The sequence below is a fragment of the Macaca fascicularis genome, chromosome X, assembly GCF_037993035.2.
Source record: "Macaca fascicularis isolate 582-1 chromosome X, T2T-MFA8v1.1".
In the NCBI taxonomy this organism is placed as follows: Eukaryota; Metazoa; Chordata; class Mammalia; order Primates; family Cercopithecidae; genus Macaca; species Macaca fascicularis.
In genome coordinates, this window is record NC_088395.1 from 144,162,189 (window position 1) to 144,306,367 (window position 144,179).

General features: G+C 38.7%; 1 long non-coding RNA gene across 2 annotated transcripts; it reads left to right on the plus strand.

The window, feature by feature from the left end:
* Positions 1 to 8,093: 8,093 nt before the first annotated feature.
* LOC123571302 (uncharacterized) lies at positions 8,094 to 83,471 on the plus strand. 2 transcript variants are annotated; one of them, XR_006695462.2, is made up of 4 exons: positions 8,094 to 8,915; positions 36,629 to 36,912; positions 37,940 to 38,027; positions 83,336 to 83,471. It is a non-coding gene; the product is annotated as an uncharacterized lncRNA (long non-coding RNA). The 2 variants fall into 2 exon arrangements; XR_012429948.1 differs by lacking the exon at positions 36,629 to 36,912.
* Positions 83,472 to 144,179: the final 60,708 nt, after the last annotated feature.

A 144,179-nucleotide genomic window follows, 5' to 3' on the forward strand; every position in this document is an offset into this window, starting at 1 on the left:
AATCCAGTGGGGGCTGTCCAGTCCTGATGGGACTCTGGGTGAGTCCACATGGTTTGCGACTTTGGGAATTTACTAAATGGATTTCTCTCTGTGTGATTTGAACTCCACCAAGTGACTGTTTTTGTGGTACCATTATACAGTTTCTGTCTCAGACAACTAAGTCTTCCTACGGGGTGAGTGAATAATTTCCTTCTCTAGTTATGCAATATTGTCTAATAATTGAGGCCATTAGGACACAGAAATTGTCAGGGTGATTCTTTTCAGCAGGGAATTCATCAGGAACTGGGTCTGTAGGTATTAATTCTCAGGTTTCCTATGGCCATTGATCTCTTATTATAGTTCCTCCACATACATAACATGAAGTGATATTGAGAGACTGGGCTACATGCTTGGCTAATTGCAAAAACAAATTTCTTGTTTTTCCTGGAACTTCTGGTACTACCACATTTAGTTCATCATAGAAAGTTTGAAACACTGGCTCAGGAGAGTGTTTGCAAACTTTTCCTTGAACCAAGATATTTACTCGAGGATCCAGTCCGGCCCTGTCAATTCCTAAGGTCATGTGCTCCTCTTTTTTCCAGCGAGGGTCAAGGGGATTTGTTATTACTAACTCTAAGGGGTTACATTGTCCTTTAGTACAAGAAGGGCCATTTTTTTCTTTTCTGAAGGTGGACTGGATCCTTTTCATTTTTTTTTTTTTTTATCCAAGTGGCCTAAATGATACAAGACCAGTATTTACATTTATTTCCACACAGTCCTAATTTATGACAGATGTATTTATTTTCTGCCATATAGCCTCTTTTCTAATTAAGAGAACCATACCTTATTCCTAACTTATTACTATTAATGACAGCACAGGCATCAAATTTTAAGGTGACTTGTTTGGGCACCTCTTTTTCTTCTGTTTTGGCTAACACTTTACTCGTATCGTTTATGAACCCCCACCAGTCCTCAGTCTTTAATCTTATTTTAAAAACTGTAGTCATGGAAGGCTCAGATGGGTCATAACACACACATCAGGTTGGTCATTTCCTGGGCTACATACCTTGTGTAGAATAACATTATACAAACAAGTTCTTTTTAGAGTTCCAGTACACTTACAATAACCATAAAATAATAGGACTGTAGCAGCTTTTTGTCCTACCTCAGTGACTTGATGTATACACTGGGAACAGTCCTCAGTCTGAGGAAGGTCTGTTGAAGTCCTTACTGTAAAAGTCTAAATTTTAAGGAAAATGAGTCCTGTGATGAGTTTTCTCATGCTTTGGCCGTGAGTGGACCAGTCAGCTTCCGGGTGTGACTGGAGCAGGGCTTGTCATCTTCTTCAGAGTCACTCTGCAGGGGTTGGCGAAGCTGCTCCCGTCCACATACCGCTCACAGTCTACTGATGTTTAAGGATGTCTCGGAGGTTGAGCCTGCTAGAATAAACTGAGTCCAACACCTCTACACAGTTACATTCAACTGGGCTCTGGTGGTGCAAGGTGGGAGCAAGGTGGTGGGGTTTAGGGTGTTGCAAACTTCAATGGTTACGTGGGGATTTTCACATAACAAGCTTTGGTACTTGGTTAATCTAGTATTTGTTAACCAATGACATCCTCTGGTATTTATTAAAGTTATCGCAGCATGGGGGGCCTTTATATTCAGGTTTTGCCTAAGGGTTAGTTTATCTGCTTCTTGTGCTAACAGGGCCATTGCTGCTAGTACCCTTAGACCTGCGGGCCAGCCTTTGGAAACCCTGTCTATTGTTTTGAGAGATAGGCCACTGGCCTTGGCCAGGCCCCACAGTCTGGGTTAAAACTCCGACGCCATTTTTTCTCTGTCTGACACATGGAGTATAAAGAGTTTTGTCAGGTCAGGTAGCCTCAGGGTTGAGGCCGACATGAGTTTTTCTTTTAACTCATGAAAACCTCGTTGCTGTTGGTTGTAATAGATGTAGTTTATCTATTCTACATTTTTATTAACTGTCACCCACCAAAATATTGACTTAAATCCTGCAGTTATTTGATTTCAAGCTTTAAATTGATCTGGTATTCCTCATGAGACTCCAATTGGGTCTAAATAGACATGAGAGTCAAAAGACCCATAAGGGCCTTCTCTCGCTTTACGATGTCTTTTTTTTTTCCTTCTGGTTGATGAAATGCCAGGGTGAAAGGGATAGCCAATTGCATTAAAGTACAAGTGCCACTCCAGTTATTCAGCAGAATACCCAGTAAAGGTCCATCACAATACCACCACACATCCGCTCAGGGATGAACAAGGGCTGACTGATTGATAAGCTCTTGAAAATTCTTAAGCTCATCGCATCCCTTCAGGTCTCCAAGGAATGCTAAGTTTCCTCCCTGTCGTGAGAGACACGAAGTGAACTTAGTGTTGGGAGACGGAAGCTGGATGGCCCTCGGGGGCTGACCCGCAGGGTGCCGGATTTTGGGATATAGCAGAGAGAGCTTGGCATGACTTATTACTCTAGGCTGTAGAATCCTGGAAAAGAGCTACCATGCAGCCTATGCCTGGTCGACTGGAGGACCACCTTAGTGGAAAGGGGACAGTCTGGGCCTCTGGCCTGCCATGTTCACAAGCATAACAATTGCTTTTGTTTAACGTGCAGATGGAATATTTGATCCATTTTAACCAGGCATTTGTATCTTGGTATCCTGTCTTAATTGCTAAAGTTTGTTTTAAGTCTTTAACTTCTATTATCCCCTAGTAAAATGAATGTATGGTTTTAGGAAATTACAAAAACCAGTTGGGGCAGTCTATCCTTGCTCTTTAGTGGTCCACAGAACGTTGGACCAACTATAGCATGAAAGCTCTACATCGGGGGGCAACACTCCTGGTTGGCATTGGGATCTTTATTGGAATCTCCCTGAATTAAAAGGTCCTAGTTTACTAATGCCCAGTCTCAGGAGAGTCAGGAGGGACGGAAGTACTTTTCTGAAGTAGAGAGCTGTCTTTGACTTGTCAAGTCCTCACAGGGTATAACAAGGCAAGCATTAAAAGCAATAGTTTGAGGCAAAATTGACTTGGTCGTGTTAATAACTAGATGGTCAGCAATAGAACGAGGAAAGAAGAAAGAGTAATAGAATAGATGAAAAGAGTTAAATTTTTCTTAGCTTTAGTTTCGTTGGGTTTCCCTCTGGGATATGGCCCACAACTCTGGAGGGGGTGGCACTTTCTTGACTCAGGTGTGATGAGTCCATCCTTTTTTGCTGTACAAACAGTAGTCTTAGTGGTTAGCAGCACAAGGTAGGGTCCTTCTCAGGCTGGCTTAAGTTTTTCTTTCTTCCACCTTTCGATGAGACTGTGATCTTCAGGCTGGTGCTGGTTTACCGGAAATTCTAGGGGTGGTACATGTGCTAAAAGACTTTTAGTTTTTGAGAGAAAGGAAATTGGAAGATAAACTAAGTATATAATTTCTAAGAAATTGACCTTTTGCTTTAAATGTGGGGACCTTGGCAGTGGACTTTATAGTCCTTAGTGCCTTTTTACTGAGAAATTTCCTTTAGCACCTATTTTTATTAGTTTTTAGACCAAAGAAAGCTAAACACTATTTTATATTTAATAATGCTTTTTGCATGATTTTTGTACCAGATAAGCTAAATTTTATCTTTATATTAGTGTGTTGTTAATGTTAAACCTAATTTTAATAAAACCTTGTAGACATATTTATCTAATTTTTAATGTTTGACTATAAGGCAAGATTTTATAGACTTTTTAACCTTTTATAATTTTTGCTAAAGAGCAGGTTGGTGCTTTAAGTAAAACTTGTTATGCTTTTACTTTAATGTTCAGTTCATAGAAAACTGGATGATACTTCTTTAACTTTAGCTAATATGTTTACACACATAATTTTCTTTACAATTAACAATTTAAAATTTGCTTAAACCTTCAAAGCAATAATTTTTTTAACTTTTTAATGTAGGTAAAAATGTACATTTTTATGCCTCCTTATAATCCTCTTACTAAAGGTATATTTTACTTTTAAATTATACATTTTTTGCATAAATTCTTTTTTTAACACACGCTTTTTATAACTTTTTTTTTTTCTTTTCATGACTTTTGCAGGCAATTTTTCGACATGCCTTAACTTTCTGACTTATTACAAACAGTTCTTTCTTTAAACAACCAGTTAATTTATTTCAGGACAAGAATTTACCATATAACACTTTTTTATATAAATTCTGCCCCCTCCTTTCTTTTCCCCCTTTTTTTTTTGAAGAGGATAATCGTTCTTTTCCAAAGCGAACCTTTTTTATGTCTGTGGACTAGACTGTCTAAGGCCACAAGAATAGAAGTTACTATAATACATGTTACACTGTTAACTTTCAGCAAACTTTACTTTTGTTGAAAACCTTGTAAGTTTGGCATTTTAATTATCCTTTGCTATTAATAACGCCTTGTTTTGTCCAAATTAGAATTGATATAGATGGCTTTCTTTTTTTTTTTTTTTTTTTTTTTTTTTTTTTTTTTTTTATTACCCAGGAGGAACTATCGATTGTCCTGTCCTGAAGGGAGTTCCTCTTAGGTCTGGTCAGACCTTCGTATGGTAATTAAGATTTAGATCTCCTGTTAGGAAACCTGCTGGGTTAAGGGAATTTTCAGTGGTTAATGTTAAATCATCTTTCTTTCTTTCTCTCTTTGACTTTGTCTCTCTCTTTGACTTTCCTTTTGCCTCGGTCTCTTTCCCTCTCTCTCTGCCTCTCTCTTTCTTTCTCTCTCTGTTTTCTCTCTCTCTCTCCTTGACTACCTCTTTGTCTGTCTCTTCCTCTCTCTCTCTTACTCTCTCTTTTTGCCTCTTTTCCTCTCTGTCTCCTTCTTTTCTCTCTGCTGGTCTTTCCTTGCCTCTGTCAGCCGCTTATGCTGCTGTTCTCTCAACCACTGTGTGTTCGGGGCAGGGGGTCTAAAACCAGCTGTAACCAAGTGTCTATGTACAGGATCTGGTCTGGGTGCCCTGACTTACAGGTTGCCTTGTGCCATACCTTTGAAACAGGGGACCTGTCCAGGCTTCTTTCTAATGGCCAACCTACCTCTAATGCTGCCAGTCTATCTTACACAAAGTTTTAAGTTTTTCTGGTGTCATAGTACTCCATAGTCTCCCTTAAATCCTTTTTTTTGAAAATTTTCAACATAGTTCCTAGTGGGGTGGGCTTACTTTGTGCCTCACCCATGTTTACTCGGGACAAAACACCACGCTCACACCACACGCACCACAAAACAAAGAACGGGTAAAAAGGGCACACACACGCTTTTGCAGTTTGCACCGAACTAAAATCAAAACTAAAATCAGAGTATCCAGAAATCCAAGCCAGGTCAAAACTAAAACCAAAGTATCAAGCAATCCAAATCAAGTCAAAAAACGAAAACCAAAGTGAGGGTACAGATACACCGTGGGTGATCAGGCCACGCTTCCACTCAAATGGAGTAGGCAAGTTCCCAAGACCAATCGTGTCATGCAATTCAAACCAAGACAAAACCAAAACCAAAGTGCTGATAAAGGCACGCCATGGGTGATCAGGCCACGCTTCCGCTCAAATGGAGTGGGCAAGTTCCCAAGACCGGTCCTGTCAAGCAATTCAAACCAAGTCAAATCCAAAACCAAAACCAAAGTGCCCATAAACGCACGCCATGGGTGATCAGGCCACGCTTTCACTCAAACGGAGTGGGCAAGTTTCAAAGACTAGTCTTACCAAGTTTTAGAGGTCCAGATTCCAAGTGCCCATTCCTTCCCGGTGTTCAGCCACTGTGCTGATCCTCCACGGGGGCCTGCCACACACTGCTCTGGCGAGGTGTCCCACTGGGGCAAATGCCTACCCGGAGCGCTGTCAGGATCCGCCCCACTCGGGCTGGTCGGAGTTCCCGGCAGGGATATTCCACAGGGCAGGCTCAAGCCACCTAAGGAGCTGCCTCAACCACAGCCAATCACCTCGCTTCAGGGTCAGGGAACCAAGAAATGTAGCAGGATGAGCGGCAGACTAAACTCCTCAGACAGCGAGTTAAAGAAGGAAGGGGTTTATTGGTGGTGGTGGAGGGGGCGGGGGCATTGGCAAGACTCCTGTCTCAAGAGCTCCCCGAGTGAGCAATTCCTGTCCCTTTTAAGGGCTCACAACTCTAAGGGGGTGCGCGTGAGAGGGTTGTGATTGATTGAGCAAGCAGGGGGTACGTGACTGAGGGCTGCATGCACCGGTAATTAGATCGGAACAAAACAGGATAGGGATTTTCACAGTGCTTTTCTATACAATGTCTGTAATCTATAGATAATGTAACTGATTAGGTCAGGGATCGATCTTTAACTACCAGGCCCAGGGTGTGGCGCTGAGCTGTCTGCTTGTGGATTTCATTTCTGCCTTTTAGTTTTTACTTCTTCTTTCTTTGGAGGCAGAAATTGGGCATAAGACAATATGAGGGGTGGTCTCCTCCCTCAGCATAATATATAGAATATATAGCATATACTTAATTGATTCTTGATGACAAATGAATGAATAAATAAGAGAGGAGACAGATACATACAGAAGTAATTATGCCAGACAAAGTAAAATAAGTGGTATAATCTACATATTGTGAGCACCAAGGGAAAGATGCAATTAACTCCCCCTTAGGTGACATTGGTCAAGAAAGGCTTCCGGTAGAAGATAACTTTTGAATTAGTACACACACAGTAGGGAGGGCACTCCAGGCTATAGTAGTAACATCACACAGGTTGTAGCAGTGTTAAGATGCATGCCATGTTTTGGGAATGGTGAGAGTGCGGGGTGATTAGAAGAGCGTGGTGATGGATGGGGCTCAAAAAGAGGAGCAATGGCAAATCACAGAATGCTCCAAATGTCCTAGTAAGATGATTGTGGACCATTGAAGGTTTTAGAATGATAAGATTCAATCTACTAACCAAGGCTTTATTAAGCATCCATTAAGTGCCTATATTGTATTGTAAGGAGGACATCCCTTTACATAATACGGTTTGGATTTGCAGATAACTGTCATTTCCTTTAGCAAGGGTTTCCTGCCCTAAGTCCATAGCACTCTATATTTTCCTTATCATAACATTTATTACAGCGTAATGTAATTGCTTGTTTAGTTTTTACTTTTCTCCACTGGGCTGAGAGCTTACTGAGGGCTGGAACAGTATCTAACCTGTTCATCATTTAATTCCAGTGCCCAGAACAGTCTCTGGCATGTATAATAGTAGGTATTCAGTGAACACATGTTGAATAAACAAATAAATGAACAAGTAAATGAGTCGTATGGTTAGTTTGATGTATCTACAAAATACAGAGGGTCTCTTTATTGAACATTTCTGCTGTTAGATGGAGAGAATTTATTTATGAGATTGGGGAGTCTGTGTCTGTTAAAGATAAAAGGTCCTGAGAAAGTACACGTTTCTGTGCATCTGTGCAGTACTGGGAATTTAGTTACAAGTCAAGAATTTCTATGTATTTAGTGTTAGGATTTCTCCAGGATCCTTTTTTTTTTTTTTTTTTTTTTTTTTTTGAGACAGGATCTTAGTCTGTCACCCAGGCTGGAGTGCAGTGGCACAATCATGGCTCACTGTAGCCTCAGACTCCGTCTGGGATTCTTTAAGTCACAGGGTGGGCAGAGGAGACTTTAGTGGATATGTGTTTATCTCTAAGATGGTGAGATGATGTCATGAGAACAAGATTTGCAGTCTTTCAGGAAGTTATTTTTTGAGGATAGATTTTTTTGGCAAGTTACAAAGGACAATTCAATTGGACTAATGTAACTTTGAAGTATGGTGCATCAATCCAATCGTGACCTATGCAAAGTATAGGAGCCCCATAAATATTTGTAGAACCAGTGAATATTTGTTGAATGCCTATGTTAATGTATTGTGGCAGATTGTATTTTGCAGGATGGTCCCATCCACCTATTTATTGCATCATTTTGGCCATTGGAGAGGTACAGTCTCTGTTCTTTCATCTTGAAACTGAGTGAATCTTTGTAACTGCCTTCACCAGTAAAATACAGTAGAAATGAAGCTATGTGAATTCTGGCTAGGTCAGAAAAGATGACAATAAGGCTTCTCTCTCTCTCTCTCTCTCTCTCTCTCTCTCTCTCTCTCTCTTCCTCTCTTTCAGAAGGATCATTTGTTGAACTCAGTCACTGTGCTGTGAAAAAAGCCACCATTTCCAATGAAGAGACCACATGGAGAAACATGTAGAGAGGAACCAAGGCCCCTAGCTGATAGCCAGCATTAGCCATCAAGCATGTGAATGAATGAACCTTCAGATGATTCCTGCTCTCTGTCATTGAGTCTTCCATTTGTGACCCCAGACGTGGTAGAGGAGATACAAGCCATCTTCACCGTGCCTGTTTGGATTCCTGAGTCACAGAAGTTGTGAAAGATAAGTGATTATTGTTGCTTTAAGTCACTATGTTTTGTGGTAATTTGTTACTCAGTGATAGATAATGAATACACTTGTACTTGGTAGACTGGAGCAGTGACTTGTAATGTATATATTTTTAAATCATAGATTCATTAGAAAATTTGATGAAAACTGAAGTGACCTCCATGACCCCCACATTCTGGTGTTCATACCCATGTATAATCTCCTTCTCTTAGGTGTGGGCAGGACATTTGGCTTGCTTATAACCAATAGAATATGGCAAAGGCTTTGAGCTGTCACTTCAGTGATTATGTTAGCTTATATAAGACTTTCTCTTGCTAGCAGACTCACTCTAGGGTCTTGCTTTCCTGGTTTGTTTTGATGAACCAAGCTGCCATGAATCTTACAACCACAAGGAAATGAATTCTGCCAACACCCAGAGTGAACTTGTAAGCAGACCCCAGTTGAGCCTGAAGATGAGAACAGAGGCCTAGCTCACACCTTGATGGCAACGTCACAGAGAACATTGCTAAGCCATGCATAGACTTACTGACCCACATCAACTGTGAGATAATAAATGTATGTGTTGTTTTAAGCCATCACATTCATGCTAATTTGTTATACAGCATAGAAAACTAACACAAAAGTGATGGATCCTCTCCAAGAAAAATGTAGAGACTTACATATACCTAGAAATCTTATGCAATATTTTTGGATGTTGATGGACCCCTGATTTCCATGAATGGTGCCTAGTTTAAGAACCACTGCTCTAGAATGTTTGTCCTGCAGTAACATGCAGAAGAGTGCAATGCCTAGAAAATTTCCTTTGTGATGTTTTGTATTAAATATTTTATTTACCTGCTTAATTGTTCAATATCTTATCACTGAATATTTTCCACTTGAAAATTGAATTTCTCTTCTGCATCTTTGGAGGTAGATCATTGGAAGAGCATCATATTATTTTTCCAGTCATAGAAGTAATCCACTCTCAGTCACTTTCCCCACCTCCCACTCCTCTCTTTCAGGAGAAAAAACTAGGTGGAAGATCAGCAGACATCAGTAAACAGCAGACAAACAGGAACAGTAGATAGAGTGATGCTAGTGAGTTAATTATTGCATGGATACTAATGAATACAATTCAGTAAATGGTTTACATTTTTTTCTATTTTTCTTTGGAAAGTTAAACTTAAGATACAACAGTTAATTCTTTTGATCATAATTGAAATGCAATGCAAATGAAAATCTTTCTTCCAACCTCACTGTTAAAGCAAGTGTTTTCTTTACTGTCGTTTTTCATTAATAATTGCTGTGCTCTAATAAAATTAGAGGATATAGAAAATAATACTTATTATGAATTCTTTAACACTGGCATGCAAACATCCTCATTAAAGCCAGTGATCTATGTTTTGTTGCTTGGATAAATGTCTGTATTCTTGTCTTTTATTCTTACAATGCATTTCTTTGCTGAAGAAGCACAATAAAGCTCTGACAGCGTCAACTCCCGTTTTTGATGATACTTAAAGGAAGGACACATTTCTCTCTAAGGGCCAAATGGGATTGTAATGGGAGCTCCAAAGTAGATAGAGGCATAATACATAATGACTTTCTGCCTTCACATACCCTTCATTTATTTTGTGAACATTAACTCAGGGAAGGTGACAAGCAAGTATCTATATGGCTCCCTGGAACCAGCTTCCGCACTAGGAATATCTAACTTGTGGAGATATCCATGTCTGCCCCACACATAGGGAAGGCAACTTGCATCTCAGCAAAGTGTGGATGGCATAGAAGAGTTCACTTGCTTGCTTGGTAAATGACAGTGACACAAGTTGCATGCAGGCATGCCAACTGACTTAATCTTTCTCTACCTTCCCAATCACAATTTGGCTTTGCCTATTTATTTTTGTAGATACCATTAAAAGGAATACCATAGCTGATGTTATATCAGACCCAATTACCCTAGTGAACTGCTTCTATTTTTTTTTTCTTTCATGCTGTGGCATTTCCTTTTCCCTGAAAACACTCTTTCACTCAGTCTAGCAATTAACTGCTTGAACAGTATAATAAGGAAGCAATTAAGAGGTGACAGAGAAAAATTAACACTCCATTTCACATTAAAGACTAAGTGAGTATCCTTGCCATTGTGAGTTAAATGTGTCTTTGAAAACCTGTAGTTTGGATGTATTTTCCTTTTGAATAAGGAGCCCAGCTCCATGTTTTTTGTCTAGCATCCCAATCTGAAAATGGATGATAACTAATTGGGTGCTGTCTGCTTAAACAGGCTATATTAATTGCAGTTTGTTCTCCTGTAAGTGTCAAGGAAAACAAAATCTTTGTAATGTGTAGGCATAATGTACGGCTGCCTTCATTTGAATATTCAGGCCATGTCCTAGTGCAAATAAAGCAAACTCCTAGATGCAATGTTGCCATGGCAGGCAACATTTGCATAATAAATAACAGCTATCATGAGACTTTCTTTATGAAGTTCTCTGTTGTGTTGTCAGCTGTAAGGACCTCTACTAAAGCAGCCAATATTGAGGAAGTAGAGTGTGTTTTGCTTGCAAATGCAACACCCCAACCCAAGTCACTGTCAAGAATACATTATTTTAGTGTTGCTGGCTAAATGGGATGGATTGTGTTAAGTACGTACATGGAATACATGGTGAACTATATCAACACACATCCACAGGATGACAAGAATATGACTTAACCCCAAGACATTTGGTTGGATTAAGTCAGGAATATATCAGTAGCTTACTCTCTGTGCCACGGTCTTTCAGCACAATAGTGGTATGTGCGATCTCATCCTCTGTCACTTAAGCCTGGGTCAAACGAGTTAGAAAATTCCTCTTATTTCTGGCTGTAGGGATTGGAATCTCATTTATAGTGGAGGTGGTTTTCAAAAGCTTTATCCTGTGAGGTTTATTCTCACAGTATCTTAAGGCTACTAGAACTTTTCTGATGATTATTTGGAGGCTTTCTTGAGGGCACTAGGTGAATTTACTTTTAGTTAGTATTAGCACAGGAGACTGGCAAAAAAGTCAGGTTATTTTCACATTGACTGTTATTTTTTTCTTTCCTTTCCCACTTTCAGAAACCCTTCTTCACTGCGTATTCTCTGGGTCTCAGAAGGATGGAAGTTTAATTGTGTGTAGGTGTGTGTGTGTATGATTCCCAATCTTTAACTGCCGTTCATGGAATGAGATTAATAAGAGCCTTGACTTGCATGAATTTACACATCCTACATATTTCTTTGGCCCAGATGAGATGCTATAGTTTTATTCCTGATGGGGTTAAGAACATTCTCCCCAAAATATGACATCTTGGCATTTTGAATATTTTAAGCTGAAGGAATTTGATAAATGGCAGGTGCAATTAGGACTCTGACCTTCCCCTGAAGTAGGTCAGAAGACCCTCACGTGATAAGTGCCCTTCTTATACCCGGAGGAAAGGAACATATTTTTCTCCCAAGACAGAGGGAAACAGAAGAATTTGCATGAACAGGCCTTGTTAAGTTTTCCTAAGTTTAGTACTCTTAGTTCATACGTCTTTCTGTTGGATCACATTTTTCCATGACTCTATACTCTTCATCAAACCCAGCATAAAAATGCTCAAGTTTAACTTTTTCCTTAGGTCTTCATTTCCTTATGAAAGTTCTTAATTAGGTAAAACTTATATTAAACATAATTGTGTGCCTTTCTCTTGTTACTCAGCCTTTTGTTACAGCGACCCAGCCAAGAACCAAAAAGAATGGGATTGGATTTTTCTTCCCCTACATTCCCATGGAAAGAAATCACAGCCACCACCATCACTTTTGCTACTACTTATTGTGCACCTACTAGGCACCTGACACTGTGTTTAAATGATTTTGTGTACCTTATCTCATTTACCTTTACAATTCTCATAGTTTTTATTTTAAGCCTGAGAAAACTGAGGTTCAAGGTCCTTCAGTAACTTAGTAAGGGTTGGAAAGCTTGGCGGAGCCAGGATTTGAATGTTGTGCTATTTCACTGCAAATCTTGTGCTCTTTTTCGCCACACTTAGTGCCCATGCCCCAAGGGTAGGATTTTAAGAACCGAGCATTAATGAAACTGTCTTGAAACAATGCTATTTTAATGACTGCAAGAAGCACCGTACTTTTTTTTCCGCTCAAGCCAGTGAAAACAGCAATATTCATGACTATAAAAGAAAGGTGCAACAAATCTGGAGCTGATTCTCACCTCTTTATAGCCTGACTTATGAGGGCAAATAAGTTAGAAAGAACCCTGCTCTAGATGGAGGCATAATTTATTTCCTCCAGAAAAGAGAAAAAAACAACAGCAAAACTTCAACAACTCATTTTCAACTTTTAAGAGCTCAGAAAGGTAGTCTAAGCTATTAACGATTATTTATTATCTTTTAAAAAACATTTTATCACCTTAAAATTTCCTTGCTCATATGAGAACTTGCTGTTCAGGTGTCTTTATAGAGCAATTTCTTTCGCCAAGTTAGACGTCTTAAAATAATGACTATAATGGAAACTGAGCGTGAGTTGGCTACAGCATTAGCTAAAGATCACCATTAGAATATGCTGTATTATAGAAAATAAGCACTTGGGCACTTCAGCTTTTAAAATTAAATCCTTAAAAGCAAGGTGTCTGTGGCAAATGCAGTAATAATAATAATTGTGGAGAGAGTGGTGAAAATGGCAAAAATGACCAAGCGTTTGAAGAACCTGAAAAGGTTATGTAGTTAAGATCTGTCCATCTTCCAGAAGGATTTAGGTATGAAAAATAATTTCCTGCAGCTTAGTTTTCTTTACCTTCTTTGTAGTTCTCATTATTTCTGATCTGCTGTCTTGTGAACCATGGGTTGGGAGGCAAGGTTTTACTTCTTTTTGATATTTCTCTTAAATGAACATGTCCTTCAAGTTACATCATTGCCTATTAATCAAGTCATTCTTGGATTATTCGAGTTTCTCTACTCTGCCCATTGATGGAGTTATATTACCAAAGAGCCTTAACTATTCTTTTACTCTTGAAAGTAAATCTTTGCAAAAATAAAATCACTATTCTTTTTTCATTGCTCTGACAACAGGTCAGTTTTTTTTTTTTTTTTTTTGGTGTGAAGCAGTAACAAATTCACTTAATTATTAGTATGTACCTGTGCTCTTTTAACGTTAGTGGACTGCGAAGCATTTTCTCAAGTCTACATAATGCCTACATTCTGGGCTCTCTCACAACCACGTCTCAATAAATTCTTCAAAAAAGTAATTACAGTAGTACTCATTTGGTACCACTGCTACCTTATAAGGAACTTGCACAGAGAAGTTCTTCATCTGTTCACCAAGAGGATAAGTGGAAGTAGGGAGGATGAAAGAGAAAGCTTATGTAACATATTTCAAGTAACCTCACTCATGTCAGAGACCCAAGTGCTGTGTGTATATGGATCTTTAAAAGTATGTACATAATTACTTTCCTTCAGCAAGCATGGGAATTGTGCAAAATTTTCAAAGGAGAGACAAAGGCCAGGATTCTGTGACAAGGTTGCCTCCATGAATTCCAAAAGATGGGAGCTGATGGGACATGACTCTTTGTGTATCCTAATGCTCTCTAAATGGGAGAGACTTTCTTTTTGGTATTTGTTCCTGTTTACTCTCCAATCTGCTGCTCATGGCAATACAGACAGCTCCTGAGTCTCTCAGTCCTTTTCACCTTCTCTGCCTGACTCTGGAGATACCGGGCTTTCTAAAGTTCATCACATCCGTCACCCCAGAAAAAGACACAATAGGTTCTCCAAGAAATTCTGTCCACCAGCATCTCTAAATGTTTCTTAATTTGTCAAAAACATTGCAGCCAATGCACTAAGGCAATCATTTACCAAGGCATTTTCTGCTAAACAGGTCCATTGCTGCTACCTAAGACATAAAAACAGAGTTCCCAAACATTTCCGGAATGAAGTTCTCTTTTTGGAAATGTCAGGTGATCTGGAGATCGATAAAGTACAAAACAACTAAACACAACCATAAGTCAAGAGTGTTTTTAGCTGGAATTTTGTTTTATGACTTGCCAAGGGATAGACATTGATTTGAGAAATGAAAAACGTGGCAAATAGCGATGCATATGTCTGTGAGACACATTATATATATGTCTGCATATTAACGCATGATGAGTATTTCTTCCAAAGTCCCTGGTTCTTAGACTCAGGATCATTAGATTAAAGGAGTTTTCCTCTTTAGTAGAAAACTGGGAGGCGCTCTTATCCTTTTGTTCTCCTGAATGCCACTCACCTCTAGTGGTCAATATCCCTTGTATCTCTACAGCCGTTTACAGAAAAAAAACTGTACTTCAGGGCATGGTGACCGTTGTCAAACCCAAATATAATATAGATGGATACATTTGTAATTTATCAATCTGTGATATTAGAGTCCAATTTTCTATGGCTGGATTTAAAAAAAATTGACTTCTCGATTTCTATTTTCCTCAGCTATGAGTAGAAAGAAGAAGTCAGATCCTTTCTACTGACTTTCTCCATAGTCATCTACCTGCCTTACTTACTTAACCCACCTCCCTCTGTACCCTGCATCCCGCACCCATGCTGGTAACTTTCTTTCCTAAATCCCACACTCTTTAGCTTGTGCCCAGCCCGTGACGAGTTCCATGACCTTTTTTACCCCATGACTTTCCAGACAGAGCTTAATCCTTTCAGACACTCCTCTTTCTTAATCAGATACCTTAAAAAGTGCCTCTCGGCTGGGTGTGGTGGCTCACGCTTGTAATCCCAGCACTTTGGGAGGCTGAGGCGGGTGGATCACTTGAGGTCGGGAGTTCGAGACCAGCCTGACCAACGTGGAGAAACCCCGTCTCTACTAAAAATACAAAATTAGCTGGGCGTGGTGGCACCTGCCTGTAATCCCAGCTACTCGGGAGGCTGAGGCAGGAGAATCGCTTGAACCTGGGAGGTGGAGGTTGCAGTGATGTGAGATTGCGCCACTGTACTCCAGCCTGGGCAACAAGAGTGAAACTCTGTCAAAAAAAAAAAAAAAAAAAAAAGGAAGAAAGAAAGTGCCTCTCGCTCATTGTACTGGAAACACCTCTGTTCAGTCCCCGTGGGATGAGGGTGAGAGGGCAATATAAGGCAGAGGAAAAAGCCTTCATACTTCTACCATAGAGCCATCTTTCTAACCCTCAGATGTCTTCTTCCCCTTTGTTCTCTTTCCTGCCACTCAAATTCTATCTCATTAAAGATGAATGTTTCCATGTGCCCACATTTACATATAACATCTATAAGACAACTTTCGTTGTCTACTAGAAAAATGGAGGATAATTACTTTTCACATATAATTGAAAATCGGGGTTGTTCATCACACACGTGAAAACCTCAATCAATTATTTGTAATTTGTCTTTGGTCCTCACATCATCACCTTGCTGAAGCCCTGCATTGAATGTGAACATCACTTACCTTGTCAAATAACTTTCTGGTGATGTTTTTGTATTCATTACGTAATCACTGGGACCAGTATAGAATATTTAGCTTTCTAATTCTGATGCTTCCAGTAAAGCCTCATAGGGAGCTAAAGCAGAATTAAAAACACAAGTAGTAAAGACCTCAGATACGAAAGGCAAAAAGCCAAGAGGAAAACCAGAGTTAACTGGCCTCTGTGCCCTTACTGAATCCTATGTTGTGTTATCACAGAGCTTGAGAATATCTTCGCATTTTAGAGCTGGGTGAAACTGAGATCATATAGTCTCATATTCTAATTTTGCAAGTGGAGAAACTGAGGCCTGGAGAGAGAAAACTCACCTCAAGTCATATGCTAGTCAGTGGCAAAAGGAGGATGCAATTCCCAGATATCAGTCTCTGGACTGTAAGGATGTAGGGGCCTTTTCCCTACTGTCATGAAAATGCAGGAAACAAGGTACTAAATATAGCTAAAAATTAACACTAGAGATGTGGGTAAAATTACAAAATTAATTTCAACACTCTTACTGTCCCAACACAGCAAAACTAAAGAACACAGAAGGGAAAAATATACATAGCAGATTTGTTACTTACAGTCACTAATATTTGCTTCTATGCAAAAGTGTTTCTTTAGATTTGTAACCCCAGATCTAATCCAGAAGCACAGCATGTGTCAGTTTGCACTGCGTCGTGTGACATAAAGCTTCTTAATATAACCTGAGCCAGAGTGACATTTCTATTGCTCTGTACTGCAGTAGAAAGAAATAACGATTCTTTCTCAAGTGGGTAATTATCTTTGTCAGTTGATATTGTTTTGCTATTTGCAGGTAGAAATGGAAAGTAGGTATGTTCTTGAGAGTGCATCTTTAAGACAAATACCAAGATAAGAAACTTGTGGGAAATCTATTTGATAGGGTCACAGGAGTTCAGGCAACATAAATGAAAGAAAATATTATGTTTAACGAAAGATATAGGTTTACATTGAGAAGCAGTCTGATTGGATGGCAAAGAACAAAAAACTTATATAGGAAACAACCTTAATAAAGTGAGATTGTAATTGCAAGCTAAGAAGAGCTAGTTGAAAGTAAAGGGCAAATTTCTAAGCCTTCCTTATAAAGATATACATAAGGAAGTTACTGGAACATAGAAAGATAAATGGTTTGACAGGAAAAAAAGTCATTAATATTAATATCACACACTTACTTATAGTATAAACATTACATTAAGCACTTTATGTGTCTTAAGTCTTTTATTCATCACAACTACAGTATGAGGAAGTTACCATTTTTTTTTCTCGAGACGGAGTCTTGCTCTGTCGCACAGGCTGGAGTGCTGCAGTGGCGTAATCTCGGCTCACTGCAACCTCCGCCTCCCGGGTTCAAGCGATTCTCCTGCCTCAGCCTCCTGAGTAACTGGGATTACAGGCATGTGCCACCATGCTCAGCTAATTTTTTGTATTTTTAGTGGAGACAGAGTTTCAGTGTTAGCCAGGATGGTCTCGATCTCCTGACGTCGTGATCTGCTCGCCTCGGCCTCCCAAAGTGCTGGGATTACAGGCGTGAGCCACCACGCCGGGCCAAGGCAGCTACTATTATACTAATTTTACAGATGAGGAAGCTGAAGCCTGAGAGGTTAGGCTTCTTAGTTTGCAGGGCTGCTGTAACAAAGTACCACAAACTGGGTGGGCTACATAATGGGAATTTATTGCCTCACAGTCTTTCAGTCTAAAAGTCTGTGATCAAGGGACTGGCAGAGTAGGTTTCTCCACAAAATTATGAGGAAAGGATCTGTTTCAAGCCTGTATCCTTGGCTTGCAGATAGCCATCTTTTTTCTATATCTCTTCACATTGTCTTCCTTCCATGCATGTCTGTCTCTGTCCCTAAATTTCTCCTTTTTATGAGGATATCAGTCATATTGGATTAGAGCTCACTATAACTTTAACCTGATTATCTCTGTAAATATCCCATCTCCAAATAAAGTCACACTTCAAGGTACTGGGAGTTAGGATTTCAAAATATGAATTGGGAAGTGGGTGCAACTCAACCCATAACACTGAGTCATGGGCCTAAAGTCACTAGTAAGAGGAGAAGCTGCAATTTGAAACCAGGCAGTCTGCTCCAAACCAGTACTTTACAGCATCACTCAATTTTGACATCAATATCAATATCAGTTTTAAGCCAAGTGGAAAAAAAATCTTGAGAAATCTGTGAGGTCCGATGATGTAAACATGTTTCCTTTTAATCCACAAGTGACTTAAGTAAGATTGAAACAAGGCAATGGTCATGCCTAGAACAATACCTGATGAAAATGATCACCTGGGAGTCAAGAGACTGACTTTGCTTCCCTGATTATCTCCCATTATCTACTACACAAAGTTGTCATTCTAAACATAATAATTGCCTCGCCCTGAACACTTTTACCAGCACGTTTCCATTTTTTCCTAGCCCATTTGTGATGCTGTAACAAAATACTCCAGACTGGGCAATTTATGAACAATAGAAATGTATTCTTTCCCAAATCTAGAGTCTGGAAAGTCCAAGATCAAGGGGCCAACAGGTTTGTTGTCTGATGAGGACCCCATCTCTGCTTCTAAGATGACGACTTGAACACTGCATCCTCAAATGCTGTGTTCTCACATGGCAGAAGGAACAGAAAGGCAAGAGAGGACAAATGCTGTGACTTCACATAGCAGAAAAGCAGAAGGGCAAAATAGGACTAGTTAGTTCCCTGTAGCCCTTTTATAAGGTCACTAAACCTATTCATGAGGGCTCTGCTGTAATGACTAAATTACCTCATAAAGGCTCCACTTTTTAATACTATGACATTGGGGTTTAAGGTTCAACATGTAAATTTTGGAGGGATGCATACATTCAAACCACAGCACACCTCTAGGTTTTTGCCTCTGCTGTTTCTTTCTATTTTGAACGCTTTCAACATCCACTGGTGAACTTTTTGGATCCTTTGGAGCCTATCTCAAACCTCATTTATCTCTTGGGATTCGCAACCATATGTGATCCTTCCCTCTTTTGAACTCAGAAAGCTATCGTAGCACTTCATATCATATAATGCTTCTTAAGACGCTTACTTTTATTAACTGAATGTTCATGTCTCCCTAAAATTCATATGTTGAAATCCTACAACATGATGGTGTCTAGAAGTGGGGCCTTTGAGAGATATTAGGTAGTGAGGATGAAGCCCTCATGAATGAGATTGTAAGAAGAGATATGGGAGCTTGCTGTCACTCTTTGCTTTCCACCATGTGAGGACACAGCAAGAAGATAGTCAAATATGAACTTGGAAGGTGCTCACCTGACACCAAATCTGCCAGGACCTTGATCTTGGACTCCTCAGCCTCCAGAACTGTGAGAAATAAATATTGATGTTTTAGCCACCCAGTCTATGGTATTTTTGTTATAGCAGCCTGAGCTGAATAAGACACTTAACATATCTGTGCATCTTAACCTTTTAATCTTGCCTTCATTCCGTCCACACATTCCTACCATAACATCTTTCATCACCCCTGGTGATTCTGATGTGAAGATGAAAGGTCTGTGCCCCTCTAAACAGTATGTTAAAATTGTCATGTATAAATGACACTGGAAGGGTAAACAGTGTCATTTCAAAGTCCTTATCCTAAACTAAATATCCCTCATTATCATGTGGCTTGATTATTTCAAATAGTGCACATTATAAACTTGAAATATTTTCTTTGTAACAATAACAAATGGCATCAGCAATGAACTCCTTCATTCCAAATATCCTAAAAGCCTTTCTTAGGAGGAGGATATCTTCTGGTTGATAAGCCCTGTAAACTTTGAATTATCTCTTCACTTGATTTATTCAACATCAGTCTTGGAGCTCCTTGAGAGAATAATATTGCCCCCCCCCTTTTTTTTAAGCATTTATGTCATTTACAGTTACCAGCATAGGGCCTTGCACATAATAAGTGTTGAAGAAATGTTGGTTGAACATTTGACACATCATCCTTAGATTTCCTGATGAGGAGCTATAATTTTTATAGTTCCTCATCAAGAAATCTAAGGATGGTATGTCAAAAAATCCCTAATGTATTATTTCCTATAAATAGAATGGTTTAAATTCACAGTGGCATGCATTGACACTTCCCTGAGGCAAAACTTACAACTCCACATGTTCACACTTGCTTAAATAACTGAGGTTAAAAACTGAATGAAGCTACTCTGGAGGGTGAGGCAGGAGAAAAGCTTGAACCTGGGAGGCGGAGGTTGCAGTGAGCTGAGATCACTCCATTGCACTCCAGCCTGGGTGACAGAGCGAGGCGCCATCTCAAAAACAAACAAATGAACAAACAAAACAAAAGAAACTGGAACAAGGCATGAACCAAAATAACAACTTGTGTTTGAATTCGTCAGTCAGGTCTAGCCTAGTCATTTAAGTCATATATTGCAATGTCTTCCAGAGGAATGGTCAGGACTGGCTGTGTTTAACTACAAGTACATGGAACATGGTCAAACCAATACATTCATCTGTTGATTGAGTCAATGGTTGATTGATTCTTAGGCAGCTGTCAGTATGTCGGGGATAAAGGTGGGGTTATGGGAGGACTATTAGAGTGACCTGTGGAGCATTGCAAGTTAAACCCACATCCAGACATGTTCTGCTCTTTGAGAGCATGCCATACTGCAGGATGAGAATGCCCTAGAGAAGTATATCAGAATTTTGAGAGCAGGAGCTAGGGTTTCATAGCCCAGATGAAAAGGTTGAAAAAGTTTCCCATGGATTCTGATACCATCCTCACTGCATGCTTCCTGTTGAGGACCACTGTTGTAAGACAAGCTGAGGAGTGACTGCTGTACCAATGGATTGTTTGCCCAGACTCTACAAGGATTAGGCTGTTGTTTGTTTTGGCCCACCCATACATATCATCTGGGCCACAAATAGGGGAGCTGCATATGTTTGTGCAGGTACTCACTGCACAAGGGCTTCAAGTGAAGGTGGTGAATGGGGGCTGAAATTTAGTCCATGCTCTACACTGTTTATTCTACATTGTGTCTAGATCTCTATATCTTTAGACCGAATGGTGGTCTAACTCACTTCCAAGAGGAAGTATTTAGGTTCTGGTGTTTATTTGTTTGTTTATTCATTCATAATTTTTATATCTCTAGAGGTTGTGTGAAGTCCAAATACTTTTTTTCATAGCATCTTGAAATTCCTAATAAAGAGCATATTTGCAGTGAATCAGAATGTTCATTTAATTATATATCAGACTCTGTATTGAATATTGAGGGTAAGATGCAGTCCCAGCTCTCAAGGAACTTCTAAACCAATGAAGAAAGCAGAGAAATAATCACACCACGGTAGGAAGTGTAACAAGTGCCAAGACAAAGAGCTAACATGGAGGTTTTGAGAGCATCAGGGAAGAGCCCCAACCCTGTCTGTTTCTGGTGTGTATGGCATGCATATATGCATGCTGGGGAAAGGACTGTGAGGCTTCCCTGATGGAAGGGGAGGATTGAGTTGAGTCTTGAAGGAGGAGGAGGAGTTCAAGTAACCCTTCAAATATAAAAGTAAGGTGGAGAGGAGCCTTCCAAGCCGGAGAGATCTACAATTGGCCTTCCATATCCATGGGTATGAGTACTTCAACCATGGATCAAAAATACTTGAAGCTGACGCGGTGCCTTGCACCTGTAGTCCCAACTACTTAGAGGCTGAAGAGAGAGGATCACTTCAGTTTGAGGCTGCAGTGACCTATGATTGTGCCACTGTACTCCAGCCAAGGCAATAGAGAGAGATCCTGTATCTAAAAAAGTATATTTATACATGTACATATATATTAAAAATAACAATACAACAATAAAATACAACTAAAAATATAGCCTAAAGCATTCACATTGTACTAGACATAAGTAATCTAGAAATGATTTATGTATATGGGAGGTAATGTATAGGTTATATACAAATACTACACCATTTTATATAAGGTCCTTGAGCATTTGTGGATTTTGGTATCTGAGGAGGGGTCCTAGAACCAATCGCCCACAAATACCAAGGGATGAATATATCTGAAAACAGAAAGACCTTACAGAATCTAAAGAGTGTATGTGTGTGCATGTGCATGCATATGTGTGTGCATTGGAAGGGAGTTGTTGGGGATTGATGATGAGAGTCAAACTTGAAGAGGTTTGTGAGGGTGTGAAGGGATAGGGAACTACGGCAGGGTTATAAGCAGGGGGAAGAGGGAACTTTGCTACTGCTTCTCTGTGGGTGGTGGATTAGAGAGAAAAGTCTGAAGGTAAGGAGATGGGTTAGAGGGTTGTAAGAGTAATCCAGGTGACAGCCAATGAAAGCTTCCATTAGAGCAGGGGTCAGCAAACTCCAGCCCGTGGGCTAAATCTGGCCCACCATCTGATTTTGTAAATAAGGTTTGATTGGAACACAGCCATTCCCATTCATTTATGCATTATCAATGGTAGCTTTTGCTTTACAACAGCAGAGTTGAGTAGTTGTCACAGAGACCATATGGCCCACATAATCTAAAATATTTACTACCTGGGGCTTTACAGGAAAAATCGGCCAACCTCTAAAACAGAGCAATTATTAGGAATAAAGTGAAGTAGATGATTCTAGGCATATAACGGATGGACTATTTTCCTTGTATTTATTTACTTCTTATTTATTAAAATTTTCAAATGCAGAAAAAGAGCGAGAATAGTATAGTGAGTATCCATCATCTAAATTTATCATTCATTTATATTTTTCTATATATGCATCATCTGTTTTTCCCTGAGGGACATAATATACATTACAGATATTTAACCCATAAATACTTCCATATGAATCTCTAAAAATATTTAAGAGTATTTACTCATATAATAATAATCTACTTTATACATCTAACAAAATTAATATTAATTTTCTGATATCATTTAATAATCACCAATTTTCAATTTTCTGAGTTCCATAAATGCTTTTTCTAGCTTGTTTGCTTAAACCAGGTTGAGAATCTAATTTAATAAGAAAAATAGGCCAAGTGCAGTGGTTCACACCTGTAATCCCAGCTCTTTGGGAGGCTGGGGGCATGGATCACGAGATTAGGAGTTCGAGACCAGCTTGGCCAGCACAATGAAATCCTGTCTCTAATAAAAAAAATACAAAAATTTAGATGAGCATGGTGGCACGCACCTGTAATATCAGCTACTCTGGAGGCTGAGGTAGGAGAATTGCTTGAACCCGGGAGGTGGCAGTTGCAGAGCCGAGATTGCACCACTGCACTCCAGCCAGGGCAACAGAGCAAAACTCTCTCTCTATATACAGAAATATATATATTTCTCTCTCTCTATATATATAGAAATATATATATTTCTATATGAAATATATATATACACACACACACATATATAGAAAAAATATATATGTGTGTGTGTATATAGATATACATGAAGGAAAGCAAACCTATATAGAACTTTTATTAATTTTCTTATGTAAGACTCATGATGCAAATGGGTTTCAAGAACTAGCTCCTTGAAGACACGTATCAACCTTGAGAAATATATATTAATATCTTTTCCATTTTACAGACATAAACTTCAGTACTCAGATAAGTTTCTTTCTTTAAATTACATGGCTGGTAAATAGCAGAGCCTAGATTTGCACCCTGGGTTGTCTTTTTCTAAGTACTATGCATTATACCGTATGCTTAAAAAAAACTTTGTGCCTAATTGTGAGTTGTGAAGGAGAGAGTAGAAACTAAAGATGAAGTCCAGAGTTTTGGATTAGAGACTCAACAAAAGAGGTAATTCAGAAAAAAAGAGCAGTTTTGAGGGCCAATGATAGGTTCAGTTTTGAAACATTTGAGTTTGAAGTGCAGATGTGATATTAATATAAGTTTTAGAAGGAGCTCTTAGGGGCAGGATGAGAACAAATTGTAAGACAGCAAAGACGGAAGTAAGGAGACTAGCTAGGAGGCCACTACTGTGCTCATAATGACAAATGGTGGGCTCTGAACTAGTAGGGTAGAGTTGGAGAGAAATGGATGGCATCTGCATGGCACTGTAGTTCCATTTGCTTAGATGGGGAACACTGGGAGAAGAAAATCAAGACAAAGTGAGAGTGAGCAGGGTGTGAAGCATGAAGCAGAGGGTGATGAAAGAAGAGGCTGGGGAAATTGCAATAGCAGTCATGAGTTTAGACTTTGTTATAAGGACAGTCGGAAGGTATTGACAGGTTTTAAGGAAGGATTTATGGTTTTACAGATTCACCTTGGCTTCTATACGAAAAGCTGATAAGACAGGGCGGGAGTGGAGGCAGATAGACCATTTAAGTAATGGTTGCAGTGCTCCAAGTAAGAAAAGACAAGGCCCTGAACTAGAGTAATGCCAGAGCATGTGGAGAGGAAGGAACAGTTACAAGAGGTGTTAAGGCGTTATAAACAAAAGGGGCCATGAAAGAGGACTGTGGCAGTTGAACAAAATGGCCACAATTCTTGGACACTTCTCTCATTGATAGGTGGGATCCTCTCCTTAAATCTAGGCGTGCTTGTGGCTACTTTGATCCATACAGTATGACAGAGGCGATACTAGGTAACTTCTGAGACTTGATCATAAAAGACCAAACCGCTCTATCTTGTTCTCTGAAGCACTTGCTCTTGGAGTGCTGTGCTGCCATGTGAAAAGACAGACTACCCTGAGACCAATATGCTGAAGAGGACTCAGGTAGCCTTTCTTAGGGATAGCCCCAGCTGAACCTGTCCTACAACCATTTCAACCCAGGCTTAAGACATGTGAGTGATGAAGCCATCTTGGAAGTGAACCCTCTGGCCCTCAGGCGTTGTAGCCCCCCGCTGTTCATGTTACCTCTCCAGTCAGTTGAATCAAGGAGCTGAGCCTCCAGCCTCATGAAGTAGAGAAGAGATGACCCTGCTGTGTCTGTTCCAAATTCTGGATGCGCAGAATCCATGACCATAAGAAAATGGTTGCTGTTTAATGCCACTAAATCATGAGATTGTTAGCAGCACAGCTATCCATAATTAGAACATAGCTGAATATAAGATATATAAGAGATGGTCTTTGCCTCCTAAGAGTTTATCATCTAAGAGGGGACATGAGAAAAATACACACAAAAAAATTCTTAGAAACATGTTAATGTTTGCATAAGGCATGGGTGATAAAAATGCTGGGCAAAAGCAATTAAGAATAACAATGGTTAAATTTATGTTAGTGTTCTGTAGGTATTTTATATATTAAATGAATAAGGTCTCATGCGTTTACTCCTCAAAATAGGCCTATGAGACATAGCCACTTATTGAGCCTGCTTTCAGATAAGAAAAGCTAAGCCTGATAGAGAGGATAAGTAACTTACTTTACTTAACAACTTGCACACATATACTTGGCTTCCAGAGTTTTTCTTATAGTAACTCTAAGGCCTGTCACTGTTTTTAGCCATGGGATATTAGTCATTGGCTAACAGGGGAAGCTGAGAACATGTGTTCATAGCCCATGCTATCTCCTATAGAAAAGTTTAGATTGGTCTTTCATTGACAGGCTATTATGGAAAAATTCAATCTTCAATGTGATTTCATTAATTATACCAAGTCACCCAAATTCTTTCTTTCTTCTTTTATGTTGCATGGATTGCCTCTTCTCATTTCTTGTCTGTCTTTAGTTAAAACTCCATATTTTCTTTCAGAACAAACTTCATCTGGTGGCCCTCAGATTCTGCACTGATGCAGAAAACGAATGGAGGGTTTTCCTGAGACCAGAATCCTGCAGCTACAAAGCAGCAGCAGCAGCATCTTGTGGATCCTAAAGTGAAAGGCACTTTGAGATTATTCCATGCATCTCCTCTTGCTGGATTCTGTCCACTAACCTGCCTTTCTAGAACATTGGTCCCTGATCTTGAAATTGATTCTTATTCTTGGCCTAAAAATACTGCTCAACCTGAGCAGACTCATTACTTTATTGCCGTTGCTGCTCAACAATCTTTTACTTTATTGAATTGGATGTCCTAGGACACTCCTGCCAGTAACCATTTTAAACTCTCCTGCTGTCTCACACGTGTAATTCCACCCCTCATCTCCTTCTGTATGATGACACGACCTTCCTCTTTCACCACTTCAATATGTCTCTCCACCTCCCTGGCCTCTCTTTGCTTCCCACTCATCTCAGAGGAAGACGTGATTCTGCTCTCAGAGGTTCCCTATCCCCCTGGTGCTCCTAAAGCCCTTGTGTTTCACCACTTACAAAATCATGCTTCTCCAGTGACCTCCTTTGTCAGCTACCTTCAGTCCCTCCTGAAAAAAGAAAGAACAGGTCTCCTCTTTTTTTTTTTTTTTTTTTCCAGCCCCCTGCCCCAAACCCAGGTCTTCTCTTTTTTGAAGAAGACAAACAAATCACATTTTCCTTTGATCCCACTCCCCAAGTTAGTCATAGGTTTATTTTTCTCATTCTCTCTCAACCCCTTTTAGCCTATGTTGCCTGTTTATTCCCTCCCGCTCCATACCCCCTTACGACATGATTCCTGAGCACTCTCCTCTATTTGTACAATCTGAGTTACCATGACCTCCCAAACTCCAGTTACAGCAGTCCTTACTGCCTTGAGCCATCAGCTACTAAAGCACTGGTGCCCTCACCTGAAAACTCTGCCTTTTCTTACAAATCTGGGACTTAGAAGAAGACTGATTCTCCTTCTGTGTCAATGACATCTCCTTCTGTGTCAATGACATCACCTTCTGAAGTACTTCCTTTGCTGCCTTTTCTCTGCTCTTAGATACACCTAACCGTGGCCATTTCCTGAGATTCCATTCTAGGCCCTCTGTAGATGATATAGAACCTGTCTTCCCGAGGGACATTTTCACTTGAGTGGTTCCCTCTATATCAACTCCAACTCAACATGTGTGAAACATTGTCCTCCCTTAAACTACTTCTCTTCTTAAAAATGACTCTGAACTTTAGAGTCACCTTTGACTTTTTCCTCTTTCTGCCACCAATTATGTACTTGAGGTATAGAAACCCATGCTAATATTAGCATAAGAAAAAGTAATTAGGAGGGCACACCTGCCACACATACACACAAGTCATGTAGTGCATTTTCAGAACCAAATATAAGTGATTTGGTGGTTATTTACTGTTACAGCATAATACATGCTCAGGCTTAGATTATTGAGAGTGTACATTAACAGCCCCTTCCAGAATTATTGCCTGGCATCCTAATAGGGTTACATTGTGGAACAGCCATTTTATTTAATGGTTTAAAATTTGGGATCCTCCTTTCTTTTAACCCAGAAGAAAGCAATGATCAAACCATGTTAATTGATGTGTTTTGATCAAGAAGAAACCAAGGTTAGTATGAGGCTTATTTCCGTAGTGACTAAGTGGAAGAGTCAACACATCAGTCTTTTCGAGCCCACCACAGAACTCTCATTTCCATTCTTCTATCCAACAACTGACACTCTAAGTAGCTCAGATTCAAATGCAAATGCAAGCACAAGAATGCAGACACACTTTGAAATCAATAACATCGTTTTGTCAGGCAATTCATTTAGTATTTCTAAAAACCAGTGAAGTTTCAAAAACAAGGGAGTTGAAAGCTTACTCTCCTGTTCCTCAAGTTTTAATGAGCCTATTCCTCACTCTGGGGCAGAGAAGCCCTCATTATAACTTGTCAATAGAACATTAGCACCCAAGATGGAGGGAGCCCTATGATCCTAGTTAATTTTCTTTTTGTTTTTCCATCTGGATATAGTTGAAAAATCTTCTAATGGGAAAACTATCCATTTATTTGAACACTTTTCTAAATCATAGATTTAGCTACTTAAGAATAGGATGTGACTCTTACCATGTTGGTAAAGACGTTTTTGACTGAGACTTTCTCTTCTGGGATATTGTGCATTCATACATGATAGGCAGTCCTTGCTTCTCTCAAATGAGCTCCATGGGATGGCTTAGAGACATTGCAGGCTGCACACTGAGCACTCTGTGATGCCTGGGCACTTTTGTGCCCCCTCTCTCCCATACTGTACCTTAGCCTTCAAAATGAGAAAATCAGATTCACGTTTCCCCCATTTTAAGAGGAGGCTTTTGGAGCTAGAGATAAACACAGGGGGAGAATCAGTGGGGGTAGTAACTTGACTTCCCCTTTGTGTAACTGCATCTGTTTCACTTGATGCAGCAGGCCCTTGAAACCATGAGCAAATGGTGAGACAAAGAAAAGTGCAAGTCACCCTTGTTTTCTTTGCTGTGCCTGATAGGTGGCCTCATATGCCGCCATGTTATCCAAGTCAGGTTTTGTTGTTTTTAATTACCTGGTCTCATTGATCATTATGTATTGTCAAGATGTAAAGTTTTAGAAAAAAATACGTTACCGCTTTTTGTTTCCATCTTCAGTACAGCCCCCAATTCAGGTCAATCTATTGCATGTAATAAACCCTTTAATCAGATAATACTCTTTCACTCCCCAGATCCTTCACTGCACTTCCAAGAGTCGAACCTCGTTTCAAATCTGCATGAATCAGGTTCTGATTCAGTCTCTTCAGGAGAATTGTCTGAGAGATCTCTAGAACCTGAACTGCATTTCGTTATTTATTTCCAAAAGTTGTTCATAGTAGTAAACAGTTCCAGAGACTTGAACTTTCATGGTCTTTCAGATTCTACCAACAGCCCTATTTGGTTTCATTTCTAGGATGGTTATAAAATCCAATAGATTTGACTACAGTGCATTTATTTCAGCACACAAATATTCTGTTCCACAGACCTTTTTATTAACACCCATATGCATCAAGCATTGTGCTTGGCACAAGGGATACAAAGAGAAAATACAGATTCTTTAGGAAAACTGTATTCTGCCTAAAAGGAAATATTCGTGAACAAAAAAATTAAACACTGAAATATGGTAAGTACTCAAACAGAAGGAAAAACTGAAAAGCTGAGTGACTAACAAACAACACAGGGCTGTCTTCTCTCAAATTATTTTCTTTTCCTTTAGTTCTTTTTATCTTCATTGATTTTAGGCAATTTCAGGTCAGAACACTTTACAAGTTGTGTCTTGGCAACAGAAATCTCTGTGTAACAAAAAGATCATCACGCTTCATGCAACTAGCCTGCTTAGTGATACGATATCCTGCACTACAAAATTGGATTCTGTTTGTTACATATGCAGAGGTTCTTTGGTCCTAAGGAGAACCCAGGCTCAGCAAGGTGCTCTCTATTAAAGTTTAAAATACAGCCTGGCGGGATACTTAAGAACACGCTCTTGACTTGGTACTTTCTTCTTCTTTGCCTCATTCTAGAAGCAGGATGACAAAGGGGCTTTATCGTCAGACAGCTCTGAGTTAGAATTCTGACTCTGATTCTTTCTACTGTGCAGCTCTGAACAAGTTACTTTGTCCATCAGTTTCTGACTCAGTAAAATAGAAATAATGATAGTCCATAATTTCCAAGGATATTGTGAGATTTAAATGAGCCAATGTATGTAGAGAGTTTAGCATACTAAGTGCCCAGCATATATTAGCTCTTATATTCATCATTCAGTGTCCTTGCTTAAGAAAATATACAAATGAAAATAGTGTCTAGGTTCCAGTCCTGGCTATGGAGCTAGCTAGCCCCATGACTTTGAGTAAGCTGCTAGGGCTCATGTTTCCATCTGCATAATAATGGAAGTTTTAGTAGATGACTTTCAGTGTTTCTTTTAGTGCTAAGAGTCTATGTTTGGCTTGTTGCTTGGAGTGACATTGTGAGCTCCTGGGCATGACAGTCATACTGGATGTCCTGCAGGGTCCAGAAGCACCCTACTTCCTGTGCAGTATAAAGATAATGCTCTGCTTCCAAAAAGAGGTACCAAAGGCAGTAAAAATGTCCCTGAAGATCTGGTAATGATTTGTTACCCAGAGTTTTAAATGGAATATGTAACTGCTGAGGAGTCCAAGTCTTCTATTAACCCCATAGGGGTTCTCTTAACTGTGTAGAACTAAAGAGATTGTCATTCAAAAGAGGTCTTAATTCTAGGGTTTATTCAGTTATGCTTCTTTTTTCTCTAGCATAGATGTTGAAAATGGAAAAAAAAAAAAAAAGATCAAGCATTTTGTCATTACTGTTCAAAATTTCTGTGAACTTGTTAACCCTGTGGTATTCTCAGAAGCATTTCAGTGCTCATTACAAAACTACTTTGCATTTTTATTACACCTTGAATATAAGCAACTCTAAACTCTTTACAGGCATTATGAAATGTCACCCTATCTCTGAGCAATTTCTCTGCAAAGAAGCCAGCACCATGTCATCCACGAGTTAAATTAGCCACTTTATTCTACTAGCCATAATGGATCCCATCCCAATCATACTTATCTCCTTATTGCCAACACTACTTGATGTTGTTGGAATTTCCATGAGGTCTGAGGCAAAGAGTATTGTACATTAGGAATCTATTTGATGGCACTCCTCTGCAGGATTCCTTCTATCTGCCAAAGTCAGGGTGAGCTAACCTTTATTTGGCTTTTTAAAGGACATACATGAAACAAGAACTGGGTAGGGTCTGAGGGCCCCCAAGGGAATTATATTATCCTACTTTCACAATTCATCCCATGGAGATGGCTTCCACACAGTGGTGTTCATATAGTGAAATGAACAACTGAGTGGTTGTGTGAGAACAGCTCTGGAAGGATACTAGTTTCAAACTGGTTATTCCAAAGCTGTGTCCTGTGTATACATCCCGTCTGACTGAATTCAGTTTTATTTCTATTTTTTTTCAAAACTACTTCCAGCTAACAACCAGGATCTCATGATCAAATGGTTGTAACAGCCTCATGATTCAGCTTAGCCTACCATTTCACTTTCTCCCTAGCCATGCCCCATACTCACACTCCATCCCCTAAGTGGACTGAACTTTTGGTTTCTAGAATAAGTTATGTTTTCTAAACAACTCGGGACACACACCCACACACACACATGCACATACACATGCACACTCCATGAATACTTATAGTTTAGGTCTCAACTTAAATGCCACTCCAGGAAATCTTTCTTTCCCATAATCCTGGTTAACTAGTCTGGTCTGTGCTCTCAGGGCACCCTGTCCTTTTACCAAACTTAGCACTTACCACACTGTGTAATCAATCACTTTATTGTTTCTTCCATTTGACATGCAAGCACTCTGAAAGTAAGGATGTGGTTTACTCACTTTCTGTTGTGCCACTCATGCTTAGTAAAAACGTGCCACAGTTGTTTGTTGAACAAATGAGTAAACTGATTGGACATTTTAATTTCAAATGTTTATTCTGGCATTTCACAGCCTCATCAAATATCACAAGCTTTGCTAGATAATAGCCCATACGTGTGTAATTGAGTCTTTTATAAATCATACCTACAGAATCTTGGTCTTTCGGGGCCTTTATATTCTAATCGCATTACCATGAATGTATAGTACAAATATTTTGATTTTTATTCCTTGTACTTCAAGGTTGAAACGTATCCTCTGTTTAAATGGTAATAATACTAAATGGTTGCATATCTACTTTAGATTCCAACTAATTTGCCAGGGAAATAATAGAAATTATCCACTAAATGTCTTGTATTATGTAAACATATCTCCCTATATAACAAATGCATATGAACATTAATAAATTCCTCACTTCGCTACTGTTACCACTGCATGCTTTCTGATGAATGTAAAGATGCTTGTATTTATATGATGATAAGCTGTATTTACTATTAGCTTTGTTGTCTTGGAGTTGGCTCCTGAATTTCTAGAATGAAGACATATTGAACTTGTTTCCAAATCTAAAGGAATATCTGCTCATCGAATTGTTACAAATATCTGTGTTTGTGAATATTGGGGGCAGTTATAATTTCAATGGAGAAAATGTAAATAGAAATGGATAAAAATATAAACTCTGAACCATATGCTTGTCATCCATCCAAACCAGTCCACGCAAGAGAGGAAAGAATATCTGCCTTGCTTTCTGCTCAGCTGGACGAACAGACCTGACTTTCTATGCCTGTTACTCCTCATTTAAACCTATTAAAATTCTATCTTTTAAAGTTATATCAAATGTATCTGCACTAACAGCCCCCACCACCACCATGGAAAGAGATGTCAGTTTCACAAAGCAGTTCCGAGCTCACCTAATTCTGTGGTTCTCAACTTTACTGACATGTTAGAATCACCCAGGGCACTTTATAGAAAATACTAAAGCCTAGGCCTGAGTTGAAATCAATTTAATCAGAATCTCTTGGTCTGAGGTACATCAGCGTGTTTCAAACTGTGCCAGGTGATTTTGAGGTGCAACCAAAGTTGATAGTAACTGCCCCAAAAGTTCAGTGTGGCTGGAGCATAGAGGGTGAGGGCTAGGGGTGGTGGCAAGGAGAAGAAGCTAGAAATATTGGTAAGGCTCAGCTTTGCAGGCCTTATAATCCATCCCAAAGAGTTTGGCTTTTATCCTAGAGGCCATGAGAGTCAAAAAGGGGTTTTGCCTGGGAAGCAACATAATCCGTTTGGTGTTCAAGAAATTAAAGTTCCTTCATTTCGTGGGGCTTTCTTTTAATCATCTGCATCTCTTTGAGAATTTGAAGAAGGCCATAGGCCACTCTTGACTTCTGCAATGATGGGAATATTCCATGTTTTCACCATCCAATAAGATAGCCACACCTGGATATCATTAGTCACCTATAAAGTGCAGTGAGTGGACTAGATGACTTCCAATATCCCTTCTCATGTAACGGAAAATTATTGGCACAGTCATCATTTCTAACCTAGAATGCTTACTATAAACAGAGGCTTTACATCTTTCCCTAAATATAGGCCTTTGCAGAAGATAGCATTTCTTTTAGAGGGCAGGCTCTCTGAGGGGATTTTTAGAGGGGATGCCTGCTAACGACCAGCTTCTACCTCACAGAGGAACTGACCTTGATGGAATGGAGGGCCTGTTAATTAGCAGACAAAGCCTTGCAGGCCAAAGCTAACAGAAATGTTTTTCCTTACTCTGGAAAGAGAGACTGGCAGCTGTGGGAAACTAGGCCCAGACCGTTCCCTGCCCTTACAAGTATGGGTCAGGAGTCCAACATGGATATTTGTTGAATTGAATTGAACACTGCTTGTTAAAATTATACTTGAAATAATTGTAAGGGGACAGGTCTTTATTTTCTGACTCTCTAGTTCTTGGTTATATCATGGGTAAATGAGGCTCCCAGAAATGTGACCTCTGGATGCAGCATACAGTAAATCTGCATACACCTAGCTATATTTAGAAAGACATTTAGCCATTTATTATTTTGATTTTTCAAAGGGCTAAGGAAACATTACCATCTGAAACAGTGTAAACTGAATCTGGCTGAGCTGTTTTCAGTGGCATTGCTGGTCACTATTCTTTATTGTAATAATGCCCATCATTGCCTTACATTGCAGAAAATAGTCTGCTTCATAGGCATCAGTGGTGCTCGTCAGCCACTGCTTGGGCATGGGCAGACTTCCTCTTGATACAGAAGGAGACATGTATGTGGACCCAGCTTAGAACGTGTTCCAGAAATCCACACCATACGCATTTAAGGGCTGGAATCCTATCTTCCCTTCTCCAGCCAGTGTCAGCTTCTTTATCCTCTTTCTGATTCATGGAAAACCAGCACATCTGTTTGAAATTGTATTTACTTTGCATTGTCATTTGGAAGAAAAGCTTACTGCTAATGAAGCTGGTGAATTAATATGGATTACTTGGGAGTGAATATGATGGATACTCTCAACAAACACCTGCACCATTAAAAGCAATTTTCCGAGACCAAATGCTGTTTTAGGGGAGATAGAAGCTACTGTAATTGAAGTCTTGGGGAAATGTCACCCCTTATGCCTTCCCTTGCACAGAAATCATCACATGTTGTTATGTTGAGGTAAGCATAAAATTTCAATTACATTTTGGAACCTGAAAATGAGAATGCCCTACTTTGCCCCCACTTAATTCTCTGGCCATATCAGCTGTTTACCCCTTCCTTTCCTCGGCAAGAAAGAATTAGGGATTTAAAAAAAAAAGAAATCACCAAAAGCAAGAAATCTTAATCCATGTAATTACTCTAACTGGCTAATAGGAGTCTTTTCTCAACAGCAGATAATTCTTTGCAGTTTACAGACATGTGTGTACATGTTAAAAAGATTCAGCAAATGGAGTTCACTTTCCTGTCTCTCACGACATGGATGGGCAGGAAACATGGCTCAAATTCTTGGCAAAGAGATGCACCTTAAAAAATTTTCCTCCAAACAACTTATTTTTTTAAGTTTTCCTTCACTTGTTTGTTGAGATGATGGTTAATAAAGTATTCATTGACAGTAGTGTCACTAATAAAACATAAATCAAATTGGGCTTTACATACGATTCATATGCTTGAAGGAGGCAGCAGTGTGAGCTGGTGCGTGTTTCCAGCTGTTTTCTTGTCATTAGCTTTTAATTTCAACAGCTACCTACTTGGGCCACCCCTCTCTTTTCTCAGCTCAGGTATTTGTGCTGTTAGTGTGATTGTCAGTCCTGTTCTGCTTGAAAGGTTTCAGTGTATGTTGCTATGGTTACAGGTGCCAGAACTGGAAAGAAATGAAGGGGGTATCGGAGGTTTGACGTAGCTGTGATGAAGGCTTAGTGCTAAAATGTTAGCTATTACTTCGGCAGATTCTATGTTATTTGACAATGAATCCATTTTAATAGAATATTTAAATGCATTCTTGAATATATGGCACATGAAAATGGAAATATGGGTAACTGGATTTAAAGTAAATAAATATTTTAAAACAGTTCTGAGTACAAACCCTATGGGACACTTGGGAACTAAGTGAACACTGTTAGTGTAATATGCAGTATCACCTGAGTAAGTGATATGGGCAATTTTATTAGATCTCTGTGTCTTCTCTGAATGTTAGTGTCTTCTTGTTTTCTCTTTATTTGTTCTCTTATTTTCCTCAACAGCAGAATGAAATTCTATAAATTCGGTAATAAGGAGATGAGTGCTTTAGTTGTTGAGGTGACGGGGAAGACAGGGCTGGTTCTGAGGTTTCCCACAATTCCCCTTCTTGTTTTCTGCTGGAAATATTAGAGGATAGGCCTGGGGGATTGGCTGTCTCACCCTTTCCAATGGGGGACAGTCAGGGAAACTGATTATACAGAGGCCACCTTTGGCAATGCTCTAATACTTTCTCTATGTGCCTATCTAGCTGCTCAAGATGGTCAATCCCCCTTAAAGAAATTGTAGACGCTGCCATTCCTGGTTTCAACCCCCTCTCCTGCATCCTTTGCTCTCCAGAGCACTGCTCCTTTTCTCTTTGGTTCTGCGATCTCCAAGGCTGGAGATCCAGATGAGTCACTCCAAGCTTTGACCTGCTCATTGTGCTTAGGATCCTCCTCTTTTCACTCAGTAACTTGAGGGAATAAAGACACTTGTTTCTTTTTTAAAAAATAAATTTGATTTTGATAAGTCTTGAGGTGACCTTTCTGTCTTCTTAGCACTCTCCACATCAGGAAAGACCCTCTGTTTCCACTGTTGATGTCTACACCGTCCTTGGAATAGAGCATTGTGGTTAATAACATGGACAGGACTCTGGAATCCAAATGCATGGATTCAAATCCCAGCTCTGCCACTTACCAGCTCTGTCATTTTGGGTGTATTATTACCTAACTTCTATGGGCTTCAGTATCCTCATTTGTAAACTGGATTAATTGCAATTAGTCCACAGAGTTTTGTGATACATATATGGAGAGAGAGAGAGGGGGAGAGAGAGAGAGAGAGAGAGAGAGAGAGAGAAAGTCTCAGAATATTAGGCAAGCATATCTATTAGGTACTACATAAGTGTTTGCTTTTATTCAACATATATTTGTTTTCTACTCTGTGCCAACCTCTATGAATGGCCCTGAAAGTAGAGCTGGAAACAAAATAGATGTGATCCTTGCTCTCATAAAGTTTATCTGCAGTGGAGAAGACAAGCAGTAAGAAAGTAATTACAATAATGGATGATGAGAGCTAAAAATTCTTGCAACCCACAGTTTTCAGAGCTGTCTAAATATGTAATCTCATGAAAAACACCTGTATAGCCATGACAAGGAATTCCCTGCTGTCTGAAGTGTTTTGGGTCTACCCAGGCAGATCTGTGAATGAGGAAAGGTAGTTGGCCTTTCAAGAGCTCCCACAGAGGGCTCAGACTGGAGGGACCGTGTGACTGACAGCAATAAAAGTTTCACTTCAGCCAGAGTCTGGCCGGGACTTTCTCGCTTTTACAAACAACACAAAGGATCTAATTCTCTCTAATAAGCAGAGCTACCAACAGCAGTCTGTACAATAACTTTTAGAAGCCTGACCTTGTGACCCAGAGGCCATCCTGAAACCCCTGCACCCGTTTCCCCCCTCTTCCCCATCACTCAATAAACGTCCAGGCTGATCTATTGTCCCAGGGAAGAGAAGGCCCATGAAATAATTAACAATCCCCTCTCTGTTCTGCAATACTTACTCCAAACGTTGAGCATTCAGAGGCTCTGGAAAGACTAAGCAAAGATGAGGTTCTTACCAGGTGATTAGATGACAAAGAGCCCACTGCCAGTCTTCCGGAACACTGTTGAATGCAGACCATGCCTCAGCATTCCTGGAAGTAGCATAATTAAGAGCTTGCCCTTGTTAAAGGACTAACTTCTTCCCACCCTAGCGGCTTGTCTGGTTACAACGGGACGACTAAGAAGGGAATTGGGACTTTGACTTGTTTTGAGTCTCATTTATTAAAATATTTAAAATTGAGTTGTGCTAATACTTCTAGTTGCAAGGGAATTGTTTATCAGTCAAAACACCACTATGTTAACTTTTTTTGGAAGAAGAATAAGCCTTATTGTGTAGGTTAGTGGAACTTTTTGCTTTTAACTTGTTCTTGCAGAAATTTCTGAGCAGCAATTTGATGGGTGGGAAATAGCAGGAGCTGAAGTTCAGAGTTCTAAAACGGATGACTTGAGCTTTGGTCCTGAGTGCCTACATGGGGTAAAACCACATGGACCGTGGCCAGAGTGTGATGGCAAAACAGCTGAGTTGGACTGGGAACTTCCTAGAGCAGCAGAATACAGCTGAACAGCAGCAGGAACCACAGGCAATGATCACCAAGACGACAACCATCTTCAGAGACATAGTCAAGTGTGAGACCACAGTGAAGAGTTGAGGCAAGAGGTCAGCAGTTGAGGATGGAGGGACAAAGAGACAGAAGAAACAATGATTAAGACCATGTCCTCCAGAGACAGGCTTCCTGGGTGGTTGTAAATCCTGACTTTGCCACTTCTTTGCTGTGTGACCTTGGTCAGTTACTTAACTGATCTGTGTTTGTTTCCTCATCTGAAAAATGTGGTGGAAAAGGGCAATGTTACCCACATATGCCATCAATTCACCTGTTTTGTCTTAGATTGATTTTCCACCTTCCCCCTGCTCTCCCTGTATGGCAGGAGAACTGTCTCTGTAGGCTATGTTTCCCAGTCACCTGTGTCAGCAGGCTTCCCACAGCGTTTGGCCAATGAGAGGTATGGGTGGGAGATTCAAAAGGAGGAAGAAAGGAGAAACCAGGGAATTTCCCCCTATCTACCACAAATAGGTGCCTGGTAGCTCAGACAGGTTACTGGCAGCAGCTGTGGTTCCTACTGGAGCGTGCCTTCCCTCATGGTCCTAGCCCTCACCATAATTCCAGCCCAGTGTGGTCCAATAGAAATATAATGAGAGTCACATATATAAATTTAAATTTTCTAGTAGCCATATTAGAAATATATAAGAAATGAGTAAAATCAGTTTAATAGTTTTAGTTAACCCAATATATTATGATTTCAATATGTCATCAATATAAACATTAATGAGATATGTATTTTTCTACTAGTACTTGAATTCTGGTGTGTGTTGTCCACTTACAGCACATCTCAATGAGGACTAGACACATTCAAATGCTCAATAGCCACATGTGGCTAGTGGCCACCACATTGGACAGTGTAGATATGGACCCTGCTGGCTGGTCCTAGCTCCATATTCTGTCTTACCATTTCTTGTTACTGTCCCTCTTGATCTAGGGAAAGTTGGAACTCCTTGCTTTTGTTAATCACCAAATTGCATAATTGTCCTCTATTTGGCCTCTCAGATCTTTAACTGGTCATATTACCAACTTCTTGCATTAAATTCTCTTTTCGAAATACCTAGAATGTTGTCTGTTTCCTCACAGGCCCTGACTAATCCACTGCCTTACAGGATTATTGGGAGGACCAATGAAACTTTTGCACATAAAGCCTTTGGAATAGTGCAGACACGGAGTAAGTGTTCAACATGTGGTGGTACTTGAAAAGTAAAGGTCTGAAAAAGAAGTGTAAGACTTCTGTGTAAGCTGTGAGCCAAACGATGTGAGCAAATATGCTTATGAGATGAAAGATGGGGCGACAATGACATTGTTCCCCACTACCTCTAGGACCCTGTTCAAACAGCCCTCTGAGCAGGCGTCCTCATGGCCTGCAGTTGTACCTTTCTGCTGCTGCCTCACAGAGAAGAGCCTGGACAGAAAGGAAGAGATGGTTCTACAAAGTCCGCAGCTTCTACGAGTAAGGCCTTTGCCTCTCGCTTTTTGGAGGGTACCGCCATCACCCTCTCACTGGGAGAGCACATAACTGGTACAGGCAGCAATCCAAAGACATTTTACCACAGGAGATATGTGCGTTGAACAAATTATGTGACGTAATACTGAGTAGACGGCATGCATCTTTAAATTAGACAGAACAGGATTCATATCCCTGCACTGCCACTTTCTGGCCATATAACCACTGGCAAGTCATACATGCTCTCTGCCCCTCGATTTCCTCATCTTTAAAATGAGTGATAATAATGCTCACTGGGTTGTTGTGAGGATTAAATAAAATGTATGCATAAAGAAACTGGTGCATTGCTTGACTTAGAATCAGTGCTTAACAAATGCTAGTTTCTAGCACTCTTTCTTCTAGGTAAACGACGCATGATTTTATAACCTCATTCAACTCGGGTTATTTAATGTGGGCTAAAATATCACGCATTCTTTTCAGTTCTCCCGTTGTTTTATCTGTTGGCCACTTGGTTTTTCTTGCTGGTTTACCTCCTTGTCCAGGACTAAGTTGTTTAGCACATCTACTTGGACCTTTGGCAAAGGGCACTCCTTTTTCGTCTGTGCTCTGACTGAGTGTGATCTAAATCATCATGTACAGAGAGCAAAAGTAAACTTGGGCCCATCCAGGCCAGTGTTACTGCCCAAGGAGGCCCAGTAGGGCACAGCAGCAGGAATTCCAGTCACTGTTGACTCTTGAAACGAGAAGACAGGGCAGTAAAGTAGTGCAAGTGAGTCTGATTTAGCTGGAGCAGGACCCCAGACCGTAGCTGGAAAACCTGGAATAGAGTCCGCCCTCTTGGGATGAAGGCTAACAAGGGCATGGCCAGGTGTTTTGGCTTTAGCTAAGTGAGCTACAGGTCAAGATAGGCCACACTGCCCAGCAAGACTGTACAAATTGATAACTGAGATGGTTACATTGATTTATGGATTGGGAATACGTGGCAGTGGGTGGGATTTAGGCATGGCAGTGTCTGAGCTTAGGGCAGCAAGCCCTGCCTAATACTAAGCCCCACCAACTGGTAAGGCTAAGCCTTCTGGGGGCCTTCCAAGTCCAGGGGCTGTGTGGGTGGTGCCTATAGTTGCAAGAGCTGGAGGAAAACTTTTAATTTAATTTTATTTTTAATTTCCAAATAGTATAGTGATTGTATATATTTGTGGGGTAAAATGTGATGGTGCATATATATTTACATTGTGAACTGATTAAATCAAACTAATTAATATATTCATCACCTCAAATACTTTTTTCTTTTCGTGATGAGGACCATCATTCATTAGACCAACCAATAGCCTATGAGGTAGCCTGGCATGTGTATTCGTGTTGAGTAGACAGTTCTATTAAATTCTATTGAATAGAACTGTCTACTCAGAATGAACAAGATTGACCAGTCAGGCTCTTGCTATGGAAAATATAAAGACAACTAGATACCAGAGGGAATCTAAGGTGTGAAAGGTGCAAGTAGAAGCTGTCATGAGGGCCCATGAGCAAGCTGAAGTCACAAGGAAGCAGAAACTCAAAGTAGGCTGTAGCTATGTCACGGAAAAAGAAATTAAGCTGGGCCCAGTTGTTCATGCCTGTAATCCCAACATTTTGAGAGGCTGAGGTGGGAGGATCACTGGAGACCGGGAGTTCAAGACTAGCCTGGGCAACATAGTGAGGCTTGTCTCTACAAAAATTTGGAAAAAAAAAATGAGAGAGGCGTGGTAGTGCATGCCTGTAGTCCTAGCTACTCGGAAGGCTGAAGTGGGAGGATCACCTGAGCCTCTTGAGTTTGAGGCTGCAGTGTGCTATGATTGTGCCATTGCACTCCAGCCTGGGCGACAGAACAAAATCCTTTAAAAAAAAAAAAAAAAAGGAAAGGGGAGGGAAGCCAGATAAGAAGAGAGAAGTGAGAAAGAACCCAAAGAAAGAGCAGGTTATATTATATTGCACTATAAAATAAAAACGTCTTATTTTTGTCTCAGGATGTATTAGTTAAGTGATGGCTGCCTGGTGTAATAAATCAACCTGCATTCTTAGTGGCTTAACACAGTATTTCTCACACACCTCACAGTCTAGTACAGCTGCTTCCATAGAAGTACCCTTTCACATGTAGTCATTCAAGGACTCAGGTTTTCTCCTTTTTGTGGCTCTGCACTCTTCTAGGTCCTTGGAGTCTTTCTCTATTCAGCTGGTGGATGGGAAAATAGATCATGAGAAAGGGACATCTGCTTTTTCTTTTTTGAGACGGAGTTTCACTCTTTTTGCCCAGGCTAAAGTGCAATGGCGCAATCTCAGCTCACTGCACCCTCTGTCTCCCGGGTTCAAGTGATTCTCCTGCCTCAGCCTCCCGAGTAGCTGGGATTACAGGGATGTGCCACCATGCCCGGCTAATTTTGTATTTTTAGTAGAGACGGGGTTTCTCCATGTTGGTCAGGCTGGTCTCAAACTCCTGACCTCAGGTAATCTGCCCGCCTCGGCCTCCCAAAGCGCTGGGATTACAGGCGTGAGCCACTGTGCCCGGCTGGACATCTGCTTTTTAGCCACTTTTTTCCTGTAAATGACGCACAGCAGTTCTCCCACATTCCATTTATGAAAATTAGTTTCAGGGCTTTACTGGGTCAAGTAGGATGGGAAATATATTTCCTGGCTTGGCAACCACACTCCACGATATTCTACACTATGGAGAAGGAAGGCCAATCCTTGTCAGCTGATTTTCCCTACCACAGACTTCTTGGATTCCCTTGAACTCTCTGTCTCCTGTATTGCTCCATATCTATAAGATCTCCTTTCCCTACAGCCCTTACATAAGCTAGGCTGAATAAGTCACTCTTCTTCACAACTGATGAGATAAGTTAAAACAGGTGCCTTTGGAGGAGAGCACGTCTTTCCCTCTGTCAGTGGAAGACTATCTACATATTGTTAGTGACTGCAGAAGAATGTTACTGAGCAAGGAACGTGTTCTATTGGCTAGGTTCCTTGTCATTAGAACTGAAGAGGGCAAATGATGTTGTCTCTCACTTCTTGGGCTCTTCTGGGACCTTGGGTCCTGGATTTCATTCTTCCTTTTTGTCTGCAAGTTAGAAACCCACCAACTCTTGAGAGATCTTTCACAAAACCTGAGTTCTTCCAGGGTACCCACAGCAGGAAGGGGAGTTTCTCTCAAGGCCAAAGAGTGGCATTGCCATGTGTATGGGGGTGCTGTCATTCCAAGTTCCTCCTCAACCTATCAAGCTAGGTTTATGCTCTGGGATATGCTAACTTACTTGGGAAAAGTCTAAGGAAGAAGGCTCTTAATCAGAGTCTTCTGAAACAGAGTATTCTTCAACAAGAATATTATTGGGGTCACTTTTAGTTTCATGTTGATATTGAGAGTCTCTCCACCAATTGTATCCTAGTTTTGTAAACCAGGCCGATGCTGGATGGGAAGAAGAAAGGGGAAGGCAAAGGAAAAACCATAAAGTTGAGATTACCCACATGAAGTGGGGTAAAACTGGATCAGAGATCAAGTAGCATAATGATTTTTAACTTTTTTTTTTGACAAAACTAAAAGTTTTCACTTTCAATTTTTTAAAGAGTATCAGTTCAACACTATCCCATTCATTGAAATGTCAACAAAATAGAACAGCCAATATAAACCAGAAATAAAAGGTGATAAAAAAAATAAGCAGTTTTATCACAGATCTCCTTCAGGAAATATAGGACTATGCCTTCTCTAATATGTGTATTTCCAGTTTTAATGACTTGAAAAAAGTTTTAAGAAGTCTCCTGTTGCATTTCAAATGGCAACCCTGTTTTTATACTCAAAGTCTCTCCTTGCAAAACAGCATTACTTCCCATAAACTTCCCTCCTGTGGTCACACCAGAGCTGTCCCACTTCAGTTGGTTATGTATTTAGATTTTCTGTCAGTTGTGAACTGAACATATGGGCATGTGCAAGGCAGTGATATGCGGTAATCCCAGAGCAGTGCAGGCACCATTGATTAGAATTTCTGAACGCTACTTTTGAGGGCACCTGGGATGGGCTAAGTCAGGATTACAGCCAAGTAGGACAAGCTTAGCATTTGTTTCTTGAAGGGCTGGTGCCCTTTGAGGTTTCTGGGAGTGGAAAGAATCATAGGGTGAGTCAAAGGCAAAGTCCTTAGTGGCTACAGGGGGTCAAGTCAGAAAAACTAGGTACCAGATGCTAAGTCTACAGGGGTAATAGTAGGGCTGTAAGCCAGAGACCAAGCTGAATCAGAATCCTTGTGAAAATAAAAGAAGAATAAATTCAGCCTGGCAGGGAAATAAGGAGGGGCCTGGGCAAGTCTTGGGATTCATTTATTTATTCAATCATTTATTTCTCAAATATTTACTAAGCATCTATTATGTACCAGGAATTTGTATGTGACCTGATTGGTGGTTGTTTACATAATCAGCCTCATTTAAAATTGTAGATTTAAGCAAGACAAAGTGACTGTAAATTCTGGCTTAGCAACTTACTAACCACATAACATTAAACAAGTTAGATAACTTTTTTGTGTGTCCGCTTCCCATCTATAAAATGCTACATAGTAAGAGAAACCTACCTTATAGGGTTGCAATGAAAATTCAAAGAAAATTCTTGTAAAGCACTTAACACCTGATATATGACATATATACGTAAATGTTTGTTAACTAAAATAGAGTTGGAGAGGATACCCTGTTATCAATCTTGAGACTGAGCATCAAGTTGAGGGTGGGGTGGAGATTAGGCTAAAGAATTATTTTGTATTATATGAAGAAGGGATTTGAAAAGCCAATTGAGTGGCATACAAAAAATTTTAGAAATAATTTTCTACCCAGAAACTGAACATAATAATTTTATTTTATTTATACACATGTTTTGTGCCTTGCTTTTTGGCCACAAAGTGCTTTAAGTGGCTTACAACAAAACAGTAGTCACACTGAACTAATAACTAAGAAGATAAAAATTGAAAATCCAGTTTAAGAAAGGAAAAAAATCCCTCAAATATTTCAATCGTGAGGTCAGTATAATTGTTATGGTTTAGCTTCATACTGAGTTCTAAACTTTTGAGTGGTAAAAGGCATAGAAGGAAACACAATCAATTGGGTAACTCTTGATATCACTAAATCAGAAGCATACCCATTCCTTATTGGAAACCAAATATGGTCCTGCAATCTTTCTAAAATATATTTTTCCTATCAGATTGTATATGATGAATGTGGAATTGAACATAGTTTTGGAATCAAGCAGATCTGACTTCAAATTCCAGCTCCATTACTTACTAGCTTTGTGATCTGGGGCATGTAACTTAAATTGTTTGAGACACTAACTTACCTGTAAAATGGGCATAATAATATCTCCTATATCTGAGGACTTTGATGAGAATTAAATGAGATATAAAGTATTTAATATAGTGCCTGGAACATACTAATCCCTCAATAAATGGAAGCTCTTCTTTTCCCTCTCCACTTCCTTCTCTTCCTCCTCTTTGTCCTATTTCTCTTTTTCTCCTTTTCTTCTTCCTCTTTTTAATCTCTCCATCCTCCTCCTCCTCCTCCTCCTCCTCCTCCTCTTCATATCCCCACTACCTGATATGTTATATTTGGCAACATCACTTCAATATTCATTCTGTGTTCAATATTCATTCTGCATTCATTCAATATTCAATATTCATTCATTTTGTCATTATATGACATTGTATGACATTGTAACAGCTATATAGCACTTACTATGTGCCAGACATTATTCTAAACACTTTACTTTCCTTGATTCATTTAATCTTCAATTAATTTTTGAAAAAATCTAGGCCAATTATGTGCAAGGGTAAAAGCTATGAGGATTATTTAAAGGAAAGTTGTATTAAAATTCAATGAGATATCAGAAAATAGATGGTGTCAACTGAGTTGCAGGACTTATTGGGTATATTTTCTTAACAGGTAAATGGACTTACTCTCATATGCTTATCTTTCTTTTTGCTAAAAGGTAGAGTAGGAGCCCCAAAAAGAAAGGATTCCTGGCATTGATGGTATAGGCCAATTGAGATCTAAGCCTTATATATAAGGGTTCTCACTTTCCTTGGCTCTGCCTTCACTTGTAGACTGTCTTACTCAATCACAAGCATCAGACTCAGAGGCTTAATCAAGAATATTATTCTAATAGCAGTTTGTACCCTAGGAACAATTTACAAGACCCCCTTGGTGTCTATGCATGGGCTTCAAGGGGCCTGGGAACCTTGTGAAATTGTATGTATTAGCCTGTGTTTATATGTCTATCTTCCTGGGGGTTGTCGCTAATGTATTTCACTAGATTCTTCAAGGGATCTATGCTCCCTCAATGTCAGAAACTACTACTGTAAAATACAAAAAAAAATTAGCCGGTCGTGGTGGTGGGTGCCTGTAGTCCCAGCTACTCGGGAGACTGAGGCAGGAGACTGGCATGAACCTGGGAGGTGGAGCTTGCAGTGAGCCGAGATGGTGCCACTGCACTCCAGCCTGGGCGACAGAGTGACACTCCATCTCAAAAAAAAAAAGAAAGAAAAAGAAAAAGACAAGGAGAAGACTCATATGTAGTGCAGATCAGCTCACCATAGTTGGATCACTTTTTGATGTGGAAATTTTGGGGGAGAGATTTTGAAACCATACATTGTATGTCCTAAGAAATTATAGCAATGATATGTGGCTAGACAGTAAGTCAAGGATATCAGCATTTGGGGATTCTGAGATCTTAATGAGGCCACTACTCTCAATACTGACAGGAATACATAGGTGGCAGTTGAAGCTATGGATGTGAAATGGTGACTTAGAGACACTCAATAGATGAAAAAGAGCAAAGAGCCAAAGAAGAATCTTCAGGGGACCACAAATGTTAAAAGATAGGTGAAGGAATAAAAATAGTAGCATATAGTATGTTTCAGACACTACTTTAAATATTTATCTTTATTAAGAAATTTAATGTCAGAAAAATTTTATGAGGTACGTATCACTATTCTGCCCATTTTACGGAAGAGGAAACTGGAACACAGAGAAGTTAAGTAATTTAATTAAAGTCACACAGTTGGTAAATGTCATGACTGGGATTCAATCCCAGGCAGTCAGTGTGACTCCAGGGCTCATGCTCTTAACCATTAAACTGTATTGCTTCATTCACTTGGCCATTAGAACATACTGTTTCATTGATACCTGTCTCCAGTGAGTATGTCTTGGATCATAAAGATGCAGATTAACCTTCACATATCTTTTGGGTTCCTCTCTGGACATAGCACAATGTATGTGCTAATAGGTCCATAACAAATACTTGTTGAATGAGTGGCCTGGGGCACAGACCCACTGGGTAGCTATGGAGTCATTGTAAGTAGTCTGTGACCCCATGAAAAGGCACTGAGCATTGTCTGGTGATGAAATCAATAGGGTAATAATTACACATATTGTAATTTTTTCACAGATATGCAGATCCTCTTATTATTCCTAAAATACAAATTCATTTAAAAGCATCTTAGAGCTCCTAGTAGCTTTGTGTTATGATGAATTACCTTCATCAATGGCAACCTTAAGCACACCTACTATTATTTGTGATTTTTTTTACAAAAGAGTCATATTCAAAGAGTAACCACTGAGTTGACACCATGATAGAAAAAACATGTATTAGTTATGATATGCTGAGTTATGTTGGGGTAACAAACATACCCCAAATCTTTGTGATTTCAAACAACAAAGATCTCTTTATTGCTGACAGCACATGTCACAAGGCAGCTGGAGTGTCTGTTCCACGTCATCTCACTCCAGGACACAAGATGATGCAACAGCAACCATTTGGAACTTTGCCAGTTATTGTAGCACAGAAAAAAAGAAGGGAATTTATAATTTCTGCTAGCAAGTACCACAGAGTACTTCGATTACATTTTACTGACCAAAGTAAGTTTCTTTCCCACGTTTGAGTTTAGATCTGGAGGGAAGTGTCATCCTATCAGGTGCCTAGAAAAACCACTAGAAATATTTGGTAAGCAGAGCCAATAACTCTCACACATGTGAGTTTTACTTTGTACCATGACTGGGTGAAAAGCAAGTTGATGTCGTCGTCTTCCAGATGATTCAGGAGTGTTTACTTTTTGAGAGAATCCCAATAGTTCGTTAATTTTGTAATAAAGCAAAGGCCCAACTCACAATGCAAATAATCAAGTCCATCATTCCATCCTCTCTTAAATATAGACTTTTTTGTAGTTTATGCCCATATACAAGTTTTTAACAGATGATGTGGCAAGACCTCCAGAGAAAAAGTCATCAAGAAGGAGAAAAATGAGGACTAGGAGAATCAAGTAAAGGCAAAAGTGGTACCACTTATTATGCCTTCTACTAATGTCACCACAGAATGACGTTTGACTCCATCCAGAGAAGGCTGGCCAGATTGTCTGTATTTGGAAGGATCACCTTTCTTGGCCTCAGACCATCTGTGTAATATGGGTTAAACTTTTTGAATATTACTCTGTGTCTCTGCTAATAACCATAAGAAACTGTGAGGCCAGGTGCAGTGGCTCACACCTGCAATCCGAGCACTTTGAGAGGCTGAAGCAGGTGGATCATGAGGTCAGGAGTTTGAGATCAGCCTGGACAACATGGCGAAACCCCATCTCTACTAAAAATACAAAAATTAGCCAGGCATGGTGGGCACCTGTAATCCCAGCTACTCGGGAGGCTGAGGCAGGAGAACTGCTTGAACCCAGGAGGCAGAGGTTGCAGTGAGCCCAGATTATGCCATTGCACTCCAACCTGGGCAACAAGAGCAAGACTCTGTCTCAAAACAAACAAACAAACAAACAAACATACACTATGAGGTATGAATCTATTTTTTATGCCAGATATTTAAAAGTTGAGAGGGAAATTCATTTGATGTTAAATTAATCATTTAAAAATGAATAAATTAGTGGCATCCAGTACATTCAAAGTGCTGTGCAAACACCATTTCTATCTAGTTCCAAAACATTTTCATCACCCAAAAATGAAGCTCTGTACCCATTAAGCAGTAAATCCTTGTTCCCTCTACCCTTCATTCCCTGGAAACCAGAAATGTGCTTTCTGATTCTTTGTATTTACTTGGATATTTCATATAAATGGAGTAATATAATATATGACCTTTTGTGTCTGCCTTCTTTCACTTAGGATTATGTTTTCAAGGCTTTTCTATATTGCAGCATTCACAGATACATTCCGTTTTATGACTGAATAATATTCCTATATATATCTCACAACTTGTTTATCCATTCATCTGTTGATGGGCATTTGGTTGCTTTCACACTTTGACACTTTGGCTAGAGTGAATAGTGCTGCTATGGATATGTGGGCACATGTATTTGAGTATCTATCTTCAATTCTTTTGGATATACAAATTGGAGTGGAATTTCTGGGTCTCATGATAACTTTCTAAGGAACTGTCAAATTGTTTTCCACAGTTGCTGAACCATTTTTGCATTCCCAGCAACAATGTACATATATTCCATTTTTTCCACATCCTCACCAATATGTGTTAATTTCCATTTTTTAAATTGTAGCCTTCCTAGTAGGTGTGAAGTGGTAACTCATCGTGGTTTTTATTTGCATCTGCCTAATTACTAATGATGTGGAGGATCTTTTTTTGTGTCTGAGGTCTTTTGTAAATCTTCTTTGGGGAAATGTCTAAGTCCTTTGTTCATTCATTTATTGGGTATTTGTCTTTGTGTTGTTGAATTGCAGGAGTTCTTTATATATTCTGGATACAAGATTTTTATCAGGTATGTAATTTCCAAATATTTTCTCCCATTCTGTAGGTTGTATTTTTACTTGATTATGTACATTGTTTTTTAGAGACAAGGTCTTGCTCTGTCACCCAGGCTGGAATGCACGGGACAATCATAGCTCACTGCAGCCATGAATTCCTGGACTCGAGCAATCTTCCCACCTCAGCCTCCCAAATAGCTAGGACTACAAGCACATACCGCCACATCCAACTAACTTTTAAATTTTTTTGTAGAGACAGGATCTGCTATGATTGCCCAGTCTGGTCTCAAACTCCTGGCCTTAAACAATGCTTCTACCTCAGCTTCCCAAAGCACAGACATTACAGGCGTAAACCACCATGCCTGGCCTTGATTATATCCTTTGCTCCACAGAGATTTTCTTGACTGTCAGGAGTTAAGAGAGAATGAATGAAAAAGAGAGAGAGAGAAAGAAGAGGAAGAGAAGGAGAAGGAGGAGGATGAGGAGAAAGAGAAGGAGGAAAGAAAAAAGTAACAACACCTCTACCAGTCTTTGCAGATTAGCTCTGTGCTGGCCACTCTGTCAACACTTAACCAGGCTGTTTACAACTCTGACTTACTTTCATTTCTTTGCATTAAGCCTAGAAATCACCCAGAGTTGAAAGCTTAAGATATTCTCAGGTCTTCCCTGAGCATCTGAGCATACATTGTGCCCTGGGCATGCTTGTGACTTTCTAAATTCCCCAGGACTATCACTGGAACTTTTAAATACCTTAATATCCCCCCCCACCCCAAAAAGAAACCTCTCTTCCCCAGCTGTTCCTCCCAGGCTTCTGGTGGCTTATTGTTTGCCTTTGTCATAATCTTTTTCCTCAGGCAGCTGTGGGTTATTCATTTGCCTTACAATGTTTTCCAGCAATGCCCACTGTTTTTAGCCCTGAATGAGTTCCATGTTAGGTGAAGGAAAGACAAGCACTCTGCATCAGTATTTCACGGAACCCCCAGACATGGTAGAATAGATAAATGCAGTTCTTTGAGAACAAGGTCTGCTCTGCTTTTCCTGTATCCAGGCCCCAGCGTTCCACACTGGGAAAATGAGTTGCTGTCTTCAAAACTGCCGCAAATCCAAGGAGGCATATAGGGCAAGGAGAAAGCAAAAATGTCACAAAACTTTTCTACTCTTCTAAAGTTGCCTCTTTTCTTGATTCAGCATTAGCTTGGTTGCTGTGCCTTTGACTATTTTGCAGAATTTCTCCAAAGTTGATCATGACAGTTTTTGCTTGATTTTTCAGTTTCTGTGGAGGAATGAGCCTTTGAAGCTACTTACTCTGTTATTTTCCCTGATGCCATTTAGATCTATGCTTTTTATCTCTTTCTTAATTCTTAAGGTTAAAAAGATACCAAAAAAATAAATAAATAAAATGAGTGGGTGGGTGACTTCAGTCTAATGAAATTTGAGGCCTTTTTGGTAAAGGATAACTTGTTAGAAAATACGAAGATGAAACTCACTTAACTGTCTTGTACAGCCTTATTTTCCAATATCATTGTTGTGATTTGTAAGGAAGGCATTATTGCATGATGGTTAAGAGCATGGTCTTGAATTAGAAGATATGGGATTGAATATTGACTGTTATTTAACAACCATATGACTTTGGGCAAGTCACTTAATTCTTAATCTCTCTAAGCCTCAGTTTCCTTATCCGTAAAACGTGAAAACTAAATTCTTACCTCATTAGGCTATAGTAGAGATTGAGTTAATGCATATGAAAGTTGATGGCACATACCAAATTGTGCTTGACATTCCTTATTTTTTCTCTAGATCTACTCTACATCATTCTCTGACCCTCTTTGTGTCCTGGAAAACACCCACATGGACTATATCAATTGGCTCCCTTGCCCTCTGGCTTCTGATTGGGTTTGGCCAATGTGGGCACCATTAGGAAATTAGAGGGGGAAATGAGAGAGAGTGTTTCAGGTATTTATTTTTCCATTTTCCTCCCTACTGGGGTGCAGTTTGTCAGTGACTGTGTTCCTCTACCTTAGTCCACAATTGCTGTCAGGCAGTCATTTTTCCTTATCTCTAGCTTTCTCCTTTACTGAGTGCTTTACTGGTTGATATCACGACAGCCCACAGAAACCCTTGGATTAAACTCTCTTCAATTACTCCTTTTGACTATACCACCTGTTTTCCCATTGGAGCCCTGCCTGTTCATATGGGTGCTCATGAATTGTTCTTTTGGTGTACTTTTCAAAGCAAAAACAGTTAATGTGGCCATTACATGGCATTTTCAAGGTGAAATGGATGGAGACTGATATCATCATGGTAGAAGTAAGAGCTAAGGTCTCATATGAGTCAGGGAATAAGAGTTGGAACAGTTAGTAGTTACCATAAGCATCACTGAGTACTGAGTAAGTACCAAGGAACACCTAAGTATAAGAGAGACAAGTTGCAGTTCAAAGTCATGATTAGTTTATATTTCAAAGTCAACTGGAACAAAATGGATATAAAGAAGTATAATGTATTGACCAAAAGCATTAACTTGAAACCAGGTGATTTACATTGTAATCTTTGCTGTACCCCTAAAAACTGTGTGATCTTGGATAAGTTGCATAATGCTGCTGTACATGGGTTTCCTAATCTATAAAATGGGAGAAAATATTAGTACCTACCTCATAGGGTCAAAGTGAGGATTCAATGAATGTAAAGTGCCTAGAAGAGTTCTTAACACCTGATAAGTACAGTACATATCTTTACTAAAATAATTGAAAGTCATATGGTTGAGGATTATTTTAGAGGAGATCCTTGGCAGAGGATGAAATCCTACTATGGATAAAAAGCCCTTGTTTGAGTGTGTCTGCTTCTATAGATGTAGTACCATAGCTCTGGGGTTTGGTTGGGTCTATAATGACTGCATTGGCCCTGAAAAAGAGAACCTTTGGGTCTTCCCAGGTGGCTCCTTGATCAAGGCTTTATGATATATGTTTACATGGCGGCAAATGCTAGGCTTCTGGAAGTCCTAACAGATTTGGCAGAGGGTTTTATAGAGACTGTATGTCCACCAAGAGAGACTTTGTGACAGAGAGTACCTGAACACAAGTGCTTCCAGCAAGAATGTGTGGATGACATAGTATCCCTCCTTGGTGCAGTCTGAGGAATGCAGAGAAGTCAGTGAAGGATCTCTCGGGCTTTGAAGGCAGGGGAGTGTCTTTTCTGAAGCTGTTGGAAAAAGTGTACACTCTATATTTTGTTCCATGGCCCTTTATAAGCCATGTAGATAAGGGAGGAGGCATTATTAACCAATTTTATAAACAAGAAAACTGAGGCCTACAGTGACGCATCTTGGAAGTGGAGGAACTAATAATCTGAACCAGATTTGTCTGACTCTTCGTCCAATTTTCTTTGGACCCCATAATGCTGTGCAGTTCTCTAACGGGGTTTCTATGATATGACCTTCTGTGTATACAGAAAAAGTCAAAGGCAGAGAAGATAGCACTAGTTTAACATACCAAGGCAAAAGAGCATGATATACTAAGCTTTTCAATGACTGGATAAATGAATTCAGAATGTAGAGAGAGAGGAAACTATGTACATCTAACACATCAATAAAAAAGTGCAGAAAGACCAGACAGATTCCATCTACCAGGGAGAACAAAAGTTAACCAATGAAGATAACTTCGGAACTATATTGGCCTGGAGATGGTACCAGAAGAATCTACATTAACAAACATTAGTAATTAGTCTTTATCTGCCATTTATTTGCCTTCCTCGAAGTTGCCACCTGTGGAGATTCAGTCTTTTACCTTTGTCTTGTTACTTTTCTAAAAATGTGCTGTTCCTGGGGGCAGGGGCAAGATGGCCAAATGGACACAGCCGGGAAATGCCTCTCCCACTGAGAGAAACCAAAATATTGAGTAAACCATGACACTTCAAACAGATCTTTTGAGAGAAAACACTGAAATCCAATAAACAGTCAATGCAGACAGTGAGGTTGAAGAGGGAGGAAGCTGGAAAGCATGCATGGAGTTGTCAAGTGCCAGGACTAGCATGAATGGGTCCTAAGAAAAGGAAAAGTAAAGGAATTCTGGGGCACCACACTCCTGCTGCAGACCTCTGGGATCCCAGCAACGAGAGATTCTATGACCCTCATCGACATTTGAATTGGCAGGGGGAGCCACCTGGAGAGTAGACAGAGGCAGCGCTCAAACCTGTGTGGAACCCAGAGTGGGTTGCTCATGCGGCAGGTGCAGCAAAACATGACAGTAGGCATCCATCCCCTAAGGCTCTCCATTTTTTTCTGAGTGACTCTAGCCCACACTGAGTGCTGGGCCAGGAGACAGTAGAACTGCCTTTTCTGTGGGACCGAGGCACAGCTGATCTGCATGCTCCCTTGTCTGCTGGCCTCTCCCAAGGCCCGTACCTGGCTGCTTCTGAGAGGGTGAACACAGTACAGCCTCCACTGCACCATCTGAGGCCAGCAGCCTGGGAGCACTTTGCCGGTCCCCCAGCAGAGCCGGTGCTCAAAACTGTGGGGACAGAGAACAAAGCTACAGGCCCATTTCTAATCTCCCAGTGTTAGAGCCCAAAACTCAGGAATATCGAGCTGAGATTGTGGCGAGAGCTCAAGCACAGGAGGAGTCCCCACTCTCGGAACACTGAGAGGAGTGAGCTGTGATTTTGTGTGCCGATGTGGGTGCTGGGCATCCCTCCCTCCACAACACAGGTCCAGGAAGGGTGTAGCCTATTGGCCAGGCACAGCTTCTGCTTTAGAAAGCCCATGGCCTGGGACAGATGAAAAAGCCCAGCAATCTGGACATGGAAGGCCAGGGAAAAAACCCAGCTGGCTGGGCCTGCTTCTGGAGCAGACACCAGAGGAAGATCCAGTTGGGTGAGTGCAAGCTGTGTGGTCTACACAGTCATCTTCTGGGGAAATAACAACAACAACAACAACAAAAACAGGCCATGGGTACCAATGGTCTGCCTGGGGATCCTCTGCTCTTGACCCTCTGCATCACCAGACCATCTACAGACATACCACACAACCCACTTTGACTCTGCCAAGCTCAGAGGATCAGTGGGTACCTGGGGAGTTGAAGGTATCCTGGTAACCTAACCTTCATCTTGGGTTGCCCCTAAAGGGGGGATAGTGCAACCTACCAGGGTCCCCCTTGGGGCTAAGGAAATGTGAGCACAATATCAGTGATTGTAGGGAGTCCCCCAATGCCCAGGAACAGACTTAGTGAGAGTTTATCTCTTGCCACCTTTCCCCAAGTCTCCCCCTCTCCAGAGTACTGCTGCGGACACATTGAAATAAAAAAGAGATGCACAGCTGAGTAGTAGCCTATCTGAAGGCACTTACTCTTAAGTGCCGTCTACTGGATTACAGCCCAAATTACACTACCAACAAAAATTAATTCAGTATACATCGCCTGTGAAACCCAATGCAGGAAACTAAGAAACCTGTACAGAGCCTTGGTCCTCTGAAAACACCCAGAAACAAAGACAAGTGACTATAGACAACATACACCACAGTGAAATCCTCAAGGAAAAAAAAAAAGAATGTAAAGGCAAAAATCTTCATCCAAATGAAAGCAACTTCAGAAAGATAAACAAACTCTAGCCCTTCCAGATGACAAGGAACCAGTGCAAGTGCCAGAGGCATTTGAACCAGAGCAACTCCATCTTGAATAAGGGCTGGGTAAAATAAGGCTAAGGCCTTCTGGGTTACATTCTTGGATGGTTAGGCATTTTAAGTCACAGGATGAGATAGGAGTTCAGCACAAGATACAGGTCATACAGACCTTGCTGATAAAATAGGTTGCAGTAAAGAAGCCGGCTAAAACCCACCAAAACCAAGATGGTGATGAGAGTGACCTCTGGTCATCCTCACTGCTACACTTCCACCAGTGCCATGACAGTATACAAAGGCCATGGCAACATCAGGAAGTCACCCTATATGATCTAAAAAGAGGAGGCATGAATAATCCACCTCCCCTTTTTTAGCATATAATGAAGAGATAGCCACAAAAATGGGCAACCAGCAGCCCTCGGGGCTGATCTGCCTATGGAGTAGTCATTCTTTTGTTTCTTCTCTAATAGACTTGCTTTCACTTTACTGTATGGACTCCCTGAGTTCTTTCTTGTGCAAGATCCAAGAACCCTCTCTTGGGATCTGAATTGGGACCACTTTCTGGTAACACAAGAACTCTAAAATTCAAAAACTCAGAGTGTTTCTTTATCTCCAAAGGATTTAACTAGCTCCTAGCAAGGGATCCTAAACAGATTGAAATGTTTGAAAAGACATAGAATTCAGAATCTGGATGGCAAGGAAACTGAACAAGATTCAAGAGAAAGTTGAAGTTCAATACAAGGAAACCAGTAAAATGATCCAGCAGTTGGAAGATGATATAGCCATTTTAAGAAAAAAACAGGCCAGGTGCAGTGTTTCATGCCTGTAATCCCAGCACTTTGGGAGGCCGAGGCGGGCAGATCATGAGGTCAGGAGTTCAAGACCAGCCTGGCCGACATGGGGAAACCCCGTCTCAACTAAAAAATGCAAAAATTAGCCGGGCGTGATGGCGCGTGCCTGTAATCCCAGCTACTGGGGAGGCTGAGCCATGAGAATTGCTCGAACCCAGGAGGTGGAGGTTGCAGTGAGCCGAGATCGCGTCACTGCACTCCAGCCTGGGCGACAGAGCAAGACTCTGTCTCAAAGTAAATAAAAAAAAAATTAAAGAAAAAACAAACTGAACTTCTGGAATTGAAAAATTCACTGCAGGGAATTTTCAAATACAGTTGGAAGACTTAACAATAGGTGAGAACAAGCTGAGGAAAGAATTTCAGAGCTTTAAGATTAGTCTGAATCAACCCAGTCAGACAAAAGTAAAGAAAAAATAATTTATAAAGATAAACAAAACTTCTGAGAAATATGAGTTTATGTAAAGAGATAAAACCTGTGACTTACTGATATTCCTGAGAGAGAAAGAGAGAGAGTAAGCAACTTGGAAAGCATATTTGAGGATATAGTCCACATCGATTTTCCCAATATAGGTAGAGGTTGACATGCAAATTCAAGAAATTCAGAGAACCCCTGTGAGATACTATACCAGACAACCATCCCTAAGCCACATAGTAATCAGACATTCTGAGGTCAATGTGAAAGAAAAATAAAAGAGACAGCTACAGAAAAGGGTCAGGTCACTCACAAAGGGCAACCCATCAGACTAACAGTGGACTTCTTAGCAGAAATCTTACAAGCCAGGAGAGATTGGGGGCCTATTTTTAACATCCTTAAAGAAAAGAAATTCCAACCAATAATTTTATATCCCACCAAAATAAGCTTCATAAGCAAAGGAGAAATAAAATATTTTTCAGAATAGCAAACACTAAGGGAAATCATTACCCTAGACCAGCCTCACAAGAAACCTTTAAGGGAGTTTTACACAGGGAAATGAAAGAATGATACCTGCTTCAACAGAAACACACTTAAGTACCTAGCCCACAGATCCTATAAAGCAACTAAACAATCAAGACTACAAAGGAACGAGCTAACAATATCATGACAGTATTAAAAGCTCACATATCAATATTTACCTTGGATGTAAATGGTCTAAACACCCCACTGAAAAGGCAGAGTGGCAAATTGGAAAAAAAAAAAAAAAAGAAAACACACAAGACCCAAATGTCTCCTGTTTTCAAGAGACCAATTTCACATGTAACGACATTCATGGGCTCAAAGTAAAGGGATGGAAAAATCTAGCATGCTAATGGAAAACAAAAAAAGAGCAGAGATTTCTATTTTTATATCAGATAAAACAGACTTTAAACCAGTAACAGTCAAAAAAGGACAAAGAAAGGCATTATACAATGATAAAGGCTTGAATTCAACAAGAAGAGTTAACTATCCTAAATATATATGCACCCAATATTGGAACAGGCAGACTCATAAAACAAATACTTCTAGACCTGTGAAAAGACTTAGACAGCCACTCAATAATAGTGGGGGACTTCAACACCCCAGTGACAGGGTTAGACAGATTATCAAGGCAGAAAACTAACAAAGTAATTCTGGACTTAAATTTGACACTTGAACAATTGAACCTAATAGAATACTCCACTCAACATCCACAGAATACTCATTCCTCTAACTTGCACACAGAAAATCCTCTAAGATTGACCACGTTCTTGTCCATAAAACATGTATCAATAAATTAAAAAATTCAAAATTATACCAAGCATAATCTCAGACCACAGTGGAATAAAAATAGAAATCAATACCAAGAAGATCTCTCAAAATCACACAATGACATGAAAATTAAACAGCTTCCTCCTGAAATAAATTGGGGTAAACAATAACATTAAGGGTGAAATTTAAAAATTATTTGAAACAAGTTAAAACAGAGGCACAACATACCAAAATCTCTGGGGTGCAGTTAAAGTAGTGTTAAGAGGAAAAATTATATTGCTAAATGCCTACATCAAGAAGTAAGAAAGATCTCAAATTAACCATCTAACATTGCACCTAGAGGAACTAGAAAAACAAGAACAAAATAACCTCAAAGCTATCAGAAGAAAACAAGTAAGTGAAATCAGAGCAGAACTGAATGAAACTGAGATGCAAAAATCCATAAAAAGGATGAACAAAACCAAAAGTTGGTTATTTGAAATGATAAACAAGAATAATAAATAGCTAGCTAGATTAACAAAAAATAAGAGAGAAGATCCGAATAAAAAATCAGAAATGACAAAAGTGTCATTATAACCAATTCTACAAAATACAAAAGATCCTCAGAGACTATTATGAACACCTCTATACACACAAACTAGAAAATCTAGAGAAAATGGATAAATTACTGGAAACGCACAGCCTCCCAAGACTGAATCAAGAAGAAATTGAAACCGTGAACAGGCCACCAGTAATGAGTTCCAAAATTGAATCAGTAATAAAACCCCTACTGACAAAAAAACAAAACAAAACCAAACAAAACCCTGGACCAGATGGATTCAAAAGCGAATTTTGCCAGATGTAAAAAGAAGAGCTGTTAGCAATCCCACTGGAAATATTCCAAAAAATCAAAAAATCGAAGAGGAGGGGCTCCCCTTAATTCTTTCTTTGTAGCAACATCATTCTGATACCAAAATCTGGCAAAGACACAACAGAAAAATAAAATTACAGGACAATATCCCTGATGAATACAGACACAAAAATTTCAACAAAATATTAGTAAACCAAATCATCAACACATTAAAAATTAATTTACCAAAATCTAGTAGGCTTTATTCTGGGGATGCAAAGTCAGTTCGACATACACAAATCAAAAAATGTGATTCATCACATAAACAAAAAACATATGACTATATGAATAGACATAGAAAAAGCTTTCAATAAAATCCAAGATCCCTTCTTTATTGAAAATGCTCAATAAATTAGCTATTGAAGGAATACCTCAAAATAGTAAGAGCCATCTATAACAAATCCACAGCCAACATCATACTGAATGAACAAAAGTTGGAAGCATTCCTCTTGAGAGCTGGAACAAGATAAGGATGCCCATTCTCACCACCCCTATTCAACATAGTACTGGAAGGCCTAGCCAGAACGATAGGCAAGAGAGGAAAATAAAAGGCATCCAAATAAGAAAAGAAGTCAAACTCACTGATGGTAAGATTCTATATGTAGAAGACTCTGACAAAAGGCTCTGAGAACTGGTAAACGACTTCAGAAAAGTTTCAGGATACATAATCAATGTACAAAAATCATGGACATTTTTATACACTAAAAATGTGTAATAAAATATCTAGGAATACCTCTAACCAAGGAGGTAAAAGATCTTTACAAGGAGAACCACAGAACACTGCTGAAAGAAATCATAGATGACACAAAAACTGAAAAAACATTCTATGTTTATGGATTAGAAGAATCAATATTATTAAAATGTCCATACTGCCCAAAGCAATCTACAGATTCAGTGCTATTTCTATCAAACTACCAAGGTCATTTTTGATAGAATTAGAAAAAGCTATTATAAAATTATATGGAACCAGAAAAGAGCCAGCATAGCCAGGGCAATCCTAAGGAAAAAAATAAATAAATAAAGCTGGAGACACTGACTTCAAAGTATACTAGAAGGCAAAGTTAACCAAAACAACATGGTACTAGCACAAAAACAGACACATAGACCAATGGAACAGAACAGAGAACCCAGAAATAAAGCTGCACAACTACAACCATTTGATCTTTGACAAAGTCGACAAAAATAAGCAATGGGGAAACGACACCCTATTCAATAAATGGTGCTGGGATAAACTGGCTAGCCATATGCAGAAGAATAAAACTGGACTCCTACCTTTCACCATATACAAATATTAACTCAATGTAGCTCAAAGACTGCAAACTATAAAAATCCTAGAAGAAAACTTAAGAAATACACTTCTTGGCATTGGGTTTGGCAAAGAATTTATTTTGTATATATAATATAATATAATTATATATAATATATATCAAAATTAATTGCAACAAAAACAAAAATTGACAAGTTGGACCTAATTAAACTAAAGAGCTTCTGCACATCAAAAGAAACTGCCAACGGAGTAAACAACCTACAGAATGGCAGGAAATATTTACAAACTATGCATCTGATAAAGGTATAATATCCAGAACCTATAAGAAAATTAAACAAATCAATAATCAAAAATCAAATAACTCCATTAAAAAATGGGCAAAGGACATGGAAACTTCTCAAAAGAAGACATATGAGCAGCCAATAAATATCAAAAAATGCTCATCATGATGAATCATCAGATAAATGCAAATAAAAACCACAATGAGATACCATTACATACCAGTCAGAATGGCTATTAATGAAAAGTAAAGAAGTAATAGATGTTGGTGGGGCTGCGGAGAAAAGGGAATGCTTATATACTGTTGGTGGGAATGTAAATTCATTCAGCCACTGTGGAAAGTACTTTGGAGATTTCTCAAACGACTAAAAATGGAAATAACATTTGACCTAGCAATTTCATTAGTGGTTATATACTGAAAGGAAAACAAATTGTTCTACCAAAAAGACATATGCACCAATATATTCACAGCAGTACTATTCAAAATGGCAAAGACATGGAATCAATCTAGGTTCCCATCAATGATGAATTAGATAAAGAAAATGTGGTACATATATATTATGGAATACTACGCAGGCAAAAAAGGGAATGGCATTATATCCTTTGCATCAACATGGATGCAGCTGGAGGCCATTATTGTAAGTGAACTGACACAAAAACAGAAACCCAAATACCATATTTTCTTACTTAAAAGTGGGAGCTGAATATTGGGTATATGTAGACATGAAGATAGGAATGATAGATACTGAGGACTACTACATGTGGGATGCAGGGAGGGGGGCAAGAGTTGAAAAACTACCTACCAGGTACTATGCTCAGTGCCTGGGTGACAGGTTCAGTCATACCCCAAACCTCAGCATCACGTAATATATCTGTGTAACAAACCTGCATAAGCACCCCCTGAATCTAAAACAAAAGTTGCAAAAACATTTACTATTCTTTGTTGAAAATGATTGATATGGTTTGGCTGTGTCCCCAGCTAAATCTCAGTTTGATTTATAGTTCCCATAATCCCAATGTGTCATGCCAGGGACCCAGTGGGAGGTAATTGAATCAGGGGGTCGATTATCTCCATGCTGTTCTCGTGATAGTGAGTGAGTCTCACGAGATCTGATGGTTATAAAGGGCAGTTCCCCTGCACAGGTTCTCTTGCCTGTTACCATGTGAGACATGCCTTTGCTCCTCTTTCGCCTTCTGCCATGCTTGTCAGGCCTCCCTAGCCATGTGGAACTGTGAGTCCATTAAACCCCTTTTTCTTTATAAATTACCCAGTCTCAGGTATGTCCTTATAGCATTGTGAGAACAGACCAATACAATGCAATATAAGCTGAATTTCAAAACCACATCTTTGAGAATTACCCATTCCCTGGGTGTCTCACATGTATACATGAAATATACATGTAAATAAACTCAAGTTTCTTTTTCTCCTGTTAATCTTTGTCTTCTTACAAGGGTGCCTTTCAACTCAGAACATATGAGAGTTATTCTTCCCCTAACATATACCATGTGCTTTGTTAGGGGCTGGGAATCTAATGATGAGCAAAAAACACACACTCAACGTTTTCTTCGTGAAACTTACGTACTAGAAAGAGAAAGAGGCATCATTAACTAATCATTGATTGCTGCTGCCCATGCTCATTTGAAAGCATAAGACTCTGGCGGAACCCTCTGTTTGTGGCTTCTTTTAGGAGATGGATATAAAACTAGATTTACTGACAGCTTCTTTGTACCAGGCACTATACTAGGCCTCTTGCCTACAGTATCTCATTTATTTCTTGTAATAAACTTACTAGGAAAGTATTATTTATTTCCACTCTTATAGATGAGAAAATGGAGGATCAGAGAAGTCTAGCAACCTACTCAAAGTCAGGCAGCAAGTAATCAGAATTGGAATTTATTTCTGGATTTCATTCCAGTACTTCTTACAGTACCTCTATTAAAAAAAAAAAAAAAAAAAAAAAAACCCGCTACCTCCAAAGTTATGAAATGATTGCTAGCACACCATCACAATAGTTCAGATAATTAAATAATGTTGGAATAATGTTGGATTCTCTTTATAGAAATTCTTATAATCTATATGATGAGTTCAGAATTTTATTCATTAAAATGAAATAAATTATACATTAGTAAAATTTATTCATTGTCTTTTGACCCAAATTCTCGTCACAAGCTCACCTTTAAATGATAGCTTTTTATTGTCTACTTTTCAGTATTTTGGTTGAATCTTGATGAAAAGGTTAACAATATTCTCAAATTAAAGAGGTCTGAAGAAAAGGAAATTGGAAAAGTGGAAAATATTTTTTTTCTTGAAATGAAAGCATTGATTTCCCTGTGGAATAGAATAGTGTTTTGTAGTTTAGTTATGCCATTAGCCATTAAGCAGTGCTTCCCTGCTGTAAAAATATTCTTCCTAAGCGATGTAAGTCTAGCTGTTTCTAACTTTGTTATTCTAAATATGATTGACATAAACATTTATTAGCTTGTTATATAGTGAACAAATAGGATTGTACAAAGATTGTCGCTGTCTTAATTTTGGTTTTATATTTCCATTCATGTCTCCTCTTTTGCCTCCTCACCATCCCATCAGAATAGCTTTAAGTTTGGAAGCTCAACAGTGTCCACTAGTGGACAAACAAAAGTATAACTATGTGATTACAAAGGAAAACCTATTAGATTAAAAAAGTAGAGACTTTCTCCAGACTACTGTATGCGTGTGTGTATATATATATAAAAAAAATATACATACTGTATATATAAATATATATACATACTATATATATACACACATACATACAGTATATATATATAAAATCAAAATAACATTTCTCTGTAATATCCAGATTTTATAACAGATTAAAAATTAAGATTTGGGGAAAAACTTTCCATTCCACATTTGCTTAATGAAGAAACCCTAATTCAATGTAGAATTCAAGTAACAATATTAGACAGTTTAAAAATTCTTAAACCTTTTGATTTTTCACTATTTAAATATTGTTAGCCAACACCACCTCTCCCTTATCCCCTGGCAGAAGCTGCATGGCGAGGAGAGAGTATTTGTGCACTTAGGAGAGGGAGAACATAGGAATTGTGAGACATTACATTGAACTCAGTGCTGCCCTGTTACAGCAGAAAGCAAAACCAGGCTGAACTCAGCTAAAGGCTGACCATGGAGGGAGTATTTAAATCAGCCCTAGTCAGAGAAGAATCACCCTTCCCAGTGGTCAGAATTTGAGTTCCAGTAAGCCTCAGCACCACGGGCTAAGTGCTTTGGGGCCCAAACTAAACTTGAAAGGTTGTCTGGGCCACGAGGATGGTAAATACTAGGCGAGTCCTAGTGTTAAACTGGGCTCAGAGCTAGTGGTCTTGGAGGACATGTGACCTACTGAGATACCAGCCAGGGATGCTAAGGGAGGAATGCTTGTGCCACCCCCCACCCCAACCCCAGCCTGCACAGCTCACAACTCTAAAAGAGACACCTACATTCTTTTTGAGGAGAGAAGAGGCAAGAGTAAAGAGGACTTCGTCTTGCATCTTGGATACCAGCTGAGCCACAGCAGGATAACCCAACAGTCAGAGTCATGAGGCCTCCTTTCCAGTACCTAGCTCCTGGATGACATTTATAGTAACACCCTGGGCGAGAAGGAAACTGACTGCCATGAAGGCAAGGACCCCATACAAGCAGGATCTATCACCTGATGACTATGGAGCCAATGGCCCCTGAATAACCAGTAGCGATACCCAGGTAGTATGCCGTAGGTCTTGGGTGAAGCTAGCTGGCTTCACGTGACACTCAGCACATTCCAAGTTGTGGTGGCTATGAGGAGAGACTCCTTCTGCTTGAGAAAAGCAGAGGAAAAAGCAAAGGGTACTTTGTCTTGAACCTTAGGTACCAGCATGCCCATGGGGTCAGGTAGAGCAACTAGTGGGCTCTTGGGGTCCCTGATTCTAGGCTTTGGCACTTGGATGGCATTTCTGGACTTTCCCTGGGCCAGAGGGAAGCCCACTTCCCTAAAGGGTGAGTCTCAGGCCAGGCAGCATTTACCAAAACATGACTGAAGAGCCCTTGAGAATTAAGGAAACATCAGTCATAGCCTGGCAGTACTGCCTGTGGGACTGTGGTGGTAGTGGCCATGAGCTGAAGCTCCTTCATCTATGGAAAGAAGAGGGAAGAGTGGGAGGGACTGCATCTTGTAGTTTCAGTGTCAGCTCAGTCACAGTACAATAGAACAACAGGTAGACTTCTAAGGTTTTTTACTGAGTCCCTGGCTTCCAGATGGTACCTCTGGACCTGCCCATGGCTTAGGGCAACTTGTCACACAGAAGGTAATGACACAAACCAGGGTGACTTGGTGACCTGCTGATTGTAGAGCTCCAGGGCCTTGAGCAAACATAGGTGATAGCCAGGTAGTGGTTAGAGTGACCCTTGGGTGAGAACTAGTGCTGTGCTGGCTTCATATTTAAGCCAGTGAAGTTGCAGTGGTGGTAAGCACAGGGATGCTTGTGTTACTCCACTTCCAGTTTCAGATGGCTCATGAGAGAGAGAGCGAGAGCAAGCGAGTGAGCGAGAGAGAGAGAGAGAGAGAGAGAGAGAGAGAGAGAGAGAAAGACTTGGTTAGTTTGAGAGAAAGTAGGGAAAGAGAACAGGAATCTCTTCATGGTAATCCAGAGAATTCATCTGGATCTAATTCAAGACAACCAAGATGGTACCCCTATAAATTTGCAAGAACCATTGTGTTAATGGACTTGAGGGGCCCTCTAATGCAGATAGAGGTTGTATCATACTACCAAAGTTCTTTACAATACTTGGAAAGCCTTCCCAGGAGTGATAAGTCCAAACAAGCCCAGACTGCAATGACTACAATGAATACCTAACTCTTCGATGCCTAAACACAGACAAATATCCACAAGCTTCAATACCATCCAGGAAAACATGAACTCACCAAATGAACTACATAAGGCATCAGAGGCCAATCCTGGAGAAACAGAGATATGTGTTTTTTTCAGACAGAGAATTCAAAATAGCTGTGCTGAGGAAATTAAAAATAAATTCAAAATTGTTAGAGAAGTAATCCAGAATTCTATCAGATAGATTCAACAAAGAGATCAAAATAATTAAGAAAAATGAAGCAGAAATTATAGAGTTGAGAAATCAACTGACACACTGAATAATGTATCCGTCTTTTCAATAGTAGAATTGATCAAGCAAAAGAATTAGTGTTCTTGAAAAGAGGCTATTTGAAAATACGCAGTCAGAAGAGATTAAAAATAAAAAAAAACAATGAAGCACACATGCTAAAATAGCCTCCAAAGGGCAAATCTAAGAGTTATTGGCCTTAAAGAAGAGGTAGAGAAAGAGATAGGAGTAGAAAGTTTATTAAAAGGGATAATAACAGAGTACTTTCCAAACCTTGAGAAAGAAGACAACTTCAAGAAAGAAGTAGACTACTTGAAGAAAGACTACTTCAAGAAAGAAGACTACTTCAAGGCATTTGATAATCAAACTCCCAAAGGTCAAGTATAAAGAAAGTATTCTAAAAGCAACAAGAGAAAAGAAACAAATAACATATAAGGAAGCTCCAATACAGTTGGCAGCAGACTTTTTAGTGACAACCTTACAGGTCAGGAGAGAGTAGCAAGACATATTTAGAGTTTTGAAGAAAAAAACCTTCTACCCTAGAAAAGTATATCTGGTGAAAATATCCTTCAAAGCTAAAGGAGAAGTAAAGATTTTCTGAGACAAACAAAAGCTGAGGAATTTCATAAACACCAGACCCTGTCTTTCAAGAAGTGCTAAAGAGAGTTCTTCAGAAAACAAGGACGTTAATGAGCAAAAAGTAATTGTCTGAAGGTACAAAACTCACTAATAGTAGTAAGTACACAGTAAAACACAGAATATTATAACATTGTAACTGTGGTGTGTAAACTGCTCTTAAGTAGAAAGACTAAATGATGAACAAAAAAAACATAACTAGAAAGAATTTCTGTAACAGTACAGTAAGATATAATTGGAAGAAAAAGATAAAAAGTGAGGAGATGAAATTAAGGTATAGAGTTTTTATTGGCTTTGTTTTTGCTTGGTTGCTTTTTGTTTATGCAAACAATCTTACTTTTTTTTCAGCTTAAAATGGTATGTTATAAGATAGTATGTGCAAGCCTCATGGAAACCTCAAATCAAAAAACATACAACAGATACAGAAAAAAATAAAAAGCAAGACATTAAATCATACCACCTGAAAAACATCACAACAAAAACATACTGAAGTACAGAGACCAGTGACACTATGAAGCAACTACATCAACAAGTCTGCAAAATAACCATCCAGCATCATGATGACAGGATCAAATTTACAAATAACAATATTAACCTTAAATGTGAATGGGCTAAATACCCCAGTTAAAGTATACAGAATGGTAAGCTGGATAATGAGCCAAGACCCATTGGTGTGCTGTATTGAAGAGACCCATCTCATGTGCAGAGACACACATAGGCTCAATAAAGGGATGGAGGAAAATTTGCCAAGCAAATGGAAGGCAGAAAAAAAGCAGGGGTCACAATCCTAGTTTCTGACAAAACAGACTTTAAACCAACAAAGATCAAAAAGACAAAGAAGGATATTACATAATGGTAAATGGTTCAATTCAACAAGAAGAGCTAACAATTCTAAATCTGTGCACCCAATACAGGAGCACCCAGATTCATAATGCAAGTTCTGAAAGACCTACAAAGAGACTTAGACTCACACACAATAATAGTGGGAGACTCTAACACCCCACTGACAATATTATATCACTGAGACAGAAAATTAACAAAGATATTCAGGACCAGAATTCAGCTCTGGATCAAGTGGACTTGATAGATATCTACAGAACTCTCCACATAAAAACAACAGAATATACATTCTTCTTATTGCCGCATGGCACTTACTCTAAAATTGATCACATAATTGGAAGTAAAACACTCCTCCACAAATGCAAAATAACTGAAATCATAACAAACAGTTTTTCAGACCACAGAGCAATCAAATTAGAAATCAAGATTAAGAAACTCACTCAAAACCACATAACTACATGGAAATTTAACAATCTGCTCCTGAATGACTCCTGGGTAAATAACGAAATTAGGGCAGAAATAAAAAAGTTTTTTGAAACCAATGAGAACAAGCAGATGTAGCAGAATATCTGGGATGCAGCTAAACCAGTGTTAAGAGGGAAATTTATAGCACTAAATGCCCACATCAAAAAGCTACAAAGATCTCAACTTAGCAACCTACCATCACAACTAAAAGAACTAGAGAGTCAAAAATAAAAACCCAAAGCTAGCAGAAGACAAGAAATAACCAAGATCAAAGGAGAACTGAAGGAGATAGAGACACGAAAATCCCTTCAAAAAATCAATGAATCCTGGAGCTGTCATTTCGAAAAAATTAATAAAATAGACAGATTGCTGGCTAGACCAATAAAAAAGAAAAGAGAAAAGAGTCAAGTAAACACAATCAGAAATAATAAGGATATCACCATTGTCCCCACAGAAATACAAACAACCATCAAAGAATACTATAAACACCTTGATGCACATTAACTAGAAAATTTCGAAGAAATGGATAAATTCCTGGACACACACACCCTCCCAAGACTGAACCAGGAATAAATGGAGTCCCTGAACAGACCAATAATGAGTTCTGAAATTGAGATAGTAATACATAGCCTACTAACCAGAACAGGCTCAGGACCAGATGGATTTACAGCTGAATTCTACCAGAGGTACAAAGAAAAGGTGTACCATTTATACTGAAACTATTCCAAAAAATTAAAAAGGAGGGACACTTCCCTAACTTGTTCTATGAGGCCAAGATCATGCTAATATCAAAACCTGGCAGAGATACAACAATAACAACAACAAAAAACTGCTGGGCATGGTGGCTTATGCCTGTAATCCCAGCACTTTTGGAGGCCGTGGCAGGTGGATCACCTGAGGTCAGGAGTTTGAGACCAGCATGACCAACATGGAGAAACCCCATCTCTACTAAAAATACAAAATTAGCTGGGCGTGGTGGTGCATGCCTGTAATCCCAGCTACTTGGGAGGCTGAGACAGGAGAATCGCTTGAACCCGGGAGGCAGAGGTTGTGGTGAGCTGAGATTGTGCCATTGCACTCCAGCCTGGGCAACAAGAGTAAATCTCCAAAAAAAAACCACGAACGAATAAACGAACAAACGAACGAAAGAAAGAAAGAGAGAAAGAGAGAAAGAGAGAGAGAGAGAAAAAAAAAGAGAGAATGAGAGAAAGAGAGAGAGAGAGAGGGAGGGAAGGAGCAACGGAGGAAGGAAGGAAGGAAGGAAGGAAGGAAGGAAGGAAGGAAGGAAGGAAGGAAGGAAGGAAGGAAGGAAGGAAGGAAGGAAGGAAGGAAGGAAGGAAAAGAGCAGAAAAGAAAAGAAAAGTTCAGGCCAATACCTTTGATGAACATCAATGCAAAAATCCTCAACAGGATACTGGCAAACTGAATCCTGCAGCACATCCAAAAGCTTATCCACCACAATCAAGTATTGATTGATCCAAGGCTTTATCCCTGAGATGCAAGGCTGGTTCAACATATAGAAATTGATAAATATGATTTATCACATAAAACCAAAGACAAAAATGACATATCTCAATAGATGCAGAAAAGGCCTTTGATGAAATTCAACGTCACTTTATGTTAAAAACTCTCAATAAACTAGGTATTGAAGAAATCTACCTCAAAATAATAAGAGCCATATATGACAAACCCACAGCCAATATCATACTGAATGGGCAAAAGCTGGAAGCATTCCCTTTGAAAATCAGAACAAGACAATGATGACCTCTCTCACCATTCCTATTCAACACAATATTGGAAATCCTGGCCAGGGCAATTGGGCAAGGTGAAGAAATAAAGGGTATTTAAATATGAAGAGAGGAAGTTAAATTAATTTTGTTTGCAGATGACATGATCCTATAGCTAGAAAACCCTGTCATCTCAGCCCAAAAGCTTCTTAAGCTGATAAGCAACTTCAGCAAAATCTCAGGATACAAAATCGATGTGCAAAAATCACAAGCATTCCTATATACCAAAAATAGGCAAGCAGAAAGCCAAATCATGAATGAACTCCCATTCACAATTGCTACAAAAAGAACAAAATACTTAGGAAGACAGCTAACAAGGGAAGTGAAGGACCCCTTCAAGGAGAACTACAAGCACTGCCCAAATAAATCAGAAGACACAAGCAAATGAATAACATTCCATGCTCATGGATTGGGAGAATCAATATCATGAAAATGGCCATACTGCTCAAAGTAATTTACAGATTCAATGCTATTTCTATGAAACTACCAATGACATTTTTCACAGAACTATTTCTCAAAGCTTTTAAAAATTCAAAAAAGAGCCCAAATAGCCAAGGCAATCCTAAGCCAAAAGAACAAAACTGAAGGCATCACATGACCTGACTTCAAACAATACTACAGGGTTATAATAACTAAAACAGCATGGTACTAGCAACAAACAAACAAACAAAAAACAAGCACATAGACCAATGGAACAGACTAGAGAGCCTAGAAATAAGGCCACACACCTATGACCATCTGATTTTCAGCAAAGCTGACAAAAATAAGCAATAGGAAAAAGACTCCATATTCAATAAATGGTGCTGGGATAACTGACTATATGCAGAAGATCGATACTGGACTCTTTCCTTACAGCATATAAAAAAAATCAACTCAAGATGGATTAAAGACTGAAATATAAAACCCAAAACAATAAAATTACTGGAAGACAACCTAGGTAATACCATCCTGGACATAGAAACAGGAAAAGATTTTTTTTTTTTTTTTTTTTGAGACGGAGTCTCGCTCTGTCGCCCAGGCTGGAGTGCAGTGGCCAGATCTCAGCTCACTGCAAGCTCCGCCTCCCAGGTTCACGCCATTCTCCTGCCTCAGCCTCCGGAGTAGCTGGGACTACAGGCGCCCGCCACCTCGCCCGGCTAGTTTTTTGTATTTTTTAGTAGAGCCGGGGTTTCACCGTGTTAGCCAGGATGGTCTCGATCTCCTGACCCCGTGATCCACCCGTCTCGGCCTCCCAAAGTGCTGGGATTACAGGCTTGAGCCACCGCGCCCGGCCTAGAAACAGGAAAAGATTTCACGAGGAAAGACATGAAAAGAATCATGACAAAAGCAAAAATTGACAAGTGGGATCTAATTAAACTTAAGAGCTTCTGCACAGCAAAATAAACTATCAACAGAGTCAACAAACAACCTACAGAATGGGAGAAAATTTTTGCAAACTATTCATCTAACAAAGGTCTAATATCCAGTATCTATAAGGAACTTAAAAATTTTATAAGAAAAAAATAATCTTATTAAAAAGTGGGCAAAAGACATGAACAGATACTTTTTCAAAAGAAGACATACATGTGACCAAAAGGATATGAAAATATACTCCACATCAATAAACAAAATAGAAATGCAAAGCAAAACCACAATAAGATACCATCTCACATCACTCAAAATGGCTACTACTAAAATGTTAAAAAATAACACATGTTGGCAAAGTTGTGGAGAAAAGGGAGCACTTATACACTGTTGGTGGGAATGTAAATTAATTCAACCATTGTGGAAAGCAGTAGGGCAATTCCTCAAAGAGCTAAAAGCAGAACTATCATTTGGCCCAGCAATCCTATGACTGTACATGATACCAAGAAGAATATAAATCATCCTACCATAAGTACATATGCATGTAAATGTTCATTGCAGCACTATTCACAATAGCAAAGACATGAAATACACCTACATTTCCATCAATAGCAGATTGGATGAAGAAAATGTGGTACATATATACCACGGAATACTATTCAGCCATAAAAAAGAACAAGATTATGTCTTTTGCAGGAACATGAATGGAGCTGGAGGCTTTTATCCCTAGCAAACTCAACAGGAATATAAAACCAAATACTGCTTGTTCTCACTTATAAGTTGGACCTAATGATGAGAACTTATGAACACAAAGAAGGAAACAACAAACACTGGGATCTACTTGAGGATGGAGGGTGGGAGAAAGGAGAGGGTCAGATAAGATAACTATTGGGTAATGGGCTTAATACCTGGGTGACGAAATAATCTGTACATCAAATCCACAGGACACAAGTTAATCTACGTAACAAACCTTCACATGTACCCCAGAATCTAAAATAAATGTTAAAAAAGAAGAACTCAAGCAGAACTTTATTAATCAGATAGGCCTAAGGACGATAGTGTATGTTATTCTTGGCCCCATCAGGTTGTACTTGGGAATAGAATGAACAAGCAGGAGCTATGGGATGACTTCTGGCTCCCCTGGGAATATATGATTGATTTATTTGAATAATTTCCCATGCTGGAAGAGAGGTGAAATCCATTAGTTTGAGACTTTTAGGAAAATCGTCCAGATGGTAAGCCTTTGCCACTGGGTGGGGGTCACTGGTGAAAGCAGTAGAATTCGTGGTTAGGACATTGGTGTCCTGTGAGGCTTGAAGATATGGAGGAAGGAAACACATGAAATATTAGGCCTTACTACATGAAGACTTGTATTGTTACAGAAATCCAAGTAATTATTATTTCCTGTATGAAAACAATAAGAACTTCCCTAAAGCTTCTCTAAGGGTTAGCTCCTTCTCTTCCCCCCTATAGATGGGAATAGAAATTGAGAACCTTTCAAACTACTTTTTAGGTACCAGTTTTAAAAATTTGCTAAGAGAGAAGATCTAATGTTAAATGTTCTTATGATATTCCATCAATCAATCCAAAATAAAAGAAAATATCTATTTTGAAAGTCTAAGCTAAATTTTGTTCAACATTTTTTTCCTCAGTGAAGGTCTTCCCTCCCCCACCCCCAGTAACAGCAGATATAGAAAGTAGCTATTGCTATTGTTACACTTGGTGTACCTCGTTTGTTTTAAGAGGCCTACCCACACTCTTTCTTGCCTACTCTAATTACTACCACATAAGAATAGGCCTTCATAGCACTTCTACTCTTCACAGTTGACTTGTACCAATTGTGCCTTCTGCTTCCTGACAGATTACTGAGCTGTATTATTATTAATATATAGTGAGAAAACTGAGGTTGGACATAATCATAATATCTACCTTGCATAATTTTTGTGGGGATTAAATAAAAATAATAATATCTGTAAAGTGCTTAGCATAGTGCTTGGTACGTGGTGAGCAATTGTTAGCAATCATTATTATTAACAGTGTCCATTTTTGACCTAAGTAACACACAAATTGCTTTCTTTCCAGTTCCTTGCTCCACACCAAATCATGTCTTCTAGGTATCCACAATGAGTTGAGGCTGTTTAAAAGAATAGAGTCGGTTTAACTATGCTGCCCCTATTTTCCTTTCTACAGAAAAGTAGGAGGGCAGAACTGAGAATGCTTCAGCCCCCGCCAGCACAGGGTAAACAGCTTTACCTCTCTTCCCTCAATTGAGGAAAGAGGGTCAGCACAAGTTTCAGAGTCTGTGTTTTTCTTGGTCACTGCCATGTTCATCAGGCCAAGGATTAGAAGGCAGCTGGCAATTTATCCTTGTTGCTATGATGACAAGAATTCCTGGGGAATCTCATTCATAGAAAAATGTCCAAATTTCTTTCTCACAAAGGATAAGGCCAGTTGACCAGCCAGTGGTTTTGGGCCAAGATGAAAGCCTGAGAGCCTGATTAGGGTCTGGAACAGGGAAAGTCAGTGGTGTAATAACCACTGCAAAAACATGCAAAGAGTATCTCTTGGCCAGGCACACCAGAGAACAGATATAAATTCTCCTGTTCAAAGTGGCAGGTGTCAAATTGTAAACAGAGGAGGAAGCTGTCAGGACTGTCAACAAGCAGGGGACTGCTGACAATCTGTCAACAGGAACAAAGGGACTGGAATTCCAGCTGTGCCACTTAAGAGCTGTGTGAACTTGCACAAGTCATTTAACTTTTCTGTGTTTCAGTTTCCTCATCTGTAATATGAGAATAAAAATATTATTTATCTCACAGGGTTATTTTGAGGTTATTACATGCAAAGCACTTAGAACAGTGCCTATCATATATTAAGAACCACAAAAGTGTTTTCTCTTATTATTTTAATTATTATTTTCAAGTTCAAATTCTTTAGTATGACACACAGGGACTTCCAGATGAGGTCCTCTTGCCTACCTTCCCAGCTCACACCCTTTCCTAAATGCACACTCTCCCTATACATACTGTGATACATACAGATGCTAGTGCCCACCTGGCTGCTTTATGACTCCTGCCTCTGCTCACTCTGCTGCCTCTGCCAACAGAGTCTGTCATGTGACCTTCTACTCAACTTCCACAACTTGCTTCCAAAAAGTCCTGTCTCTAAAATTTCATCTAAAATGTGCTGGCTCTTTTGTGTTGCTATTCCCTGCATGGACAGCTGTCAACATACATAAGACATTCTTTTGCCTGTCTTTGTGCACATATCCATCTATTTACTAAAATATGAGTCATTTAGGAACAAGGTCAAAATTTGTCTCTGCATTGCAGTACTTAGCATGGTACTTGGCACATATTAGATACTCAATGCATGTGTATTAAATAAATGAATGAATGAGTGAATAAATGAATGAGGGAATGAGTGAGTATATATCATGGATGTGGCTAAGACAGTGCTGAGATGACTGAATGAAAACTCTATTCCTTTAATAGAGAACCTTAGTGGACATGGTCTTCCACAGGAAGATTTTCTTTTCTGCAGAAAGGGCTTACCTCTATTGAGATAAGGAGAGAGCTCCTCAGACTCCTTCTTGATGATGCCTAGAGGACCTGAGAGATCTTCAGGCTTCTAGAGTTTGTAGTGCCTGGACAGGCTTGTAAGCATCTCATCTCACTGTCAGAGTGCCACATGCAGCAGACAGCAGCTGCCAACGCACGGACTGCCACCAATATTCCTGGACATCATGGGATGCATTAAGTGACTGAATATTATGGGGCTATTGTCATCACTAACCTTGCTCAATGGCAGTACTTTTCTTGGATGAGCTTTTTAATAAATTCAAGGTGAAAATTTTTTTCATCCTTTTAGTGAAGAAGAAAAAATATTTAGCACTTTTGTTGTATAAGGAACAGTGCCTAAGGCAGGTACTTATACTCCTGACCTCAGCACCACTCACTCTGGTTTTGTAAAGCTATAGGACATAGCAGAGTTGGAACTGGAAAGTACGGTAGAAAATAACACATAAGTTGGAGGGGAACAGTGGGATGCAGAAAGAATGACATCAGTCACATGTGTCCCACTCAAATACTTTTAGTCCCTGCAGTATAAGAAAGATGCCAACCAAGTCTCTACACTGGCTGGGGATCCTGCCATGGATGCAGGAGAAAATATTCAATCAAAGGGAGTAAGTAACAACAAAGAGAAAAGTCTGATCCACAGCTATACTGGAACAATCCAGAAAGAAGAAGGGGAGTACCAGATTTTGCTATTTGTGTCACACAAGCTAGAAAAACCCTACCTCTCCCATTGGGGAGGCAATCTATATTTCACCCATTTCCTTGCCTTACCAAGATGAAATTTTATGTAAACTAGATAATAGTATGATTTGAGCCTATTCCTTAATGGGTGGACCCAAAGTGACAGGTACATTCATATTGTTAGATTTGTATTCTGTGTCATTTGAAGATTGTATTAGATTGCAAGCCAAGATGTTCACCTAGACACAGCCAGGAAGAACATCTCCCACCGAGAGACTAGACCATCTGGAAGATTGGCACACACTGAGCAGATCTTCTGAGGGTAGGCCTTGAGAGTGGATTGAGGGAAGACATAGACCCTAGGCTAAATGGATAGGAAGCTGAGAATCCTACACAGGGTTGTTGAGCACTGGGACACATTCCTGGTCCCCACCAGCTTCTAGGGAAAAGGTGAGTTAAACAGATGAGGAGTAGCCTGCTTTCATCACAGACCTCCAGAATCCTAGCTGCAGGAGACCCCACAACCCCTATGGACAGATGAGCTGGCAGGGAGAGCTGTTTGGAGAGGTGACAGAGAAAGGGTTCCAGCCTGTGCAGAGCTCAGAGGGTTTGGCATGGGAATGGTTGCATTGGAGCATAGTCATGGACACCCATTACCCCAAGGCTTGCCATGCTCCTCTAGGTGGCTTTGGCCTTTGGTGACTGTTAGACTAGACTAGACAGAACATGGTTGTCTTGCCCATGGGATGGAGCCAGTCCATTCTGAGCAAACCCCTCTCTGCCAATCTCTCCCGGAGCCCCAGCCTAGCCATACCCACTTGTAGTGTAGCCTCAGATGCCCAACCAGAGTACTTCCTAGGGGTCATCATTATAACTGCTTCAGCAGCAGACTGCACATAATTGTCGGAGAGCTCCAGCAGAATGGCCCCCATTGGTGCACACCCACTGACCCACATCTTCCCCCAACTGTAGCCTTCCCCTGCCACTTGCTGGTGCACACTCATCCATGGTGCACCTCCCCCACTGCTTTACTGGCACCCACAACCACATCTGTCCCATAACTGGCGTGAACATGAATGCATGGATGTTGCTGCCTCACCCCTGCTGCTGTCCCGTCCCCGCCAATGCATGTGCACCCTGCTGCACCATTACTGCTATTGGCACACACGTAGGAGCATGGATCCTTCTGTCACTGACCCTACAAAGAGCTTTGGCTGGCACCTCCCCATCACCACCATCAGAGTGTTGCTACCAGTGGATCGGGAACACCTCAGTCCCTGCAGTGCAGCAGGTTCCTAACCTCAAGGGGCCAGAGATCAAAGCCCAGGGCCCATTACTAGTCCCCTAAGGTTACAACACATATTCTAGCAGTGATGAACTCAAGCTTGGCTTCCTGAAATTTTACCGAAACAAAGCCAGTGAACTGAACTCATGTTATATGACAATAAAACTCTCAAGGGCATCAAATAATATAAAAGTAAAATACTCTATCTAAAGGGCAGCAACTTCAATGATGAGAGGAACATCATTCCACACAGATGAAAAAGATCCAGGGAAAGAACTCCGGCAACTCAAAAGTCTAGAGTGTCTTCTTACCTCCTAATGACCATGCTAGTTTCCCATGCAATGGTTCTGAACCAGGCTGAAAGGGCTGAAATGACAGACATAGAATTCAGCATTTGTATAGGAACAAAGATAATTGAGATTCAAGAGAAATGAAACCCAGTCCCAATTCAGGAATCTAAGGAATCCAATTAGATAATACAAGAGCTGAAAGACGAGATAGTCATTTTAAGGAAGAACCAAATTGATCTGATAGAGGTTAAAAAAAACTCACTACAAGAATTTAATAATACAATCACAAGTATTAATAGCAGAATAGACCGAGCTGAGGAAAGAATCTCAGAGCTCAAAGATAGGTTTTTCAAATCAACGCAGTCAGACAAAAATAAAGAAAAAATAATAAAAATGAATGAAAAACCTCCAAGAAATGTGAAATTATATGAAGAGATGAAACCTATGACTCATTGGTGTCCCTGAAGACAGGGAGAGAAAGCAAGCAACGTGGAAAACATATTTGAGGATACTGACCCAAACATTTCTCCAAGCTCATTAGAGAGGACAACATTCAGATTCAGGAAATGCATAGAAACCCTGTGAGATACCATACAAGATGACAATCCCTGAGTTAAATAGTCACCAGACTCTCCAAGGTTGAAATGAAAGAAAAAATGTTAAAACCACCTACAAAGGGAAGCCCATCAGGCTAACAGTGGTCCTTTCAGCAGAAACTCTACAAGCCAGAAGAGATTGGGGGGCTATATTCAGCATTCTTAAGTAAGAGAAATTCCAACCAAGAATAAGATCCTTTTCAGACAAGCAAATTCAAAGGGATTTCATTATCACCAGACCTGCCTTACAAGAGCTCCTGAAGGGAGTGCTAAATATGGAAAGGAAAGACTATTACTGGCTAACACAAAAACCACATTTAAGTGCATAGACAATTGACACTGTAAAGCAACGACACAATCAAGTCTTCATAATAACAAGCTAACAGCACAATGACAGGATCAAATCTGCACATATCAACATTAACCTTGAATATAAACAGGCTAAATGCCCCCACTTAAAAGGCACAGAGTGGTAAGCTGAATAAAGAAGCAAGGCCCAAGTGTTTGTTATCTTCAAGATACCCATATCACATGCAATGACACTCATATGCTCAAAGCAAAGGGATAGAGAAAAATCTGCCAAGCAAAAAGAAAACAAAAAATAGCACGACTCACTATTCTTATATCAGAAAAAAACAGACTTTAAACAAATAACAATTAAGGACAAAGAAGGGCATTACATAATGGCAAAGAGTTCAACGAGAAGACCTAACTACCCTAAATATATATGTACCTAACAAAGGAGCACCCAGGTTCATAAAACAAGTTCTTAGAGACCTATGAAGAGATTTAGATAACCACACAATAATAGTGAGAGACTTCAACACACCACTGAAGCATTAGAAAGATCATCAAGGCAAAAAACACACAAAGATATTTGGGACCTAAACTTGACACGACCAAATCGACCTAATAGACATCTACAGAACTCTCCACTCAAAAACAACAGAATATACATTCTTCCCATCCGCACATGGAACATACTCTAAAATCAACCACACAATCATCCACAAAGCAATTCTCAGCAAATTCAAAGAAAAGAAAAAAAAAATTATACCAACCATACTCTTGGACCACAGTGCAATAAAAACGGAAATCAATACTAAGAAGATCACCCAAAACCATACATTTACACAGAAATTAAACAATTTGCTCCTGAATGACTTTTGGGTAAACAATGACATTAAGGCAGCAATCAAGAAAGTGTTTGAAACTAATGAAAACAAAGAGACAACTTACCAGAATCTCTGGGACACAACTAAAGCAGTGTTAAGAGGAAATATTATAGCGCTAAACCTCCACATCAAAAGTTAAAAAAATCTCAAGTTAACAACCTAACATCACACATAGAGGAACTAGAAAAACAAGAGCAAACCAACCCCAAAGCTAGCAGAAGATAAAAAATAAACAAAATCAGAGTTGAATGGAATGAAACTGAGATGAGAAAAACCATACAAAAGATCAATGAAACCATAACTTGGTTCACTGAAAGAATAAATAAGATTGATAAACCACTAGCTAGAGTAATAAAGAAAAAAGAGGCCAGGCGTGGTGGCTCATGCCTGTAATCCCAACACTTTGGGAGGCTGAGGTGGGTGGACCTCTTGAGGTCAGGAGTTTGAGACCAGTCTGGCCAACATGGTGAAACCCCATCTCTACTAAAAGTACAAAAATTAGCTGGGTGTGGTGGCGCATGCCTGTAATCCCAGCTACTCAGAAGCCTGAGACAGGAGAATCACTTGAACCCAGGAGATGAAGTTTGCAGTGAGCCGAGGTCATGCCACTGCACTCCATCCTAAGCAACAGAGCGAGACTCTGTCTCAAAAGAAAAAAAAAAAAAACACAGAGAGAGAGAGAAGATCCAAATAAACACAATCAGAAATGACAAAGGATTTACCACGGTCTCCACAGTAATACAAAAAACTCTCAGAGACTATTAGAAACACCTCTATGCACAGAAACTCGAAAACCTAGAAGAAATGGATACATTCCTGGAAACACACAAACTCCCAAGATTGAACCAGGAAGAAACTGAAATCTTGAACAGACCAATAACGAGTTCCAAAATAGATCCAGTAATGACAGTCTTGCCAACCACAAAAACTCCTGAACCAGATGGATTCACAGCCAAATGACAGATACATAAAGAAGAGTGGGTACCATTTCTACTGAAACTATTCGAAAAAATTGAGGAGGAAACATTCCTCCTTAATGCATTCTATGAGGCCAGCATCATTCTGATACCAAAACCTGGCAGAGACACAACAAAAAAAGAAAACTTCAGGCCAATATCTTGATGAATGTAGATGCAAAATTCCTCACAAAATTCTTTAAAAACGAAATCCAGCAGCACAACAAAAAGCTAATCCACCAGCCAGGCGCAGTGGCTCATGCCTGTAATCCCAGCACTTTGGGAGGCTGAGGCAGGTGGATCACCTGAGGTCAGGACTTCAAGACCAGCCTGGCCAATATGGTGAAACCCTGTCTCTACTAAAAACACAAAAATTAGCTGGGCTTGGTGGCAGGCGCCTGTAATCCCAGCTACTTGGTAGGCTGGGGCAGGAATATCTCCTGAACCCAGGAGGCGGAGGTTGCAGTGAGTCGAGATCATGCCATTGCACTCCAGCCTGGGTGACAAGAGTGAAACTCTGTCTAACAAACAAACAAACAAACAAAAATAAAAAACAAAAAAACCAAAGAAACCCTAATTCACCACGATCAAGTAGGCTTTATCACTAGGATGCAAGGTTAGTTCAACATATGCAAATCAATATATGTGATCCATCACATAAACAGAAGAAAAAACAAAAACCACATGACCATCTCAATAAATGCAGAAGCTTTTTGAAAAAATATTAACAGCCCTTCATATTAACAAACTTCAACAAATTAGGCATTGAAAGGATATACCTCAAAATAGTAAGAGCCATCGCTGACAAATTAACAGCCAACATCATACTGAATGGACAAAAGCTGAAAGCATTCCCCTTGAGAACTGGAAAAAGACAAGGATGCCCACTCTCACCACTCCTATTCAACATAGTACTGGAAGTCCTTGCCAGAGCAATCAGGCAAGAGAAAGAAATAAAAGGCATCCAAAAAGGAAGAGACGAAGTCAAACCATCTCTGTTTGCAGATGATATGATTCCATACCTGGAGAATGGTATGGTCTCTGACCAAAAGTTTCTAGATCTGATAAACAACTTCAACAAAGTTTATGTACAAAAATTAGTAATATTTCTATACACCAACAATGTCCAAGCTGAGAGCCAAATCAAAAATGCAATTCCATTCACAATATCCACAAACAAATCAAATACCTAGGAATACAGCTAACCAGAGACATGTAAAATATCTACAAACAGAATTAGAAAACACTGCTGAAATAAGTCAGAGATGACACAAACAAATAAAAAAAAATTTCCATGCTCATGGATAGGAAGAATCAATACTGTTAAAATGTCCATTCTGCCCAAAGCAATTTACAGAATCAATGCTATTCTTATCAAACTAGCAACAAAGTTTTACACAGAATTAGAAAAAAACTTTCTACAATTCATGTGGAACAAAAATAGAGCCCAAATAGCCAAAACAATTCTAAGCAAAAAGATCAAAGCTGGAGATCTCACATTACTGGACTTCAAACTTATACTACAAGGCTACAGTATCCAAAACAGCATGGCGCTGCTACAAAAACAGACACATAGATCAATGAAACAGAATGGAGGACTCAGAAATAAAACTACACACCTACAATCATCTGACCTTCAACAAAGTTGGCAAAAACAGGCAATGGGAAAAGGACTCCATGTTTAATAAATGGTGCTGGGATAACTGGTTAGCCATATGCAGAAAATTGAAACTGAACCCTTTCGTTTCACCATATACAAAAATCAACTCAAGATAAGGACTTGAATGCAAAACATAAAACTATAAAAACCTTGACTAAAACCTATGAAATACCATTCTGAACATAGCCCCTGGCAAAGATTTCATGACAAAGATGCCAAAAGCAGTTACAACCAAACCAAAAATTTACAAATGGTACCTAATTAAACTAAAGAGCTTCTGCACAGCAAAAGAAACTATTAATAGAGTAAACAGATAACCTACAGAATGGGAGAAAATATTTGCAGACTATCCATCTGACAAAGGTCTAGTAGGCAGCATCTATAAGGAATTCAAATGAATGAACAAGCAAAAAATAACACCATAACAGAGTGGGCAAAGGAGATTAACAGACACTTTTTGAGAGAAGACATACAGTCGGTCAACAAGCAGATGAAAATATGCTCCACATCACCCAACATTAGAGAAATGCAAATCAAAACCACAATGAGACACTTACTGCCTCACACCAGTCACAATGGCTACCATTGAGCAGGCAAAAAATAACAGAGCTGGCAAAGTTGTGGAGAAAAGGGAATGCTTGTACACTGCTGGCATGAATATTAATTAGTTCAGCCACTGTTTAAAGCAGTTTGATAATTTCTCAAAGAACTTGAAATAGAACTACCATTCTAACCAGCAATTTCATTATTAGGTATATACTCAAAGGAATATAAATTGTTCTACCACAAAGACACATGCATGTGTATGTTCATCACAGCACTATTCACAATAGGAAAGACATGGAATCAACCTAAATGCCCACAAATGATAGACTGCATTAAGATAATGTGGTACATATACTCAATGGAATACTACACAGCCATAAAAAGAATTAGATCATGTCCTTCGTAGCAATATGGATGGAGCTGGAAGCCATTATCCTAAGCAAGCAAACACAGAAGCAGAAAACCAAATACAAGTTCTCACTCATAAGGGGGAATTAAACATTGAGTACACATGGACACAAAGAAGGGAAAAATAGATACTACAGCCTACTTGTGGGTGGAAGGTGGAAGGAGGGTGAGAACAGCAAAAAAATAAAAACAAAAAAAAAACAAAACAAAAAACAAACAAAAAAAAAACCTGCCTATTGGGCACTATGCTTATTACCTGCATGATGAAATAATCTGTACGACAAACCCCATGACACAAATTTACCTATGTAACAAACTTGTACATGTACCCCTGAACCTAAAAGTTTTAAAAAGTAAATTAATTTTAAAAAATGTTGTATCATCTGGGAAACAAAGGACACAATCAAAGAGTTTAGTTGCAAATCATTGAAGAGACTAGTTACAAATTTATGGTCAGGGTTAAGGAAACATCACAGGATGCCAAAGCACTAGGAATCTGTAACCGTGAGAAACCTTTCCTTCCCTAAGCGTGAAGGTGAAGGAAATGGAATTATGGGAATCTTGAGAGAACTTGGAGCCACAGAAGAGAGGCTACCAGGCAGGATTTGTGGCCAGTGATGAATGTAGTCACTGCCAGAACCACGAGGATAAGGGATAAGTGACTGGCTTCTTTTTCCTTCCACTCTTAGATCCTATTTTACTACTTCCCATTGAACAAACTAAAACACAAGCCAGGGGAAAAGGGAGCCCAAGATTTGCAACTGTGGTCAGCCTCCAGGGCATAGAGCTGGATGTCCTGAGAATGGAGAGTATATAGGGAAGGGAGCACTGAAGTAGAGTAGACATATTTAGCAAATACAAATACAGGGCATGCAGTTGAGTTTGAATTTCAGATAAACAAGAATAAATTTTTAGTATAAGTGTGTATCAAGTATTCCATGGAACATGCTTACACTAAGCAGTTTTCATTGTTTCTGTGATATCCAAATTTCATTCAGTATGCTGTATTTTATCTGGCAACTCAGCTAGAGAATAATCAGCACAGAGGTGTTTCTATTATTTGGGCTTGTGACTAGACCAGGACTTTATTACTTTAAACACTTCTGTGTGTATCTCAGCAAGAATGGAATTATATTTTTCTATGTATCAGAAGAAATGATCTCTGACCCCTATCCGCATCCCATTCCCAGATAAGCTCACTGGATCAACTGAGGTGAATGGCAGCCTCTCAGAAGTAACTTGCTAGATTTCAGTGGGTACGAGTAGGATGCCACATACATGGCATTTCAGTCAAATAGCGAATAGGTGGCAGTCTTCATCAATTTATCAAAGGGAATAACATTTTCTCTTTGAAAATAAAATTGTGACAGTGTAGGAAAAATGCAGATAGCTGAATATTATAGAAGACATTTTGATTAATTTTGATATGATTCAGGATTGAAACATAGTACTATAGTGAGATTCATTTGTGTTTTAATGAGTTTTTTTCCCTTTTCTGAGTTATTTAAAAAATTAGAACCAAATTTATTCTTGAACTTCCAAGCAGTTGTGCTTAAAACTGTAGGATAATGGTGAGCCATTGGTAGAAGAACTGTGTGCTTGACCCTGCAGGGTAACTTCACCCTGGCTTCACAATAGGGCAGAGTGGGAAAGGAGAGGAAGCCTGACCAATCATGTGTAATTCACTCAATAAATATAAGTGCCTACCAAGGCCAGGCATTTGAACTGGGTATGTGGGATGCATAGGAGAATCAGGCTCAGTAACTTTCATCAGGAAGTTTACAATATTATGTGAGAAAGTGGCATCGATTAAGCTAGCAGCTGCCGTACATGTATTATTTCATTTAATCTTCACAGCAATCCTGTTGGTAGATATTATGATTGTCCCATTTTTCAAATGAGAACACTGAGGCTAAAAGAGGCTAAGTGACTTGTCCAAGCTCACACAGCTAGCCAGTGGCATCCATACACTTATATAAACAATAGGATGTACTAGTGTAAGTGTTTTCTTAGTAGTATTACAATGTGCTTCAGATCAAATGGGAAAGTAATCCCTTTCATCAGGTGTTATTAGGCAAGTGCTTCATGGAGGACGAAGTATTTCAGCTGTGTTTTCCTGAGCAAAGAACAGATTTAGCACAACCATGGAGGCACTAAGGTTCAAGCAAAATGGAGATTAGCAAGTGGACTCATTTGATTCCAGTATGACAATCATGTAAATTGGGGGAAGGAGAGACTCAAAAGAAAATTAGGTTAGGGCCTGAGTGGGATGGGCATTGAATGCCATAGTGAGAATTTTTTATGTACATTTTAAAGAAAGCTATTGTCACTCTGAGCAGTGCAGTAACATGAGTGAATCTATGCTTTAGGAATCATACAGGATGAATCCGAAAGAGAAGACAACATAGATAGGAATGAGAACCTGTTAAGAGGCCATTGCTACAGTTCAAACAAGGGGACTGGAAGTAGGGTATTAGGGAAGACAATGTATTAAATGCATGAAAAAGATATAAATAGCCTGCATGATATGTGCACTGAAATGAGTACAAATGAGAGTTGTTCTGATTGATGGGCATTATACAGCAGAAAGCAGCTTAGTAAATAGAAATTGCTTTGTAACACAGTACCATTATCCGTGATCTATAAGACTCAAGTCCAAAATACTATTTTACATTGAATCCTATTCTCTGCAACAGCATTTCCAATGTGGATTCATCCGACATACTCTTCCAAAAACAAATAGTTTTTTTTTCCGTATGTTTCGGTAACCCCACTTCTGGTTATATATCTAAAGGAAATAAAGTCAGTGTATGGAAGAGATATTTACACCTGCCATATTCATTACAGCACTATTCACAACAGCCAGTTATGGACTCAACCTAAGTGCTCATCAGTAGATGGTGGGATAAAGAAAATGTGGCACATATACACAATGGAATACTATTCAACCTTTTAAAAAAGTGAAATCCTATCATTTGCAGCAACATGGATGGAACTGGAGGTCATTATGTTAAGTGAAATAAGTCAGGCACGGAAAGTCTAATATTGCATGATTTTACATATATGTGGAATATGAAAAAGTAGAACTCATGGAAGCAGAGAGTAAAATGGTGGTTACAAGGGGCTGGGATGGAGGGAGGAGGATGAGGAGATGTTGAAACAAAGTTTCAGTTACATGGGAGGAATAAGTTCTGGACATCTACTGGATAGCATAGTGATGAGGTAATAATAATAAATATTTGAAAATTGCTAAGTGAGTATATACATATGTATACACTGTATATATACTTCTTTTTAATATACAGATAAAAAATCAGAAAAAGAAGAGGTTTCTCTATGTTTACCAGGCTGGTCTCAAGCTCCTGTCCTCAAGTGATCAAGTGATCCTCCTGCCTCAGCCTCTGAAAGTGTTGGTATTACAGCATGAGCCACCGTGCCTGGCACTCAGTGAGTAGATTTTGACTGTCTCACCACAAAAAGGTGCTAAGTATGAGGTGATAGATATGTTAATTAGCTTGATTTAATCATTTTACAACATATATATCAAAACATCATATTATACAACATAGATATTTTGTTAGCTAGAAATATTTAAAAACCCAACCAAACATAAACAGAGGGTTCTGAGGTCAAATAAGTGTGGAAAACACTGTATATTTAAGCCCCTTCTTAAAGGGTCACAACACACATTCACCTAGGGAAGGCTCTGAGAATTCCTTCAGCAAAGATACTAGTTGAATCTTGTTAGCTAATAATTTCCTAAACTTATTTAAACCTAGAACTCTTTAAAATGTTGCAACCTAGTAAGACCTGCAAAGATTGTGTTTTGTGAAATTCATTTTAATGTTATTCTCTTCATCTGCAATGCATTCCCTCTGGTGGACTCTAGAGTGCAGTCCCTTCTTTCAAACACAGTTGAAATAAAATGGAATCCCAATGTTTGGTGGACACCTGCCAGCAGTGACCTCTGCTACAGCAAGTATTGATCCTGCTGTCGATAGCTGGTGTCAAATACTTTTTTTTTTTTAAAGCAGGGATGATGGTGATGTTGCAAGGGTAGCTGTCGGTCACCAGCCCAAGAGCTCAGCTCACTGAAGTTGTCCCGTTCTCCTTAAAGTTGTTTTCATCAGTTTGTTGTTCATCTGAATACTTTTATGGCTTTCTCTTTGTTCTCCTGACCCCAGTAGCCTTAGTGATGGTGGAAAAGTCGTTTCTTAGTAATTTTGAAGTGTCTACGTCTAGTAATACAACCCAAGCTATCTAGTTAACTCCATCATCCCCTTGCTCAAAATCTCCCCCAGATACCCATCACCTACAGAAACGAAGATTCAAATTATGTGTGTGGCATCATGACTCTCCATGCTCTGACCCCAGCACACATGCACACATGGTTGCATGAGAACGCCGACACACAAATCACTGTTTATTATTTGTTTATTATTATTTTCTAATAAGAAGCCTGCTCTTTATTGCTTCCTATGGTTACTCTACTCTCTGTAATTGAAGGGCCCTTTCTCTTCAATGTCAAAAATCTCAATTAGCCGCAAAGGTACACATCAAGTGCTTTCTTCTCCTAGTAGCTCTCCTAGACACCGTAGACACCTCCCGTTGGAATGATTCCCAATTGCTGTCTTTTACTTTTTACTTATCTTTAATCAGTTTATTCTGGGTGCAAACTAGCTTTGTATGAGTCAATATTCCCCACTGGATGCCAGTGTCTTAAAGGTAGAGAATGTTTTACTAATCTCAGTCACCTCTCTAATCAATCAATCCATCAACAAATATTTGAGTGCCTACTCTGAGCCAGGCACAACATCCTGCACACAGTAGGGACTCCTATTGATGTTTGTATACTTTCAAAGCACAATCCCTAGAAGTGGAAGTGGGTTCTCTGAATCAAAACCTCAGGAAGTGATTAATGTCACCACCATTAACATGATGAATAGGACCACAGGCTAAGTGTTGTTGGGACCACCCTAGATGTGACTTTGTCATGAGAAGCCTTGGATTTCCAGGGAGGCATCCAAGACAAGCCAGTGATTCTGCTGACATGCTGTCAATTCTAAGTGAACCAAAGAGAGAGGGGGCATTTGCATTTATTTTTTTGAAGTTTCTTGCATAAGTCAGCTAAGATAAGCTCCCGACGGGAAAGCCCTTGCCTTGTTTCTGTACTTACTTGCATTGGTATCATTGCACTACCACCATCTCTAGACAATCAGACCTCTTGGATTTGGCCCTTTTTCTCCTCATCCGTGGAATATCTGACCCCAATTCAATAATTATAACCACCCTAGCGGAACAGATGCTGTACACACCATATCTCGATGAACTGTCATAACAACCCTAAGACATTATTATAAATACAATATTCATTTTGATAAACTAGGAAATTGTAGCTCAGAGACCAGAAGTGCTCTGACACATTCATCAAGGAAAAGCAAACATATTAATGAGCCAGTCACTTTGTGTTTGAATTCTGTGGATCTTTTCACTTTCAGCTGGTTGTTATTAATAATATCTGGCATATATGAATGCATGCTATATTCCAAACATTCTAATAAGTATTATTTTACTGAATCCTACAAATAATCCTTTGGGGTTTCTTGAATTTAAAGAAACATTAGGTCCAGAGAAGGTAAACAGCTAGTCTATGGTCACAAAAGAGGTAAAGCAGGGCCAGGATATAGATTCAAGTCTGTTGGACTCCAGACCTGCCACCCATTCACTATACTACATAACCTCCTCTTGTAATGCAGTGGGCAGTCTAGGAGCTGCTGCCTGAAGAGATCGTATATCCTAAGTAGACTCTCAGGTCTTCTAAACAGAAATGTTCCACGTTAGTGACTCAGTCTCAAACTTTACTTTTGCTCCTCCAAGCCCTCCCCATTTTCCCTTTGGACTGGTTGACCCCTCTTTTAACCTCATCTTCAGGGTCAGTCGAGCTTTCTTGCCATGGTTCAGTCCAGAGGCAGAATAATTCCTTTTAGCATCGTTAGTGTCTAGGAAAACAAATCTCTTTCTCAGGTTTCTCATCAGTTTCCTGGAACAGAATTACTGTGCTGTCCACGTACTGAATTTGTCTCATCTTCTCTGGGCACATAGCTCTGTGCTTAGCTTTCTTTAGCTGCTACTAATGGTAACAGTTCTTTAAGACAGGGCAGTCTTTCTGCCTTAGATGATTTCTAAACCTCAAGTTTTTCCTTAGCTCATATTCCTACGTTTCCTTTATCTTTTTGACTTTGTCTCTTTTGTCTAGTAAATATTAACAGGTTCTATTTAATATTTAGGAGGTGTGCATTTGGGCCCCAGATCAACCTCTGACTTGGTTTTTGACCTTGGGCAAGTTACTTCCTCTTTTAGGCCTCAGTGTCTTTATATGTAAAAGGTGACAGTGGGAAGATGCCCAAGGCTCCTTGTACCTCTGACATTCTATGTCTCAAGCTTCAATGTCAAAGGGCAATACTGTATGAAGACAGTCTGAAAATTTTTCCCATCTTCATTTGACTGCCTAGAAAGGTGATTTGGCTACAGAGAAATAAACTCATCTACTGACCTTCTACTTATCTGTACCCAAGTTTACGAATGTGTACCACAAAGGGAAAAAATAATTATTTCAATTTAAAGTATTTATGACCCAATTTTTTCGTATTGTCCAAAGTTTAAACAGTGTTCTCACTGAGAACCTCAGTCCCACCTCTGACAAAGTGAATACAGAAACCACTTTTTCAAATCCCAAATCAACACACAAGTATGAGTGGGCAGACACTTGAAAAGAGGATTCTTCTAAAATTTCCAGGATTCATGGTCTTCCCTCAGTAAATGATAGAATTTCAGAATTTTCATGGTAGGGTATAAACTGGACAACCAGGCCCAAGGCCAGAGAAGAGTTTAGTTACATGAATGCTGCTGCAGCTGCTGCTTGTCACCTTCTGTTACTCCAAAGGAAGTCTATAGCTTTGGGTTGGCCTAGTGGGAGAATTAGGAGGGAATGATAGTCTTTTCATTCCATCTGCATTTAGCATAGCCACCAAAGGGCAAGTTAGCAACTTCAAACAACACCTTGACAATGACAAACAGTGAAGTTAATGCAGGCTCTGACAACTCCAGAGCACACTCTGACTAAAACAAAGGGCTCTGGCTCAAAAGGGGGTCCCCCAAGCCAAATGAAAAAGAAGTTTCCAAACGGATAGCAAAATTCAGAGGAAGGAGGAGAGATGAAGGGTGGAAGATGAGGCTGTTTACTTAGAATTTGATTGTTCACACTAAGCCCAGCAACCCCTGTGGTCTTGAGCTTGCTTTGAAAACACCATGTCGCTAAAAAGATCAGGATTCGATGGGAACATTCACACTTGAACATTTGCCCAGCTCTTCAGGGAAGTGCTGAAATCAGTGGGAGGGTCTTTAGCACCTCTGTGATTGCAATCATGGCCAAGCTCAGGCGCTGCAGTTGTGCAGCACAAAATACTGCCCAAGACAATTCTTTCAAAACAAAGTGCAGTTAAAACACCTCTCTTTCTTTAGGGTTACGTAAAGACTAAAACATTTCAAGCTCAAGGACTGAAACTTGTTTTGGCCAAGCCTAAGGAACCCAAAGTTATTCAGGCCTATGATATCATATCAAGGTCATAGTTTACAGAGAAACCAAAGTAGTGGTGGGAAAGATTTGAATTTAGTTGTTTACTAAATTCTACATGAACAGTGTTTGACCAAGTTTCTTATATAGAAAGGACTTGATGTTTACCCTGGTGGTTAGAAACAAATAATAACAACAAAAAGTCTGCTTTCACATCTTAGTGTTTTTAACTTCTGATATGAAAAATACAGGATGGTGATAAAGTTGGAAGTCTCCCAAAAGATGATGTCATTCAAACTTCTCATTTTATGGTTAAGCCAACAGAAACCACAGAAGACAAAGGACTTGCTTATGTCCCAAAGCTAGTGAGTGACAGAATTAAGAACAGAACCCAGACCTTCTGACTTCTCATCTTGGGTTCTCTTTGAGTTGTCTGTATATAGCACATGGATGAAAACCAAGCCCTTGGCTAGCTAGTGTCCACTGCTTCCTTTTAGCATCCTCCAGTGATGTGGGTGGAAATGGTGTTGATTACACTTCCAGAAGAATACTGGGACTGAAATTTCTTAACAATGGTCTACTTTATCAAACTCCTTCCTTTCTAGGCTTCCAGGTTCTACCGAAGGGCATCTCACACTCTTCACCCACACTGAATTTCTCCTCCCTGGCGGGATGTAGTTCAGTTCTCTCTCCTTGATCGCCTTGTCATCTAAATAGCACTGCTACCATCACCTTCACCTTTGCCTTGGTTCCCTTCTCTTCTGTGCATGTGAAGGAAAAGTTAGATGTGCGTCCATAGGTTTATTTTGTGGCTTTAATATTAGGCTCTAAATTCACCAAAAATATATAAAAGGCTCATAATACATCTCAGTAACATTTAAAAACCCAGCTCCTTAAATATACAAGAATCTTATTCCTTTGTCTTGAAAGCTAAAACAAAAAGAAACAAAATAGAATGATAATGATGTTTAAGAGTAAGTTCCAAAAACAAACTGCATCAGATATAGATCAGTAGAAAACAAACAACTCTCAATCAAAGGAATTTCTGGGTCCATGTGGATATGATTCAACTAAAAATAGATCCTTTAGAACAAGGAGACAAAATATATAGAAATCACAATGACCTGTTTCAGTTTATATCAGTGCTTTAAGGCAGTGGCCATACTGAATTGTGACTTGACATTTAATAAATCACAACTTGTAAACTGCATAGAAATAAAAATAACTAATATTACTGTATTGATCACCTACTATGTGTTCCAGGTGCTCTATGCTAGATTCTTTGCAAATTACATCCCATTTGCTTTGGTTTTTTTTTTTTTTTTGATGACTCTAAAGTATAGGTGGTGTTTCCCCCATTTCTTACATTTCTTACAAAAGAAACAGAGTTCTCACGGAAAGGTGGAATGGTTTTGTTAGTGTCAGACAGCTAATAAGAACAGAGCTGGGACTTAAGTGTTAATACCTGGGACAGAAACTCTTTTACAAAGGAGAATGGAAAATGACCCACAGAGATGTGATTTCTGCTAGAATAATAACCCTAAAAGAAGAAAAAGGGTGTTGTTTTTTTAAAGTGACAACCGAATCAGTATTTTATTTTATCAGAACTTACAAAACTGATCTTAAAGTTTCAGAATTTGTGATAAAGAGTTATAATTGGGATAGAATTCCAATGCAGTTCATTGAAGCTCTGAACCTTAGAAAGCAATGCCCATAGCCAAGTGGTAATTGCTTTTCAGGAGATTATGTCCATCTTGGTGAAGCAGTTGAGAGCTCACCCTATGCAAGTATACAAAGCACAAACATACCTGCATTAGACTCAAGTGTTTATATGAGCATATTTATAGCGTTCGGTTGTTACCTTGACTTTAAACAACAGCAGATAATATATAGTCTTTTCAGAAGCTTGGTTACACGCAGAGTAGCAGGAAACAGTTTGAAATCAATGTTTAATGCAAGTTTATTGACTTTTTTAAAACTGGAGAATGCTATCATAAGCACTTTTAAACCACATGTGGTTCATATAGTGTTTATGCTCGCAGTGTTTCCAGAGAAAAGTTCAGGCTGCTCCAACAAACACTTCTTTGGGGATAGTTTTGATACAGCAAAAGAATGTGTGGGAAACCAAATTCCAATATTGGCAAGGCTGTCACCAAATAAAGATGGAATCAGTTATCTTTAGGGCAGTAGTGGTTATGGATGGCTCCTAAGGACATTAACCAGGAGAAGAGAGAAGGTCAGATTGAAGAACACCAATGCTAATAGTTCCTATTCCCAGCTCCATCATTCTGGGCAGCTCCCCCTTCAGACAGAATGAAGTATATTGTAGAGATAGCTAAAGCCTCAGATCATGTATAGGACAGATGTGGTCTTTAAGCAATCTACAAGACTGGAGATGGCTGAGCTTTCCAGCACATATCATCTTGGTGTGTTCCAAGTGCCATAGTCATGCCACTGGGTTTGGAGCAGAAATCACATGGACCTTGGGGTCAGGAGGCAGAGCATTTGAGCAAGGTCAGTACTGGGAAGCTAGTAGGCCTGCCAGGCATAGTACAGGATCTAATAAGGCAGCTCAAAGGTAAAACTCTGAACCATCTGTGGGAAACTTCTATTGCCTTTTCTACACCACTGTTATAGGGTAACAATGTGTATGTGTGTACACACATACTTCTCTTCCACTCCCATTCTCTTTCAGCTGAGGTCCACAGAGCTCTAGCAGGTTTTTCTGTCATTTTCCATTTTTATATGAGGTTGTGTCCTCTATTGTGTCTCCCTTTTGCATGGAACTTCCAATTCCTTGTTAACCAGATTTTCTGGATTTTCCCTGACTATGCCAATTTCAAAGATTCAGTTCCATTGTCAGTCCATGTGAGGCCAGCCGATTGTCAGCAGTTAGACCAAATCTGCTAATATCTGAGTTTCTTATTTAGAAGGACTGTGCAAAGCTGAAGCTACTCCAAGATGGGAAGAACTGCTTCAATGGGAAGTGAGCTGCCCATCACCAGAGGCATTGAAGCAGAGGCAAGAGGTGATTTCTATATTTGATGTAAAATTCAACTTAGAGAATGTGAAAATCACTTCCAGTGGTTTTCTTTTCTTTTCTTTTTTTTTTTTTCTTCAGGATTTTGCCCTTTGGGGGACATGCATAAGGAAGTGGTTGCTTGACAGGGCATTGAGAAAGCAGGGGATGGTGAGAAAGTAAAAAAGAATGGCAGAAATGTAAAATGAATCCCCAGTATAGCTGCAGCGTTTGAGCAACTACATGTGAGGGAAGGAGTTATAGGTGCTGCCTTCATCTCTGTTAAGGCCTTTACTTGCTTAAAAAGCTGGATCTGTGGAGCAGGATAGCAATAAACATTTGTTGAGTAGTTTGTATGTACCCATGCACCTTGTTAGACACTTCAAATACACACAAAAATGCTAAGAAACAGAGTCAACTCCATGTTGTGGATGAGAAAATTAAAACTCACTTTTAATTTTGGAGTTTTGGAGTTGTTGGGCATGGAGTTGACATACCCAACATTTCCCTGTAAAGAGCAGAGTTGCAAATGCAATCCAAGCCTCTCTGACTCCACATCAGTGCTCTCCGCTCAGCACTGCACTTCTTCTTCATCCCTACTTACGGGCTCCCTTTAGGAATTGCTGAGCAAAGTCAGGAAAGGAAGAAAATGTCAGGAATCTCTTAGTCACTTTCTTGGAAAGCTCTCTGATTTCTTTAAGCTCCAGGCTGAGCTTGGACCAAGTGACAGGTTTCTCAGGGTGCCCTTAGTGTCTCCCTCAGTTACAGATGAAAAGAGCAGGGTGGAGAAGAATCTTCAAAAGGGTCGTTGTAATGAGTACTTAACAGAGTCACACTCATGGCTATTATCCTGTAGACTAGTCCTCCCTTTTTCCTTGCTGCCACAAAGGATAGCCTCCTAGAAGTTGCTGGAATAAAGTAGCATGTTGTGTTCCCACAGCTGGCTTTGCCTGGTGCATGATTTTGAATTAGTCTGAGACTGCTAGGCTCTGGAGTATTTTACTCTAGATATTGGGCCAGGAAATGTGCTATGTACAGCATAGCAAGCCACACAGGCATAATTGCTGCCCTTTGGGTACTTACAATCTAGTGGGAAAGGTGGATATTGACTAAGGGATTATGATAAATAACTACACAATTTCCAAGAGGCAAAGAACTGAAAAGAGGACAATTGCATGCAAGAGAATCTGAACTAGGCTGAGTATCTTTGAGGAAGTGGTAATTCAGTGGAGACACTAAGAAGGTGTCAGCCAGACAAGACACTGGGAAGAGGTCTCTAGGCCAAGAGAGTAACATGTGTAAGTGACCAGGAAGGGATAATTTTTAAAAATCGTACATCTTCTAGTTTTTAAATCGAAATCTTAACTCAAACTGCACTATATGAAATAGACACATCAGGGATGATCCAGTTGAAGCTAAAGTGGTAGTTTCCACCTTTTGGCTATTGTGAAGAATTCTGCTATAAACAGTGTTGTATGAGTATCTGTTTGAAGGCCTGTTTGCAATTATACTATACATTTTAAAGTTATTTTCTAAAGAGTTATTCTTGGTACTATAATTAACATGCTAATTTATAACAATCTTGTTTGGATTACCACCGCTTAATTTTAGTACCGTATAAAAATTTTGTTAATATAGCTCTATTCTCTCCCCCACTCTTTCTGCTGTTATTGTTATATAGATCACGACTTTACACATTGTGTGCCGCGACTTTTAAAAATTTTCATTTTTTATTATGAGTATATAATAGTTGTATGAATCTATGGGTTACATATTATGTTTTATATAAGCATACAATTGGTAATGATCAAAACAGGGTAATTGAGGTATCCATCATTTTAAGAATTTATCATTTCTTTATGTTAAGAACATGCCAATTTCACACTTTTAGTTATTTAAAAATATATAATAAATTATTTTAAACTGTAGTCACTCTATTATGCTACAAAATACTAGATCTTATTTATTCTATCTAATTACCCAACTAGAGTACTGGGGAAAAAAAGCCTGCTATCCAAAAATACCCCATAGTGTGCATTTTCGTACCCATTAACCAACTCCATTTTATCTCCCCTTCTTCAATACCTTTCCCTGCTACTGGTAACCATTATTCCACTGTCTATCTTCATGAGATCAATTTTGTCTTTTAGATCACACGAATAAGTGAGAACACACAATGTTTGTCTTCCCATGCTTGGTTTATTTCACTTAACATATTGTCTTTCAGTTCCATCCATGTTGTTGCAAATGAGAGGATCTCATTCTTTATGGCTGAACAATACTCCCTTGTGCATATGCACCACATTTTCTTTATCCATTCATCTGTTGATGGATGATGGACACTTAGGTTGATTCCATATCTCGGCTACTGTGAATAATGCAGCAAAAAACATGGGAGTGCACATAGCTCTTTGATACATGGATTTCCTTTCTTTTGGATATACACCCAGCTGTGGGATTGCTGAATCATACCGTGGTTATATTTTTAGTTTTTTGAGGAACTTTAACTTTGTTCTCTGTGGTGATGGTACAAATTTACATTCTCACCAACAGGGTATGAGGGTTCCCCTTTTGCCATGTCCTTGCCAGAATTCATTATTGCCTGCTTTTTGGATAAAAGTCATTTTAACTAGGATGAGATGATATCTCACTGTAGTAGAAAAAATTTTCATTATTGCCCTATGCAATTGTTGTCTCAATGATATAGGAGAAATAGTTACAAATAAAATATACATGTGTACTATCTTTTATTATAATTGCATAGTTACCTTAACTGGTGCTCTTTCATTTTTCATGTAGATTCAAGTTACTGTGTAGGGCTCTTTCATTTTAACCAGAAGACTCTCTTTAGTACTTCTAATAGGGCAGATCTGCTAGAATTGAATTCTCTATTTTTGTTTATCTGGGAATTTCTCAATTTATCCTTCATTTTTGAAGGACAGTTTTACCCTATATAGAATTTTTGGATAGCAGGCTTTTTTCCCAGTCCTTCAAATATGTCATCCCACTGTCTTCTGGTCTCCATGGTTTATGTTGGACAATCAGTTTTTAATTTTACTGAAAAGTACTTGTATGTGGTGAGTCACTTCTCTCTTGCTGTTTCCAAGGTTTTCACTTTGTCTTTGAGAATGGATAGTTTGATTATGATGTGTCTGGATACAGATCTCTTTGAGTTGATCTCACTTGGAGTTTTTTGAGGTTCTTGGATGTGTAGATTATTATTATTTTTTATCAAATGTGGAAAGGTTTTGACCATTACCTTTTCACTTTTTTATTTTGCTTCTCTCCCCCCTTTCCTTTCATTCTGGAACTTCCAGTATGGACACAACGGTACAGTTTGTACAGATCTCCAAGGAACTGTTTCTTTTTCTTAATTTTTTTTTTTTCTGTTTCTTAGACTACATAATCTCAGTTGGCTTATCTTCAATGTCACTCATTCTTTCTTTTGTCTGTTCAAATCTGCTGTTGAGCTTCGTTGGTGAATTTTTTATTTCAGTCTTTATACTGTTCTACTAAAGAATTTCTATTCAGTTCTTTCTAAAATAAATTCTATGTCTTATTAATATTCTGAATTTGGTGAAGCATCATTTTCATATTTTTCTTTAGTTTTTAAACAATGTGATCTTTAGTTTTTAAAATATATTAAAATAACTGATTTAAATTTTTCATCAACTAAATTCAACATCTGGGCTTTCTAAGGGTCAGTTTTTATTGTTTGCTTTTTTTTCTGTATATGAGGTGTACCTCCTTATTTATTTGCATGTCTCCTAATTCTTTTGTTGAAAACTGTACATTTTAAGTAATAAATTAGGGAACTCTGAATGTTCAATTTTACCCATTCCTGGGATTTGCTGCTGTTTGTTGCTGTTTAGTGACATTCTTGGTCTAGTTCCTTGAAGTCTGTATTCTTTGTCATGTTTGACTTAATCCATGTTTAATCTAGCAGTCATCTAATACTTCTACAGAGATTTCTTTAACTGCCTGGAACCAATATTCTCCCCTTCTTTGCTGAGAGGCTCTGTGTATGTACTGGAGCATGTTTTGAACACTCATTCAGAGGGTTTACAAATCTGCCTTATTCTTACCATTCTGACTGTATAGAACTTCAAGGTTTGCCTGGCATGAGAACCTACAGCCATCTATCTAAGATCATTCCTGAGAATACATACAAACCTAGACATGTGCATAGCCTCCCAGATTTTAAAGTTTTCTGGAATTTTTCAAAGTCCCCTATGGACATCTCATTCATTAGCTTTTCCTTTGTTATCTACTCATCCACTTTTGCTTTTTTCCCACTTATGTCTGTGGCACCAGGTCCTTTCCTTCTGAGTTATTTTTATACTTTTCATATTTCACTGCACTGTAACATGACAAGTAGTGGTCTCGTAATTCACCTTTGCATCCTCCAGAAGACTAGCATAGCACATAGCCCAGAAAAGGCTCTAGGAAGTATTATTTTACTTGAATTCAATGGATTAGAATGGGTTGAAATGGATAATGATGGAGTAACTTTTGGCAGAACAACCTTCCCACAAAACAATGATATATTCTAGACGAAAATACTAACATATATTACTTAAAAACACTGAAGAGTGACTAAAAATAGACAGTAGCTGGAATGGAGAGTTATATCCTCAGAAAAAGGCAGTGGCCCTAAATGGGTTTCCCAGTATTATGTCCCTTCACTTCAGGACAAGAACCAGTTGGGCACACAAAGAAGCTAAAGTTCATATAGATAGAAATACACCATCTTACCATATTGAAGACCTAAAACTGTGGTCCTAATATTCTTTTGGTAAAGGACCACAGAGTAAATATTTTAGGCTTTTGAGCCACATATTGTCTCTGTTGCATAGTTTTTTTGTTTGTTTTACAATCCTTTAAAATGTTTAAAAAAAAACCCACAAAAAATAAAAACATTCTTAGTGAATAAGCTTTACAAAAATAGGTAATGGATTGGATTTGGCCCAGGGATCTTATTTTGACAACCCCTGAACTAGAGATTAGAGTATGGAATATCTGGAGAAACTGAAAGGTGAGGGGAGGGAATCCCAAAAACAATTAAGCCAGCAAAGAGGAATCTGAGTATAAACTCAGAGTATAAACCCTGCCCAAATCTCTAACTGACTATCTGAAACACATACGTGCAGTGCAGACTCCAAATAGTCGCAATAAAGCTAAAGCAATTGAAAAGAGTTTTTAGCCCCATTCCTTTGCAAGAAACCAGGAGTCTTTAGTTTGAGTCTAGTCAAGTTAACTATCTGCTAAAATAAAAATATTTTTAAGAGGAGCAAAATTGAGAATATCTATAATATATCATTAATAATGTATAGAAAAATATAAAATTATTAGACATATGAATAAACAAGATAATTTTATTACTACTCAGGAGAAAGGCCAGGCAATGCACAGTAACCTTGAGTTTACCCAGATGTTGGCATTAGAAGAGAAAAATGTTAAAGCAGCTATTTTAATGATGCTAAATACACCAAAGGGAAATATCCTCATAATGAAAAATAAATAAGAAACCCAGGCAGAAAAATTAAAACTAGAATAACCAACTGGAAATTCTACAAATAGAAAATTCAATTTCTGAAGTAAAAATTTAACTGAATGGTATTAAGAAAGGATTAGCGATAACACAGAAATAGTGAATTTAAAGAAAGATTGATGAAAATGATTCAAATTTAAGAAAAAAGAGAATCAAGTGAGGTCATTAGAATAGACCCTGCCATCTAGCTAGGTACTGAGAACATAAAATAGAGGACAGAAAAGTTGTATTCAGTGAAAGAAAGAGAAAGGATTTTAGCATGGAGCTTTCCTGGAATGTGCAGACTATGAAGGGTTGGTGCTGGTGGATGGATAGTTCCCTGAACAAAATCAAGGCTTTTGTTGATCAGGAAGAGAAATGGAGTTGGTAAACAAACAAACAAACAAAAAGGAATAAAATTTTAGGGTGATGTCACTAAAAATAGTAGAAAAGAAAATTCCAGGGTGCTTTCCTTTCATCAAAACAACTAATAAGCTAGTAAAACCTGTCAAAATAAACTTTTACAGAACTCTGGAGTCTAGTTAAAAACACAGCAATCAGGTGAAAGCTTGGCGAAGAAACAAGTTGCTACAGTAAGAAAACGCTGTGACATTTTAAACTGCCCAACAGCCATCACCCAGATCCCAGATCTACGGCAGCTACTAGGACAACACATTGCATTCCTGGTACAGGTTCCTAGTGCAAGAAAGAGCAACACGGATTTTGTTCTCAAAGAATTGTTGTTGTGGATTTTGATTTGTCCAGTGGCTCCCTTATGGACCTGTGAAAGGCCTTGCCTTTATTTCATCTGACTTGGAGCATTCCCAGGGATAGGGTGGCTTCCCAGGCAGATTTTGCCAAGATCAGTTAAAAACTGTAAAAACCTACATTGAAAGAGAAGAAAGGTCTCAAATCAATAATCAAAATTTGTACTTCGAGAAATTAAAGAAAGAGTCTGGAGGTTCCAAGATGGTTGAATAGGAACAGCTCCAGTCTGCAGCTACCAGTGTGAGTGATGCAGAAGATGGGTGCTTTCTGCATTTCCAACTGAGGTACCGGGTTCATCTCACTGGGGCTTGTCAGACAGTGGGTGCAGCCCACAGAGCAGGGCGGGGCATCGCCTCACCCGGGAAATGAAAGGGGTCACAGAATTCCCTTTCCCAGCAAAGGGAAGCCATGACAGACGGTACCTGCAAAATCGGGAAACTGCCACCCTAATACTGCACTTTTTCAATGGCCTTAGCAAATGGCACACCAGGAGATTATATCCCATGCCTGGGTTGGAGGGTCCCACACCCATGGAGCCTCACTCACTGCTAACACAGCAGTCTGATATCGAACTTCAAGATGGCAGCAAGGCTGGGGGAGTGGCGTCTGCCATTGCCGAGGCTTGAGGAGGTAAACAAAATGGCCAGGAAGCTCGAACTAGGGGGAGCCAACTACAGCTCAAGGAGGCCTGCCTGCCTCTGTAGACTCGACCTCTGGGGGCAGGGCATAGCTAAACAAAAGGCAGCAGAAACTTCCACAGACTTAAACGTCCCTGTCTGACAGCTTTGAAGAGAGTAGTGGTTCTCCCAGCATGGAGTTTGAGATCTGAGAACAGACAGACTGCTTCCTCAAGTGGGTACCTGACCCCTGAGTAGACTAACTTGAAGACACCTTCCAGTAGGGGCCGACTGACACCTCATACAGCCAGGTGCCCCTCTGAGACGAAGCTTCCAGAAGAACGATCAGACAGCAACATTTGCCGTTCTGCAATATTTGCTGTTCTGCAGCCTCTGCTGGTGATACCCAGGTAAACAGGGTCTGGAGTGGATCTCCAGAAAACCCCAACAGACCTGCAGCTGAGGGTCCTGACTGTTAGAAGGAAAACTAAGAAACAGAAAGGACATCCACACCAAAACCCCATCTGTATGTCACCATCATCAAAGAGCAAAGGCAGATAAAAGCACAAAGATGGGGAGAAACCAGAGCAGAAAAGCTGAAAATTCTAAAATCAGAGCACCTCTTCTCCTCCTAAGGAATGCAGCTCCTTGCCAGCAATGGAACAAAGCTGGACGGAGAATGACTTTGATGAGTTGAGAGAGGAAGGCTTCAGACGATTGGTAATAACAAACTTTTCCAAGCTAAAGGAGGATGTTTGAACCCATCATGAAGAAGCTAAAAACTTTGAAAAAAGACTAGACAAGTGGCTAACTAGAATAAACAGTGTAGAGAAGTCCTTAAATGACCTGATGGAGCCAAAAACCATGGCATAAGAACTACGTGATGCATGCACAAGCTTCAGTAGCAGATTTGATCAGGTGGAAGAAAGGATATCAGTGATAGAAGATCAAATGAATGAAATGAAGTGAGAAGAAAAGTTTAGAGAAAAAAGAGTAACAAGAAATGAACAAAGCCTCCAAGAAATATGGGACTATGTGAAAAGACCAAATCTATGTCTGATTGGTGTACCTGAAAGTGATAGGCAGAATGGAACCAAGCTGGAAAACACTCTGCAGGATATCATCCAGGAAAACTTCCCCATCCTAGCAAGGCAGGCCAACATTCAAATTCAGGATATAGGGAGGATGCCACAAAGATACTCTTCGATAAGAGCAACTCCAAGACACATATTTGTCAGATTCACCAAAGTTGAAATGAAGGAAAAAAATGTTAAGGGCAGCCAGAGAGAAAGGTCAGGTTACCCACAAAGGGAAGTCCATCAGACTAACAGCGGATCTCTCGGCAGAAAGTCTACAAGCCAGAAGAGAGTGGGGGCCAATATTCAACATTCTTAAAGAAAAGAATTTTCAACCCAGAATTTTATATTCAACCAAATTAATATTCATAAGTGTAGGAGAAATAAATTCCTTTACAAACACATGCTGAGAGATTTTGTCACCATCAGGCCTGCCTTACAAGAGCTCTTGAAGGAAGCACCAAACATGGAAAGGAACAACAGGTACCAGCCACTGCAAAAACATGCCAAATTGTAAAGACCATCAATGCTAGGAAGAAACTGCATCAACTAATAAGCAAAATAACCAGCTATCATCATAATGACAGGATCAAATTCATACATAACAATATTAACCTTAAATGTAAATGGGCTCAAATCTCCAATTGAAAGACACAGACAGGCAAATTGGATAAAGAGTCAAGACCCATCGGTGTGCTGTATTCAGGAGACCCATCTCATGTGCAGAGACACACATAGGCTCAAAATAAGGGGATGGAGGAAGATCTACCAAGCAAATGGAAAACAAAAAAAAGCAGGGGTTGCAATCCTAGTCTCTGGTAAAGCAGACTTTAAACAAACAAAGATCAAAAGAGACAAAGAAGGCCATTACATAATGGTAAAGGGATCAATTCAACAAGAAGAGCTAACTATACTAAATATATATGAACCCAATACAGGAGCACCTAGATTCATAAAGGAAGTCCCTAAAGACCTACAAAGAGACTTAGACTCCCACACAATAATAATGGGAGACTTTAACACCCCACTGTCAACATTAGACAGATCAACGAGACAGACAGTTAACAAGGATATCCAGGAATTGAACTCAGCTCTGCACCAAGCAGACCTAACAGACATCTATAGAACTCTCCACCCCAAATCAACAGAATATACATTCTTCTCAACACCACATCACACTTATTCCAAAATTGATCACATAGTTGGAAGTAAAGCACTCCTCAGCGAGTGTAAAATAACAGAAATTTTAACAAACTGACTCTCAGACCACAGTGCAATCAAACTAGAACTCAGGAGTAAGAACCTCACTCAAAACTGCTCAACTACCTGGAAACTGAACAACCTGCTCCTGAATGACTACTGGGTACATAACAAAATGAAGGCAGAAATAAAGATGTTCTTTGAAACCAATGAGAACAAAGATACAACATCCCAGAATCTCTGGGACACAGTTAAAGCAGAGTGTAGAGGGAAATTTATAGCACTAAATGACCACTAGAGAAAGCAGGAAAGATATAAAATTGACACCCTAACCTCACAATTAAAAGAACTAGAGAAGTAAGAGCAAACACATTCCAAAGCTAGCAGAAGGCAAGAAATAACTAAGGTCAGAGCAGAACTGAAGGAGACAAAGACACAAAAAACTCTTCAAAAAATTGATGAATTCAGGAGCTCGTTTTTTGAAAAGATCAACAAAATCGAGAGACCACTAACAAGACTAATAAGGAAGAAAATAGAGAAGAATCAAATAGATGCAATAAAAAATGATAAAGGGGATAGCAGCACCGATCCCACAGAAATACAAACTACCATCAGAGAATACCATAAACATCTCTACGCAAATAAACTAGAAAATCTAGAAGAAATGGATAAATTCCTGGACACATACACCCTCCCAAGACTAAACCAGGAAGAAGTTGAATCCCTGAATAGACCAATAACAAGTTCTGAAATTGAGGCAATAATTAATAACCTACCAGTCAAAAAAATCCAGGACCAGACAGATTCATAGCTGAATTCTACCAGAGGTACAAAGAGGAGCTGGTACCATTCCTTCTGAAACTATTCCAATCAATAGAAAAACAGGGAATCCTCCTTAATTCATTTTATGAGGCCAAAATCATACTGATACCAAAGCCTGGCAGAGACACAACAAAGAACAGAGAATTTTAGACCAGTATCCCTGATGAACATCAATGCAAAAATCCTCAATGAAATACTGGCAAACCGAATCCAGCAGCACATCAAAAAGTTTATCCACCACAATCAAGATACCTTCATCCCTGGGATACAAGGCTGGTTCAACATACAAAAATCAATAAATGTAATCCATCGTATAAACAGAACAAAAGACAAAAACCACATGATTATCTCAATAGATGCAGAAAAGGCCTTCGACAAAATTCAACAGCGCTTCATGCTAAAAACTCTCAATAAACTGGGTATCAATGGGACATATCTCAAAATACTAAGATCTATTTATGACAAACCCACAGCCAATACCATACTGAATGGACAAAAACTGGAAGCATTCACTTTGAAAACTGGCACAAGACAGGGGTGCCCTCTCTCACCACTCCTATTCAACATAGTGTTGGAAGTTCTGGCCAGGGCAATCAGGCAAGAGAAAGAAATAAAGGGTATTCAGTTAGGAAAAGAGGAAGTCAAATTGTCCCTGTTTGCAGATGACATGATTGTATATTTAGAAAACCCCATTGTCTCAGCCCAAAATCTCCTTAAGCTGATAAGCAACTGCAGCAAAGTCTCAGGATACAAAATCAATGTGCAAAAATCACAAGCATTCCTATACACCAATAAGAGATAAACAGAGAGCCAAATCGTGAGTGAACTCCCATTCACAATTTCTTCAAAGAGAATAAAATACCTAGGAATCCAATTTACAAGGGGTGTGAAGGATCTCTTCAAGGAGAACTACAAACCACTGCTCAACAAAATAAAAGAGGACACAAAGAGGAAGAACATTCCATGCTCATGGATAGGAAGAATCAATATTGTGAAAACGGTCATATTGCCCAAGGTAATTTATAGATTCATTGCCATCCCCATCAAGCTACCAATGACTTTCTTCACAGAATTGGAAAAAACTACTTTAAAGCTCATATGGAACCAAAAAAGAGCCCACATTGCCAAGACAATCCTAAGCCAAAGAAACAAAGCTGGAGGCATCACACTACCTGAGTTCAAACTATACTACAAGGCTACAGTAACCAAAACAGTATGTTACTAGTACCAAAACAGAGATATAGACCAATGGAACAGAATACAGCCCCTGGAAATAATACCACACATCTACAACCATCTGATCTTTGACAAACCTGACAAAAACAAGAAATGGGGAAAGGATTCCCTATTTAATAAATGGTGCTGGGAAAACTGGCTAGCCATATGTAGAAAGCTGAAAATTGCTTTCTTACACCTTATACAAAAATTAATTCAAGATGGATTAAAGACTTAAATGTTAGACCTAAAGCCACAAAAACCCTAGAAGAAAACCGAGACAATACCATTCAGGCCATAGGCATGGGCAAGGACTTCATGACTAAAACACCAAAAGCAATGGCAACAAAAGCCAAAATTCACAAATGGGATCTAATTAAACTAAAGAGCTTCTGCACAGCAAAAGAAACTACCATCAGCATGAACAGGCAACCTACAGAATGGGAGAAAATTTTTGCAATCTACTCATGTGACAAAGGGCTAATATTCAGAAATTACAAAGAACTTAAACAAATTTACAAGAAAAAAATCAACCCCATCAAAAAGTGGGCAAAGAATATGAACAGACACTTCTCAAAAGAAGACATTTATGCAGCCAACAGACACATGAAAAAATGCTCATCATCACTGGTCATCAGAGAAATGCAAATCAAAACTACAATGAGATATCATCTCACACCAGTTAGAATGGTGATCATTAAAAAGTCAGGAAACAACAGGTGCTGGAGAGGATGTGGAGAAATAGGAACGCTTCTACACTGTTGGTGGGACTGTAAACTAGTTCAACCATTGTGGAAGACAGTGTGGCGATTCCTTAAGGATCTAGAACTAGAAATACCTTTTGACCCAGCCATCCCATTACTGGGCATATATCCAAAGGATTATAAATCATGCTGCTATAAAGAGACACCCACATGTATGTTTATTGCGGCACTATTCACAATAGCAAAGACTTGGAATCAACCCAAATGTCTATCAATGACAGACTGGATTAAGAAAATGTGGCACATATACACCATGGAATACTATGCAGCCATAAAAATGATTGAGTTCATGTCCTTTTTAGGGACATGGATGAAGCTGGAAACCATCATTCTGAGCAAATTATCGCAAGGACAGAAAACCAAACACCTCATGTTCTCACTCATAGGTGGGAATTGAATGATGAGAACCCTTGGACACAGGAAGGGGAACATCACACACCGGGGCCTGTTGTGGGGTGGGTGGAGGGAGGAGGGATCGCATTAGGTAACGGGTGCAGCACACCAACATGGCACATGTATACATATGTAACAAACCTGCACGTTGTGCACATGTACCTTAGAACTTAAAGTAAAATAATAATAAAAAAATTGAAATTAGAGAAAGAAGAACACATTAAGCACAAAGCCTTGGTAGGAATTAAATAATAAATATTAGAGCAGAGATAAATGAAATAGAGAAGAAATAACCAGAGAGAATCAATAAAATCTAAGTTTGGTTGTTTAAAAAAATCAACAAAATTGCTAAACCTTTAGCTAGACTGATAAAGAATAAAGAAATGCAAATAACTAAAATCAGAAATGAAAGTAGGAGCATTCCTACTGACTTCACAGAATTAAGAAGTATTATAAAAGAATGCTATGACCAATCTAGTTTGCCAACAAACTAGATAACCTAAATAAAATGGGCAAATCCCTAGAAACACTGAAATGAACAAAGCTGACTCAAGATGAAATAGAAAATCTCAACAAATGTATAGGAAGTAAAGAGATTAAATCAGTCAACTGAAAACCTCCCACCAAAGAAAAGTTTTGGATCAGATGGCTTCACTAGTTAATTCTACCAATAATTTAAAGAATAATTAACTCAAATCCTCTCAAGTTCTTCCAAGAAATACAGAAGAACCACTTTCTAACTCATTCTATGAGTTCACATTTACTAAGATAACCAAACCAGACAAACACATCACAATAAAGGACCAACAGGAGTACAGACCAATATTCCTTATGAAAATAATGCAAAAATCCTCAACAATATGCTTGGAAAAAGAATTTAGCAACATATTAAAAGAACTGTACACCATGGTCAAGTGGGTTTCCTCCTAGGAATTCAAGGTTCAACATAAAAATAATCAAGTCATGCAATAAATCATGTAAATAAAACTTTAAAAGCACCACAATCTTCTCAGTTGACACAGAAAAAAAAACATTGGACCAAATCCAGCACCCTTACAATATAAAAACACTTAAATTAGAAACAGAGGAAGCTTCCTCAACAAGGTAAGAGCATTTTACAAATCTTCATGCTCTTGGATTTGGCAATAGATTGTGTAGATATGATATCAAAAGCATGAGTAACTAAAGGAAAAATAGGTTGTATTTTATCAAAACTAAAACTTTGGGCCTCAAAAGACATTATCGATGAAGTGAAAAGACAACTTAAAAAATGGGAGGAAATATTTGCAAATAATGATTTTGATAAAAGCTTAACATCCAGAATATAGAAAAACTCCTACAACATAATAACAAAAAGACAAAAAAAAGGGCAAATGACTTAAATAGAATATATTTCTCCCAAGAAGATATATAAGTGACCGATAAACACATGAAAGATGCTTAACATCATCACTTATTAGGGAAATGAAAATCAAAACCACAATGAAATATCACTTCATGCCCAATAGGATGACTATGATTTTTTTTAACAAAGGAAAATATCATGTTGGCAAGCACACAGAGAAATTAGAACCCTTATACTTTCCTGGTATGGATGTAAAATAGTGCAGCCACTTTGGAAAACAGTTTTATGCTTCATTAAATGTTAAAGATAGAGCTAACATACAACTCAGAAGCTCCTTTTCTTAAAAGCACTCAGAAATTTAAATATATCCTTGTACAGAAAAGTTCATAGTAGCATTATTCGGAAAAGCCAAAAGATGGGAACAACCCAAGTGTCCATCAAATGATAAATGAATAAACAAAATTGGTTGTATCCATACAATGAAATATTGTTTAGTTATAAAAGTGATCAAAGTACTGATACATGCTACAACATGGATGAATCTCAAAAACGTAAGTCAAAGAAGCCAGACACCAAAGGTCACATATTGTATTAGTCCATTTATATGAAATATCCAGAATAGGTAAACCCATAGAGATAGACAGCAGAATGCTCCTTGTCAAGGGCTCTGTGAGTGGGGAAGGGGGAGTGACTACTTAATGGGCAGGAAGTTTTCTTTTAGTATGACAAAAAATGCTTCTGAATTAGACAGAGGTGATGATTGCACAATATTATGAAGATACTAACTGCCACTGAATTGTACAGTTTAAAATAGTTTCATGTTACATGAATTTTACTCTAATAAAACATTTTTAAAAAGTAAAATTTCACCTCAGTCCAATCAATATTAATAAGAACTTTTTCTGTAGGAGCCCTGTGATAGACAACTGCGAACCTATGATTTGTATTGGAAACAGACCCTGCTTTCCAAGGGGTCCCAAGGAAACACACGCAAACACACACACACAGAGATGCACACACATTCACACACGCACACCTCTAATATATTATGAGGCAGATTAACAATGCCATTAGAAAACTTTGAGGGCATAAGAAAAAGCACTAGATGGTGATGGGAAGGGGTGCATAGAAGAGGTAACATCGGAGCTACCTTATTTGAGAAACAGTTTGACATAGTTTAACAGAAAGAACATGGGCATTGAAGCTAGACTACGTGGGTTAAAATCCTACCTTTCCTTGATCCAGCTGCATGACTATGGGTAGGTCAGTGCATTTCTTGGAGCCTTCTTTTCCTCTTCTGCAAAATAGAGATATTAATTTCCTACTTATTAGGGTTGTTTTGAGGATCAGATGAGAAATGCCTGTAAGTACTTGACTCAAAAAGGCACATGTGCTGTTCTTTGCTAATTTAGCTTTCGTCCTCTGCTCAGTGCATTGCTCTGCAGGTGGTGGGAATAGACTCTTTGCAGGAGGTGTAGGGGTTGGGATGGGGAGATGAGGGGGTGAAATGATGTTTTTGAAGAGGTCTTTCCTTTTCAGAATCTCAGAGAGGAATCTTGGGAATCCCCACTATTTCCTTTTTCACCTAGATTTGTGTGCAGCTCCTAGAAAAATGCTGCACCCTATGAGTAGCAGGCCCAGTATGCAGATGGCTTCAGGGAGAATTCAGCATTGATAAGTTTAAGCCCCATAGACTCCCTTTGCTTGCTGCTCTCTCCCCTGGCATGCTGTCAGCTGGTGGGTGCATCAAGCCCTAGTAATTCTGGGACACATTGTTGCTGTGTCTTATTTCAGGGAAACCCCAAAGTGCAACACATTAGGAATTACATAAATAGATTAAATGAACTGCTCAGCCATAACCTTGCACCTAATTATTTCACTGCCTTTTGCTTTGTAAGCATTTTTCTGCCCTGAAGAACTCAAAATGATGAAATGGCCTTGGCTAAAAACAAGTAATTCTCTGCATAGCAGCTCCTTCTCTCTGCAGGGACGACGCAGCCTGAGGTTGCTGGTGTCTGCACAAACACAGCAGCTGACACGGCAAATGATGCACAGGCTGACTTTTAATGGCATATATTTTTCTAGGTTTTTAAAGAGCTTTAACCCATTTGCTGCCCAAATTAGTTTAAAGATTTTTATGCAATAGCTTGCAATAAAAATATATTTACAACCAAATGAGTAAGTAAACATCTCCACCCCAGCACTTCTTGGCTGGGTTCTGCTTAGCTTAGACATTTTTCTGCTTCTGCCTACCAAAGGATTGGAGCAATTTTTTCTTCAAAGACTGAACCCTTGGGATAGTAGGTAAATGCCCCTTTTACATTTCTTGTGGTATACTGCCCCCTCAGTGTTCACTGCAGTGTGACTCATACACAGTCATTGCATAAAATAACAATTTTATCACAGAGCAAACAAATATGATGTAGTAGAAGTAGCATCACACCAAAATTAGGAATCTTAGAGATGCTTTTCTACCAATGAACTTTGTCTATCGTTGTCATTCCATAACTGTGACTCTGAATGTGTTTCTTGTCCTTTCTGTGTCTCATGTTCAAATGATATTATTATGAGATCTTTACAGTTTTCCCACAATATAGTATTCACTACAATCCTGGTAAATTGCAAGTACATAATCACACATTCTTCTATTGAGCTTAGCTTGCCTTAAAGCATTGCTGGTCCCACCCAAGTCCTCTTTGTTTCACTTATAGATTAGCTAACACTCATAGTTTAACCTATTGAATCATCCAGTCTTTTCAATTTTTTTTTCCAATCCTGTTATCACAGAAGAAGCAAAGTCTTTGAATTCAGGATCCTAGATTTTTTTTTTTATTCCTTGCTTAAAGTATGACTCTTTCCTTAAGAGTAATCCGAAGTAAACCCCAAGTGAGCCATGTCCCTGAGAACTATTCCAAAATTTCTTTAAACTATCATTGTGCTGACCTGGTCACATAGAACTTGTTCTCTCAAGTCTTCTGCCTGAGGATTTATGTCTTCATAATTTCCAAAAGGTTTATTTATTCTGTCACCAAAGACTCCAAACCATGTGCTTGGTCTTACTCAAACACACAGTAGTGTTAACCATTATTTCAGCCTTAGGATGTTGGTTGATCATCTGCATATGACTTTTGAAAGAGTTTTTTCCCCTTATTGTTTTTGGTCATTAGAATTTGTTTACTTGGGGTTAATTCCATGGAATGTTCTGATGGTATGGACCTATTAATCCATCAGATTGTGTCCAATGTTTGGGGTAAGGGAAATGATCAATTCAGTTCTTGACATGTTGCAATTTAGGTACCTGTAGAAAAATTAGAAACAACAAACCAGTGAATAGCTGGATATTCTGCATGTATAGTTTAGGAGACAGACTATAGCTGAAAATACAGATCTGAGATTCACAATTTCATAGATGGCAACTGAAGTGTGGAAGAAGATAACATCAATTATGACAACATATAGGGTGAGAATAATAGGGTTGAGAATGGAGCCCTGGGAAATACTGAGGTTTAAGAAGGAGGAAGAGAAGCTTCACAATGAGGTAGAGAAAGGAAGGTTTGGGAGATAGATGGTTAATTAAAAGAGGATACTGTAAAGAAGACAAAGGAGTGGGAAATCTCCGAAAAGAGAAAGTGGTTAATGATAATGACAGACAACAGAACGATCACATATATTTGACTTGGACATGGCCAGAAGCCTCTTTGTGATGAAGTTTTTCCATTTTGATAAAAATAATTTCAATGAGAAACTCATTATTGGTAATTATTTGTAATTAAATTATAAGTGAATGTAACTAACAGTATTAATCTGATAAATTTTGAGTGAGGGACAGCACTGCGATTTCAGTACAGTGTAGTAGAAAGCAGAGTATGAAGTATGATGATGGTTGTTACAGTTAGTTTAATTTCTTTAAGATAGAAATATTGGTGGAATATGAAAATCTGTGGCATTTTTTTCTGCTCTCTGTTAAATTCATGAAATATTGAAGCACCCACTTTTTTTCTGTGCTTAGAATATCTATCCTTGGCTTCTTAACTTTCTTAAAAGTTGGGACACATAAATTTCAGCAATTTTTAGCTTATTTCCAACTTTATTCAAGAGTTAAGATCATTCCAAGGTTGTCATCATTCCTTTGACTTTTATTTCTTAAAACTGTCTCCAAGATGCTAAAAAGCTGATTAACTACACTAATCAGGCAAGTCAACCTTGTTTGATGCTGGATTGACATCAAAGAAATGATGTGAAGATGCAGCAGGGTGTAGAGATTGCAATCTCAGCATCTAGTAAAATACAGGGAATGGCAGAGTAAGGACCAGCGAAAATCCTCCCCTTTATAAAAACAATGCAGATGCTGGAAAAAATTGTCAGAATCTCCTTTTTCATAACTCTGAAAGTTAACCAAAGATTTGCATCAATCCAGGAAGTATACATTCAAGAAAAATGGCTGAAACACAGTAAGATCAGTGAGTTTCATGGCATTTTAATTTGCCTTTTTCCATTTCCCTTTTCCCAGCTCTGCAGGTAAACAACAACTTGTCAGCAACTGGGAGATTGTGGCGGTGGGAGGGAGAATGGAGTTGCAACCCTTTCTTAGAGAATTGTCTTTATTCAATTTGTTTAGTGGTTCTCTGGAAGACCCAATTCACACTGTTTGTTTTTACATGCCTGCACTTGCCTAGTGCAAATTGACTTTTACCAAAAGTATTTGTCAAAAATAATCAGCAGCAATTGTTTAGCATCATAGCAACTTGAGGTGGTGGATACAGCTGGGGTAAATAATAAGCTAATTAAAAACTTAAAAAGGAAAAGCTGAGGAATTAGATGACCTTAGGGGACTTTGAAAAGTGTTAGCTTGCAGAAATGGGCGAGCTGATTAAAAAATTTATATGAAAATTCAAGGAAATTAGAATAACAAAATAATCTTCAAAAGAATTTGAAGATTACACTTTCCAATTTCAAAACTTACTACAAAAACCAAAAATCAAAATAGTGTGGTATTGGCCTAAGGATATATATATATAATAGAATAGATAGTTCAGACATAAACCCTATGGTCAATTCATTCTTGACAAAGGTACCAAGAAAATTTAATAATGAGAGAATATAGTATTTTTTTTAGATGGAGTCTCGCTCTGTTTCCAGGCTAGAGTGCAGTGGTGTCATCTCGGCTCACTGCAACCTCTGACTCCCTCGTCAAAAAATTCTCCTGCCTCAGCCTCCCGAGTAGCTGGGATTACATGCATGCGCCACCACGCCCTGCTAATTTTTGTATTTTTAGTAGAAACGGGGTTTCACCATGTTGACCAGGATGTTCTTGATCTCCTGACCTCATGATCCACCCACTTCAGCATCCCAAAGCGCTGGGATTATAGGCATGAGCCACTGTGCCCGGCCAAGAATGTAGAGAAAGAAAGAAAGAAAGGAAGGAAGGAAGGGAGGGAGGGAGGGAAAGAAAAAAGGAAAGGTGCTGGGACAACTACATAAGCATATTTAAAAGAATGAACTTAGCCCTCTACCTCACACCCTCTACCAAAATCAACACAAATTATATCAAAGTTTCAAATGCAAGAACTAATGCTATAAAACTCTTAGGATAAAACATAAGTGTAAATATTTATGACCTAGAATTAGGCAACAGTTTCACAGACATGATGCCTAAAGCAAAAGAAACTAAAGGAAAAAATAGATCAACTGAATTTCATCAAAATTACATTTTTTTGTGGACCCAAGGTTACTTTAAACAAAGTGATAAGATATCTTGCAGAATGTTAGCAGTTATTTCCAAATTATATATCTGACAAGTATCTTTTATCAGGAATATATAAAGAACTCTTGATAACTGCACAATAAGAGAAAACCCAGCTTAAAAATGGGCAAACAATTTGAATAAACATTTCTCCAAAGAAAATATACAAATGGAAGCTAAGCACAGCAAAAATGCTCAACATCATTAGCCATATGAAGTAAATGCAAATCAAAATCATAGTTGGATACCTCTTCTCCCACACTAGGATGGGCATAATAAAAAGATAGATAATAACAAGTGTTGGACAGGATGTAGAGAAATATACATTCCTGGCAGAATATAAAATGGTGCTGCTGTCAGGGGGATCATGGCAGATGGGATGCAGGACTAGATTGCAGCTCCCCCTCGGACAGACAGAGCAGCATGTAGAGGCTCGCATCATGAACTTTTGCTCCAGAAAAACTGCAGGAATACATTAGGAAAGCCGAGAGAACCCACAGACCCTCTGAAGGAAGCAGATTGCTCCTGGGAGACACCCCAAATACTGTGCTGGTATCCATGACTGAGAGACCCACAGATGGTTCACATCACAGGATTCTGCGCAGACAACCCCCAGTACCAGCCTGGAGCCTGGTGGACTTGCTGGGTGGCTAGATCCAGAAGAGAGGTAACAATCACTACAGCTCACCACATTCCTAGGAAAACAGGGGGAGTACTACATCAAGGGAATACCCCATGGGACAAAAAAATCTGAACAACACCCTTGAGCCCTAGACCTTCCCTCTGACAGAGCCTACTCAAATGAGAAGGAACCAGAAAACCAACTCTGGTAATATGACAAAACAAGGTCCTTTAACGTCCCCTCAAAAATCACACTAGCTTACCAGCAATGGATCCAAACCAAGAAGAAATTCCTGATTTACCTGAAAAAGAATTCGGAAGGTTAGTTATTAAGCTAATCAGGGAGATACTAGAGAAAGGCGAAGCCCAATCTAAGGAAATTTAAAAAAAAAAAAAAAAAGATACAATAAATGAAGGGAGAAATATTCAATGACATAGATAGCATAAATAAAAAAATAATCAAAAGTTCAGGAAACAACAGATGCCCTTATAGAAATGCAAAATGCTCTAGAAACTCTCAACAATAGACTCAAACAAGCAGAAGAAAGAACTTCAGAGCTTGAAGACAAGGTCTTTGAATTAACCCAATCCAACAAACACACACACACACACAAAAATAAGAAAATATGAACAATGTCTCCAAGAAATCTGGGATTACATTAAAAAGCCAAACCTAAGAATAATTGGCATTCCTGAGGAAGAAGAGAAATTTAAAAGTTTGGAAAATATATTTGGGGGAATAATCAAGGAAAACTTCCTTGGCCTTGCTAGAGACCTAGACATCCAAGTACAGGAAGCTCAAAGAACACCTGGAAAAGTCATCACAAAAGGATCATTACCTAGGAACATTGTCATCAGGTTATTTAAAGTTAAGATGAAGGAAAGAATCTTAAGAGCTGTGAGGCAAAAGCGCGAGGTAACCTATAAAGGAAAACCTGTCAGATTAACGCAGATTTCTGAGCAGAAACCCTACAAGCTAGAAGGGATTGGGGCCCTATCTTCAGCCTCTTCAAACAAAACAACTATCAGCCAAGAATTTTGTATCCAGAGAAAGTAAGCTTCATAAATGAAGGAAAGATACAGTCTTTTTCAGACAAACGAATGCTGAGAGAATTTGCCACTACCAAGTCAGCACTACAAGAACTGCTAAAAGGAGCTCTAAATATTGAAACAAATCCTGGAAACACATCAAAACAGAACCTCCTTAAAGGATAAATATCAAAAGATCTATAAAACAAAAATACAAAACACACACACACACACACAAAAAAAACAAGATATACAGGCAACAAATAGCATGATGAATTGTATGGTACCTTACATCTCAATACTAACGTTGGATATAAATGGTCTAAATGCTCCACTTAAAAGATACAGAATTGCTGAATGAATAAGAAGTCACCAACCAACTATATGCTGCCACAAGAGACTCACCTAATGCATAAGGACTGACATAAACTTAAGGTAAAGGGGTGGAAAAAGACATTCCATGCAAATGAACACAAAAAAGCAATCAGGAGTAGCTATTCTTGTATCAGACAAAACAAACTTTAAAGCAACAGCAGTTTAAAAAGACAAAGAGGGACATTATATAATGATAAAAGGACTAGTCCAACAGGAAAATAACACAATCCTAAATGTATATGCACCTAACACTGGAGCTCCCAAATTAACAAAAAAATTACTAATAGACCTAAGAAATGAGATAGATGGCAACTCAATAATAGTGGGGACTTCAATACTCCGCTGACAGCACTAGACAGGTCATCAAGACAGAAAGTCAACAACAACAACAACAAAAAAAGGATTTAAATTATATCCTGGAACAAATGGGCTTAACGTATATATACAGAACATTCTACCCAACAACTGCAGAATATACATTCTATTCAACAGCGCGTGTAACTTTCTTCAAGATAGACCATATAATAGGCCACAAAACAAGCCTCAATAAATTTAAAATAAACTGAAATTTTATCAAGCACTGCCTCAGACCACAGTGAAATGAAACTGGAAATCATTCCAAAAGGAACCTTCAAAACCATGCAAATACATGGAAATTAAACAACTTGCTCCTGAATGATCATTGGGTCAAAAATGCATTCAAGATGGAAATTGAAAAATTCTTTGAAATGAACAACAACAGTGACAAAACCTAACAAAACCTGTGGGATACAGCAAAGGTGCTGCTAAGAGGAAAGTTCATAACCCTAAATGCCTACATCAAAAAGTCTGAAAGAGCACAAACAGACAATCTAAGGTCACACCTGAAAAAACTAGAGAAACAAAAAGAAACCAAACCCAAACCCGGCAGAAGAAACGAAATAACCAAGATCAGAGCAGAACTAAGTGAAATTGAAACAAACAAAAAACGATACAAAAGATAAATAAAACAAAAATCTGGTTCTTTGAAAAGATAAATAAAATTGATAGATCATTAGCAAGGTTAACCAAAAAAAGAAGAGAGGATATCCAAATAAGCTCAATTAGATACGAAACAGGAGATATTGCAACTGACACCACAGAAACACAAAGGATCATTCAAGGCTATGATGAACACCTTTGTGGGCATAAACTAGAAAACCTAGAGGAGATGGATAAATTCCTGAAAAGATACAATCCTCCTAGCTTAAATCGGAAAGAATTAGATACCCTGAACAGACCAATAACAAGCAGTGAGATTGAAATGGTAATCAAAAATTACCAACAAAAAAATTGCAGGACAGACGGATTCACAGCAGAATTCTACCAGACATTAAAAGAAGATTTGGTTCCAATCCTGTTGACACTATTCCACAAGATAGAGAAAGAAGAAACCCTCCCTAAATTGTTCTATGAAGCCAGCATCACCCTAATACCCAAACCAGGAAAGGACATTTAAAAAAAGGAAAACTACAGACCAATATCCCTGATGAACATAGATGCTAAAATTCTTAACAAAATACTAGTAAACGAAATCCAACAGCATATCAAAAAGATAATCCACCATGATCAAGTGGGTTTCATACCAGGGATGCAGGGATGGTTTAACATAGGTAAGTCAATAAATGTGATACACCACATAAACAGAATTTTAAAAAATCACATGATCATCTCAATATGCACAGAAAAAGCATTTGACAAAATCCAGCATCCCTTTATGATTAAAACCCTCAACAAAATCAGCATACAAGGGACATATCTTAAGGTTATAAAACCTGTCTATGACAAACCCATGACCAATATTATACTGAATGGGGAAAAGTTGAAAGAGTCCACCTTCAGAACTGGAACAAGACAAGCATGCCCAATCTCACCACTTCTATTCAACATAGTACTGGAAGCCCTAGGCAGAACAATCAGACAAGAGAAAGAAATGAAGGGCATCCAAATTGATAAAGAGGAAGTCATACTGTCACTATTGGCTGATGATATGATCATATACTAAATCCTAATGACTCTTCCAAAAAGCTCCTAGAACTAGTACATGAATTCAGCAAAGTTTCAGGATACAAAATTAATATACATAAATCAGTAGCTCTGCTATAAACAACAGTGATCAAGCTGAGAGTCAAGTCAAGAGCTCAACCCCCTTTTCAATAGCTGCAAAAAAATTAAGTATGTAGGAATATACCTAACCAAGGATCTGAAAGACCGCTACAAGGAAAACTACAAAACATAGCTGAAAGAAATCACAGATGGCACAAATGAATAGAAGCACATCTGTGCTCATGGATGGGTAGAATCAATCAATATTGTGAAAATGACCATACTGCCCGCAATCTACAAATTCAATGCAATTCCCATCGAAATACCACCATCATTTTTCACAGAATTAGAAATAACGATCCTAAAAGTCAATCCAAAAAAGAGCCTATATAGCCAAAGCAAGATTAAGAAGAACAAATCTGGAGGCATCACATTACCTGATTTCAAACTAGACTATAAGGCCATAGTCATCAAAACAGCATGGTACTGGTATAAAAATAGGCACATAGACCAATGGAATGAAATAGAGAACCCAGAAATAAACCCAAATACTTACAGCTAACTTATCTTTGACAAAGCAAACAAAAACATAAAATAGAGAAAGGACACCCTATTCAACAAATGGTGTTGGGATAATTGGCAAGCCACATGCAGGAAAATGAAACTGGATCCTCGTCTCTCATCTTATATGAAAATCAACTCAAGATGGATCAAGGACTTAAATCTAAGACCTGAAACTATAAAAATTCTGGAAGATAATATTGGAAAAACCCTTCTAGACATTGGCTTAGGCAAGGATTTCATGATCAAGAAGCCAAAAGCAAATGCAATAAAAACAAAGATAAATAGCTGGGACTTAATGAAACTAAAGAGCTTTAGCATGGCGAAAGGAACAGTCAACAGAGCAAACAGACAACTCACAAAGTGGGAGAAAATCTTCACAATCTATACATATGACAAAGGACTAATATCTAGAATCTACAATGAACTCAAACAAATTATCAAGAAAAAAAAATCCCATCAAAAATTGGGCTTAGGACATGAATAGACAATTCTCAAAACAAGATATACAAATGTCCAATAAACATATGACAAAATGTTCAACATCACTAATTATTAGGGAAATGCAAATCAAAACCACAATGCAATACCACCTTACTCCTGCTAGAATGGCTATAATCAAAAAATCAAAAACTAATAAAAGTTGGCATGGATGTGGAGAACAGGCAGCACTTCTACACTGTTAGTGGGAATGTAAACTAGTGCAGCCACTATGGAAAACAGTGTGGAGATTCTTTAAAAAACTAAAAATAGAACTACCATTTTTTTTTTCCAGCAATCTCACTACTGCATATCTACCTAGAGGAAAAGAAGTCATTATTAGAAAAAAATACTTGCACACTCATGTTTATAGCAACACAATTCACAATTGCAAAATCATGGAACCAACCCAAATGCCCATCAATCAACAAGTGGATTGGATTAGATCCAGGTCACAAGAGACCTGGATTAGATTGGAGACTATTATTCTAAGTGAAGTAACTCAGGAATGGAAAAGCAAATCTCGTATGTTCTTACTCATAATTGGGAGCTAAGCTGTGAGGATGCAAAGGCATAAGAATGACACAATGAACTCTGGGGACTCAGGGTGAAAGGGTGGGAAGGGGGTGGGGGATAAAATACCACAGATTGGGTGCAGTGTGTACTGCTCGGGTGATGTGTGCACCCAAATCTCACAAATCAGCACTAAAGAACGTGCTCAGGTAACCAAATACCATCCGTTCCTCAATAACCTATGAAAATAAAGTAATAAAATAAAATAAAATAAAATAAAATAAAATAAAATGGTGCTGCCACTTTGGCAAATAGTCTTGTTTTTCTTCAAAATGTTAGAGTTATACAACCCAAACATTTCACTCCTAGGTATATACACAAGAAATTTGAAAACATATGTTTACACAAAAACTTTTACAGTAGCAGCCTTTATTCATAACAGACAAAAAGTGAAAAAAGTACAAATGTTCATGAACTGATGAATGATCAAATAAAGTGTGCTATATCTGTTCAATGGAGTCCTATTTAGCCACAATGAAATGCAGTGCTGATATGTACTACAACATGAATGAATTTTGAAAACATTATGCTAAGTGAAATAAGTCAGACACAAAAAACCACATTTTATATTATTTCACTCATATGAATTGTCCTATATAGGAACAGTTATGAAGGAAAGGAAAAAAGTATATTAGTGGCTGCTAGAATCAAAGGGAAGAAGGGAATGGGAAATGGTGAAAAACTGCTAATATATATAGGGTTTCTTTCTGTGGTAATAAATATTCTGCAATTAGATAGTGTTGATGTTGATATAACCTTGTGAATACGCTAAAAGCTACTGAACCATATATTTTATTTTGTTATTTGTATAAATGCAAGGGATGTAAATGTAAATTTGTTACATGGATATATTGTGCAGTGGAGAAGTCTGGGGATTTAGTGTATCCGTCATCCAAATGATGTACAGAAACAGTATAAAGATTTCTTCAAGTCTTTATAACTGAAAATAGAACAACCATTTGAACTGTATACTTAAAATAGTGAGTTTATGGTATGTGGATTATATCTCAGATTTTTTAAAAAAGATAAACTATGCAAAGCACAATAAAGCGAAGCCCAATAAAATGAAGTAAGCCTGTACTCACTCTTTCTACCTCTGTCATTTTCAGATATTCATCAATCCACTATAATTTTGGAGTTTACCACTACACTGAACATAATGTGGCCAAGAACCAACTGAACTTTATATTGCAAACACCAACAGGACATTCTTGAGACCTTATTTTACTTGATCTTTCTGCAGTGTTCAAGGCTACTGGCCACACTACTCCTTTTTAAAAACTGTGTTTCCTTGATTTCTAAAATACCACTCTCTCCCACTTCCACTGGTTTAAAGTTTCAGACTGCTTATTTGATACCTACTTCATAGAGTCTTTACTGTCTGGTTATACTGGTTTGTCTGAGGTTAATCTTTAGCTCGTTTTTCTTCTACATGTACATACTCTCTCTGACTGATCTTATTCATGCAGTTTCATTTTTACCTGTATGCAAATGATTCCCAACATCAATTGTACAGACTTCTTTCTTAAGCTCCAGATCCATGTATGGCAGAATAAAATGTTTGAATGTGATAGTATTTACAGACTCCTCTCATTCATCAGTCCTCCAAAAATAATCTTATAATTGCCATCTAATTTATTTTCCCTCCTCATATCCTGAAAAGAAGCAATCATTTATTACTGGAAGAGAGGCTATTTATATGTAATAAAATTTAGGGGTTGGAGAAGAGAAAAGAGACAGAAAGCTGAGAAAGCTGGGGTAAGACGAACTGTTCCTTTGCCTTAGGTTTGCAAGAGATTAGAACCTTAGGGGCCTTGTGGGGTAAAGATAATTGATTAGAGAGAAAAGAGGGTTTAAATAAGGATTGCTGTAGATTGCATACTGGGATATCCTCTGAAATGTTTCAAGAAATGCGAATAAATTAGTTTTGGCTATTATATAATGATTCTTTAAATCCCAATTCCTGCAGAGGCTGAGCCACACGCCTTCCCTTATCAAGATCTATTGTGATTAAACATGCAGATATCTAACAGTCAATGAGTTTCTCCATGGGCATCTCAGATACAATGTGTTCAAAATTGAATTTGTCCAAAATTTAACATATGGAAAAACAAACTCAATGGTATATATAGTAGTGAAGAACATAAATTCTAGAAATGAACTCACTGAGTTCTAATTTTACCCTCATCACTTAATATCTGAGTGGCCTTGGGAATATTTCTGAAAGTATCTATGGTTCTATATCTGTTAAAGGGGGATTACACAAGTGCCTACCACAGCCTACCATTTCTAGGATGGTCAAATGGGTTAATATTTGTAAAGCACTTGAAACAGTAGCTGATGCCTAGTAAATAATACCTGCATTAAATGAATAAAATACAAATCTTCACCCTTCCATTCCCCTTCACTCTTGCCTTCCTCCAGTGATCACCATTTCAGTGAATGAAGCCATCATGTACCCAAGAGCCTATATCAGAAAACTAAATATTATTCTTGACCTCTCCTCTCTCATCTCTCACCTTGAATTGGTTGCCAATTATTGTTAATTATGCGTTCCTGGTACTATCTTCTTCCTTCTAAAATGATATTAACTCATACTTTCTGTGCTAGGCACTAGGAATACAACAATGAAAAGGATGGCAAGCAACATTCTTCTCATAGAATCTATGGTTTAAAAAGGAAGACAGGTATTGTACAATTAATTTCAAAATGTTAAGTTTTCTTCTAGATAATATGGCTATAAATGTGACTACTTGTTTCCTTGAGGAATCCAGTGTATGAGAAATTGACACATAAAGTGAGAACTACCAATTACAGTTTTGTGATCAGTGTTCTATTGGAGAGATTTACAGAAAGCAGTGGAGTCCACACAACCAAGTCTTCCTGAATGGGGGGTTAGGCAGATATTCCCAGAGTGGGTGACTTTTTGTCAGAGAAGAAATAAGGAGTTTATTACATGACAAAGGAAGTAAAGACCATTTTAGGGGTAGAAAATAGTATATGCAAAGACATTCAGTCATGAAAGAGCATTGTTTTAAGAAAGTTATGAGAAGTTCCATGGGGCTAGAACATAGCAATAGGAGAAGGCCTTGTTAGGAGGAAGAAAGGAATGTTGAGTTTTGATGATGAAGATCGTTCTGGCAGGCTAAGGAGTTTGGTCATAATTCTCAGAAACTAGGCTCTACCAGAAGATTCTGAGCATGATTCCACCAGGGTGTTTCCATGATAAAGCAGAATTAGACTGATATTGCCTTACTCAGTTTGCAAAACTGTGGCATTTCCTAGAAATTTTAATCTGATTAAGTGTTTATAAAATCCCTGAAGCTACTAAATTGGGTCTCTGGAACTCATAAACTGCTCAAGTTTTATGAAAAAGAAAATCAGATGGAGGGGCTTCAAGAGGCTGACTAGAGGTATTTTGTACCCACTTCTTCCTGTAAGAAACAAAATAATGGTTAGATAATCACACTTTGAATAGATCATCCAAGAGAGAACACTGGAACTCAACAGAAAAGTGACAGGAAATACCTAAACTAAAGAAGAAGGAACTGAAGCAGCCTGCTTGGTTAGGATTGGCTGGGAGCTGCGAAAGACTCCTTAATATGGGGAAAGGGTAAGTGAGAGAACCTCAGTGGTCCACATTCCCACCATGGACTCCAGCAAACCTAGCCAGGGGACAGCACATTGACCCTCACAGGCCCTGAAACTAACATAAAGAGCTGCTGGTGGATTGTGCAATAGCACTACTCCAGAAAGGAGCTCACATATTCCTTGAGACCTAAGCACATAGAGAAGGGTGCCATTTTATAGCTCCACCCCCAACAGACTGCTCTGTCCTGGAGCTCAGCAGCACTAGGGCTTAGGCATAAGAGACACACAGATTGTTGTCCCTAGGGCTGAGGTGTGACTGAGGCACAGACTACTGCCATAAGGGCTGAACCATGAATGTGGCATCAGCTATCACAGCAGAGGCTGAGGTGCAAGTATTGCCAGGACTGAGGCATGAGTTGTGCTAACATTCCCCACCCACTGGCAGCCCTGGCCTCCCCAGTGGCAGGGCAGCAGCATGTTGGCTGCTGGATCCCATCTAAGCATTCCAGTGTTTAGCCTGGGGATCACCCTGCCCCTGCCCACCATGGCTAGTACCTGCAAATACCATTGAGGGGCCTAAGGACAAGCCTTCCTGGGCTGGCTTCACCACCCCTGGGTCCAAGCACACAGTCTGAGAATCAGGGAATGGTCCAACCCAGTCCATCATCATTGGCACATGAACACTCCTTCCAGGATCTGAAGGTGGGCCTACTCACTCAGTTGTTACTACTTCAGTTGGCATCTACTTGCACACACCATCTATGGGCCTGGAGATTGGCCTGCTTAGCCAATTGCAGCCACCACCATCACCAGCATGCACCACTTGGGAACCAGAGGGTTGACCTCCCACTGCCATTGCCATTGCCCAAATTACATCAGCTGTCAAGGGATCCACTAACCCACCCATCTACCTAGCCCACCATTGTCACTACCGGCATTTGAGTAAGCCACTTGGAGGCCCAATAATTGGCCTGCTTGGACCCACTAATAACAATACCAGCATATGCTGTCCTGGGGCCTAGGGACAGGCATATTCAAGCCACCACTACTACCACTGAGGCTTGAAGACTGGCTCACTTGGCATCCCAGTCTCCAGCAAAACTTCATCACAGCCTGTATTAGTCTGTTCATATGCTGCTAATAAAGACATACCCGAGACTGGGTAATTTATTAAAAAAAAAAAAAGGTTTAATGTACTCACAGTTCAGCATGGCTGGGGAGGTCTCAGGAAACACACAATGAAAGTAAAAGGGGAAGCAAACACATCGTTCTTCACATGGCGGCAGCAAGGAGATGTGCAGAGCGAAGGGCAGGAAAATCCCCTTTTAAAACCATCAGATTTCATGAGAATGCACTCACTATTATGAGAACAGCATGGAGGTAACTGCCCCCATGATTCAATTACTGGGTCCCTCCCACAACATGTGGGGATACGGGAGCTACGATTCAAGATGAGATTTGGGTGGGCCACAGAAAACCATATCCCAGCCTCTACTAATAACTACACCTTAAGCCATGGAGGAAATAAGAAATACCACTGATGCAGTTTACAGCTGAAGAAATCATACGTAGACTACACTATTGTATGCATTCAGGATTACAGTGAAAGCGCTCTACCCAACCAACACCATAGGTACATTTTCAGGAAAAAGTTCTCCCCTAAAAAAGGAAGTTCAAAAAATTGGAACAAGTGACTATTTTTTTTATTTTTTATTTTTTAGAAGCTACCATTTAAGTGACTATTATATTAAATGCACATATATCAATGTAAGGACACAAGAAACATGAAAAAGCAAGGAAATATGCCACCTCCCAAGGAATACAACAATGCATCAGCAACAGATCCTAATCAAAAATAAATTTGTGAAATCTTTAAAAAGGAATTTTAATTATTATTTATTCTTACTTAACTCAATGAGATACAAGAAAATTCTGAAAAAAAAACAAAAAGTCAGAAAAAGCAAGAATATAAATCACAAATGTACCAAAGATATATATTATATTATATACATTATGTATAATATAATATATGATATATCATGTATAATATAATATATGATATATGTTATACATGATATGTTATATCTAATATATAATATTTATCTATAATATATAATATATTATATAATATTTTTTATATATGTATAATTACCCAGTAATTGAATCATGGGGACAGTTACCTCCATGCTGTTCTCATAATAAAATATATTATATATAAATATTACATATAATACATAATATACATAATAAAAGGAATCAAACATATATTCTGGAATAAATAATTCATTGACTGAAATACAAAAGACATTTGAAAGCTTCAACGATAGTCTAGAACAAGTAGAAAAATCTCAGAACTTGAAGAAAGGTCTTGGAAATAATACAGTCAGACAAAAAAAAATTAAAAAGAATGAGCAAAGCCTTTTTGAATTATAGAACCCTGTAAAGTGACCAAATGCTTGTATTATCAAGGACCCAGAATACAAAGAGAGCATGAAAGTATTAGAAAACCTATTTAACAAAGTCAGAGATGAAAACTTACCAAGTTGAGCAAGAGATTTAGACATCCAGATGCAGGAGTTTCTGAGACTCCCTAACAGATACAATGCAAAAAGGTGTTCTCAATGGCACATAATTGTAAAACTGTCTAAAGTCAAACACAAGGAGAGAGTTCTAAAAATATCAAGAGAAAATCATGTATTCATAGAGAACCCCCATCAGACTAACAGCAGGTTTTTCATCAGAAACCTTACAGACTAGAAGAAAATGAGATAATATGTTCTAAGTGATGAAAGAAAAAGAACTCTGCCAGTCAAGGATACTATACCCAGTGAAATTATTCTTCATAAATGAAGGAGAAATAAAGTCTTTCCCAAACAAGCAAAAGTTGAGGAAATTCATTACTACTATACTGACCCTACAAAAAATGCTCAAGAGGATGTTAAACAAGGAAGCAAAAGGACATTTATCATCATGAAAACACATGAAACTATAAAACTCACTGGTAAAGCAGACACACAAATGAGGAAGAAAAATGATTCAAATGGTACCAGTACAGAAGATCACCAAATTGCAATGACAAACAATAAGAAAAAAAGAAAGGAACAAGGAATATATAAAGTAACCAAAAAGACAATCAAAAAAATGTCAGACACAAAATCTTGCATATCAATAATAACCTTGAATGTAAATTGATTAAGTTCTCCACTTAAAAGATATATACTGGCTGAGTGGATTGAAAAAAAACATGATCCAATGATATGCTGTGTACAAGATATGCACTGTACCTGTAAATACACGTATAAATGGAAAGAATATGAATAGAAAACAGATATTCCACATAAATGAAACCAAAAGTGAACATAAATAGCTACACTTAGATAAAACAAACTTTAAATCAAAACTAGTAAAAAAAAAAAAAAAGACAAAGATCACTATATAATAATAATGAGCTCAATCCAGCGAGAGGATATAACATTTCTGAATATATTTGCATCCAAAACTGGAGCACCCAGATTCATCAAGCAAATATTACTACATATAAAGAGACAGAGAGAGAGAGAGAGAGAGAGAGAGAGAGAGACTCTAATACAATGATAGTAGGGAACTTCATCACCCCAAATGCAGCATTAGACAGATAATCTAGACAGAAAATCAACAAAGAGACATTAGTTTATGCTGGACTTCAGACCAAATGAACCTAAAAAACATTTATAAAACATTTTATCCAACATTACGGATTATATATTCTTTTCATCAGCACATGGAACATTTTCCAGGATAGATTGTATGTTAGGTTACAAAACAAGTCTCAACAAATTTTTAAAAACTGAAATTATATCAAGTATTTCCTCAGACCACAGTGGAATAAAACTAGAAATTGGCCATGCGTGATGGCTCATGCCTGTAATCCCAACACTTTGGGAGGCTGAGGCGGGTGGATCACCTGAGGTCAGGAGTTCGAGACCAGCATGGCCAACATGGAGAAACCCCCGTCTCTACTAAAAGTATAAAATTAGCTGGGGGTGGTGGCGCAAAAATGATAAAGGGGATATCACCACCAATCCCACAGAAATACAAACTACCATCAGAGAATACTATAAACACCTCTATGCAAATAAACTAGAAAACCCAGAAGAAATGGATAAATTTCTGGACACTTACACCCACCCAAGACTAAACCAGGAAGAAGGTGCATCCCTGAAAAGACCAATAACAGGCTCTGAAATTGAGGCAGTAATTAATAACCTATCAATCAAAAAAAATCCAGGTTCAAACAGACTCACAGCTGAATTCTACCGGAGGTACAAAGAGGAGCTGGCACCATTCCTTCTGAAACTATTCCAATCAATAGAAAAAGAGGGAATCCTCCCTAATTCATTTTATGAGGCCAACATCATCCTGATACCAAAGCCTGGCAGAGACACAACATAGAACAGAGAATTTTAGACCAATATCCCTGATGAGCATTGATGCAAAAATCCTCAATAAAATACTGGCAAACTGAATCCAGCAGCACATCAAAAAGCTTATACACCATGATCAAGTTGGCTTCATCCCTGGGTTGCAAGACTGGTTCAGCATACGCAAATCAATAAACATAATCCATCATATAAACAGAACCAAAGACAAAAACCACATGATTATCTCAATAGATACAGAAAAGGCCTTCAAAACAATTCAACAGCCCTTCATGCTAAAAACTCTCAATAAACTAGGTATTGATGGGACATATCTCAAAATACTAAGAGCTATTTATGACAAACCCACAGCCAATACCATACTGAATGGGCAAAAACTGGAAGCATTCCCTTTGAAAACTGGCACAAGACAGGGGTGCCCTCTCTCACCACTCCTATTCAACATAGTGTTGGAAGTTCTGGCCAGGGCAATCAGGCAAGAGAAAGAAATAAAGGGTAATCAATTAGGAAAAGAGGAAGTTAAATTGTCCCTGTTTGCAGATGACATGATTGTGTATTTAGAAAACCCCATTGTCTCATCCCAAAATCTCCTTAAGCTGATAAGCAACTTCAGCAAAGTCTCAGGATACAAAATCAATGTGCAAAAATCACAAGCATTCTTATACACCAATAACAGACAAACAGCCAAATCATGAGTGAACTCCCATTCACAGTTGCCTCAAAGAGAATAAAATACCTAGGAATCCAGCTTACAAGGGGTGTGAAGGACCTCTTCAAGGAGAGCTACAAACCACTGCTCAACGAAATAAAAGAGGACACAAACAAATGGAAGAACATTCCATGCTCGTGGATAGGAAGAATCAATATTGTGAAAATGGCCATACCGCCCAAGGTAATTTATAGATTCAATGCCATCCCCATCAAGTGACCAATGACTTTCTTCACAGATTTGGAAAAAAACTGCTTTAAAGTTCATATGGAACCAAAAAAGACCCCGCATTGCCAAAACAATCCTAAGCTAAAAGATCAAAGCTGGAGGCATCACGCTACCTGACTTCAATCTATACTACAAGGCTACAGTAACCAAAACAGCACAGTACTGGTACCAAAACAGAGATATAGACCAATGGAACAGAATACAGCCCCTGGAAATAATACCACACATCTACAACCATCTGATCTTTGACAAACCTGACAAAAACAAGAAATGGGGAAAGTATTCCCTATTTAATAAATGGTACTAGGAAAACTGGCTAGCCATATGTAGAAAGCTGAAACTGGATCCCTTCCTTACACCTTTTACAAAAATTAATTCAAGATGGATTAAAGACTTAAATGTTAGACCTAAAACCATAAAAAACCCCAGAAGAAAACCTAGGCAATGCCATTCAGGCCATAGGCATGGGCAAGGACTTCATGATTAAAACACCAAAAGCAATGGCAACAAAAGCCAAAATTGACAAATGAGATCTAAGTAAACTAAAGAGGTTCTGCGCAGCAAAGGAACGCTTTTACACTGTTGGTGGGAGTGTAAACTAGTTCAACCATTGTGGAAGACAGTGTGCCGATTCCTCAAGGATCTAGAACTAGAAATACCATTTGACCCAGCCATCCCATTACTGGACATATACCCAAAGGACTATAAATCATGCTGCTATAAAGACACATGCACACATATGTTTATTGCAGCACTATTCACAATAGCAAAGACTTGGAACCAACCCAAATGTCCATCAATGATAGACCAGATTAAGAAAATGTGGCACATATACACCATGGAATACTATGCAGCCATAAAAAAGGATGAGTTCATGTCCTTTGTAGGGACATGGATGAAGCTAGAAACCATCATTCTGAGCAAACTATCACAAGGACAGAAAACCAAACACCGCGTGTTCTCACTCATGGGTCGGAACTGAACAATGAGAACACTCGGACACAGGGCAGGAAACATCACACACCAGGGCCTGTGGTGGGGTGGGGGGATGGGGGAAGAATAGCATTAGGAGATATATCTAGGGTAAATGACAAGTTAATGGGTGCAGCACACCAACATGGCACATGTATATATATGTAACAAACCTGCCCATTGTGTACATGTACCCTAGAACTTAAAGTATAATAAAAAAGAAAAAAAAAGTTAAGGGGAATGAAAATGCCACTATTTAGCGTTTTAAAAAATATTAGTTTTACATGATAAAAAAATGTCTAAAAACAAGAGATTTTGGTGAAGATGCAAAGAAAAGAGGGGCAGTTATGCACTGTTTGTGGGAATGTAAATTAGTACAACCTTTACGGAAAACAGTATGGAGATTTCTCAAATAATTACAAAGAGAACTATCATTCAACCCATCAGTCCCACTACTGAGTATTTATACAAAGGAAAATAAATCAGTATGTTAAAGAGACCTGCACTAACATGTGTATTGCAGCACTATTCACCATAGCAAAGATGTGGAATCAACCTAAATGTCCATCAGTGGACGAATGGATAAGGAAAATGTGGCATATGTACACCACAGAATGCTACTCAGCAATAAAAATGAATGAAACTATATCTTTTGTAGCATCATGGATGGAACTGGAGGCCATTATCCTCAGTGAAATAATAGAAACAGAAAGTGAAATATTGCATATTCTCACCTGTAAGTAGGAGCTAAACAATGGGTCCACATAGGCATACAGAGTAGACTGATAAGCATTGGAGATTACAAAAGGTTGGAGGCTGGGAGGGAGTGGGGGTTTAAAAATGACCCGTTGGGTACATTGGGTACCAGTGTTTACCATTTTGGTGAACTTAGCCACTACATAATATATGCATGTAAGAAATCTGCCCTTATATCCCCTAAATGTATATTGAAAAAAATTAAATAAAGATAAAAGAAAATGTAAATTGGATCATAAATTTCCCAGCTTAAATTTTTCATTGCTTTTCCAGTTACTTTTCTTTTTAAATATTTTATTTTGGAGAATTTTTAAAAATATCATAAAATCCCAGACAAGTTGCAAAAATGGTAAGATGAATTTCTGTATAACCTTTGTCTGTATTGACGATTATTCTCTTTTGTTTTAAATTTTATATTTTTTTATATATTTAAGGTGTACAACATGATATTTTATTGTATATACATACATGATATTTAGTATATACTTAGTGAAGTGGTTACTGTAGTCAAACAAATTAACATATCCATCATCTCACATAATTACTCATTTTTTGTTTGTCGTAGGATCACCTAAAATCTACCTTTTAAGCAACAATCCAGAATATTTTTAAGGTAAAGATCAAAATCCTTCACCTACCCGTTCCTGGGTGATTGTCCCAGGGAACCTCTGCAGAATCATTTTGCTCCTACTTTTGCATTTCTGTGATTGAGCAATATTGATGTTTTGAAACAGTTTTATTGAGATATAATAAAGTATATTAATATATTCACAAAGTTGTGCAATCATCACCACAATCTACTTTTAGAATATTTTCATTAACCCAAAAAGAACCTCTTTATGTGTTAACAGCCACTCCCATTGTTGCTCCACTCTCCAGCTCTTGGCAACCTAAACATTCTTCTAGGTATTCATAAAAGCTTCTTTCTCTTTACCGGGTTATTTCCTATTTACCTTTGAGATCTAACTACAAATGTCACTTCCTCAGGGGAAATTTCTATTTCCTTTACGTACTATGTCAAATCTCCCTGTTATATTCTCTGTTAGCATCTTGAACTTGTAGCACTTAAAACAATTATAATTTAGTAATTACTGGTTTATATATTTATTTTTATGTTTTGAAATGGAGTCTATCTGTTGCCCAGGCTGGAGTGCAATGATGCTATCTCGGCTCACTGCAACCTCCACTTCCCAGGTTCAAGAGATTCTCCTGCCTCAGCCTCCAGAATAGCTGGGATTACAGGCACCCGCTACCACACCGGCTAATGTTTTGTATTTTTTCAGTAGAAACGGGGTTTCACCATGTTGGTCAGGCTGGTCTCCAACTCTTGACCTCAGGTGATCCACCTGCCTCGGTCTATCAAAGTGCTGGGATTACAGGCATGAGCCACAGTGCCTGGCCTAATTTGTAAATTAAAATCTGTCTTCTCCACAAGATTATAACCTTCATGGGAACTTTTGTTTACCAATGATTGTTTAGTGCTTAGCACAACGCCTGGGGTGTAGTAGCTGTTCAGTCAATACACCTTTATTGTATTACTAAATAAAAGTTATAGATATTTGTTGAATGAATGAATACACAAATGAAAAAAGGAACTATTGAAATACATAGTCATCCTGAATACATTCTATGTGGTTTCTCTATGTTCACTCTGAACTGCAGTCAAAACTGGAAGCATTCTTCTAAGTGATGAAAGCATCCCCTCTGGCAAACCCTCATGAGCTCCCAAGACCACTTCAAAAATTAGCTCATATGACTATGCATCTTGCAGACACCACTTTATTTCTTGATTTTCTAGTAAACAAATAGCAAAAGTTATTCTGAGCTTCCCGAGATGAAATTTCATTTCAGAGTTCTTTAATCAATTTTCACCTAATTGAACCTCCACACATAGTCTGGAAGCACCATGGGAACCAACAGCCTTTAGAGACCCCAGCCAAACCTGTGGTTTGTTATATGATCACCTGGCCATGCCTATGAGTAAATATAAGAGCCTCACAAACCCCATCTTGTCTGCTACTCTCAGAACCAAATTATTCCACCTGGTTTTACGGTGACTAAACCCAAACAACAATTTTTCCAGCTTAATAGAACTCAGAGAAAGTTTATGATTTGCTATGACCTTTTCCCACCTTTTTAACTTTGCAAAATTTTGTGTTTCCTGCATTTCCAACATTTTCCACTCTATCTTCCTGGTTTAAAGAAGAAAAAGAAATAAACCATTCTTTTTCCAGTGCCTGGCAGGGAGGGGTTGAAGCCATTGGAAAGAGAAAATGGATGAAATTGAAGGAGAGAAAATTTACAAGCATCACACAAAGCTTCGTGGCAGAACTCTATTAGCTATGGGATTGGAAAATGTTGGAAGTACTATCCCTAGAGATAGTGGCTAAGGTCTAGGGATGAAAAAGGAGATGTAAGTACTATTCAAAACAAACCCATTTAGGTAGCCATTAACCCATTTGCTTCACAGGATCTTTCGATCTCAAATGTATAACTATTCTATAACAACATCAGGAAAATTGAGTTTAGTACTTTGGACTCAAGTTGCCCACCTTACAAAGAGTGTCTGATTCACTAGGTACTCAAAATATCTGCTTTGTAATAAAACTTCTCCCAGGAGCCTCAGAGTTTTGTAATGTTAGAATTAGAAAGATCTACCTTAAAGTGTCTAATCTAACCTCTCATTTTCTAGATGGGAAACTGAGGCCTAGAAAAACGAAGGGATTTTCTCAAAGGAGCACAGACAACTGGTGGAACCAAACCCAATGCGCTGCACTTCAATCTCCTTTCCTCTATGTGCTGACTTATTAAATTAGGCCATGTCCACATGGGCACATATTAGTTCAATTTAATGAGAACATTTTCTTCCTATTTGTTAGAGTTAGAACAACTGAAGCTATTGTGAAAAAACAAACGTTTAAACAGGAAAGAGACCAATCTTTAAACCCTTTCTTTATAAAAGAAACCCTTTTTCCTTTAGTCCAAGGCCCTAAGAACAGTTGATTGCTGAGTGTTTTTTAACCCAGTCTTGCTTTGCTTTATTTCATCCTTGATTGCATTCTCTTTCTCTCTCCAGCAGCCACTTCTTAACTGCTACCATTTTGTAAGCTTCCCCGCTGCTCTAAGACTGTCACTGCAACTGATTAATTTCATTAGCACAATGACGCACTTAAGAAAGACTAACTTTCATCTCTTTTCTTTTGTGATCCAGACTACACATCACTGACAGAATATTTGCAGCAGGAAATAGCCACTTAGATGCCAGATAGGAATAGAAAAATAGAAGAATCTTTTATTGTATTTCTTTAAGTAAAATGTTCAAGACCTCCTGGGTCCTCAAGGAACCCATCTAAGGTGTTCACCTACACAATCAGAATCCTATTGTTTTGCAAGTGTTTTGCTTATCCTGGCACTTGGGAAAATGGCTTCCAATCTATTATTTGTCAAGTGGAGAGGAGAAAGAAAGAGCACTAACATTTATTTAACATCTGCTCTGTGCCAGGCACTATCCTGGTAGACATGTTTCATCAAATTAAGTACAACCTCACAATGATAAATTCTTAGCTGCTTAGGAGCCTTTTAACTAGGATGCATAATTCCTTGAAATCATGTGGCTGCTCCGATCCCTGGTTACTACGCATACAAGTTAAGAAACTCAACTACAAGATGAGCAAGGGAAATGAGAGGAAAACCCAAGACTTAAGAATGAGAACATTAACACAGAACCCATCCCCTAATTAAAATAGACAAAAGATAAAAATTTATTATTACTTTCTGAAAAGATTGCAAAATTTTCAAAGATATGTTATAGCAGAAAACACACTGTGCCAAAAGACTTGAGTTCTAGTCACAGTTCTGCCACTCACTGGCTTAGTGTTGTTGGGTAAGTCTCTTTCTCTCTATGGAGCTGAATTTCAACATACAAAAAGCTGTGCCTTGTAGAGCCCTTTTATGAGTCAAAGGGAAGAAGCTGTTGGAGTTACGACTGGGAAAAGGACTAAGGTGGCAGTTTTCTGAGCTTGCTACCCTGTCTTAAATCAAGGCATGTTTTTTTGTGTGTGTCTTTTAGATAGTGGGGTTCCAAGATATATCTTATGTTAACAAAGGCTTATATAACTACAAAAGTTTGAAAGCCATTTGATTAAATGATGTCTAAAATCTTCCCAACTCTGGGAGTCTATGATCCTTCCTTCCTTCCTTCCTTCCTTCCTTCCTTCCTTCCTTCCTTCCTTCCTTCCTTCCTTCTTTCCTTCCTTCCTTCATTCCTTCCTTCCTTCCTTTCCTTCTTTTTCTTTCCCTCTTTCTTTCTTTCTCTTTCTTTCTTCTTTCTTTCTTTACTCTTCTCTTCTCTTTTCTCTCTTTTTCTTTCTTTCTTTCTTTCTCTCTCTCCCTGCCTCCCTCCCTCCCTTCCCTCCTTCCTTCCCTCCTTCCCTCCTTCCTTCCTTCCTTCCTTCCTTCCTTCCTTCCTTCCTTCCTTCCTTCCTTCCTTCCTTCCTTCCTTCCTTCCTTCCTTCCTTTCTTTTCTTTCTTCTCTCACTCTGTCACCCAGGCTGGAGTGCAGTGGCTCAGTCTTGGCTCACTGCAACCTCGGCCTCTTGGGTTCAGGCAATTCTTGTGCCTCAGTCTCCCGAGTAGCTGGGATTACAGGCGTGCGCCAGCATCTCTAGCTAATTTTTGTATTTTTAGTAGAGACAGGGTTTCACCATGTTGGCCAGGCTGGTCTCAAACTCCTAAACTCAAGTGATCGACCCGCCTTGGCCCCTCAAAGTGCTGGGATTACAAGCATGAGCCACTGTGCCTGGCTGGGTCTATGATTCTTGAAAATTTGATTGCTGAGCCCTGGGCTACGAAAGTGAGCTGAGATTCTACGATATTTCCTTTCATTTTCAACTCCATTATTTTTCACTCTTTTGCTACTAGAGACTTATTTTAAATACACTTATTTTAAATACTTATTCCTTATTTTAAATAAGAAAAAAAGTTCATTTCTTTTGTATATATACTCTGAAGTAAGATTGCTGGATCATATGGTAGTTCTGTTTTTAATTTTTTGAAGACTCTTCATACTATGTTCCATAATGGCTGTACTAATTTACTTTCTCACTAACAATATGCAAAGGTTCCCTTTTCTCCTCATCTTCTCCAAAACTTATGTTTTGTCTTTTTGATAGCAGCCATCTTAACAGGTGTGAGATGCTATCTGATTTAGGTTTTAATTTGAATTTCCTTGACAATTAGTGATGTTAGAGCATTTTTTCATATACCTGCTGGCCATTTTTATATCTTCTTTTGAAGAATGTCTATTAAGGTATTTGGCCATTTTTCAGTTGGGTTATTTACTTTCTTACTGTTGATTTGTTTGAGTTCCTTGTAGATTTTGAATATCAAGCCCTTATCAGGCATTTGGTTTGCAAATATTTCCTCCCATTCTGTAATTGTCTCTTGATTCTGTTGATTCCTTTGCTGTAAAGAATCTTTTTAGTTTGAAGCAATCCTACTTCTTTATTTTTGCTTTTGCTGCTTGTGTTTTTGTTGTCATATCCAAAAAGTTATTGCCAAGACCAATGACATGGAGTCTTTCCCCTGTTATTTATTTTTTCCTGAGAGTTTTATGACTTCAGGGCCTTTGTTTTAAGTGTTTAATCCATTTTGAGTTGATGTTTTGTGTCTGGTATAAGATAAGGGTCAATTTCATTTTCAGCATTTGCATATCCTGTATACTGAAACCATTTATTAAGGAGACCATTAGTTGGCCTTATATTTGTGGGTTTACTTTTGTACTGTCAATTCTGTTTCATTTGTTAATGTGTCTGTTTTTTGGTTGGTTGGTTGGTTTTGATTTTTTTGTTTTTTGCCTGTACCATACTGTGTTGATTGCTATCGTTTTGTAATACGATTTGAAATCAGGAAATACAATGCCTCCAACTTTGTTATTCTTGCTCATAAATGCTTTGCGGAGATGAATATGTAGATGCTTAAAGGAAGGTGAACAAGAATTCATCTATGTGCTGGGAGGGTGGCACACACCAACTTCGCAGGGATAGAAGCTCCAGACCCTTCCAGGCCTTGCTCTATGCATTTCTTTATCTGGCTGGTTATTCATATCCTATGTATAAATTATTACATGTGCCCTGAAAATATGTACATCTATTATGTATCAATAAAAAATAAAATTATGAGAAAAAATTATTTGGCTAGTCAGAATCTTTTGTGGTTTCATACAAATTTTAAGTCTTTATTTCTGAGAAAAATGTCATTGGTATTTTCATAAAGATTGCATTGAATTTGTAGGTTATTTGTGTAGTATAGAGATTTTAACAATATTAAGACTTTCAATCCATGAACACGGGATCTCTTTCAGTTTATTTGTTTATTCTTCAATTTCTATCATGAATATGTTATACTTTTCAGTATACTTTTATTTCTTCAGCTAACTTTGTGCTTAGTTTGTTCTTCTTTTTCTCTTTCCTTTAGGTGTAAAGTGAGGTTGTTTTGTTTTTCTAAATGTTGACATTTATCACTATAAATTTCCTTTTTAGAACTTTTACTGAATTCTATAAATTTTGTTATATTGTGTTTTCATTTTCCCTTGTCTCAATATTTATTATTTCCCTTTTGATTTCTTCTTTCACACATTGTTTGTTCAGACTTATTTTTCACCTATTTGTGAGTTTTTTTTTTTTAACTTACCTTTATTGGTTTCCAATTTTATAGCATTGAGGTCAAGAGAGACGCTTGATATGATTCAGTCTTCTTAAATATGCTAACACGTGTTTTGTGGCCTAACATATAATCTGTTCTGAAGAATGCTCCATGTGTACTCGAGAAGAATATGCATCCTGCTGTTACTGGATGGAAAGTTCTGTATATGAACATTAGGTTCATTTTGTTTATTGTGTTGTTCAAGTCTGCTGTCTCCTTATTGATTTTCTGTCTGCGTGATCTGTTCATTGTTGAAGGTGGGATATTTAAGACCTCTAATATTGTTGTATTACTGTCTACCTCTCCCTTTAGTTTGGTTAATATTTTGTTTCTCTCTCCATATGTGGAAAGTTTTCTGTCATTATTTTTGTTTTATTTTATTCTATTTTTGATTTTTGTGGGTACATAGTAGATATATACATCTATGGGGTACATGAGATGTTTTGATATAAGCATGCAATGTAAAATAAGTATATCATGGAGAAAGGGGTATCTATCCCCTCAACCATTTATCCTTTGAGTTACAAACAATCTAATTACACTCTTTTAGTTATTTTAAAATATACAATTAAGTTATTATTGACTATAGTCACCCTGTTGTGCTATCAAATAGTAAGTCTTACTCATTCTTTCTATGTTTCCCATACCCGTTAACAATTGGCACCTCCCCCTTCCACCTTCCAACTACCCTTCCCAGTCTCTAGTAACCATTCTTCTACTCTATGTCCATGAGTTCAATTGTTTTGAATTTTAGATCCCACAAATAAGTAAGAAGACATGATGTTTGTCTTTTGGTGCCTGACTTATTTCACTTAACATAATATCTCCAGTTCCATCTATGCTGTTGCAAATAACAGGATCTCATTCTTTTTTTAATGGCTGAATAGTACTCCACTGTGTACATGTACCACATTTTCTTTATTCATTCATCTGTTGATAGACACTTAGGTTGCTTCTAAATATTAACTATTGTAAACAGTACTGCAATAAACATGGAAGTACAGTTATCTCTTTGATATATTAATTCCCTTTCTTTTTGGTCTATGCCCAGCAGTGGGATTGCTGGATCATATGGTAACTCAATTTTTGGTTTTTGAAGGAACCTCCAAACTGTTCTCCATAGCGATTGTACTAATATACATTTCTACCACCAGCGTAGGAGGGATCCCATTTTTCCGTATCCTTGCCAGCATTTGTTATTGCTCATCTTTGAATGTTAAAAGCCATTTTAACTGGGGTGAGATGATACTTCATTGTAATTTTGATTTGCATTTCTCTGATGATCAATGATGTTGAGCACCTTTTCATATGCCTGTTTGGCATTTGTATGACTGCTTCAAGAAATATCTATTCAATTTTTTTGCCCATTTTTTGATCAGATTATTTGATTTTTTTCTATAGAGTTTTGGATTTCTTCCTGGTTCAATCTTGGTAGGTTGGATAAATCTAGTAATTTGTCCATTTCTTCTAGATTTTCCACTTTATTGGCATGAAGTTGCTCATAGTAGCCACCAGTGTTTCTCTGAATTTTTGCAATATCAGTTTTAATGTCTTCTGTTTTGTTTCTGATTTTTATGTATTTGTATCTTCTTTATTTTTTCTTAGAAGTCTGGCTAAAGGTTTGTCTATTTTGTTAAACTTTCCAAAAATCAACTTTTTGTTTCATTGATCTTTCACATTATTATTTTCATTTAAATTTCATTTATTTCAGCTCTGATCTTTATTACTTCTTTTCTTCTACTAATGTGGGGTTTGGTTTCCTCTTGCTTTTCTAGTTCTTTAAGATGCATCATTAGATTTTTCATTTGAAGCTTTTCCTCTTTTTTGATGTATCTCATAGGTTTTCCCTTTTTTTTTTTTTTTTTTTTTTTTTTTTTTTGACAGAGTTTTGCTCTTGTTGCCCAGGCTAGAGTGCAATGGCACGATCTCAGGTCACTGAAACCTCCACTTCCTGGGTTCAAACAATTCTCCTGCGTCAGCTACCCAAGTAGCTGGGATTACAGGTGTGCAGCATCATGCCCGGCCAGCATGTTGTGTTTTTATTATCAATTGTTTCAAGAAATGTCTCAATTTTCCCCTTAATTTCTTCATTGACCCACTGGTGATTCAGGGGCATATTGTTTAATTCCATGCATCTGTACAATTTCCAAAATTCCTCTTGTTATTAATTTCTAGTTTTATTCCATTGTGGTCAGAGAAGATGCTTGGTATTATTTCCTTCAGGGTCAAGGGCTCTTAAGCCAAACTGGTGAATGCTGTTGGGTCTGGGACTCACCCTTCAGGGAAATGGGCTCCCCTCTGGCCCAGGACAGGTCCAGAAATGCTGTTGAAGAGTCAAGTCCTGGAATCGAAGAGTGAAGTCCTGAAACTGGGGACCCCAAGAGCCCACTTGGTGCTTTGTCTCCCTGTGGCTGTGCTGGTAACTAAGGTGCAAGACAACATCCCCTTAAGTTTTCTTTCTGCTTTTCTCAAGCAAATGAAATTTTGCCCCATGGCCACCACAGTTGATAAGGCGCTGAAACTCACCTGTAGCCAACAATCATCAGAGGCTTATCCAAGGCCCTCAACATAGTACCTGAGTATAGCTGCTTGTGATTCAGGGCCCAAGGACTCTTCAGTTAGCAGGTGAGGAATACTGCCAGGACTGGGTCCTTTCCTCCAAGGCAGAGGGTTCCCTTCTGGTCCACAGTGTGTCTAGAAATGTCACCTGGGAGCTAAGGCCTGTAACAGGAGCCTCACGACTCTGTCTGGTGCCTTATCCTGCTGAGGCTCAGATGGTATCAAAGATGCAAGACAAATTCCTCCACACTCTTTCCTCTCTTCTCTTCAAGTGAAGAAATGGATTATCTTTTGGAGTCTTGGGCTGTGCAGTCTGGGGTTAGAGGAGGGATAATGCTAGCACTCCCTTGGCTGCCCCAGCTGGTGTTACAGTATGTCACATTCCCCCAATGTACATTGTCTCTAGACCTAGTTCAGTACTAGGACTAGCCTAAGAGTTCAGTCCTGATAGTCTAGACTGCCTTTCAAATCTACTTGGAGACACAGAATGCTGTAGCCCTCTGTGGTGAGGTTTGCAGGCACTCAAGTTCCAACCAACAGCCACCCACGAACCCAGATTTATATTTACTGCTTTATGCAGTATTTATATTTACTGCTTCATATTACAGATTTGTATTTACTGCTTTATGCAGGTAGAAGGAAAATAGTTAAAATAAAAAATATTTTTACTATTGTTTGTAAGTATCTATGTGGAATTCTTTATTTCTTAATATGGATTCAAATTACTGTTCAGTGAAGAATATTTTTGCTGGATGTGAAAGTCTTGGTTGACAATCATTCTCTTTCAGAACTTTGAATATATCATCACACTGCTTTCTGGCCTTTGTGGTTTCTGATGAGAAATTAGTTGCTTAATTTCATTAAAGATCCCTTATACATATTCAATAATTTGTCTCTTGCTACTTTCAAAACTCTGTCTTTTAAAAGGATGGCTATGATGTGTCTTGTTGAGTTTATATTCGGAGTTTGTTACATTCTTGGATGTGTAGGTTAAGATTTTTCATCAAATTTAAGAAGTGTTTAGCCATTATTTATTCAAATATTCTTTTGCTCTTTTATTTCCTTCTCCTCTTCTTATGGAATTCCCATTATGAATATGTTGGTATACTTGATAGTGTCTTACAGGTCTCTGATGCTCTGCCTATTTTTATTATGTTTTATGTTCCTCTGACTGGATAATCTCAATTGGCCTGTCTTCAAAGTCACTGATTCCTTCTCCTGCCTATTCTAATTTGTGGTTGAAATCTTCTAGTGAATTTTTCATTGCAAGTATTTTACTTTTCAACTCCAGAATTTGTATTTGGGGTTTTTAATAATAATATTTTTTATCTCTTTATTGATATTGTCAACTCAGTGAAGTATCAATCTCATTTTCTTTCTTAATTGTTTAGATATGACTTCCTTTATTTCTTTGAACACATTTATAATTTTGATTTTAAAGTATTTCTTGTCAATTGTTTTTGACAAATGCCTTGGGAATAGAACTTTTCATATAGAAAGAATTCTGAGGGAAGTCAAATTAAAAAAAAAAAAGTCCTAGAATGGTGCTTTTCAGCCAACTTCCAGGCAGGTCAGTTAGTGATATTTCTCTTGGGTGGGGCTTTTGGGGAGCACCAAACTGGTTTTGTCCCCTCCAGGGCCTGCTAGGACGCTGGTTTTCACAACTAAACATATTCGTGAGGTTGTTGGTTTTCAAGGCTACTGTGGAGCTGAGGAGAGAGGGATGGGATTGAAGCAAGTTAAACATACAAAGCTGGCTGTTCTTACTGAGGTTTAGCTGGTTTTTTCTTTAATAAATGCTTATAGAATTATTTCAAGCCTTTGTTATTTTCAGAGCTCTGAAAACATTGTCCCTTGATGGCTTTTGCCAGCGCTATTACTGATTTTATGGAGGAGCAGAATTTTGGAGGTCCTCACACAGGCAATCTAAAAATGCATTCTCTCGTCTTCATTTTTTTTAAATAAAAATTTTCTGGATGTAAAAGTTTAGTTTATCAGGTGTTTTTTTCTTTGATTATTTAAAGCTGTGTCCCACTGTCTCCTTACTTGAATTTTTTGTTGCTTGCATATTCTTCTATATTCAGGTATCACTTTTTTTCTGGCTTCTTTTAAGATCTGTTTTTTATCATGGGTTTTGAGCAATTTGATTTTTATTCGCCTCCATATAATTTTCTTTAGTTTTAAGTGTATCAGGTTCCTTAAGCTTCTTATTGTCACAAGAAATACTTTGGACTGTAACATCTTCCCCCAAAATGGGAAGGACCCAAGGGACAAAAGAATGACTCACACAAGTCCAGTTTGATGAACAGATGAGTTTATTAGGACTTACATACAGAGAACTCCTGAGTGGCAGCAGGACAGCTCTAGAGATCAGCACTGCCTCCTATCTCTAAACTGCTTTTAAGCTAATTTTCTGGCTCTTTGCCTACTGTGTTTGAGTGCCGGGATTGTTTTTCTTGGGAGGTTTTCAGATACTTTTTGGGATGTTTTGGTTCTCAGGGACACATGCACCTCAGCTAGGCACCATGACTTTGGTTTACCACCCGGCCTTTGGGGTTCAAGCAGCAGACATATACCCTTAAGTGACATGATGGGGCACCTGTCACACTACAATCCACCCCATCCCCCAGCTCTTACATTCTTTCCACCAGTCTTGCACAAGAGTTCCTGAGAAGACTACAAGGGAAAGAACTATGTGGGATTATACACTATATCTGTGGCTTGTGCATACACACCACATCTACAGTAGGCACAATAGCATAAAAAGCAGAAGCTAACTAAAATTATGATTCCTATTAGCAAAACATAACTCCAATGAGTAGGTAATATCTGTAACCAGTTGGAGAATGAGTCGAAGAAACGTAATTGACTTATATCACAAATCTGAGTTTAAAAATGATTTAAAGCATTTGTGAAATTATTTTCTTTATCAGGGATATAGGTCCAACAAGCAGTGCCTATACGGGCAAACATTGTTGGATCTCTGTTGAGTTGTTAGTTGGGCCTCTTGGTAGATGCAGTCCTTAGTAAACTGGGGTGCACTATCAGTGCTGTTGAACTAGTCACTCCAGTTCTCTCAGAAGAAAAGCAGAATATTCCAAAGCATACAATTATTATTTGATAGGAGGAGATATCCATATACCTGACAATTGGACTTGTTGCTGATTGCTGCTATAGTCTCATCCCAGTCCACAAAACATTACTAGCTGCCAGGGGTAGTAGGAACAGCCTATGGGCATAAACACAGGTGTTTATTAGGGACCCTTGTGGATATAGTCACTTCTTTTAATATTATTACCATTATATTTTTTCTCATTGGCCCTATTATGGAGGCCATCCCTGGCTCCAGGCCTGACTTATAGCACAAGACATGGCTTTCCTCCCTAGGAGCAGGCACAATAACCAATTAGTAAGTTTTCAGCCTTGTTGATGCAATCCACACCATGATCACTCTAGCAGGTATTGGTGCTGCCATGTGTTGATATCGTAAGGATTTTGGACCTCCATCAAGGAGCACAGCCGGGACCACCTCTGCTCTGACAGTCTTCATGGCGCCCTATGGTGCCACACAATTGATCTGGTACGGGGATACGTTCCAGGTCAACTTTAGGTCCACAGAGACATTGCTGCTTGGTAGAACCGCTGGTATTCTCAGAACCACAATCTAGCCATCTGCTCCAGGAGCCTGTTTGACAGGCCTTGCCAACCATTCATATGGAGTAATGCCATGTGTGGGAATGGGTGAAATATTTAAAGTTTGCATGGCTTCAAGGAGATTCTTAATCCAAGACATAAAAGAGCCATCCTGGGACAGTGCACATAATTTTTTTTTAAATAGGCTATTCTTTCTTTTTTCTAAGAGTCCTGCCCCTGTTGGGTTTTATGGTAAGTGGACTCTCCAGTCTATATTTTGTTCTAGTGCCTAGTGTTGCATACCTTTGCTAGACTCATCAGTGTATCAGCAGGTTCCCCTCATATGGTGGTTGGCCTGGTTGGTGGCTCCACTGCCATGTTGGCCTCCTCCATTTGTTCAAAGTGGATGAGTCTGAGCACCTCTTGTAGTGTCTGACTTAAAGAACTAGCAGACAAGACATTCTTCTGTTGTAGATAGAGGTGCCATTTCTGTTGGGTGTGTGATTGTGCCACCCCAGAGGTGGGCTAGGCTAGGAGGCCTTCCACTTATCCTTTTTTGGGGTTGGCAGTTTTTACTGTAATGTACTGCTTTTTTAGCAATGGGTTCCATTTGTTGCAATTCCCTATATGTGGTCAATAGCTGTCGCTCTAGGACTGTATAGTGGGATTCTGCCCCCTTTCATAATTGAGACCAAAACCCTACAGGTATCACTTCCATTGGTTACTTTTGTCACCAACTTCAATTTATCCCCATGACATCTCTAGTGACTTCTAACACAAAAGGATGCTTGGCAGTGGGACCCCTAGTGCTTGGGCTTGTTTCACCAACATTTTTGTTTTGTTAAATGTTTGTTGTCTATATGTGTGTCTGGTCTCAATTTTTTTACCTTGCTTCGTTAGGGTATATAATGGGTGGACAGTTTGTGCCAAATGAGGATTAAATATTCACCAGTAGCCCAGTAAACCTAGGAAAACCTGAAATTAGTTTATGGTCTGGGAAACAGGCTGCTGTGCTATCTTATCAATGACAATTCTGGGCATGTTTCATGTCTTATGCAACCACATAACTCTTGGGAATTTGATGGCTACACTGGGCCCCCGTATCATTTTTGGGTTTGACTTCCCATCCCCTGTCCTTTAGGCCATCCCAGACAGTTTGTTGGGCAGTCTTCCTATCTGTAAGAGACTCTGAGGTTAGCATGTTATCATTAATATAGTGAAACAAGGAGACCAAGGCAGGCAAAGAGAGTTTAGACAGGTCTTGCTCAGCCATACTGTGATGGATGGTGGAGCTGTGCAGGTACCCTTGTGGTAGCACCTGGAAACTTCATTGTTGGCCCTCCTAAGCGAAGGCAAACTGGTCTTGTTAATCTCTTGATAAAGGAATACTGAAAAAGGTGTTAACCAAGTCAATCACAGCATGGACACTTCCTAGCTTAAGGACCACTTTCCCTAGCAGTTGAAAAATATTGGGTACAATTGCATGTACAGAGATCATCACTTTGTTTCGCTCACAGTAGTCTACTATCATTGTCCAGATGCCATCTGGCTTCTTCACAGGCAACATAGGGCTGTTATGGGGGTCTTGGCCAGCCTGAATGCTTGTAAATTATGTAATTTCTGCATTGTTTGGGTGATTTAAGAGTATCCCCTTGGCAGGTGGTATTGTTTTGTGTTCATTACTTGCCTCAGCTGGGGCAAGTGTATAAACACCCATTTTCCCCATTCTCTTTTCAATCCGTGATTACTTTCTGGACTTGGATCTTGTTTATATCTAACTCACTGAGGCCAACCAATGCTTCCCCTATTGTCGTAGATGTTATTTACCATTAACAGACTCAGAAGTGTGACCAATGAACTGTATTATAACCCTTTTCAATTGGAAACGACCCACACATTCAGCAAGTACCTAAAATAACTTTAAGATTTTAAACTACACAAAAGGTCCACTTACAAGGATTTATTTCATTTACATTTACTCAATTTATTTTTAGCAGTTAATCTAGATTACTCGTGAGAATCAAGACATTAGACAAAGCTAGTGATCATTCCAGGTTATCTCCCTGTTAACCATTTTCTTAGCCTGCAAATATCAGGTGTTCACCTAAACAAGAGCCTTAAAGTTACACACATGGGCATTTTTACCAATAACTCAGAAAATTTAGCTGTTTTAATTAAACCAGCAATATCAAATTGGTCTTGCTTATCAAAAAATCACACAAACAAAGATCTTTCGAGGCAAAGACTAATCAAAGATTAGTCTTGCTTATCAAAAAATCACACAAATGAAAAGATCATTTTTGTCTGGGTTTATGGTGTTATAAACTTCATGTCAAACCCTGATACCTTAAAATATCTAGCAAAGGCAAATATAAAACGTATCTAATTAGTAAACCCAGACAAAAATGTGGGCTGACAATTTTGAAGACATTTTTGTTTTTATTTTACCAATAATTTTAAAGCCAGTTTATTTATTAAAGATCACTAAATCCACATGAACTTGAAAGGCATTTTGATTTCTTTATTTTATGAGTGCTCATTCACTTGTAATCCCATTTGTTATTATGCTAAACACAACATCTAATATAATACATGTGCATATGGATAAACACATTTAAACATGTATACACACACACACAAAGATTCAATAGCTTTTCCCTCATAACTCTAGCCACGAGACAGCATCACAAACTCATTATTTTACAAACGACAGCTGGACCCAAATTACTTCTGACAAAATTGGGACCTCTTCACATGATTAAAATTTGCTTGCCTTATAGGTAATCCAGTGAAGGCTATGGTCCAACATTTTAGGTGAAACAGTTTCCAGAGCAGCTTTATTCTAAAAAACCTCTTTTATCCTTTCTTTCCCCACAGTTTCAACTGAGTTTTTAATGTTTACATTTTAGCTAGAACTGGCTGAACTGTATAAGAAAAACAAAATCTCCAGTGGCCTTGAGTCGGAAGTACCATAAACAGTGAGTTTTATCTCAACATAGTAGCGTAATAACAGCAGATTCAAAGCAGATAGAAAATGGATTAAAGAGAGAATTAGATAGAAAGCTTTAGAAAAATCAACTTAACTATAGTTGCAGGTTAACCATTTGAGCTCTGATTTTTTCTTTTGCTGTAATTTGCCCATCCATTTAAAAATGTAGAGAGGAAAGGGCCAGAATAGTTAACAAGCTGGAGTCCTAGAAAACCTGGGATGCCTTTGAACTTCTGCAGGAGTTACTACCCTTTCTTCCTTTCCTGCTCTAATAATTTCTTAGTGGCTGGCCTTATTGCAACAACAAGGTATTGACTCTCCTATCACACTTTAATATTTTAACTTTTTGCAATATTTCCTCAATCCCCACTAGCATTTTCTGAATGTCCCTGTATTCACATGGTGGCCCTAAAAGGTTGAGCAGTTGGGCAACTCCACCACACATGCATATTGCCAACCACCCTGGGATTCCCTCAGCACAGACCCCTTCTTGATTCATCATTTGGTCTCTCATATCCTGTCCGTGATGCCAATTGTTACAAGAAAAATGTGAGACTGTAACCTCCCTCCCCCGCAAAAAAATTTGGAAAGGAACTGAGAGACCAAAGAATGACTCAGAAAAGTCCAGCTTGTTTTGAGTAGATGAGTTTATTAGGATTTACATACAGGGTACTCCTGTGTAGAGGCAGGACAGCTCTAGAGATGTGTGCTGTCTCCAATTTCTAAACTGCTTTTAAGCTAATTTTCTGGCTCTTTTCCTAAAGTGTTTGAACACTGAGACTTTTTTTTCTTGGTAGGTTCTCAGATCCTCTGCGGAATGTATGAGTTCTCAGGACACCTGCTCTTCAGCAGAGCATCATGGCTTTGGCTCACTCCCTGGCTTCCAGGGTTCAAGTAGCAGACATATACCCTTAAGTAACCTGGTGCAGGGCCTGCCATACTACACTTGATTCTGTGGTTTTACAGTTTTCATCCCATTTAGAATACTTTCGGCCATTTTTTTTTTTGGAAATTATTTCTTTTTTTTAAAAAAATCAACTTTTATTCTAGATACAGGGGATACATGTGCGGGTTTGTTACATGAGTATATTACATGATGCTGAAGTTTGGAACATGAATCCTGTCACTCAGGTAGTGAAGATAGTAGGCAATATGTAGTTTTCAACCCATGTCCTCCTCTCTCCCTCCACCCTCTCGTCCGCAGTATTAATTTTTCACATGTCCAAGTCCATGTGTGCACAATGTTGAACTACCATTTAAAAGTGAGAATTATACAGCATTTAATTTCTGCTCCTATGTTAATTTGCTTAGGTTTATGGCCTTCAGCTGCATCCACGTTGCTGCAGGTTATTAGTAAAATCGCCCATGTGTATAACTTTAAGACTCTCATTTAGGTGAACACCTGATATGATTTCATTCTTTTTTATGGCTTCGTAGTATTGCATTGTGTATCTGTACATTTTCTTTATTTAATCCACCCTTAATGGGTAGCTAGGTTGTTTCCATGTATTTGCTATTGTGAAAAGCATGGTGACGAACATGCAAGTGCGTCCGTTTTGGGGAGAATGATCTATTTTTCTTTGGGTGTATACACAGTAATGTGATTTCCAGATGGAATGGTAGCTCTGTTTTAAGTTATTTGAGAAATTTCCAAACTGCTTTCTACAGTAGCTGAATTAATTTACATTACCATCAACAATGTATAAGTATTTTCTTTTCTCTGAAGCCCTACCAGCATCTGATATTTTTTGACTTTTTAGTAATAGCCATTCTCACTGCTGTGAGATGGTATCTTATTGTGGTTTTGATTTGCAATTCCCTATT